The 144,179-nt window shown below is 38.2% G+C and overlaps 5 protein-coding genes and 1 pseudogene across 7 annotated transcripts; 5 read left to right on the forward strand and 1 right to left on the reverse strand.

Moving 5' to 3' along the window:
- The first annotated feature begins 1,790 nt into the window (after window positions 1–1,790).
- Window positions 1,791–8,155, forward strand: LOC131300589 (uncharacterized). The gene is made up of 3 exons (XM_058326509.1): window positions 1,791–2,325; window positions 5,637–6,195; window positions 7,587–8,155. Exons 1-3 carry the CDS (start codon window positions 1,891–1,893, stop codon window positions 7,907–7,909), a joined length of 1,317 nt encoding a protein of 438 aa, XP_058182492.1. The 5' UTR covers window positions 1,791–1,890; the 3' UTR covers window positions 7,910–8,155.
- A 3,400-nt stretch (window positions 8,156–11,555) lies between these two features.
- LOC131300590 (succinate--CoA ligase [ADP-forming] subunit alpha-2, mitochondrial) lies at window positions 11,556–26,734 on the forward strand. The gene is made up of 7 exons (XM_058326510.1): window positions 11,556–11,958; window positions 15,436–15,645; window positions 20,370–20,540; window positions 22,191–22,314; window positions 24,108–24,169; window positions 24,505–24,586; window positions 26,334–26,734. The coding sequence occupies exons 1-7, from the start codon at window positions 11,737–11,739 to the stop codon at window positions 26,468–26,470; spliced, it is 1,008 nt and encodes a 335-aa protein (XP_058182493.1). The 5' UTR covers window positions 11,556–11,736; the 3' UTR covers window positions 26,471–26,734.
- Window positions 26,735–44,140: 17,406 nt separating this feature from the next.
- LOC131300591 (lysine-specific demethylase JMJ25-like) lies at window positions 44,141–76,240 on the forward strand (annotated as a pseudogene).
- An 8,342-nt stretch (window positions 76,241–84,582) lies between these two features.
- LOC131299632 (protein FAR1-RELATED SEQUENCE 6-like) lies at window positions 84,583–88,132 on the forward strand. Its single transcript, XM_058325217.1, has 5 exons — window positions 84,583–84,730; window positions 85,420–87,653; window positions 87,745–87,807; window positions 87,903–87,984; window positions 88,122–88,132. Exons 1-5 carry the CDS (start codon window positions 84,583–84,585, stop codon window positions 88,130–88,132), a joined length of 2,538 nt encoding a protein of 845 aa, XP_058181200.1.
- A 14,162-nt stretch (window positions 88,133–102,294) lies between these two features.
- On the forward strand, window positions 102,295–108,589 carry LOC131300592 (putative pentatricopeptide repeat-containing protein At2g02150). 3 transcript variants are annotated; one of them, XM_058326513.1, is made up of 4 exons: window positions 102,295–105,198; window positions 105,361–105,506; window positions 106,682–107,117; window positions 108,324–108,589. In XM_058326513.1, exon 1 carries the CDS (start codon window positions 102,514–102,516, stop codon window positions 104,887–104,889), a length of 2,376 nt encoding a protein of 791 aa, XP_058182496.1. In that variant the 5' UTR covers window positions 102,295–102,513; the 3' UTR covers window positions 104,890–105,198; window positions 105,361–105,506; window positions 106,682–107,117; window positions 108,324–108,589. The 3 variants fall into 3 exon arrangements, with proteins under 3 accessions (XP_058182496.1, XP_058182495.1, XP_058182494.1); XM_058326512.1 differs by lacking the exon at window positions 108,324–108,589 and having other exon boundaries at window positions 105,358–105,506; window positions 106,682–107,266; XM_058326511.1 differs by lacking the exon at window positions 108,324–108,589 and having other exon boundaries at window positions 106,682–107,266.
- A 22,338-nt stretch (window positions 108,590–130,927) lies between these two features.
- On the reverse strand, window positions 130,928–137,424 carry LOC131300594 (thioredoxin-like protein YLS8). The gene is made up of 2 exons (XM_058326514.1): window positions 137,182–137,424; window positions 130,928–131,435 (listed from the first exon to the last, which is right to left on the reverse strand). Exons 1-2 carry the CDS (start codon window positions 137,299–137,301, stop codon window positions 131,127–131,129), a joined length of 429 nt encoding a protein of 142 aa, XP_058182497.1. The 5' UTR covers window positions 137,302–137,424; the 3' UTR covers window positions 130,928–131,126.
- Between the last annotated feature and the right edge of the window lie 6,755 nt (window positions 137,425–144,179).

A 144,179-nucleotide genomic window follows, 5' to 3' on the forward strand; every position in this document is an offset into this window, starting at 1 on the left:
TCAGTGAGATCTCCCTATGAGCATCTTGTGAAGGTTTTAACGTAGAGCTGCCACTACATCAATGAACACATCTAACGGTTAACAAAAGTTTTTCTTTCTCTTTTGTTCTTGTCTTAACGGAGAGTAAACGGGAGAAAACCCCAACCATTGCACTCAGAACGCTGGTTCTCTCTCTCTCTCTCTCTCTCTCTCTCTCTCTCTCTCTCTCTCTCTCTCTCTCTCTCTCTCTCTCTCTCTCTCTCTCCCTCCCTCCCTCCCTCCCTCCTCCCTATGGGTAAGCCTTCAACTCTGTATGTCCAGTTGCCATAAAACTACCTCTGATTTCTTCCTATATTTCTAGTGAATTTGTGAGTTGTATAGACCCACTTCAATTTCTAGGGGAAATAGTACTTTGTTGCTTGTTGGGAGTTTCTAATTCAAATGAGAAATTGGAAAATACTTGGAACGTTGAATACTTTGCTCAAGACTCATAACAAGCTTGAATTTCTTCACCCACTTCATGGGTTTGTATGAAAAACCAGTAGCTTAGAAACCCTAACATCTAGATCTGTAAATAAGTTGATCTCAGTGTCAGATATCAAGAAAAATTAAAGCAAATCTAATTTTGTCAATTTCAAATTGGATTCCATGGTAAACACATGAATTTGGGAAATAAAAAAATGAATCTCAGTTTCGGTCAGATTGAGAGGGAGCGAATCATTTTCGCCATGGATGTGGGAAGAAGGGCTGTGCAATGGAGAAGATAACAGATTGGGGTTTTCTCCTATTTCTTTTGTTGCATTTTTATCCCCTAAAACTACGTCGTTTGGATAGAAAAAGGTAAGGATTATTATGGACTGTTGGATCTCCAAAATTAAGTGGTGGTAGCTTCACATTAAAATCCTCACAAGATGCTCACAGAGACACCCTCACAGAGGATCCGGATTCTTGATGCCCATTTATTAGACGAATTGATCATTCGCCAAAATTTTCAATGAATTGAAGACATGATAAGCTTGTCTATTTGATGATTTATAGATCAGCTGATAAACAAATTAAATTGCTCAAGTGTCAACTTGTGTTCACTCAATAAAATCTCACTCGACATTGTTTGCTACATAAACAAATCAGTCTTTATTGTTTTCTTAAACTTCAAACTAAGCTCGAACGAGCAACTACTTGACTCGTTTGACTAATGGTACTTCAAAGATTAAAACTACTCAAAATTGATTTATGATCAGTTTGATTAAAGCTTGTTTATAATTGATCACTAACCTTAAAAAAACTTGAACTCAAATATGTTTTTATAAACTTATTACTTTTTTAAATCAACCATAAAATAATTAAAAGTGCATTCAGCTGAATCGGCACGTTTATACATCGATCCTAATCCTTTTATTATTTTCATTATAAATAATATTTTTTTATTCTAAATGCGGAGTAACGTTTATTTCTACGATCACCTATAGATATCAAATTGAACTGATTTTTTGCAAAAGCCTTTGAAACAATGTTTTACATTCAACGAACGCCTCAAATCATTTGTGTGGGACTCTTAATGGCCCCACAATACAATCTTATGTACAGTTAGTGTGTGAGTAGCAGCGGTGTTTGTTTAACCGCACTAGCATCAGATGCATGCAACACTTGAAGGTGAGTTTTGGCCACCTGACCCCCCTCATGACATCAACGGCCTCCGTCTTTGGTATTTGGAACTTTCCTAAGTTGCAAACTAAACCCCCTAACGTGCCTATAAAATACCCATTTCATCCTCCGCACTTCTTTCACATATGCCTATAGAAGTTAGAAAAACACACACACACACCCTCTCTCTCTCTCTCTCCAAAATCACCATTCTCTCTCTAAAATCAATCACCCTTCTTTATTCAACCACCACTAGTGACAATAACCATGGCAACACAACTAGCCCTTCAATACTACGGCCACGCCACCAAGACCAGGCCGTCCGCCCTCCTAAACTCCATATTCATGACGACGGTGAACGCGGCGGCGAAGACCCTCGTGGCGGTGGCATCGAAGACGAAGGCGGAGCACGTGGACCGGTGGCGCCCCGCGGACCACATGAGGTACATGCTCATGCTCATGACGTGGACGGCCGTCTGGCTCCTCAGGGTCTTGATGGACCATTTGCCGACTTCTCTTGTGGGGTCGTCGTATTCGTCATCGTATCTCCTCCAGGGATACTCCTCCGCCACGGCCGGCGGGTCGTTCGACTTCCCGCCGTTGCCGTCGTCGGCTTTGACCCCTTCTTCTTCGCTGGATTTGGTGCTACATGATGGCTCCGATGGGCCTTTGGCTCAAGGTCTTGGCAGGTCGCTCACTCATGTAAGTTTTATTACTACTAGGAGTAATAATTTTCCATCATTTTTTTAGGGTAGTTAGGGGGTGAGATGATTGTGTACGTACACCTGTCGTACATGATCCACTTGTGCACTGTTTGGTTGTGACACGTGTTGCACGTTGGGGTTTGTCGGGAGCGGCTTCGGTTTGGTTGGTATATATCTCACAGATCTCTATATCTGAAGTCTCAGTTGTTATTAAGGCGAGGATTTTCCTTCAAGATGAAGCAAAGCATGCTTAACCGACCTTAGGGTGGGGGGCTTACACTTTGTGTTTCTTTCTTTCTTTTTTTTTTTTCAAACTCAATGTCTGGGCTAGCTTATGCACTACTCGACTGATCTCGGGGATCATAAATCCATCGTCGACGATTAGCAGGGGCTCCATTTAAAATTGGAGTAAATTCTCATGCTCCATACATACGAATTAACCCGAAAAAGTTGATTCCACCTGGGAGGATTTACACTAAAAATCATAGGTCGGTGAAAACCCCCAAGTTCAAGTCTTTTACCACTAGGCTTTAGGCGAAACCGTTGGGGTTCAAATTTTTTTTGGAAGAAAATTTTACTTTACCATGGTCTTGAACATAAATGCGATATTCCAATACTTTAGTTAAGTATATAGTGTAATTAAGTTGATCAGAACAATGGGTTTTTGAAAAAAATATTCAATTTGTTAGAAGATTTTTAAAAGAAAAGCGAAGGCACTTAATTTAGTTAAACATAAAAAATCGATCACATGTTGTCTCTTCGAAGCTCTCTCAATGCTTTCCGTTTCTAGTATTATTCTTAAATTTGTTTTTTATTTTTATGAAAATGAAGTTTTCCTTTACCGATAAAAAAATCTCTCTTACAGAAACAGAAATTTTAGGAAAAAAATTTCAAAGCACAAATTCGGACGTAATTATTGATTCTGTTATCGTTTGATGTATGGGAATCAATGTGCATTGAATGGTTCTGGATACATATATGTCCGAAGTTGTCTTCTAAAGTTATGTATGTACGTAGCATTGCTTTTGTTTTTAAAAAAAAAAAAAAGAGTCATAAAAAGAAGTTAAAGAACTAGTATAACAATTTGTTAGTATCTTCCTTTTGTTTTTAAAAAAAAAAAAAAGAGTCATAAAAAGAAGTTAAAGAACTAGTATAACAATTTGTTAGTATCTTCCGGGGAAATGATTTTGCTACTCTCTTTTTTACCAATGACACTCTCCTTCTTGTCTTGTAGTATGTGAATTTACAGAATAGTCTATGCATTTTGTGAACATTTATTGTATTGAGGGGTAATTTAGAAAATTTATCTAACTAAAAGCCAAAAAAAAGAGTGTCATTGATTGATAAAAAGAAAGGAAAATGATTTTGTCACTCTTTTTTTTTTGTTAACGTCACTCATCTGCAAATTTATTTTTGCACCAAAATTACACTTACATGAGAGTAACATTAACAAAAAAAGAATGGCAAAATCAGCGGCCAAAAGAAAAGTAACAAAATCATTTCTCTATCTTCCTACCTAAAGTAACCTTTTTAATAGAAAGAAAGAAACGTACAGAATAAACCCAAAATTCTGCGGATAAAAAAAAAAAATTCCAAAATTCTCAAAAAATGATGCGGTGTCAATGGTAGCTTCATTACGAAAGCGTTATTCTCGCGTAGTGTTTTGCTCATAAAATGTTCTCAAAATGAGAAATGCTAAGTGCAAAAAAAAAAGACAAAGAAAATACTCTTAAAGTGTATAGAACAGTTCAGATGCAATGCATAGTAAATCTGAGTCGTTCATGTATATTTTAAGGGTATTTTCTTTGTCAATTTTCTTTGTTCCTAGCACTCCTCTACAAAAATTAGATCTTTTTTCCTGAGTAAAGTTGGCCCCTTTTTTTAGGTCACATTATTATTGATACTGCATGCGTTAGCATATTCCCAACGATCTGCGGCAGCTAGCAGCAGCAACAATCTATACGTCAGACTTCATGCAACATGCCACGTGGCACACGTTTCAAACTTTAGGAACATCTATCTGCTTGCCAACATTTTCCCCCTCTCTTGAGAACCGAAAGGGATCTGGGGTTGATGCTTTCCCGATGATCGGAAGCATTCACTTCGTTGATCTCGTTAGATAAAATAAAAAAATCAACTCAATCGCTATTATTACTTTGTTGTAACTTAAAATTCAACTCCTTCCCCTGCAATCCCCCCCTCCCCCATGTTTTTTTCGCCCTCTCTCTCTCTCTCTCTCTCTCTCTCTCTCTCTCCATATATATATATATGTGTGTATATATATATATGTATGTATACACCACGGATCCAGTGAGGGATCCCTTACCAGTCTACCATGCGGACTTCTCTTTTTCCGATCGAATTGCGACAATCCGAGCCGCTCAATGTGTTCAAAACGTGATTTTAAGGGTACCCGCGAGAAATTAGCAAAAAAAATGCTCGGGAAGGGCTTGATCCGAGCAGTTTTTTACTGAACCGTTCAATAAAAAACTGCTCGGATCAAGCCCTTCCCGATCATTTTTTTTGCTGATTTCTAGCTGGTACCCTTAAAATCACGTTATGATCACTTTGAGCGCTCGGATCGTTCCAATTCGATCGGGAAATGGGAGTCCCGCAGGGTAAGCCTGTGCGGGATCCCTTAAGGGATTGGAGTTTGGAGGATTTGAAGGCTCACATACATTTGCGTAGGATATTAATAAATAGATAGATTGATATTGATAGAAGATATATGAAGTGTTATTATAGAGATTTTAAAATTTTGAGTGGGCGCATGTGACTCAAGGTGCTCCCAAGTGTGTTTGCCCCTCGCTAGAAGAGTTGGTAGTGCATAAAAGGTTTAGAGCTTGTTAGAAGTACTCCTCCCGTCACTAAATAAATGTCCGACCTCTAAATTTAGGTCTTTAAAAAGATGCATTTTTTTAGTTAAAAAATTTCAACTTTTTTCACAACTTTAAAGAACTCATTGATATCTATTAATTTGTGATTTTTTTTAAATTTTTTAAGGAATAAAGTACATTTTTAGAGATCTAGATTTACGGTCCGGATATTTATTTAGGGACGGAGAGAGTATAAAAATAAGGAAAAATAGTTCTACTATTGTTTCGGTTTGTTTATTCCTTCTTCTTTTTTTTTTTTTTATAGCTTCAAGCAGAACGAAATCCCCATGTTTCAGTTAAATTCAAGAAAAAATCACTAACAAAAAAAATTAAGTTCTACTCATTTATTTAGCCTTTCGAATGGAAATTTCCAAGTTTAATGAAGAATAAATAGTATTTATTAACATTTGTTGTTTTCCTATTGGTGGAGCAGATATTCGCGCTGCTAAACGAAATGTCAGCGTCATCCCGGAAATACCAGTTCGCGGTGGCGATGGCCGACAAGATTGTGGACGAGAACACCCGAAACGGACACACGGAACTCATGCAAATCAACCGCATTGCACTCTCCTCTGCATTCGCCCGTACTCTACACCTCCTCTACCGCTCTCTCAAGAGCACCGGCCAATCATCGGACGAGTACTACTCTGGCCCACGCGCGTGGGCCTCACGAGTCATACGCGCCCTGCCGATGGGCTCGGTGTTGTACCCGTATGTGAGGGGTCTGGGGATATGTATTGGGACAATTTATTCCACGGTGGTGGCAGGCGGGGCTCAGGTTGAGAAGGAGAGGAGAAGGGCAGCGCGGGGGGAGGATAGTGGGGAAGTGTTGGCGGAGAAGTACGCGCAAGAGTTGATGTGGATAACAAATAAGATGATGATGTGTGGGGCAGTGGATGAAGCGGTAGTGCAGTGGAGTTTGGCATCGGGTTTAGCTTCTCTTTCCCTCACTGCCAGTCCTAGGGTCCAAGGTTCCATTGTTAAAATATCATGTGAGTGCCTCTCTCTCTCTCTCTCTCTCTCATGTTGTATTAATTTTGTGTGTTTAGCTGAAAAGTTCCACCGTTCCAGCAATTCATACTTATAAGTTATAATTAATAAGAAAGTCTCAAACTGAAGTTGATCAGTATGAATCAGTAGCCGTCACATCCTCACAGGATTTAAACACGGCGGTATTCCAAACTGCATGCATTTTTACATCGACAACAAGAAATATGGAGTATTTCATAAGTATATATTGCTATCGATTGGTAGAAGCTTGTGTGTATATATGTATCGTCATTTGATTTTAAGCATGTGATAAAAACTACAAGTTGATAACTTGAAATTTTTTTCATCCAGCAGATTTATAGGGGCTAATCTCACAAAAACATTCTCAAATTAACTTGAAATATTGGCATGATTAATTAAAGAAATTATTTGGAATTGTGCACGCAGGTCCCCTTTGTCTGTACCTGGGTATGATTTTGACTGAGAATAAGGCATTTTTTAGGATAATGATACCCACATTTTCATGGACATGGGGGCTTTGCAGTAAGTTGAGGACAAAATTAATTAACAGGATGTTTAGTTCTTCTAATGAGGCCAATTTTGAGCCTTGTATTTCGTTTGAATTGTTTATTTCGTTCAACTCATCAAATTTGTCAATTGCATTAAAAATATGAATGACAAACTTTTTTCTTGAAATAATTAACGAATTAGATTTTAAGAATAATCTTTAAGTGAAATGTACTATTCCGTCCATGTGGGTGTCCATGTTAGATCAATTTGATTTTTGACATTAACGAGAAATACAAGCAGCCAAATAAAATATTTGACATGTTTCACATCACAATAATGGATTTCAGGACGAGCCCCAGAGCACAACACTCTCTTTTGCACACAACTCAAAGTAGGCCTCAAATATTACCGCACTTGCACGGACATTACCCGGGAGGCCGGTGTCAATTTTAACTTTGTAAGGTGCATGAGATCAATATATGGTTTTCAACGTACGTGATTGATACATACTCAAACATGCATGGTCAACAAAATAATACATTTGCATAGGAAAGTTGTTTGTATAGTTTTTCACCTTTGGATATTATTAACTGTCATACTACCGTTGACAGGACAACTGAATTTATGTACTTGGAATGAAAATTCTAGTATTAGAGGCAAGTTAGAAAGATATACCAGACTATTACCTGATCATTTCATTATATATGTTCCGCGCGCCCTAAAATGCTTTGGTTCAATGGACGACTGATATAGTGAAAACACAAAGAAGTTAATTTTACGAAATCATTCTCCATAATTATATATGTACACTAAATTTTGGTCGACGTTATTAGCTTAGCTTGCATTTGCTTCTTAATGATGAATCTGCACATACCATACGCAGCCATCCTAATTGGAGAGCTTACAAGAGGGGGACTCGAGGTACCAGGCCAAGTAAAGTACAGGTTGTTAGTGCTTTGGCTTCCACTGCTTTGCCACGCAGAAAACGGCCTTTCGTATCCAGTCTTGACCGGATACGAGAAGATCGAAACAGAGCGAACCATAGACCAAGTCATCGCAACCTTACCATCAGCGGAACAAGAAGTAGTGCTCACGAATTGGCTCCAAGACTTCTCCATTACTTCCTCAGATTGGCCGAATCTCCAGACATCGTACGACCGCTGGTGTCACTCCACTCGGATAGTCCTCATTGAGGAGTATGAGTGAGCTAGCCTTGTGGCTGATCGTGAATCGCGATATAGATATTGGTGTATCTTTTATACGTTGTAATAATAGTAGGAGGTTCTTTAACAAAAATGAAAAAAAAGGAGGGAGAGAATAGTAGGAGGGTGGCAGCAGCTCTCTTTTTCTGCACGCGAGCATTTAGTTATCTACTACAGTACTATTGAAGCATATATTGGGTACTATCCATAGTAGTCGTGAATATCCCACGAATAGGCATGCATGTAATTCATCTAGTTTGTAAGTCAATAAATGTACTTGTACTTGGATAATTGTTTTCTTTTTTTTTTTTGCTCGGCCTTGGATAATTGTTGATGAACTCTAAACTCCGGCCGGATTAGTTTATGCTCATCTTGTCTATTTTAGAAGGCCAAATGCCTCTTTCCGATAGTTAGCGCCGGTTTTACATAGTTTTTTCTTGGGATTTTTGATTTTTGTTCTTATTCAAATTTTTTTGTATTTGTTAGTTTTGTGTCAAATTTTTGTAAATTATTGGTTCATCTCGATGTGAGGAATCAGAAAGCAAAAAGTTATAACTTTTATCCTAATATTTCTGTAATTATTCAAGATAAAGCACAAAAATTAATCCCAACTTTTTGAACTTTTATCTTGGATATTTTTCAGAATATTTGGGTAAAAATCATAATTTTTTACTTTTTCGATTTCTCTCAATAGAAGAATCAATAATTCATAAAAATTAGACGCGAAATTAACAATTGCAAAAAAAGTTGAATAAGGACAAAAATTAAAAATTCCCGAAAAAGATAGGTAAAACTGGTGCTTAGTATTCATTGAATTGGGGCACAAAGTTCTATCTGAACTGTCCTCACAAGAAATAATTCTTCAATCTCAGGTCTTACCATACGGTGTTGATCATCTAATAAATGTATAAATATTTATCTCTCCATATATAAATTGTTGTAGTCCATTTCATTTTGGCCCGTCTATGTGTGGATATTACCTAGACAAGTCTTCAAATGAGAAGGATGAGAAGGAAGAGGGAGGAAATCCGTAGATGCATGAATGATAGAGGGATAAAATGATTTTACATGAACTAGTGAATTTCGCGTGCCTATGCGTGGAAACTTTATATTCATCTCAAAATCAATTGGCAATGAGTGGAGAGGTCCCAGATGTTATTAAGTGATCACTCATTCCACTCCCAAGCAATGTGGGATTCTATTTCCTTAACATCCCCCCTCACGTGCAGCCGCATTTGAGGTCTGTCACGTGTGACCACTTTTGAGTCCTATCATCGTGCAGCCTTTTTCCTGGTCTGTCATCGTGGGATATTGATTGTTAATTTTTAAAATGTGGGGTGGAACGGGCCCCGCTCTGATACTATGTGAAAACTTTATATCCATCTCAAAACTAATTGACAATGAGTGGAGAGGTCCCATATGTTATTAAGTGATCACCTATTTTACTCCCAAGTAATGTGAGATTCTATTTCCTTAATACTATGACACTTCCCAAAAAATGGCACCTACAATTCTCTAACATGTGATAAGCTCGTCCTAGAAATCAAACTTTGTAATTAAATGCCACCTAGTAAAGTAGCTAGGTAACAATGCAGAATGATTTCCGGCAATTACACACCGGCTAGAAATCATTTCCATGCCACAAAGGCATCATCAGTTCCTCACAATCAGACACCATGTTTGAGATTGAATTAAAATATTGAGATGTTTAGATATAATTTGTTGGTAACGTCAACCTAGTGTATTTCCCAGCTAAAGGCATCTACCAACATAATTTGTCATCAACCTAAACCAATCGCACGTACTTTTTTTTCACAAGCAAAAAGTTTATTTTAAAAAAACTTGATCAATGATACATCAAGTTGGGAGAGAGGGGAGGGAAGAGACGGAGAGAGATGTGGGCATATGGGGCCCAAGGCCCCCGTGAGGTTTCGGGGTTTTTTTTTAAAATATTAATATTATTTATTTATTTATTATATATTTTTTGTTTGTTGAGAACATTTAGGTATAGTATTTTGTATTGAGTGTTATTTAGACATAAAAATGTGTTCATTTTTTATCCCAAAACCCAAATTTTCTCACTATGTATTGCCTTCCTTAAGTTTTTCCTTCAATTATTGATCTCATTTCTTTTTCTCTATTTACTATCCAAAAAAAAACCCCTCAAAATTTAAACCAAACAAACTATTAAATTTCCGAACCTTCAAATTTTAAAATCTTGTTCTTTGATCGGCTCCCGTGTTTACAAAATCTTGGAATCGTCCCAGGGGAGGGTACCGCAGATCCAACCAAATGTTGAATAAAAAATACTAGCTAAATGGGACAAAGCAATTGGGTCAAGCTCGCAAAGCCTATACAACACCTGTAGGCCATGCCCAAACCCAAAAAACAAGAGCCCAAACACATAAACCCTAGCTGCCCTAACCGTTGATCGGTGAGGTGACCATTGTTGCCCGACTAGATTAGACTGTCACCATGGCAGCGGACGCCGCTGAACCAGCATCCCCACCTTCAGAGCATTATAGAGAGAACTCCCGAAGCACTGACCAAAGACTTGCTCAACCCAGAAACTAATATTATTCATTGGCCACTGAAACGCCATCCCGTCGGAAATGAATAGCAACCGCCACCTCCAGAACCTACAAGAGAGATCCTCCCAAAGTGTTGATCAAGGCCCCAGCCCAAGCTTGACCTCTAATATTCATCGGCGGCATCAACCAACCCGTCGGAAACTCACGCGATAATGCAGCTGAACTTAGCAAAGCCCACCGGATTTATACCCCGATCACCACCAGTCGCTAGAGATGCCATTCGCCGTTAGGCCCTAGATCGGGGTTACTCAACAATAATCACTGTCGGCAACTCGAAGTGAATCGGATCAGATCGGAAGTTTAGTATATCAGACGACAAGGGGGAACAATATAGGGAAAGCAAGGGAAGGAGAAAAAGGATAAAGGATTAGGACAAAAAACTTACTATCACCGTCCCAATTTAATTGTCACTTTTGGAAGTTCGTGCTACTTTTCAATTGATTATATCTTGTAATTTATAATGTTTTAAGTGATTTTGAAAGCATTGTATTATAGAACAAATCGAGATCTATCAAACAAGATCCATATTGAATATAAAATTCATTAATTTAAAGATATAACTAATTTTTTTATCCAATTAGAATAGAAATGGGACAAGTAAATTGAGACGAAGGGAGTACTATTTGACAAGTTTAGATATTTTCATAAGATTTTAAGATTTTAATGATTGAGACACTTTTATAGGATTTAGATATTTTCATAGGATATCCTAAGATTTAGACATTTTTATAGGGTTTTAGGATACACCTTCCTGTTATAGAGTTTTAGTGACTTATACACTTTTATACGGGAAATTTTGAAGAAATATTCTAGAAAACCTTTAACAATGCATTTCAAAATATTATTGCCAAACATGTTTATTGTTTTTGTTTTTATGAAAACATAACCTTGTTTCTATTTCTAATTTTTAAAAAATTAAAAACTGAACAGATTACTAAACTCATCCTTATTAATGCATTTCCGTTATTTTGGACTGCATGTGAAGAGGGGGTCCAAAATAGGAGTTACACCTAAAAACTTTTCCTACTAATACCCCGCTCATGTGTAATTGGATACAATCTTAAAAAAACCCTAAAAAATGTGGGTTCCATTCCGTGGTGGGGCTAGTACGACCCCCTCCCTCTCCCCATCGTGGTTCCATTGAGGCACTGTTTTTTCCTCAGTATCCTCTTCGTTTACGGTCATTGCCGCTGCGCTTTTGCACGCACACAGAGAGAGAGAGAGAGAGAGAGAGAGAGAGATGTCTCGGCAAGCCAGGAGACTCGTCGCCAACTTGTCTACGCTTTCGCCCCCTTGTTCGTCTTCCCATGCTGCCGTAAACCAGTCCCGCCATTTTGCGGCGGCGGCGGCGCCTCCTCCGGCCGTGTTCGTCGACAAGAACACTAGGGTTTTATGCCAAGGTATCACCGGCAAGAACGGCACCTTTCACACCGAGCAAGCCATCGAATACGGCACTAAGATGGTAATCTTTCGATATTAGAAATTTTCAATTGGGTCACAGTTGTTTGACTATCCGTGAAAGGATCACAGTTATTTTTCTAATTTGATTTGATTTTCTACTTGCGGCTTGATGGATCTGCTGATCTGCAATTACGTTTGTACTAATTGGTATCCTTATGTGAAACTAGTGCGGCTTAACTTTGTATTTGGAACTTGATTTCAGATCCCCGAACGGAAGTTGAATTACTTAAATTTTGAAATTTGGGGATTTTAATGGAAAAACGATTAGGTTTTTTGGGTCTGGCATTATAATGCATGGTTTTGATGAAATCTGAAACTTGCCTTTTGAATCTTATCAAGCCCCAGTGTTCTAACACACACAAAGAATTGCTGGTGCACCTCTATCCCAACGTAATGCAGTCATGCATTACAAATAGTCAAATATACTACCACATTTGCACGTAGCCTCCATATCATAGGTGACTATAGTCTATACCCCACTGTTGCGAAGTTGCTGCACCTTACCCGTTGTGACTTTCAATTTTTTTGATTACACCCAATGTTCTAAAAGTCGCTAAGCGTTAGTCAAGCGAAAATGGGGCACATACTACATAGAGCCCAGACGTGGCGACCGACTATTAGAACACTTATTACACCAGCCTCAAGCATGAATGATTAGTCTTGCCACATTAAACATGTGCTTCTTAATCGCTTGACGGGGTCAAGTATCTGCATACGCTGTGCTGTCCACCACTTTGCTGACCTTCCCCCCCATGCACTGGCTGGCACCACCACATGTCTGGCAGCTCATCCACTTACATGACCTTCTCCCATGCGCTGATCAGCGTATAATGACTTAATAATATCACTGCTTCGTTACTCTGTGTAGCGCTATGAGCTATCGTGATGCTGTTGGTTGCCCGTCAATCGTCATCATTACCACACTGTTGGTGCCATTGCTTTCTTGGCAATTTAGGAGTACCATTTGTATGCTATTGGTACTTTCAGACACTTGATTTCTTCTATTCCTATTTCCTATGACCAGCTCTGCCTTATGACTTGTTCCGCAGAAATTATTTTTCACTGGATCATTTTACTACTGTCAGTTAAGCCAAAGGACTATTTTGCCTCCTATGGTTCCACCTCATTTTGCCATTGCTTTTATGATGAAATGATAGGGAACATGTATGCTATCGACTTCCTGCAATAGGTGAAAGTACAGTCCTTACTTCATTCCCTGCAACATAAATGATAATATGGATAAGGACCACATTATTGTTGAAGTTGGATGCATCCCCCATTCCACTTTCCTCCTCCAAATCTTTTCAGGTGGTCGAAAGATTGTGACTATCTTACTAATCAAAGATCACTTCTTCCTCTTGGACTTGTTCCATTTGTCTCCAAGACTATATTACTAATAAAAATCCGAGGGCTTCCCCTCGAATGCACAAGATACCACTGTTTCCTTGTTATTTGAGATAATTCTCCACTCATGCCCTTACCTGAAGAGACGAGTTCCGCTCTGCTTTTGGAGCAGCTGATTGAGAGTGCACTAAGAAGCACTTGTGACTTGCTGCAATGTGGTGGTTGGGCTTCTGTAGTCAATAATTAATTTGAAGGTGTGGAACTTTGAGTATGCTTGTAAAGGCAAAATGGAACAGTGAAACCAAACAAAGCCTGACAACTAGTAATTGCCTAAGCTAATAAAAAAAAAAAAAAAGAGCCTGTCTGACAATTAGTGATGACTGATGATGTAATTGGCTAATGTTTCTTGCCAATTATTGGCAAGAAGCATCGTTGAATTAGCCCAAAAGTAAATGGTTACCGTCCAAGGCATCCATGTTGCAAAATCAGCAACCACCATCAATACCTTGTGTGGTCATCACTTCCACCTTCAGAATTGCCTCCAAGGCTGGTACTCATGATTCAACAACTTATGTTTATTATGAAAGAACAATGATTTTGTGTAGGATACATGCCTAACACCGATGTTCTAAAAGTCGCTAGACGCTAGTCGGGCGGTCGGCCACCTTCGAGCTTCGAGGCCTAGTAATCGGCGATTAATCGACGCATAGCAATTAGTAATCGGCGATTAATCGGCGCATAACAATTAGTCGGATCTAGTTGGATAGGCCCCGCCAGCGATTAATCGCTGATTAATTCCGATTTTTAGAACACTGCCAACACACAGGATGTCTGGCTAAAACCCTTAAAGGGTGTTCAGGTCAGAAATAAGAAAGACCTCCACATATATCACAACTTTCACAAGTCCTAAATGCTTTTCACATTGACACTTTTCTGATAAATGTCATGCACATGTTGGGCACTGTATGCCATACTGATGCATTATTTGGTTAATCAGCCATTCTGGTAAATACTGTGTAAGCGAGTTTAGATTTGGGGTTTTCATAGTCCCTCACTTGCACCAGGGATGGATGTTGGAGTCCATGCAAATAATTATTTTTCCCTCCATTTTTTGAAAATGACAGTCATCTTAGGCTTAGATTTGAGGATTTCATAGTCACTCTCCTGCTTTAGGAATGCGTACTTGTAAATTGATATTTACCCTTCATATTCTGATGACTATAGCCATATTTGGGTTGGGCTGGAATACTATTGGGATTGAGTCACAGAGTTGTACACTCATTTGATTGGGCTCAACTCGACTTGTAGGTTTACTATCATTTGCAAGTACAGCTTTAGTAGTTTATCTGTACCTTTTGAGCAGAGTCAAGGTTTTTTTATAATTACTACTACGCGTTGTAGATAATTAATTTTGGAGTTTCTCTTTCTCACAACCATGTTTATTTTGGGTTGACAGTTTTCATTAACTATTCGGTTGGCTTCAAGTTGATCATATTTTGGGTCTATTCTCGAACAAGGGTTGTAATCATCTAGTTGCTATAGTCTCCACTCTCACCCCCATTGCTAGCACCATTTCCAACCAGCACTAATGTCTTCAAAATCACTTCCTCTCAGTGTTGCTGCATCAATTCCACTGATTATACATCCTCGTCTGTAAGGTTTTAGCACTTATTTTTGCAGTGGGATTTATAAGAGTTCTACAGAAATGTTAGCAATTTGGTTGTTTGTTCTGCAGATTTTGATCATCACAGTTTCTTTGTTTTTTCCAATCCAAGAAATAAAAGACATACCTTCTCTCTGAGTATGAAAAGTTCAGAGTTTCTAGCTGTATTTAAATTGATTGGTCAGTGTGTCACTGGTAAGCTGTATTCGGGTTAAATGTGAATGCCATCTCCTAAGGGGTCCTCATGCCATCTCTCCTGTTGAGGCATCTGACTCTAGTACTGACTGAATCACTTGAATCAGTTGAAGGAGGTTTGTACAGGAAGTCATGAACTATTTTTTTTTTTCTATAACTACGTGTAGACTGTAGAAGGTAGCAGAATTGCATACTCTGAAATAGCAAAATGCATCCTATAACAAAGAAATAAGGACTAATTTTCCATCTTGGTTCCCCTTTTGGTGGGCTTAACAGGTTGGTGGTGTTACCCCAAAGAAGGGTGGAACAGAACATTTGGGACTTCCTGTATTCAACTCTGTGGCTGAGGCAAAGGCTGAAACGAAGGCTAATGCATCTGTGATTTATGTCCCTCCACCTTTTGCTGCTGCAGCTATTATGGAGGCAATGGAGGCCGAATTAGATTTGGTTGTATGCATCACAGAAGGAATTCCTCAGCATGACATGGTAACCTATGTTTTCTTCTAGTTATATTCTACCCTGGGATAGCATGGTTGTAGGGAGCTGGTTCTAGTATGACATTTGATTAGCTCATGTGCTGGATGATGGTGGAAAAGTACTTGTTTTTAGGTCAAAATGAATACAAAAAAATTTAGTAGCACAAAGCGGGAGCGGGGTAGCGGAGGCACCTAGAAGCTCCTTAGGTTGGGAGCGCCTAAGGAGCCTATATAGATTGTCTATAAATACATATGTAAAATATCTTTAATTACTTAACCATTGAAGGAAAAGTGATACTTATGGAGAATTTTTGCTATCTTAAAGGGTAATTATTGGAAGTTAGATATTTTCAATTTGCGAAACTTCTTGGGTGGAAGGATTTTCATCTTCTTATTTCTACAATGGCTCCTCATAACTCTCTTAAAAAAGAAGAGAATAGCTTCGTTAACTTCTTAATAAACTCCCATCTTAGTTAGGAGCGCGAGCTCCCGTCAAGCTCCCATCTTGGGAGCGCCGATTCGAGCTCCCGTCTTGGGAGCACACCCATTTTAGAAGGATCTTGCTACTAAAAAACATCAAGTTCTAGGTCTTATTTGTTTGGACTTTTTTGTGGACCTGTGGTAAAGAGCAGTGCAAACAATGTGATTGATAAATTATCATTCTCTTTTGTGTGTGTGTGTGTTTTTTTTTTAATTTTCATTTTAGAAAGCATAACACGATAGTAGTATTGGCTTGTGGCTGCTATAAGTTATCTGTGATGTAAACGCTGTTGTTTCTGTTGTTATTTTTGTAATGTAGCCATGTAGGTGTAGTGTGTGTGTGTGTGTGTGTGTGTGTGTGTGTGTGTGTGTATGCTGGCAAACTTTTCAGTATATCCAAGAGTCCATATGTATTTAAGTTAGTCTTATAAGAGTCATTGTGGATTCCTTCGTCAGAAGAACTAAAAATGCTTGAGGCGTGGAAGCAGGGTGACCGAACTCATTTGAAGCAAATGGTGATGTTAGTTGAAATACGAAGAGGTTATTAGATGTTAGAAAGTCCTTAAAATTGCCCATAAACCAGTAATATTTTTTGAAAAGAGTCAAAAGTCCATGCCTTACAACTCCAACGTTGCAAGTAACTAGGGGAATGTTTATGTAATTTCCCAACTACTCTCTGAATATAAATCTGAGATATCAGTTTTTTGCTTGTATCATGCGTGCAACAATACAAATATTTATTGGGGGTTTTGATTTGCTAGTCAAGGTCACCTTTCCTTTCCGGAATGGTTGCACTTGGGTTTTCAAGTCTAGTGGGATCGGAAAGCCTTTAGATTACTTCTCTTCATCTCTTCCGAAGTTTGTATATTTCTATAAATCCAATGGTTGCTTTTTACTTTCTCTTGCATGTTAGCTTTTTTTAAGGGTACTTTCCAATTCATAGGAGTAAGAGGTTCCATCCCAGTTTGGTAACTTGGGTTCATGATTCTTTCTCATGTTTCACAAGTTTCTTTTGAGTTGAGTCTTGGTTGGAACTGTGGAATCGTTATCCACAGACGGCATTCTTGCAACTAAGGTTCCAGTACCTTAAAGAAACTTTTGGTCCTTCTCTTTTTGTTAAGCGGTAACTTTTTGTACTTGAATTAATTGAGTTGAAGACTTGAAGGTATCAAATCAAGGGGGAATGTCATGATGGGAGTTATGGGACTAAAGATGAAGGAAGAACGTGGTTAGGGGTTCGGGTGGTCACTTCTGTAGGGAACCATCGGAAGAAACCTTGTATAGGGACAACCATCAAAAGGAACCTGATATTGGGATGAGGTGAGTTGCATAGAGAATACTGATTTAGTAGGCTGGATGTTAAGAAGCACAAAGTTTTGTTGCTTATAGTAAAGAGCATGACAGCTTTCATGATTTATGATAATCAAGGGGCAGCAGATGATGTTAGTATCAATTTGAACACTTGGGGGTACTTAATTGCCATAATATGCATGGCATAATGAGATCCATTGCTCATTTTACTTGAAAACTTAGCAGGATAAGATAACTTAGGGCTTGTTTGATAACCTAAATTCAGCACTTAATACTGAATCAATTAAGTAATAAGTGATTCAGTAGGTTTGATAACCACATTTCATATTACTTAACAAATTAAGTACCACTTAAAATATAGGCTAAAAAGTTGAAAAAAATTAAGTAGCTTTGAGCTACTTAATTCTGGCTGAATTTTTGTGTGCTTATATTCAACCGTCATACCACCACCACAACCACTTCCACCAACACCTCCACCACTCCACCACCACCACCACTACCACCACATCCACCACTCCACCACCACCACCTCCACTACCACCACCACTCCCCCACCACATCACCACCACCACCACTCCCTCCACCACCACCACCACCACCACATCACCACCACCAACTCCACCACCACCACTACCACCACCACGACCACCACCACCACCACCACCACCACCACATCACCACCACCAGCTCTACCTCTCCACCACCACCACAACCACCACCACTACCATCACTACACCACCACCACCACCGCTCCTACCACCACCACCACCGCTCCACCACTCCACCACCATCACCACCACCGCCACTCCCCCACCACTACCATCACTACACCACCACCACCACTCCACCACCACCACTTCCTCCATTACCACCACCACCACCACTCCACCACAAACGTCATTACACCACCACACACCACCGCTCCTACCACACACCACCGCTCCTACCACCACCTCCACCACTCCACCACCATCACCACCACCACCACTACCATCACTACACCACCACCACCATTCCACCACCACCACTACCAGCACTCCTACTACCTCCACCACTCCCCCACCACCACTCCACCACCATTACCAAAAGTATATTGTGACCGTTAGAAAAATTAAGATAGAATTGGAACAAAATTAATTCATCATTTTTTTAATTCAGTACTTAATATATTTATCAAACAGCTTTTCAGCTTAAAAATTTCAGCATTCAGTTTCCAGTACTTAATTTTTCAGCTTTCAGTTTCAGTTTTCAGTTTTATCAAACAGCCCCTTAGTGATGGAAATCTTCTGAAGTGGCGTGTACCAAAGTATCTTGTTATATTTCTGTTATTTGAGATATATTTTCCTAGAGGCATACAGTCAAAAAGAAATTCCTTGATGAGCTGGGCAGCAATAGTCGTAAACAACATATTAGCCCAAATTCACTTAATTTGGGCTAATATATTGTTTATTTTGGTTAATAGGAGGTAATACGAATTTAGGGGTGTTACAAAGGTGAGAGTTATAGAAGATGGGGGAAAGAAACAGAATTTAATGAGGGGAAATATGTTATTTTACATTTTCTTAGTTACAAATGCAGGTGTGGTCAATTTCAAAATTAGGTCAAAATCAAGAAACTAGCTAATATGAGGCTTGTAAGGAGTTGGGTGTGTTACGATGGAGAGGGAAAATGTCATTCTACATTTGCAAATTTATAGAGTTAGCCTTTTGCTCTATCCAAAGCCACATGGCTGTATGGAATGAAATAATCAAACCCTAACTTTTCCATTCACAAACTCAACCTTGCCCAAAATTTGAACTACTTTGAGGTTGGGACCGAGAAATTCCTTATAGGTGTGTAAAGCCCCTTTCCTTTTACGATCTGCTTTTGTGATCTGCCTGTCTGGGCATAGGAATATGAATAAGTAAGATCCGATACAGCGCAGCCCAATAATCGGATTGTGTAGCTTTCATGGCTTTCCAATGGGCACGAGTAAGAACCTGCCCTCACTTCCATTGAGGGGCCTCCCTTTCTTGTATTTGTTTGAACTCCAGTGCTTTCATATTTCTATGCGCTAGTATCCTTTCGAGAATCATAAGTTGCTATTTCATATTGTCGGAGTGAAGCGATCTAGGCCCAAACCACAGGCTGATAAAGTGGAATTTCGCACTAAGAAAAGTGGCAGATGAGTCATATGTTCTGTTTGCTTGTTTTTCGTTCTGGCTATTATTTTGCTTTCAACTATATATTCATCGTGTTACATTTTATTATTTCTTATTTTAATTGTTGTAAATTAGCTTGATTACCAAATTGGGAATTATTGTATTCTATAGCAAAAGAGTGTTGACGTTCACAGTTACCTGGTTAAGTCTATGTTGTGCCATAAATTGAGGTGTTGCCTTAATCTATTGAGCACTGTCACTCTTAACTCATAAGGTGGAATGGGGGTATATTAGCAGCTTTCTCTCTCTTAACAGTAATCACAGCTTAGGCAGAACAGTAATATGGCGGGAGATGAATATGAGATGTTTTGAAGGGGTGGAAAATCCTTTGTTTAGAATCAAAAGTGTTTTGGTTAGTAGCTTGTATAGTTGGGACAAGGGGGAATGTAATCCTTCTCTTGAGCAATTCATAGATAGGAATTTCCGTTTGACCCAAAAAAAAAAAAATCATAGATAGATTGGTTTGATCTTTTCCATTCTCATGGTTGGATATAGGGCCCTTTTGTCGGTGGCCTTTTTTTTTTTTTTTTTTTTGTATATGGGCGGCATTCCCTTAATGGCTTTTTTTCTAATATAGCTATTTACTTATCAACTAGTTATATATTCTGGCAGATTTCGATGATATTTTGTAAGAGCCAATAACTCTTATTGTTGTTTGACCTTCAAGGGTTATGCTACATTGCCAATACCTCTTGCTCGTGTTATTGCATTCTACATTGGTGTTGATAGTTGCAAACTACAGGTTCGGGTGAAGGCTGCTCTTAACAAGCAATCAAAAACTAGGCTTATTGGTCCTAACTGCCCTGGTATTATAAAGCCCGGAGAATGCAAAATTGGAATTATGCCTGGATACATTCACAAACCAGGGCGTATCGGAATTGTCTCTCGATCTGGAACATTGACTTATGAAGCGGTGGGTTCTAATTTGCTGAGATGCTTCTTCTGTCTGCTTGTTGAACTGTGATTGTCTTCTAAGCACATCTTATTTGTGATGCCCTTGTTTTCACCTGAAAAATATATTGGTATCAGTTGGGTGGCCATGTGAATTCTTTTTGGCCATTTTGCCATGTCAAGAACACTATTTGTGTTATGTTTGATAACTTCCTATACGTTTCACCATAATGTCACCATGCCGGTTTAGGTGTTAATCGAGCCAAACAAGCCAAGCACAACATTATTCAAGCTTGGCTTGACTCCTTGTTTCATGTGTCAAACTTTGCTTGAGCTTGAGAAGTTTTTGAGACTAATTGTTCAAGCTTGGTTCGAGCTTGAAATTTTGTTTCTATGATAAAATTGGCTTGGCTTGTGAAATATGCAAGCCAATCTTGAGCGAGCTTAAGCTCATGAAGTTTCGAGCTTTCAAGCTTAAGCTCATTAATTTCTAAAATGAAATGGACTAATTTAAAACCATAAAGAAGAACCAGCATCATTGATCTAGGCCAAAAAAACTTATAACCATAAAATTCAGTTACTAGCTACTGTTCATCAAATTAATTAAATACCCACAAAGTCAAACTTTGTCTTAAAATCATCTTAAGAAAAATAATGAAAACAAACTCTTAATTGCCTCTTAACTACCTCTAAGAATATGACTAAGTTCTATGATTCATAATCAAAAAATAAATAATGAGAAGACTTCTTCAATGATTCCTATTTGGATGCAATAGTATTGTAAAACTGGTGAAATATGAAAGGCAAATTCATATCTCATATTTTGGGATGTTTATTGATCTCTCCCTATATTTGTAGTATTTACGGAATGACCCCTTTGTTCACGAGCCTATCGAGCTGAACACTTATGTGCTCATGCTTGGCTTGAATTCATAAACAAACGAAAAAACATGATTGAGCTTGGCTTATATTTTTAATAAACGTGTTTGAACAAGCCAAACGTCGAGCCGAGCTCGAGCTGATTGGTTCGTTTAGCAGCCCTCCTTCTCCTCGCCCTGGCATTTTTATTAATGCGAGTCCTATCACTCTTCCTCCTGTCCCTGTCAGTCTTCCACTTGCCACATCTCCTTCTAGTCTTAGTCATATGTATCAAAGTCGCTTTTGTCTAATCTCAACTTATCTCCTATTAGTGCTATACCAAGCATGTCTGAATGTTTTATTTTCTAATTCTATACCTCCCAGTCTTACCCAATATCCGTCTTAGTATCCTTATCTCAGCTACACATTTTATTTTATCAGTTGTTTCTACTTGTCCAACATTCTGTCTTTATAACATCGTCGGTCCTTTAGTGGTTCTTACCATTTTATTTCAATTGTGTCGGTATCCATAGGTAACATAGTATGCCAGAAGCCCCCTCCAATTGAGGCAACTCATTTTGTTTCCATAGATCACTTTGTCCCAAATCTCTCTATCCTTGTTAGTACCAAAAAGGAATTGTTATCCCCTTTTGGCTGATCTAACTGAAAGCAATAAATAGAAGGCTTTCTGAAATCAATGGCAGCCAAAGTTTGACTGCTGGTTGTGAGGGAATCTGTGAAGAAAAGTGGTGAATTAGATGGTATCTTGATTATGCTTATATGTCCGACATAACCTTTGACGTACCTCATGCAGGTTTTCCAAACAACTGCTGTTGGCCTGGGCCAGTCGACATGTGTTGGAATTGGTGGGGATCCTTTCAATGGAACAAATTTTGTTGATTGCTTAGAGAAGTTTCTTGTGGATCCTCAGACAGAAGGTACCCTATAAAATGGAAATAATCTTTTGTTGATGTTTGAGATCTTTCTTTGAAATGTGTCCTTAATGAATAAGCGAAAACCTGTGTTCTCTGACTAAAACAGGACGTTTACTACTGAGTATTGAACTTTAAGGATGTTAGACACGGTTATATGCTTATGCATTGCATATATTTTACTTGTGGCATGGGGTCAGGCGATTACAAAGAGTACACCTCCATTTGATTTAGCAGTTTATCTATCTTGGAAGCAATTACATAAGTGAGCAGTTTGTTTTAAAGGACTTTGTTACAAGAACAATCACCGGTATGTGGGAGTCTTCTTTTATGTCGGTAACTTGGTTGTAAAACCCTTGAAGGCAGATAAATAATGAATGTAAAGAAAAGAAGGAATGCAATGTCAGAGAAGAATATGATGAATTTGCTCCTATTAGGTCCATCCAATTTTGTGCGGATTCATGTAGCCGACCCCAAGTGATTGGGACGTAAGGCTCGGTTTGGTTTGGTTTGGCTTGGTTAGGAATTAGTGTTGTATTTTCTTGTTTTCCTTGAAACAAATACTGTCTTAAAAGGTAACCAACATATTTTGTGTGTCCCCAATGTCTTGTCCTACGTCAAATTGCCACGTCACTGTGTCAATGTCATGTCCATCTCGTTGCATTGCTTTGCTGTAGCCGTGCTACCTAGGTGATCACATGGTCTTGCCAATCAAAGTGCTTGCCTCCATATACAGAGGGATGTGAGTCTTCAGACTTTTAAGTCTTAACACTTGCCATAAGTTGTAAGAATCTATTACCTTTTCATCTGTGTGCAATGACTAAAGATTCAAAATTCAACACATTATAAACCTTCCAAAATCTGCATAATTCTTCATAAACCCAAGTAACTCAACACAAGTTCCAAATGTAACAATTAAGTAATCTTGTTTGCTATCAAACCATATGTATACTCTACACCGAACCATGGTAGCGTATTAAGTCCCCAGACTTATTATCTTCAATTTACATAAAATAATATTCTAAACAAAGTCTTCTTTTCTTGGATAAGCAGCAGACTCAACAAGGTATGATAACGAAAAGAAATTCACAAGCTTCAAAGGACAATTAGTTAACAACCCAAGTTATATTAGTTACCAAACTACATCAAAGGGGCCAGATAACTGGAGCCACCACACATTGTACTCTCTCATTAGTATGTCGAAAGATTCCTCTCACAAGTGAAACTACAAGGCTAAGGCTAAATTCTGATATGGAACATTGTAAAGACAAGAGAGAAGATGTGTTTTTCTTTTTTGGGTCTATTGAAAGTGGGGTTTGTGAGCGCATAAGTTCCTCAACAATACAACTAACGAAAGGAGAGGGGAAGAATGTACACAACAATCTCGAAAGCCTTGAACGGCTTTGAGAGAGTGTTTTCCAACAGAGAAGCAAAAAAGAGCCAAAGCTGAAAATGATCTACAGTATCAACAATCAGTCACTAATTCAGGCGAGTAAATAATTCAGCTCTTCTGCTGATTTGCCCAAGCAATTCGTATTGATTGGGGCTTTAATCGTCTCGAATAGAAATATTCAGAATGTAATATTGACCTTTTAAAAGGATAGGGTGAGATGTAAATTCCTTCCATCGTCTTTATAATTGGGCGATAGATGGGTTTGAAATACACGGTGAGGCGATCTGATCAAAGTGGCATTACGCTACCCAGTTTATTTTGAGTGAAGAGTTACTAAGCATGAAAAATCATTTCGAACACTACATTTGTTCTTAATATCTAGTTAATCATGCCAATTGCATTTCAGGTATCATTCTTATTGGTGAGATAGGTGGTACAGCTGAAGAGGATGCCGCTGCACTTATAATGGTGAGTAATGGTTATATTTATTTGATTTGCATAAATGGCAGAATGGATTCTAGATGGAAATCTAGTGCCATATAGTCATCTGTGGTCTGTCGCGGATCAAACTTACAAGCTCGTTCAAGTGTTATGAACGATAAAAACATCCGAGAAGGTGCCATTCATATGATTTTGTTTCTTTCTGCCTGTGTGGAAGAGTCTATGTAGCGTAGGTTCTCTTGATATTGCTCAAGATTGCAAACATCCAATTTACTTGAACTCTGATATGTGACGCTCTCTGAGGCTCTCGGTTTATATAATTTATGATATGACCATACGACTCTCTGTACAACTTGAAACAGGAAAGCGGTACTCAAAAGCCTGTAGTAGCTTTTATTGCTGGACTCACTGCTCCACCTGGCCGGCGAATGGGTCACGCTGGAGGTACACTATTCAATTATTCTTTAAATCTATAGTCTCACACTGGTTATATTTTCATTGACAAGCCCGGGGGGGGGGGGGGGGGGGGGGTTGAAGAGTGAAAAAGGTTTGCATACATGCATGTGGGCAAGTTCTATGTCATGTTTAGTACCATCTATAATGTAGACAGAGAGTCATTCACTGTGATGTAAATGTCAGCAAGGTTGTTGAATTGTGAGTTGAATCGAGAATCGAAATGGTCCTTTTTCGAATTGTGAATCGCTCTGATTCGGTTATGATTTCTATAATGCATGAAACCATATTGCTATTGATTAGGGTAACACAAGTTTATACTAAAATGAATAAAAAGCGTCTTCTAAATGATGATGATTTGATAATAAGGCGGAGTAATAGGTGATCTGCTTCTATTGCAACTTCCCAGATGAATAGTTTCAAATCGTAAGTGAATCGGTGAATCTTTCAATTCTCTTAAAACTTCCCGAATTCTTTTTGACTATTGTTTTGCTTTTTTATTGTTCGACAATGGTTCATACTATTTTTTAAGGTCTCTAGTATTGGTATATATCATCTTTTGTCTATGTTTCTCCTTGTAGTATTACAGGTAATAAGAAAGGAAGTTTTATTATGAGAGTGGATCGAAAATGATAACAATAAATGGAATACAACCACCCTATAGACCTTCCAAGGGTTTGTTGTATTTTTTACTCTTTTTCACAAAAAGGACCATAAGTAGGATTACCGAATTGTATCGAATCTTATGATACGAATCGTGAATCGTACAATTCATACAACTATGAATGGTGGTCGTAGATATCTTGTCTTCCTAACCTTCATTGCTTACATTCTTCTGAATTATTCTTCCTTGTTGGCCCTTCGTTGTTGCATAAGTTGGTTTGCAACGTCAACTACTTCAAGTGACATTTTTTAAGTACTTGCATTCGGGGATTCTTCTGAATTGGTTAGAAAGACATTTTTTAAGTTAATTGAAATGTCATAGGTTAGAAAGACAATTTCTGAATAAGCTCATGACTAATGCAGCTCCAGCCCAATGTGGCCCAAACTTGGGCCTGTGTTACATGCTTCATGGTCCATTAATTATTAGACCTTGTTGAGCTCACACTTGTTTTCAATCATATACCCTTGCTTGGATTGGACCTCTAACTGCCGATGTAAGTGGTGCAATCGGAAGACTTGGTTGGCTCCTTACGTAAGTTTGCATGTTGTTTATCGGTGGTTATAGAGATGGCTATGTATTGCCCGAAACGTATGTTGGTATGCCTTCTAGAGTTGGTGAGGCATTTTAGGTAGGTCATCTCACCTTTATGCTAGGGTATTTTTTTCCCAGGAGGGACAAAGAAGAGATTTGAGAAATTAGACAGTGTTACGAATGGCCTGTTGTAGCCAAGAGGCTTTGGCCCAGTGGCAACAGGGGTGCACTAAGGTATCAAGAGAAAGGAGGTCAGGAGTTCAACTCCTCCAAGGAGCAAATCTAAATATTCTACAATACTAATATCTGCCAATCAAAAAAAAAAATGAATGGCCTGCTGTAATGTGACTGATCTGTTTCGGAAAGGTATTTGTTATGATTATACTCGATCAAGTTTCATATTGTTGATGTTCTCGTATAAGTTAGCATTACATCTTCACAAGGGACACGAAGAAGAGTTTGTAGACGTGTTTTCATAATTAGTTGTGGAATATTGGTTGACTCATTAACAATGCTTCGTTGCTATTGCTGTTTCGTATGCAGCTATAGTATCAGGAGGAAAGGGAACGGCACAAGACAAAATCAAGACTCTGAGGGAAGCTGGGGTGACAGTCGTTGAGTCTCCTGCAAAGATTGGATCTGCCATGCTTGATGTCTTCAAACAGAGGGGTTTAGCGTGAGTCGATTTCACAAACGAATGGTTTTCTTGCATCTTTTTGTTTATGCAGCCTGGGTCTGATGCCCATTTTTAGCATATGATAAGAGAAACATTGAGGCCGACAGCACTGGTTGTGATCTCCACTATATCCTTGGAAAGTTTTAGCATACACCTGTTTTGGATTCTAAATTCATGTCCCTAAAAAAGAATGGATTGGCTCCTTTGATGTGGCGCTTTTACGCTACAGGTGAAGTGATACTTATGTTACAAGGGAGTTTTGCCCTCAGTTTTTCGTTCTTATATTGTAATTTCATTCTTATGGTTATGCGCACCACTACCACTGGAGAATGGTGGAGTTCTGAATACTCAACAGCTGGGGAGGGTGAAAGGATGACTGTTTTCTCCTTGCATTAATTGACGTGGCGTTGGGTTTGTGGATGACAATAAATTTTTGGTTTATGGAAGAACCTTGAATAAGATAAGTTTCTCCCATGCCGAAATGAAATTTTGAACAGTTGCATCAAACACTCATAATTATCCTGCTATGCACACTGGCCGATGGTGCATTGACCATCACATGGGCTCATTACAGGTCCTGTGCGGATGATTTGAGCCATTTAACAATTTTAAAATCGAGTGGGTTCACAAAAAATTATCTTAATTTGATATGTGTATGTGCTCGATGTAATCTTTTAATTCTTTTATCAGATTACGATCCTTAAATAATTTTAAAAAAAATTGAGTGGGCCTATGAAAAATTATCTAAATCTCGTAATCTAAATGAAAAATTGAATTGAGTATCTAAACATATCAAATTGAGACCCAACTCTTTTTTCAAAAAAAATTATGTTCGTGCAGAACTTGTAGTGGGTTGATGCACAATTGGTTTTAAATGGTCGGTGGTGTGCATGGCTTTCCCGATTATTTTATCGAGTTTTTGGCCGAAATATCCATAAATTTTATTCAAATTGGAGGAATATCCATCTTTTGAAACGTTTTGTAAAAATAGGCCATCACGTCTTTTGAAAATGTGTTATAGCGGTTAGGTGCCATGTGGCCATAGTAAGTGGCAGTTGGTTGCCACGTAGATTTATCCTAATAGCGCCTTTTGAAAATGAGTTACGTTAACAATCCTAATTTTTTTTACACAAAGCGTGAGAATTTGTAATATCATATGTCCAAAGATGTTAAATGACTGGACACAAAGATATTAAAAATTCTCACAATTCGTGTTAAAAAAATTAGAATTACTATTAACATGGAAAAGATTAGATAGTAATAGATTTGATATAAAAGAGTAGATTTGATATAAAAGAGTTCACGAGTACATTGATAAACATAAAAGACATCTTGAGTACAAACTTTTCATATAAAAACATCATTTTACATGACATGTAATTTGAATTACGTGATTAAGATGACGATGGTTTTCATTTTCCGCATCTTCTCTTATTGTGACCTTATTGACCACACTTTGAGCACGTCTGTGGCGGTTGGTACTCAATCAAATCATCCATCTCATTTCGGATTCAATTCACTTTCGGGAGGCCTCGGCCTCGGAGACGTTCTTGGTCTGGAAGAATTCTTGGCCCATCGTACGACGGCCAGTAGGCTTGGTCAGGCAGTGGCTTGAATGGGAGAGATTCATACATGGCAATTGTTGTGTCGACCGTCCAATATTTGCCGAAGTAATCAAGAGGGTCAGTATGCATTTTGTTGCAAACCGCAATAACGTGCGAATAGGGTATTTTCCACAATTGAATCTTGTTGCAAGTGCACGTCTTGTTAGTCAAGTCAACTATGTGTTTGTTATTTTTTTTGGATGGGCTTGTTCGATTGATTGGCGTATATACCTCGAACAAGCCCGCGGCCCGGTCGAACACAATGACATTGTGTCCCACTGCGTTTTCCCTCCAATGATAGTACTTTTTCTTTGCATATAAGCTGAAATGATTCCCTTGGGCTTTTGTATGCATTGACTTCACCAGCCTATCGTCAAGTACTCTACACACTTTTAGAAGGTAAACATAACAGTTGCCATGATCGGGAGGTGTCTGGCTTCTTTTACGACCCCATTGAAGCTCTCAGAGCAATTGGTAGTTTCGTTGCCATATCGCCACCTCCATCGTATGCAAACATCCATTGTTTTTTGTTGAGCAAGTTAAGTTCTTGATAGATAAGTTCGTTGGTGAACCTTTTCAATCGGGTTAGTTTGGCCTTGAACTTTTTCTTTTAACATTCCATTGCGCAGACTTTGACTTTTTTTCCCACTAATTTTTCAAATCGACGATGACAGTTTGATCCCAAGTAACGGAGACAGTAACGATGGTAAGCATGTGGGGGCCTCCAATCATATGCTAAATCATCCTCTAGCCTTGACATGAGGCCGGAGTGCCTGTCTGAAATGAGACACAAGCCTTGTCGTTTGGTTACGAAGTGTCTAATGCAAGTGAGGAACCATCCCCAGTTGTCCCTATCCTCCTTCTCGACTATGGCAAATGCAATCAGCATTATTTGGTTCTCAGCGTCTTGAGTGACTACAACAAGCAATGTCCCTTTGTACCTTCCTGTGAGGAAGGTTCCATTAACAGAAATTACTGGCCGAGAATGCTTGAACCCTTTGATTGCCGGTGCGAATGCCCAGAATAGTCTGTCAAATGTGGCACATCCTGGTAACCCTGAATCCTTGTATAACAACAGTGTGCACGTACCCGGATTGGCTCGTTCGAGGACTTGTAGGAATACTGGGAGTGTTGCGTGAGATTGGTCTCAATCCCCATGCAGACGCGATATAACCAATTGCTTAGCTATCCACGTCTTTGAATACGATGGAATGTATCCCTCTGTTAACTTTTTAATGAACAACTGCAGCGTTTTGATCTTCGTATTGAATTTTGATCCGATAATTTCGGTCATCTCATTTGCCATGTAGCGAGCATTAAGCATTGTGTGATCTTGGGTAACATTCACAACCAAGCATAAGTGGGCCCCTGTATATTTCATGGCTTTCCACATGTCTGAATTAGCCTTGATAGATGCTCGAAGTCACCACTCGTAGGACGTCTTGTTATTGTAAGACAATAGATTGGGTGAAGATTTATCTGTCTTGACGACGTAGTTCCTTGTCAAGCAAAATTTTTTCATAGCAGATTGCAACTCATCCTTTGAAGAGAACAACTGCGGGAAAAAAACTTATCAGAATGAATGTGCACAGCTTTTACAATTTGATTATGACTCAAACAGAACGAGTTGTGAAAAAATCACCTGTCCCTCAAAAGATTCTAATCTCCCGTCCCATCCCAGATGACTTCGGGTCGGCATTGGTGGACTGGAGTCGATAATGTTTGACCATGTGTCTTGCGTGTACATGGGGCATGGCGGCTTGTGTGTCGAAACAACGTTTCCTTGTCCATCGATGTAGTTGTCCTCGAAGCCGTAGGCCTCCAAGGCTGCATCGACATCCTCCAACAAACTCTCTGATGCCTCGTCCGTTTCCTCATCCGAACCCTCACGCTCTTCTTGTATCGGTTCGTCATGTAGTTGTGAAGTGCTTCCAAGAAAAGTTGTATCGTGGAATGGAAATTCTGTAGAACTTTGGCCCTGGAAGGATGTTGTGTCGTAATTTTAACGATATTGAGAACATTGGCCCGGAAAATCTCCTGCACAGTAATTTAAACCATTAGCACCCATTTCATACAGTATATATAGATGGGTGTATTAATGAAAAATTTAAACCTTACCAAATGTTGTTTCGTTATCGTAATGTTGTGGTTGAGAACTTTCTCCGAGGAAATGTTCTTGTACGATACTGGGGTATACTAGAACGTTCATAGATTCAATGAACAAAATGAGAATGTAACCGGGAATTTCGTAGTGAACATCAAATATTAAATCTACGCCGGTATGGTATAGGATATCTAATGGAACGTGTTGATATGTGGGGTTTAGAAACCTAATACTCAGAAAGCGATATGTTATTTTCATAAAAGTGTGGCAATCTTGTAGCATTTGATATCATCTCATGCAACTTTGAAAGTGTAATACCGCGCTTCATTGATAAATGAAGGGCCGTACCGCCACTGTACCATGGACCGTTGTTTGTATGTTAGACAATTTGTCCACCAACATATACTATTACAGGGATAGCCATACAGATAATCGTTGCGTGGGTTAATCAACCTGGGTATGTTTATATGGACCACATAGCGCATTTTGTAAAGGTGTTATATGTGGAATACGTCCAATGCCCAATCACTTCGATGGCCTGCAAAATCGATGGCCAACCTTTGCAGGAGAATATTTGTTACTGTGACTATAACGCATTTACAAAAGGCGCTATATGTGTGCTATGAATAGCAACGCCAGGCAGAAGTTTCGCCCAAACCATTGTCTCCAGACTTTGGAAAAATAGTTTCAACATAATATCTTGTCTCATATAGTATTAGTTGTGTAAGATGGTTTGTTCCCAATAGTCTGTAGGGAGGTATTCCCGAACAGATAAAATAATAACCAAGAACGTGATACGAGAGATCACGGGTTAAACATGATAAAACAAACCACCATGAGCGGTGGTCGGCGATACGGACAAATGGCATGAGAGGTCATTGGCGTAAATTGACTATTCGGCAGAAAGAAGACATACCGTTATATTGGTCCAAATAGTTAAACAAGGACCAAGTTACACATGAAGTAGCTGGTCCAGGTAGTCTGTTCGGCTACGAGATAGCCGAACAAGGAAAGAGCTCCAATCAAAGAGTGAGAGCAGAGGGAATACTCTAGAAGAATCCAGAGTAGTCATGTGCCATAAAGGAATGAGATCCCGAAGAAATAGGATCTAGAAAAGATACCCAATGAGAATGGGATGTTCGGCCAGTAATGGAAAAGAATCCTAAAAGGGCTCTTTTCTAATAAATTGATAAGGGAAACGAGAATCCTTGATTGGGTTTCCTATACGAGATGGGAAACCTAGTGCAACACGGATACTTGGGCAACAAGCATCCATGAATCTATAAATATGAGGTAAACCTAGAGAAAAAGGTATGCAATTTTTAGCATTCATATGACTCTCCTACTGATAATTAAGGTTTATTGATTAGTACGCGACACTAACTTTAGCATCGGAGGGCCTTTGCCACGAGAGGCAAAGGTGCACTCACCCCTTGTCTGTTTTGCAGATTAGGGATTCGACGACGAATTAGGGTTCCGGTGAAAAGGCACGAATTAGCCATTGCAATCCAAGGTGATCCGAAGCATCAATTGTTTTCATCCCCCTACACAGTCCACTCACCCGTGAGCAAGTGGAGCAAGTGGGTCTCCGGCCGTCAACGCTCTAGTAAAGTTGTCATCAGGCCAAGGTCAAGTGAGATAAATGATAGATCTAGGACACCACCAAAACTAGCCTGCCTAATCAATTGTAAAACTGGTGGCGCCGGGAGGTCCAACTTCTTCAGTCTAGCCTCACTTCATCGTACTTTAAGAGTTTTAGAATCAACTGGAGGCTCTCCCTGAAAAAATATGTCAAGTTACTTTCACATTTTGTAATCTGTATCATATAAAGAGTGTTGACGAATACTTAAAATTTGTACTTATATTATTTGCCCATATAGAATGAAAGTGACGACTTTGCTGAAAAGTTAACAAACTCCCGTCAATGGGCCCCTCCTGAAGAACCATATTTTACCTTGGGTACCTAAAACAAATAGAGTTAAATTATCAACTCGTCAATCTCAAAAGAGTAGGAACTTATCATCCAAAAGATTACAATTTTGTAAAAAATAAAAAAAAATACAGAATAAATAGTTGGTGAATGGATTCAAACAAAAAACTTGTAAATCATTTACTTACCAATGGTAGAATGCCACATATGCATATGATAGTTCAATGTCTCAGTTAGATGATATCGGAATTCACTTTTTGTTTTGGAAAAATGCTAGGGTATAATGGAAAGCCGTTTTTTCAAAAATAATTCTACAAAAGGCTGACCTGTGGTAGGAAGTGATTTTTTGTACTCAATGATGACTTGGTAAGAAATGGTTAAATGCAGAAACAAGATGAAATAATCAACTTAATGGGATAAATTCACAAGGGCAGCTAGAATCATTTTACTGTTGGGATTATTTCATGGTATTCCCTATGGTATTCCCTCAATGATGTTAATAATCCCTCAAAAAGGCAAGCTCAAATGGTATTCCCTACGTTTGAAATAATCCCTACATTGAAGCTTATCTGGTGTTGGGATTCTCTACGTTTGAAATGGTATTCCATTTGGTGTGAAAATTCTTGCTGCAAAACGCTAGAAATGGTGTTCGGAAAAATTATTCAAGGGTGATGTGCGTAAGAGCTTTGCAAACTATCATACTATAGCTTAATGGTTTATAAGGTTTCATATAGTATTTCACATGTCTATTCAGGATTGCCCACTCAAAACGGTACCAATGATGATTCGATCAACGAAAAGTGTGGTCACGGGTATATACGTGAAGCATATATACCATAACTGTCCACTTGCGGGGATCTCAATTAAAGCCATACCAAATCGGGAAGCATATCTTATCTATGAGACTATGATACAACATAAACCAAAACTGTGTAATGATAGCTTTCACCGTTGTTTTGTCTGGAGGTTCTCTGATCAAATCACTCATGTCCAAAAACCTAATAGTATTTTCCTTTCATGAATAGAGTTAGATTATGTCTTTCAATTAGTCTTTCTGCTATTTTGAAATAAGAAACGTGAGAATTGTATTCTGAAATTAGTGATTACGTTAGTTCGGATAGTTGGGAAACCATGGAGTTGCTAGCTTTGGTTTTCATCTGCCTACATTGTGTCTAGGCAATTTTTTTTTCCCTTTAAGGGTGAGTTTTGTTTGTGGTTTTAAAATGTTGTCAGTCCAAGAGAGCAATCCTTGCAATGGAGTTTTTGGAAAAAGTCAAGCTTTGATTTAGCTTGACTACTCACGACTCCTCCACAATCTCTAAATTATGCCCACGGGCTGGATTGTAAAAGCCAAAAGGTCAGAAACCTGATCTATTATTTGATTAATATAAATTTTATTGGCCTTGTACTGCTTAATTTTGGAATTGCCATGTAAATTATTTGATTAATATAAAAAAGGTAAGTTATCTCCTGTATGACTTCGGGATGCATAGATTTGGGAGATGAAATAGAATGGGATTCAAAGCTGTATTTAAGAAATGGATAGGTTCCTTTGCTTGAATGCCGATATTTGAGCGGAACCCTAGTATAACGCATACATATATTTATACACACACATAAATATACACATACATGAGACAAGGAAGATGGAGAGAGAGACTTATTGTGAGTGACAACAGAGGGTGGAGAGCACGACGGAGATGAGAGAGCACAACAGAGGGTGGTTGGAGGAGATCGCGCAGGTTTGGAGGTCGCGATCGACGTGGAGAAAGAAAGGGAAAGAGCAGATAGGAGGAGAAAAAGGGGAGGGTTCGGTTATGTCTGGATTTGAAACCTATAGCACCTTTTGGAAAGGTGCTATAATAATTGCGTATAGTACCTTTTGCAAAGGCACTATAATAATTTGACTTGGACTTGTTTGCCACGTAAGAGTTGGCCTAATCGTTATAACACGTTTTGAAAAGGCGCGATGACCTATTTTTACAAAACGTTTCAAAAGATGGGTATTCCTCTAATTTGATTAAAATTTATGGGCATTTCGGCCAAAAACTCTTATTTTATCCATCAGTACCCTCTTGCCGGTAATCGTAGTAGTTTTCGGTATTTTTGTCGGAATTACTCTTTACACTGGCCATTCCTTCTGACCTAGTTTCGGTTGCAGTGTCAGTCGACAACAATAGCCAAACCATCCCTTATTAATGGTATATACACAACGAACGGAGTCTGAAGTAGGCAACACAATAATGGGTAGTACAAAAAAGCGCAAAAAAAATTGCACTCGTTTTCCAAGTGCTTGGAAAAACCTAGAATACTATTGTTGTAAAATACACAATCAGAGCATGGATATTTGGTTATATCATATCCAAATTGATCACAGAATTGTCCTAATTCTTGCTTTCCAGTCAGATGTTGTTTTTTCAATTGATTGTGTAATTTTATGTCATTACACAAGGTTAACCTTTCCTGAATAATAATAGAGATTAATTGTCCATAAGTGTATTGATCATAATTAATAGTTAGACCATTATTTTGATCTCTCAATTTTTTCCTAATTTTCTCTACAAAGAAATAAGGTAATCCATCTACAAATTTTTATTTCCAATTCTCACTATTAGCATCAGTCCTTTGCATTACTTTTGCTAAAAATACATCTTTATACCAACGAAAATGAGTTAACATTGAACATTTTAGATTTTGAAGCAATTCTTGACTTCTCTCTTGTTGGTTGTCCCAGTGACCAACAAAATGTAAAATAATTGATTGAACTAGAGTGTAAACAACATCCTGTGTCTGTTCACCCTTTTCATTAATTTTTACTGCATCTAATATTTCTGAACGTTGGTTTGCAGTTAGGACATTATCCCACCAACCTTTAATCATGCCAGTGAAATCAACTGTTATCCAGCCAGCCACCTGTCTATCCTCATTCTGATTATTTACACAAATAGTGCTATACATCATCATTTGATGTACCACTCCAAAAATTTGGTATTCTGTCATCCCATCTATGTTCCATTCATAGATAGTTCGTCCACTATAAGACATTTGTTTTTGAAAACCAAATTCCTCATATAACATATCTTGAGGAGTCGGCCTTGGATAGTAATATCTATCTGCTCCTGAATAAGGAAAATCCTTACTCTTTGGATATTGAATTTTATTAGTAGCACCAGTTTGAGATTGAATAAAAGAATTTTCCAATTCTAAAATTTCTTGATTATTTATCTCTTCTAATTCTATTTCATTAGATATAACATTTAACGAAAGACCTTTTAGTCTTTTTTGCAATTCTTTTACCAATTCAACGTTCTTGTTTGGATTATTCAAATTAAATCCAGTAATTGGAATTGGTGGTCGAATATTAGAAGGGGAAATCTCATCTGTTTTATCTTTATCCCTATCTTGAAGATTCCCGATTTGTGCACTTATTTGGACTATATGTTCTTCTATTCGAACTAATTGATCTCCAACTGTGTTGTGATATAAGTTAGTATAATTATTCTGCTTATGAATTTTTCCATTTATATTAGCATTTGTAGGTTTAGTCTCTAAAGAAGGTTCAGATTTTGGACTTCCTTCCAAAGATAGATGAATTGTTGGAGGATGAACTGCAGATATTATAGTTCCAGTCATAGATCTCCAATTTCTATGATAGTCCTTGATTACATTAATAGATTTATCTAATTCTGTAAAATATTTCTCATAAAACCATTGAGTAAAAGGGATAACATTCTTTGTGTAACGACCTTGAATTTTGGTCAATAAAAATTTCGTTAAATATTTGAATTTTATTTGAATTACTTATTTTCTCTTTGAGTGGCTATATGATTTCTTGTTAATTTTCGTCGTAGTTAAATTTTGGTCTCGACTAGAAACCCTACTTGACCAATTTAGTTAGTTTTTAACCGACTACTTGGAGGAACCGAGCAACCAACTCACCTAGTTACTAGATAAAACTTTTGGACCTTTTGAACCTTTTGCCTTACCCATTGGTCCATATTGTTAGGGTAATTTTTATCCATTGGAAAATAAGCTTTTCATTATAATATTTGACTAAAAGTACATGTAGTCTTTCAAAATCTTATTTTAAGTATAAAAGTACTTGTACTTCTTTTATCCATTGGTCTTTACATGCTAGGGAAATTATTATCCATTGGGTAATAGCCCAAATCTTCCAACAAAGTACAAAGTTTGTTTAAAATAATCAAGTATGGATTTCCCATGTGATTTTATGCATTAAAATATTAGAGTATATCTAAACCCTAGATTTCTAAAGTACTTTATTGATTAAACTAGTACTTGTACTCTATTATAAACTAATGGGGAGAATCCTAGCCTTTTTATTTAATTGGGGTACTTGGTACCACACATATATTTAAATATAGGGCTTTTGTCACATGCTTTAAAGGACTTTGATTATTTTAATATAAAAGTTTTCTTTTAACTTTTGTCCATTGGACAATAAAAGTTAGAGGATTTATTATCCATTGGGTAAAAGGCTTAATCTTTCAAACAAGTACATGGGCTTATTAAACTACATATATTTTATTATTAAAGTACGTATTAGCCTTAATAGCCTTTAAGGCCTAAGATTCTCCTAAGTACTCTTTTATTATTTTATATTGGGGTTTTGTACCCAATTGGATTAATTTATTGGGGAGTTGATCTTCCTAGAGTACATTAGTACACTAGTTTATTTATTTAAATGGAACATGTGCCTAATTGTAATTCTTTATTGGGTATTTGATTTTGTAAATCTTGTACCTTGGTACTTTCTTATTCTTTCTTGCATATATATAAGTGTACTTGTGAGAGAGAGAGAGAGAGAGGGCCGAGAGAGAGAGAGATGGGCCGAGAGAGAGAGAGAGAGAGATTTTGTTGTACTACCTTGATCTTCCTTATTCTTTCAAATCCTTGGGAAATATTCTTCTTAGCTTAAATCTACCTCTCCATTGTCCTTCTATTAGTGATTAAGATCAAATCTTGTACCCTTGTCTCCTTGTTTCCAACAAATCTTCCTAAATCCAATCTTTGGTACAAATCTTAGCCATGCAAGCCTAATACCCTAACCCATCAAGCTTTCAATCAAGTTTGACAAGTGAAAGATTGAGTTATGGAGCAAATCCATGGAGGATTTGGAGAGAGAAAGGGCCGGCCTTAGAGAGAGAGGGAGAGCCCAAGAGTTTTGCCTATAAATAGCAAGCCATTCCAAGCATTCAACTCACACCTTTCCAATCTTCAACTTCTCTCTCTAGAATTACTTTGTTCTTGCTTTTGTTCTTCTTTGTTCTTGAGTTCTTCAAGAAACTCAACCTAAGCCGCCACTAAACCGCCACTCGACCACCCTTCGATCCATAAAGTAGAGTAGTGTTAGTCAAGAAGAAGTTTCGAGAGAAACCATTCTCTTTCGAAGCTTCCGAAGGCTTACCGTAGGAAGTTACTCCGTCCGACCACCGACGTACTTTCCATAGCCGTTACTACCGCCTAGAAGAACGGTAAGGAAATTCTTACTTACTTCCTATTTACTTACTTACTCAAATATAACGTTGTTATTTTGAATTGATAAGAAGAACGGTAGAATACCTTTACTCATTTCCCTAAGTTTAAGTAGATTCGAAAGATAAAAATTTTCGTTTATTTAGAAGTATTTGTATTTGGATCTTTAAAATGGTTAATGCATATATGAATTGCTTGTATTACTTGTGGCGTGGTAAAGTATAAGTGATTTCACTCCAAAGGCGTCCGTACATGTGGCGTTATGCTTTGAATAAAGCATAAGTGATACACTCCAAGGGCGTCCGTACATGTGGCGTTATGCTGTAAGTGGTGATTGAGCGTGATAAGTAATATAGAATTGGATGATCTTGTTAGAATGATTCCTGCTTACTTTTGTCCTACCGCGGAGTCTTTGCATGTAACGAGACACGAGAATCGAGAAAGTAGAAACATGGCACCTAGGGTGTGATTAATGAAAGGAAATGTTTTCCGAGGAAGAAAATATTTTGAAACTACATAATGACCGGTTTTGGGTGGCATTATGTGAGTTGTGTGTGTGTGTGTGTAAAAGTAAGATTTGTGAAAAACCCAATGAGAACCCAGAGCGGCGGAATCATTGTGGGGATACTCGGGAACCCGAAGCGGCGGAACCGCGGGTTTAGTTTTTCGAAAACCCAATGAGAACCCGGAGCGGCGGAACCGAGGGTTTAGTTTTTTGAAAACCCCAAATGGGAACCCGGAGCGGCGGAACCGAGGGTTTTGAATTGTGGCTTGGTTATCCGCGGTACGGAACCAATGCAATTGTGTGCAAATGGGAACCCGGGACGGCGGAACCATTGTGAGGATACTCGGGAACCCGGAACGGCGGAACCGAAGTTGGGTGTGTAGCTTGGTTATCCGCGGTACGGAGCCAATGCAATTGTGTGTGTTAAACAAAGTGCTTTTTGGAAAGGTTGATTTGTTTATGAAAATGGAGACACGGTCTACGATGAGTTGCGTAGGAGAAACACGGAAAATCTTGGACACCAACGATAGTTGATTAACGAATGTGGATGTGTCATTGTTAGCTGCGTATATATGTATCATGTGAAAATCGATGTGTTATTATTTCCTGTTGTTTTTAAGATATGGGTTAGCGGGTATGGGATTGTTCTGCTGAGCTGTTATAGCTCACGTTGTTACCTTTTGGTGACCCTGACATATTATATGGGTGGCGACGCCGGTATAATGTGTCAGATTTTGTAGATGATCAGGGTAAGCAGATCACCGTGGAGGCTTTTGGAGCTGAGGAGCTGGCAAGAATGGAGGAGCAGGTGGAGCTGTAGTTAGGAACCCTAGAACCCCCTCCATTTGTGTAAATATTGAACTTTTGTGGGAGTCTTATTGTAATAACGAGCCAGACTCCAATTGATTTTATCAATAAAATGTCTTCTTTAACGTACCCAAAATTCGGGGCGTTACACTTTGTGTAATCAATTCAATCATAGAATTCTTTTTTAAAATTCTGTAACTGATTCTCATCATATTTTGAGAAATACCATTCCCTAAATTCTTTATATTTAGGTTGGTAAACTTCCTTATTAATATCTTTTCTAATATCGGGACTATTATTGTTGTCATTAATAGTAAAATTCATTTCACTAGCAATAGGTGATTCTATTGTGTTTGTAGGATTATTGTAAACTGCATGAGGAATTTGATTTTGGGATATTCTTATACCTGCTAAATTAATATCTTCAATTGGATGTGGTGATTCTGGAATTTCAGATGTTGAGTGTCTACTAGTTGTAGGCGCACTAACCCTATATGGTAATTGTGCTGCAGAAAAATTTCTAGAACTTCTATTCCTAAGAAATCTTTCTGGTTGAGAATTCCTAAAATTCAAAGAGACAGTTCCATCACTTTCTTGTATTATTTGTTCGATTTGATTAACAATAGGCCTAGGTGGAACCGCATTATTGATCACCCAGTTTTCTAGAAATGTAATTTCCTCCCAATTTATCAACTTGTTGGTTGCAATATTTGATGTCAACATATTAGTTTCTACCAGAACAGTCTGATCTGCAGGTCGTAATTAACGAACCCTGGGATTAACAGTATTCATAATTTTATAGTAAATTCTATAAATTATTGCTATTACTTTAGATCCAGGTAAGAAATCATAACATCTAGTCTGGATCCTACAATTTAAAACTTCACCTATGCTTCTATCTGTCAGTGATAGAGTAAGATTTGGATCCTACAATTTAAAACTTCACTTATGTTTCTATCTATCAGTGATAGAGTAAGATTTGGATAAGCATTAAAATAAATAGGACCATGACATAAACTGGTCTTTATAGCCTCTATTATTGAGGATCTCCAATCATTACACCTGCCATCTTTAAGTGTTACGTGAAGGCAAGTATTCATTCCTTACAAAGTCAATGGTTTAAGAGCTATTTGTACTAAACCAATATGAACATATTTATAATTTCGCATGTGAGCAATTAGATCACTACGATCCATAAGATTTATTATCTTATCATTAAGCTCTAAGCTTTCGGTTCTTTCCATGATTTTTATTGCCATGCTACTTCAAAATTCAAACATACCATGCCCATATATTGTAGAAGGGCGTACTGGAGGTATAGTCCAGTGGTTTAATTGTTCCTGCACATCGGCATATTCTACCAATTCAGTATTTTTAATTTTATCATTATCAGATCTAAATAATCTCCTCATTGAGATAAAATTGTGTTAATGCTCATATAAATTATTCTTTCATGAATTTGCCTCTTTTTTTTTTGATTTAATGAAAGGCAACATTTTAGATAGCACGTTTGTCAACGATTTTACCGGCGCAAGGCCAAATTACCCTTCCCGGGTCCTCATGGCCGGACAAATCCGAACACGACTTGGGTGACGTCCCACTACCTAGAATGTTTTCTTACATTTAAATTTTATTTTAAATATTTTATTGGAAAGACATCTTCATGTTAGAATAACTTATACTTGCACTAACAGATTAATTTATGCCATTTCTGGCTCTGATACCAAATATTGTACAATAAAAAGAGAATGTACAAGGATCGATAATTAAGAGACTGACCTTATTATTTAAGGCCGAAGCCAAAAGTACAAAAGAGGAGAGGAGAAGACCAGAGTGTTAGGATTTTAGAGAGAGACAGAGAGGGCAATTCAAAACCTACCTCTACTAAGATAGACGCGTCCTTAATATAGAAGACTCAACAGTAAATGAAATACAAATAAAAGTGAAATGGAGATTCGTCGGGTGCGCAGATGGCCCCCATCGTCACGAACTGTAAAGACCCGTATTTTTGAAAAATCGTTTAAAGGTTTTATTAATGTTAGAATATCGAATAAATGTGAAATTTGTTAAATTTATTAGATTTGGGGTCAATGTAATACTATTGAAAGTGGAGGGGGTGCAAGTGTGATTGGTGTGTACCCTAGTATATATATGTGTGTGAGGGTGTAGAGGATTAAAAATCCCCAACCCTCTCTCTCTCTTCCCGATCTCTCTCTCGGCTCCTTTCGTTCTCTCTCTTTCTCTCTCACACTCCAACACCCAAAATACCTTGAACCCACCTCGATCCGCCGTAAAGTTTTCACATTTAAGTGTTCTAGAGCTTGGAAATTCGTGGGTTTGAGCTCGGAGAGGAGTATTCGGTTGATTCAAGATTTTTGGAGCTAGGGCTTGCTTGATTGAGCTTGGGTTTCGTTCTTCAACTTTGAGGTAGGGATTTCTCACATCTATTATATGTTTATGTGTTGATTTGGTGTTTGAATCGCACCCTAGATCATTGGTTTTGTTGTTGGAATTGTTCTGGTGAAATCTGAAAGTCGTACACTGAAAACCCAAGTCCTACCGGTAGGAGTTTTGGCCCTACCGGTAGAAACGCTGTCCAGTAGACTCATTTTGTGAAATTCTGGTCTCCTACCGGTAGAAAATTGTGTCCTACCGGTAGGAAATGGAAAATCAACATTTTTGGTAAAACTTCGGAAGGGCATAACTTTTTCATCCGAGCTCCGTTTTGGGTAAATTTTATACCGAAATTCATGTGCCGGAAGTCTACTTTTCAATGGTGGTGGTCTCATCTCCTAATTCTTAACCAATAAGATTTGGTAGCCAAAATAAGATAGATATGTTCGTAGATGTTGGAAAATCCTTTTCCTTAGAATCGTTTGGGTAAGACATGGATGTTCTTAGGTTCTCTTAAGTACTTAATTGAGTGGTTTGACGAGGCTAGTGGTATACTAGGCTTTGTGGTGGTCGTTGGGTTCCGTATGAGTCTTATGACACCGAAACGAGGGTTTAGAGAACATAAGAAATATACGTGGGCGAGGGTTGTACGCGTTGACATGCAATGTGAGAAACAAACACATAGGACACTCCTTTGAGTTAAGCAATGCTAGGCAGGGGTATGTGAGACATGTTCCTTATGTTCGATATGTGATACGTCATTTGCGTAAATTGTATGGTTTTATGAGTTGTAAGGTGAAAATCTATGAGCCGTTGCGAGAGAATATCCTTTGATATGTGAATGCTTATATGAAGAATGAATGGTGTAATGATTATGAGTTAAATGAAGTCGGATTATCCTTATTACTATTACAACTACTACCTCTTGTGAATAAGTCTTCGTTGTGAAATAATTATATGTGATTGAGATGAACGGTTGAATTGTGAGGTGTTTTGGACGAATTGTGGTATGGTGATCTATACAATGTGATGTGATTTAGTTCCTTTAGTGAGGAAGGTATTTATAAGGAGTAGCGGGGCTCCATAAACAGCCCGGAAAGAGCGCTTGCTTATGGCGTGTGATGTGGGATTGCAAGAGTGATGTATGTGAGTAAACGTAAGGGTTTGTTTGATGAATGTACGAGAGAAATGATTGGTTGTCGAAACAACACCATAGAGTCATGTATCAACAGGTTCTTTTCTTTAAACGTGTGACGTTATGACTAAAGTGAAGTCGAAGAGCGGATAGAGTATTCGGAATAGGGTGTTGTGGTTAGCTTAGAGTCTTAGTGTGTAGTCATGGTACTTCATTTATGTCATCAACGTTGGGAAAACTACTAGTCGTGTTTTGTTTTTCCATTGAGATATCGTACCTTGCTTCTGTTATTCACTATTGGTTTTGTTATTCATCCTACCAGTCATCCCATTTGCATATAATGATTGTGTAGATTTCTCTACTGGGCTAGTGTAGCTCAACCTATCATTTTTCAGGTGTGAACCTGGAGCAGTAGAATGGAGCGAAGTGCATGCATTCAAGTGCATATTTTCAAAGGAAGTGGCAAAAGAGACTCATGGACTTTTGATAAAACATGTTTTGGGAATGTAATAGCACCTTAACTCTATTTCTTTTTATGATGTAATGTATTCAAACTCTTGGAGTTGGATCTGTAATTTAATGATTAGAACATGGTGAACTCTTTTGGGGTATTATGTAAGATAATGTGAGGGGTTTTATTTATGAAAAGCTATCTTTATTTATGTTGAAAATCGAGGGCGTGACACGAACTAATGTCGTCCACCACCAAAAGTTGAGTGTGCAATGCTCTATAATTGAGCGAACTGCCAGCGCACTCCATAATTGAGTGCAAATTATACGTGGAGATTCATTTGGAACCTTTATTGATTCTTTTCTTTCCCTTTTTTGGATGATAGCTGAGCAGTCATTATCTCTGTCATACTATCCCAAAAATCACCCAGAGTGGACTAAGCCAGAACACTATTATCGTCCTCATAGGGGTCTTGGGATTCCCCAGCTAGGCATGCAAATGGATTATTGTCCGTTTCATTACTCATTGCTGAAGTCATTGAAACATCAACATTACTTTGATGAACAGATTGCAAAAAATGATCCTTCATTAAATCCATCGTCTTGATGACAATTTCATCGTTTGATAAGGATGGATTTTTTGCTTTTATCTGAGCAGAAATTTCCAAAAAGGGGTTTTTGATAGTGGGCTTCTCCCTTTTTTGCAATTGTTGTTTTAGTTCCTGATTCTTCAACTTAATTGTTGACATTTGTTCATCCATTTGAATTGACTTCCACCACTTATACTGGAAAGTCCTTTGGAGCACTGGTAGTCCTAAATTATTAATTCCAACTTGAATATCTCATTTCCAGATCTATGGGGTTCCACAAATTGTCATAGCTTGAAGGAAATATTTCCCTTCTGTGGTATCATTTGATCCCCTTAATTGAGATTGAAATCGTATAAAAGACTCCATTTCCTACCGGAATTCTTGTGGAAGATAATTTGGCTTTGGTCCAAATTTAGACCACCAACTGATGAACCAATTTGGAAATTCATTTTGTCCAACCAGATTTGGACACAATTTAAAAAACCAAAAGTGCTTTCGCTTTTGATTTTGGTAATAAAAAGCCTTCGTCCATTCTTCAATATAATCCCAATAATTATATTAGACTATTGATATACCATTTTTATTTTTGATTGACAAAGATTTCGATCTTTGTAGATCGCAGTAGTTTTCGGTATTTTAGGCGGAATTCCTCCATTCCTTCCGACCTAGTTTCGGTTGGAGTGTCAGTCGACAACAACAGCCAAACCATCCCTTATTAATGGTATATACACAACGAACGGAGTCTTAAGTAGGCAACACAACAATGGGTTATGGGTTGCAAAAAAAGTGCAAAAAAAATTGCACTCGTTTTCCAAGTGCTTGGAAAAACCCAGAATATTGTTGCAGTAAAATACACAATCAGAGCAGAGGGTGTTGTTCTGCAGGCAAGTATGGTAAGAGATTCGGGTTTAGGGTCAGATACAGCGGAAAAGGGGGAAGAACCCCCTCCTCCTCCTCTCTTGAAGCGAGACGTCCGTTCAAGGGAATCGATTCTCTCATCTGTTAAGCGAGACGTCCGTGTAAGGGAATCGATTCTCTCCACTTTATGCCAATTTTATAATCACTCCGTCTTACTTAGTTCTTTACTCCATTTTGAGGTGTCCCAAAATGTTAGTCAAACTTTGAAAAGTCGAAGAAACAAGTGTGTATATTTTCAAAACTAGCCCTCGTAAATGTTGAAAAATAATAGTAGTATTAAAAGTGACTTTTTGACAACATGCATAACCTTAAAAAGTTGGAAACCCCCAAACGGGACCAACAAAATGGGACGGAAGGAATTTCACTATCTTTGGTGAGAAAAAAATGGACTGAGTTGATTTTTATGTGTCAGTAGATCAGGAGAAGCAGTAGTTAGGAAGAGTGATGTAATGACAGTAGAGAACGACATTAAGGTGATGCGTATACTAAAATTGATTTCAGAGACGGTAGTTCAAAATGATCTAGGTTCGTTGGATAAAATAGAATACATACGATGCTCTCGGGTCTTGGCAGGGTGCAATGGAGAAAACGGATTCAGTTAGTTAGCCCTATTTGATTGGGACTTAAGGTTTGGTTTGGTTTATTTTATTATCTTGTGTGTATTGTTGATTGGTACTTTTGGCTGAATCAGGAGAATAATACCGGGTCGTTGATGTGTCATCAGTGCCAGAGGAACGACAAAGGCCGGGTTGTTCAGTGCCAGAAGTGTAGAAGGAAAAGAATCTGTATTCCCTGCTTAACCAGATGGTATTAAGCTTATCCTTTGGCCCCCTCATTTTGTGTAATTGTTTATCAAAAATTTAGTATGTTTTGCATTATCTTAGATGTGCTGCTTGTATAGTTTCCACTGGTGCTAGACTGCTAGTGATCATTTTGACTAAGAAGTATTGGTGCTTTTTGTGAGGCCAAATGCATATTGTTGATTCAATACTAGACATTTTTCCTCGCTGCAGTACTTTGTTCTGCACATGGCTTTTTTCCCGCTTACAGGACATTAGATGTGGTTCTCACAACCCAATAGACCGGACTGTAGAGTATAGTTCCCCTATTATAGGCTTCGTGCTCATGATGCCAGAACGATGGGACGGGATGTGAAGTCATTTTATACTATAAAACTTTTCCTTCTTGGGACGGGATGTTATGGTGCTGTTGTTATATGTTTAGGCAAGGGCACCATTAACCTCCATATACTCTTTCAAAAGTTGGAAATTATTGTTTGAGTTAGATAGTTTAAATTGGTAATAGTGGAATTGCGTGGGACATATGAACCAAGTTCGATGTGAATCATGGCTTTTAGGGGCGGGGTGGCTCTGGTTGATTGTCAGCATGTGTTAGTTAGAGTTACCATTCTTATGAACTGCACAGTGAATCTTTTAATCTATTGCTTTCCTACTCTTGAGGAAAGGCCTAAAGCACCCCTTATTGTGAATTAAAGTTTCGCGTGGTGCGGTAGAGATATTTATCTCCATGGATGATCTCACAACTAGAACGTTTGCATTTTACTCCATGCATCCCATATTGTTGGTGTATTATGAGTGTTCCAACTTTTGCAATGGATGTATGTATCTTTAGAAAGTTCGATTGGATTTTCAACAATGCCCCTTATCTTGTACTTTGAAAACTATTTTTAATCATTTCTGAGGGTGGTTTGTGGAAATTTGAACACTTTTGTATTTGATGTTTTAATTAGAACTAATATTTTGAAACACCCAAAATGGTATAATGGAACAGGAATATGGGATGGAGGGAGTATTTTCTTCTGCCTTGTTTAGTAAGTTCACTGTATTTGGCCTTTCACTATTAGACAAAAAAGGTTATGGATCAGTGCGTGGTATTTCAATGGAAATTATTTGAAGTGTCAACTTCCTTTGATACATACTACTATTGAGAACAATTATTAGTTGGGCCTTTTTCGAGCTTGAGTGCATTGAACTGCTCTTGTTTGTTCCGTTCAATATAACACAGGCCATTAGTTCCTATGATAGCCAGTATTAATTAGTCATCGATGCTGAACACATTTCATACTCTATCTGCCCATTTTGATGTGAGAGCAAGTGCTTTAAGGATGACACCTGGCTGGGATATTTATTTATGTTTTCGTGTGTGTGTGTGTGGGGGGGGGGGGGGTGTGGTTGGTTGTTGGGGGAGAGAGAGAGAGAGGTGGAAGGATATGTGGGGGCCAGATTCCTTCTAACGGCTGCAAAATCATCGTAGCTGCTTTACTATGTGGATTCATGTGCCTCTAGAAGATAACTTTGAGATCATGAAACCCTTGATGTTGAATAGCCACCTCAGTTTGAATCCTAAACCCTTGGGTTCATGATCAACTATACAATGTTGTGTTTTTATGATGTTTTTGTGAAAGTATCTGCTAAACAGTGAAGTCCAAAACATGTAGCTGTGGCACAGTAAGTGATGGATTTCATTCAAATTTTATGCTGGTGTATTTTTTACTTTCACTTGTAGATGCTGAACTTTAATTTGTGGTAGTTGAAGAAATGTGAAATAGGATTTAACTATCAGCCAATAAATTAGCTTGAAGGGGTTTCTAGGGTTGACTACATTTCTGCCCCAGCTTGCGCATAAGATCTGCAGCATCTGCTACAAGATAGATTTTGGCAGAACTTTGAAGCAAAATAATGTGGTTAGTATTAACCTATGCTATACTAGCCTGTAAACTGAGCTTTATGTTGTTTGCTCAACAGCTTCATAATTAAGGTTTCAGTCTTTCATAGATGTTGTCTGAAGAACCTATTCAAAAGGCACCAACTTTACAGCACATGCAGCAAATAGTTCAATGTATGGCTTAAAAAATAAAATTAAGCTTGTTAAAATTGCGAGGCTTAAAGTCATTGTGTATGTTTGCTAGTTTTCAGAACTTACTAAGGCACACATCATTGAAGTGTAAATCCAGCATTATGCAGTGCTTTAGGTCTTAGATTGTGCTCCTTTCTGATGCATTGTTCCCTGCAATAGATCAAATCTTTACATCTCTCTCTATCTCCTCTATTGCCTCCCCCTTAATCTCATATGACGATTTAGTCTTTACATCCAAAGCATGTGACTCCAAAGAAGAGACAGTGACCCTTGCTTCTAGATCAATACTCGTCTTCAGTCTTCCAAAGTGGCTTCCTTCGTGCCCTCAGCTCATAAATTGAGTAAAGCTCTAGGAAGCAAAGTGGTAAACTTGAGTGGAAGAACTATCTTGAGCAAGGCTCAATCAAAAGTATATTACTTACACACTATGGTTCTATCTTTAGACAATGTGATTGGCCAGAACAACTATCTCAAGCAAGCTTAATAAACTCATATGCTTTGTTGTCTCCCTTCGGCTGTAACCTGGGAAAGAAAAAAAAGAGAGCTACCTTTCCCTAGAGCAACTTAAAAGGAACAGGCCCGCCGTATTCTAACAAGCAAACTTGCTTTTTCCAGAGAGTCAACTTCCCAAAACGTAACGACCTGGATGCCCTGCTAATTTGATTATAGCAAACGGTGAGTTTCATTGGGTTGTATTGATATAGGCACAGGAGCTGTGAAGCCTCGACGCAATGGGGAGACAAGTGCCAGTGCTAGTACTCCTTTTGATTTTCGTTGCTGGATTTTAGAGAAGATAAGAGTATCTTTTCCACTTTGTGGATATGTAACCATATCACTTGCTTGTTGAAGTTTCCTCAAGGTGAAAATCCTTTTGGAAAATAGAGCAACCAAGAACATATTTGAGATATCAAACTGAAACTTGTAAAACTTTATGATCTGACGGTTTTGCTAATTGTAATTGAGAAGATCCTTGACATACTTTTATACAGCTTATGAGTTGTCATATGTGTTTATCCGAGCTTGTATATGACGAAAGGTGCTATGAAATTTGTCATGAAATGGTATATGGTTTAGATGGTTGTGTGCAACTGAAAAATGAATTTCAGGATATTGGTACTTGAGGAGAAGATTTCTGCTTTGCATTTTTTTTTTGTCTCAGTACGTTTGTGCCTAACGTAGTTAGTTGGTAATTACCGTCAATTGTTGCAATTTAATGCTGTTCTTTGTTTTCCTTTCTGAATTGTGTTGGACCATACACGGCTTCAAATTACTTCAAAATGTAACTTGCTTTGTAGTCATTGGACAATGTTGTAAAGCTTGATATACATTGTTGGGCCTATTTTATAATAGTTTAAGCTTTTGGGACTACTGGTAACTTAACATCGTACTGGAGCTAGGTACGAGGGATGTGCAAGGTGCGTGCCTCTGACATGCACACATCAAGTGTTGTTGATGAGCACGCTGCATGTGAGAGAGGGTGCAATGCGAAGTCCCACATCCCATGGGTACCAAAGCAATATAAAGTATATAGGCGTTAGGGCACTCTCACTTCAACAACTAGCTTTTGGGGTTGAGTTCTATATAGGATCGTCCAATATATGTACTTGTAGAGTAAAAACTCGAGTCATAGCCATTTTCTAACGCTCATAATAATATTTGATGCTGTTTTGATTGATTTTGATCTAACTTATTGGAAACTAGTAATACCACAAATAATACACTAGTGATTTACTTTTGGAATGCTTATTTTGAAACGTTGAACGACTCTGTTGCAAAAGTTCTTAAAACTGCAATGGAAGAAACTAAAAAATATAGAGATAGTGGAGTTTTGGAAGGACAAAATGTGAAATGTCCTACTTGATATTATGTCTGTAGAAATGTGTTTTACATAGTAATTCGAAGAATAAATCTTATATTGCATGTTCCTTGGAAGAAGCATATTCTCCATTGTAGAAAGGAAAAAGGCCCATCATAATCCTGAATGTACCATAATTGAGTCCACGTGGCATGCCACATTCCCGTTCCTCGTAAAGGAACACTTCACATTCCAGGTAACAGAGATTTCGGTTCATCATGGTTGTAGGTATCCTGGCATGACAGAGGAGACAATTGCCGAGGCGTGCCCAGTTTGTCGGGGAAATTGCAATTGCAAATCATGCTTGCGTGCAGAGGGATGCGCTATCGTCAGTTTCTAATACTCAATGCATTTCAGACTTTATTGGTCTCTATTCCAGATATCTTTTTCTCACAAAGTATCATATTCTCTCCCTGTCCCGTTGTAGAAACGAAAGTTTTTTGAAAAGGAGCTCAGTGATGATGAAAAGATTCGTCACTCCGTGTATCTGCTACATTTGCTAATTCCATTTATTAGACAATTCAATCAAGAGCAATTGCTGGAGAAGGAAATAGAGGCTAAAAGTCTAGGTATTCCTTCGATTTGATGTTACATGAATCTAGAAATGATTATATTGAAGACGTAAAGATATTAGGGCACTGCACTGGATAACAAAATAAGAGTAGAATAATTGAACCATGGTTTTGGTTTTCAATGGTTACCAATAGATAAAAGCTATGATGCACGGACACGGACACGGACACCGACACGGACACCGAAACCGACACCGGGACACGGAAATTCTAAAAAAATGGAGACACGGACACGGCGGGGGACACGCCACGTGTATATTTATTTACTTATTTATATAAATAAATAAATAAATAATTATAGTTTTAACACCCATAAATTTAAAAATAATTATAATTTGGCCCCAAATTTTTTTTAAAATTACAATTTGACCCCCAATTTTTTTTAAAATTATAGTTTGGCCCCCAAAATTTTAAAAAAAATTGCAGTTTGACCCCTGCCGTGTCCCCAGCGATGTCCCCCTCAAAATTTAATGTTAAAATATGGGACACGCCACGTGGCGTGTCCCGTACGTATCTCCGAGGTGTCCCGCCGTGTACCCGTGTCCTAACACTGCGATTCTTCGACGTCTAGAGGTTTCGGTGCTTCATAGGATAAAAGTTTTGTGTTGATGAAGCAACAAAGAATATTTTTTAGTATGAGGGATCTGCCAAGCTAAGATTGATATTATTATTTATTAGTGCCTTCTTCCCTATCTATTTCTATTTAGTGGTTTAGTGCAGTTGTTGGTAATTGGTATCTTAATCCTTTGCTCCTTCAACTTTTGTCTTCTTGTTAATACCACTGATCCTATATGTAACACTCCATATTAGGTGATTTGCACAGGATGGTTCTATGATGCACAAGGTGCAAAAAAGCAAAAACACACCCTGAATGTTTTATATTTTGCTAACTTGGTGTTGATTTGACCAGGATTATCATTTGCTGCACTAAAGCTACAAAATGCATATTGCTCTAATGACGATCGCACGTATTGGTAGGTTTAAGAATTGCTAATTGCTGTACATATTTCTTAATTTTAGAAAGCTGATGCAAGCCGATATTTTGATTATTCTAGAAATATAGGAATGTTAATATATTATTTTGAGTTTAGCATTTTAGTAGGAATGTTTTATTTTAGTCAAGATAATTTATAAGTATTCAGTTTTCCTAGCTTGATTTGATCTAGTATTCCTATTTTGAATAGGTTTCTTAGTCAAGGAAAATTAGGATTGATTTTATTTCCTTATGTTTATTTTCCTTTTTAGATTTTAAGAAAACTAGGTTTAGGAATTCTATTAGTATAAATAAGGTTGTAAGCCTTAGGGTTAAGGAGTTGTTTTTTGATGAATATTAATGAAAATTGAGATTATTTCTCATTATTGTGTGTTCGTAGACATCTGGTTCATACTTATTCGTGATTGTCCTTGTTGCGCATTCTTCTTTTCCGACACGCCTCCCTGCATCAGTTGGTATCAAAGCTTGCACTCGATTTCGGATCATGGCGCGACAAAGATTCCGTTATGGTCATTATGTTGTTGCTGAAGATGTGTATGAACGAAGTAAAGCTGCACGAGAAGCACGAATGGAGGCGCGGTTCCAACAACTTGAGCAGCGTGTGATCGATGGATGCGATTGGCATCCTAACCGATCAGGTGGTTGCCATGGTTGTTGGGGGGAACTCACCTCACCGTCGTCCAGTTCAACCTCGGTTTCCGAAAGAGGAGGAGGTGTCAGATGATATTTCTATCACCAAACCTTTGGCTGGTAACTATCAGTTGAGGGGGAGGACGAAAGTGGATGAAGCTACCATCGAGTGGCCATTCACATCAAATATTATTTCAGATCCAGTAGTGGATTGGAATAAGCCACCAGTTTTTGACGAAAAACCAGTAGAGAAAATTCCAAAAAAAGAAAATCAGAAAATATTGCAAAAAGAAGAAGTTACAAAGTTGGCGTTGTTGGAAACTGAATTTATTGATCCGTTTTGGGAGTTTCTTGAATACACTACATGCAAGTGTCCTTGTGTTTCGATCCGGGAGGAAGGTAGATTTGTTTTATTGATGGAAATTATTTTCTCACAATTTTCAGATTGTTGTTTACAGTTTGGGTTGGAAAAAATAAATTTGAAGTACAAGATTGATGCAGACAAGTTTCGGCGAATTCAACTATATAAACTCGAGGACGAGTTTCTTCAAGCGGGGGAGGATGATGCAGGCCGATATTTTGATTATTCTAGAAATATAGGAATGTTAATATATTATTTTGAGTTTAGCATTTTAGTAGGAATGTTTTATTTTAGTCAAGATAATTTATAAGTATTCAGTTTTCCTAGTTTGATTTGATCTAGTATTCCTATTTTGAATAGGTTTCTTGGTCAAGGAAAATTAGGATTGATTTTATTTCCTTGTGTTTATTTTCCTTTTTAGATTTTAAGAAAACTAGGTTTAGGAATTCTATTAGTATAAATAAGGTTGTAAGCCTTAGGGTTAAGGAGTTGTTTTTTGATGAATATTAATGAAAATTGAGATTATTTCTCATTATTATGTGTTCGTAGAGGGAGCACCTCTGGTTCATACTTATTCGTGGTTGTCCTTGTTGCGCATCCTTTTTTTTCGACATGTCTCCCTGCATCCAGTGCCGGCTCTGGGCTAAGGCCTAAGAGGCCGGCGCCTTAAGCCCTTCAAGAATGTGTAAAAATTAGGGCCTCCTATTATTTTAGGTACCTATTATATATGTCCAATCTTTTTGGGTATAGCAACATTAGAGGCCCATTTTAATACCCAAACCACCTATTTTACACTTAAGAGACACAGGCCCAATAGTTGGGCCCAACCTAACTTGCTCAATCAAAGGAAACAAAAAAGGAAAAAGAAAATGCGGACCACGAGCAGTTATCTTCATATAGAGCCCTTTAGAAAATGATTCCATGTGGTGGGTTCTTATATAAGTTTTATGCATATTCTACCATTAACAACTCCAATCTCCTAAACACACAATAAAATGGAAGAAGATGAATTAGAGATCAAAGAAGAGAAAACAGGATCAGAAATTAGTATTTGTATGGGTTTTTTCCTAGTCGAATACATGCATTTGGCTTTGAAAAAATTATTTAACTACTTGTTATTTTATTGTCGTAAATTTTATTAAGGGCCTCATTGTCTACGTCCGTCTTAGGCCCCCAAAATCTCAGAGCCGGCCCTGCCTGCATCATAATGATATCACATATTTTATGCAGCAACAACTGTAAAACTTCCATTGTTGACTTCCACAGAAGCTGTACAAGTTGTCCGTATGACCTTTGCCTCACTTGTTGCCGGGAAATTCGTGATGGTTGCTTGCAGGGTGTTCAGAATGAAGCAATCTTTCGTTATATTGACCATGGGTTATATTACATGCATGGTAATGAAGCCAAATCTGTTTCTTATATAGAGAGAGTGATGGAGGACATAGGTAAGAATCTGAGGGAGGAAGGAGAAAAGGGAAAGAAGAGAAGAAACAGAAAACAGAGAGTGAGACCTAGGTACGCAATAAACTACAATGTTCAATCCAATTTTGAAGTTCCCTCTAAATCTAATAGATTCAATCCAGTGCATATGCATTGCTCTTTTGGATAGGTAATAATTATATAGGTTTAATTATCCCAGACTACCAATATAATGACATAAGTCACATAATCAGCATCCGCTACGGGAACACCACATTCACTGTTGCCGCACCATATTACTACTGCCACCCAATCATCTACTATTGGAACAAAATTTACCGATGCCACACAAATATTACTAATGCCACACCACCTTATTTCGTGTGTTAATATGGTATATAATTGCAGAAGAATGTAAATAGTTGTGCTAATGGAGGGGGTGGGTTTCACTTTATATAAATGGGTCGTTTGGGTATGGGAAATGATAATGTAGTTAATCCGGTTGTAGTTTGGTCAATGACCAATTGACCATGAATGACCCACTCATTCACAACCCACCCATTTGACATCCGTACTATATCCTAAGAAATTTTCAATAAATATTCCTGGGAACTAAGCATTTTAGTGTTTCCTTGTCTTGTTCTCCAGAGATGAGGATTCAAGTTCTGAGTGGAAAGCAAAGAAAAATGGTAGCATTCCTTGTCCTCCGAAGAAACTGGGTGGCTGTGGGCACGGCCTACTAGAATTGAGGTGCTTGTTTCCTGAAAATTGGGTTTCAGATTTGGTGAAGAAAGCAGAGGATGTAGCTAAACTGCATAAACCTTATGCCATGCCTAGAACTTCTTTGCAATGTTGCTCGTTTCAGTTCACTGGCCGACATTGACTTGGGCAGTAGTAAGTCACGTAAAGCAGCTTGTCTAGAAAATTCCAATATATGATAACTGTTTGTACTGTCCTACTGCTAGAGACATTCAAGCGGACTTAAACCATTTCCAACAGCACTGGGTTAAAGGTGAGCCGGTGATTGTGAGTGATGTGCTCGAACAAGCATCTGGTTTGAGTTGGGAACCAATGGTTATGTGGCGTGCATTCAGACAGACTCTGAGTAATCTGCACTGTAGGATTTTGGATGTTACTGTCATTGATTGCTTGGGTTGGAGCGAGGTCAGTTGCAGATTCATAAGGTTTTTTTCATCATGAGCTTTCAATTGCGTATTTTCTTTTTCTTTTTTTGTGCATGATAACTAATTCCATAACCTGTATAACTAATTGCATCGAAGTCTTCCACAGTAGTTTCCAACCTATGAATCTTTCTCTGTTTTTTCCCTGAAATATTTAGGTAAGTTTGCAAAGAGAGATCCTTGATTTAGCTATGACTCAGCCAAGGCCATCTAAAAGTTAACAAAAGCAAGTACTTGTACCCCCAAAAGGCACTAATAATAAAAAGTATGAAAACTGCAGTTTATATATATATATATATATTTTTCCTTCAGTCACATGATAGAAGAGTCTACATTACACCAATACCAAACCAACCAATCCAAAGGGTGTCAACCTCCTCTCCATAGGATTTACACCCACAATTTGACTGCACTAATGCAACTGCACAACTGCTAGACTAGCTGTCGTATTGGTTACGTATATTGTTTGATGTGTACCTTCTTTTTTCATAATGTATTTTGGATTTTCGTTCAATCAAACATCCGCAATCGAAATTCTACATTATACGTATTAGTAATAAACTGCATTAGTTTTGGATGGTTTCCCATTATATTGTTCAAAGTTACCTCGAATGCCTATCGAATGGGTACAAGAAATGGGAATGGGACATGGTACACCACATGCCTAAATTGTGATACGCTAGTGGTAGATTTTTATAGAAAACAAAATTATAACTTATTCTTCCAAGTGATAAACATCTAGCAAACTGAGTATTACTTTTGAACTATTCTCACAAAACACATTTCTAGGAGCGTGATGACCTAGTTTTTCGATATTTCTCTCATCAAAATTCCATTTTGTCTAGATTTTGAACTTAATAAGTTGATTTTTTGGAAAAAAAAAATTGGGGATTGCTTTGGATCGTTAAATGTGTGTATCAAAACGTGATTCACTAGGGTACTAGCAATCCCTAGTATAACATATACTTGAATCTGTTAAATTCCCAGCTATGGAGATGATCTTTTAGTTTAAAAGCAGCAATTTAGGTTGATTCTTGAAAGCAGTCAGGTCTTTTCGTTCTCGAAAGAGTGGAAAGCAACTCTCGGTAGCTAATCGTTTCTTCATCCACTTAATGGCCTAATTTATCCCGAAGACTAAGGTGCAATAGCAAATGAGCATCAGTGTCTATCTTTTTGTTCTCTAGGTTAGTAGCTTTTCTTGGTGACTGTCTCTATGAGTCTATTCTTTTTGAACTGCGGGGCTTAAGACCTTGTTAACCTTCTCTCCAGTGATGGAAGTCATATTGGACAATAAAAGGAAATTTAGGGGTGTTGTATTGATTAGAAGGATTAGGGTTACTGGGTTAGGGCTTAACAAAGCAGGAGAAACACGGCCAGAACTACTGGGCTATTCTGGGTTGTGAACAGTGATCCGGGAACAGTTTTTATTGTTTTTAAATGCAGAAAATTAGAAAAGAAGAATAATAAAAGGAATTTTTGGGTTCTTGTATTGAATAGAAGGATTAGGGTTAGGTCTTGTAGAAACTTTATATCTATCTCAAAATCAATTGGCAATGAGTGGAGAGGTGCCAAATATTATTAAGTGATCACCTATTCCGCTCCCAAGCAATGTGAGACTCTATTTTCTTAACACATCCCTCACGTGCAGTCGAGTATGAGGTCAGTTACGTGTGGCCATTTTTTGGATCCTATCATCATGCAGCAACCTCTACAACAACCTTTTTGCTGGTCTATCATCGTGGAGTGTAGATTGTGAATATTTTTAAAATATGAGATGGAATAGGCCCCACTCAGATACCATGTAGAACTTTATACCCATCTCAAAACCAATTGGCATTGAGTAGAGATGTCCTAAATGTTATTAAGTGATCATCCATTCCACTTCCAAGCAAGTAATGTGGGACTCTATTTTATTAACAGGTCTTAACAAAGTACGAGAAACACGGCGAAAATTGGGCTGTGAACAGTGATCCGGGAACTGTGTTATTGTTTTTTTATGCAGAAAATTAAAAAAGAGAGAAGAGAAGAAGAAGATAGATCTTTCCCAAAGGCATTGCACCTAGGGTTCGAATTACATCACACAACTCAAAAGAAAGCTTCAAAGCTCTGCAATTTTATAAATATTCAACTCCATCATTATTGAGACATAACATCCATAATATAAGACCGGAGACTTCCTAATTTAAATAAGGAAACTAACTTTTGACTTCTAAGATCAATCTAAACCCAAATAAGACATAAGGAAAGTACCAAGTAAAATAAATTGACCCATAAGACGACCCATGGGCGACCCCAACAGATTATATCCATCACATCCCGAGATTACTGAAATATCCCTGACTAGATTTACAGACCAGCATTAATATACTTTACCTGAATTAAACATAAATAGGACTCTACTAAGACCAAAAACATAATTGTTCTTGTGAGCTTGGCTTGAAACTAAGCAATTTCCAAACATGAATGCTTTGTTAATCTTATTTTTTCTAGCTCCCTTTATGGACTGCATCATGAAGTGACTACCGAAATCTGCTGATGAAAAAGAGCCATTTTTTTTTAATCTTCTATACGTTGCTTCCATTTTCATTTACTATTTTTATGCGTCCATGTTTCTTATTGTCAATTTCCCACCTATCCTCTCCTCGAGCTGTTTGAAATCCTACGTTGCATTGTGCTGGCTGCAGCTAATTGGTTTGTGTTAGAATCTGATTTAAAAATGTGCTTCAATTGTAGTCATATAACGGGTGTAAAAAACCCTAAATTTCATCAAATAAGTTGTTCTTCCATAATTTAGTCCATTTTTGTTTAACCCCCTTAATATATTATGCTCTGTGTTCTCCTAGACTCGAAGAATACCTTCAAGAGTATCAGGCTGGGAGAGCCTCCTGCACATATTGCTGCTATTTGAGAGCCTCTTCTCGCACCCCCCCTGACACACCCCCTCCCCCCGGCCCCACCACCTTTCCCTCCTTTGCCCCTCCTCCCCTCCTTTTTCGATTTTTTTTTCTTTTTACTGTGATTAGTTTTTTTTGTTTTTTAAAAGTAAATAATTACTGTTTTTTTTTTTACTTTTACTAATTGTTTTATACTTTTAAAATACTTTAATTACCGGCTTAGTTTTTTTTAACTTTTACTAGTTTTTTTCCTTTTCAAAGACTTTAATTACTATTTTTGTTTTTTTACTAACTTTTAACTTTTACTATTTTTTTTGTTTTACTTTTACTAGTTTTTTGTTTTACTGAATGTGTGGTTGTAATTGAAGATAAAGAGAAAATTTAAATGAGTGGTTATAGTTGAAGATAAAAAGAAATCTGAACAAGTGGTTAGAAATAAAATAGATAAAAGATATAAATAAAAACAAAATTAATGAATTCAATAACATAAAAGAATTATAAAATTTTAATAAGAGTAAAAAAATAAGAGTAAAATTTCAATAACATAAAAAAATTTATTCATGTATATAATATTAAATAATTTGAAAATACATATAAAGAGTAAAAAAATAAGTGTTCCGATTTTTAATTCATTTGAACCGGTGCGAAAATCTTATTTTTCTTATCATTTCATCCTAAATGGTCGTAATAAATTTTTGACTCTAAGGCATTTCAATGAGCACCCTAAGAGATACCTGTAACTAAATAAGGAACCTTAGGATACTTGTTGAACGGTCTTAGAGCTAAAAATTCATTATGACTATTGAAGATAAAATGATAAAAAAAATAAGATTTTTGCACCGATTCAACCGGATTGAAAATTGGAACACTTAAATAATATTAAATAAATAAAAATGAAAAAAGATATAAAAGTTATTAAGTAAATAAATAAGAAATAAAATAAGAAAATGCCGTGGGTTGAATTATTGGCGGGTATAATATTAAATAATTTAAAAATACATATAAAGAGTAAAAAAATAAGTGTTTCGATTTTTAATTCGTTTGAACCGGTGCGAAGATCTTATTTTTCTTATCATTTCATCATAAATGGTCGTAATGAATTTTTGGCTCTAAAGCCTTTCAATGAGCACCCTAAGAGAGACTTGAAACTAAATAATAAGTCTTAGGGTACTTGTTGAAAGGCCTTCGAGCAAAAAATTCATTATGATCACTGAAGACAAAATGATAAAAAAAATAAGATCTTTGCATCGATTCAATCGGATTGAAAATTGGAACACTTAAATAATATTAAATAAATAAAAATGAAAAAAGATATAAAAGTTATTAAGTAAATAAAAAAAGAAAAGAAAATGCCGTGGGTTGGGTGAATTGCCCGGGGGTATTTTGGTCTGGGGGGTGGGGTCGGGCAGGGGGTGGTGTCAGGGGGGGCGCGCAAAGAGAATTACTGCTATTTTCATGTGCTGTCTAATATTAATTTTCCTCTTCTTGCCTCCCTGCACACCTCTTTTTCTTCTCCATCGTTGAGTGGTTTTGATAGATCTTACTTTTGTGATGAATTGCAGGAAATAATTAATATTCACCAGTTCTTTAAAGGGTATCTGGAGGGTCACTTTGACAGTTACGGGTGGCCTCAGTTTCTGAAGTTGATGGATTGGCCTCCATCTAATTCGCTGGAGGAACGCTTACCGCGTCATGCTGCTGAGTTTATCAATTTCTTGCCTTTCAAGGAATATACGCATCCCCACAATGGCTTTCTCAATCTTGCTGTCAAATTGCCATCTACAACTTTGAAGCCAGACTTGGGGCCAAAAACATATATTGCTTATGGGTTTCCTCAGGAGCTGGGGCGGGGGGACTCCGTGACAAAGCTTCATTGTAATATGTCTGATGCGGTATAATTTTACTTCTTCCTATTTACCTAGGTGGCTTTTTGGTTCTCTGTCTTTCCTTAGCTATTTAAAAATGTTTTAACGACTTTCTAATCATTTGTTAAATGGTAAGCTAAAGGTAAGATCCAAATGAGCCCAATGGCTGGTAAGGCCATGCAGAGGCTAGGAGCCTCAGCCTGTAGAAGTACTTTTGCATAATTTGTGAGCCCAACGAAGTGAACTGGATTGACCATTGCTACGAAATTTCAATCGAAATGCATCCACTCATTCTGATCCTTAAATATAGGCTTTATTGACTTCCTCATAACATTTCTATACACAGGCATGTTTTGTATACTTGATGATTACCCCCATTGTTATGCTATTTAGCATTACTTCGCCTGTCAATTTGTTACTTGTTTTCCATTAAAAGTTTGTATGATTGCCTTGTAATTTACTTTTCTGTATTGTAGACCAAATTACTAATGCCTGCGTATAGGCAAACATTAACAAGCGATATTGTCAAACTGCCATGTCAGTAAATGGCCAATTCAAGCTGCACGCTTGCATCATTGACCTTATGTTTGAGGCGGGAATACTTGACCCTTGTATTCTCCAACATGCCAACTTTGGTATTTCAAGTATTTCCTTTGCCTGTAATTTTTTCCTTGAATTTAGTGGTTTTCTTTTAAGGTGAATGTGCTGACCCATGCTATAGAAGTTCCTGTTGCACCGAAATGCCTATCCGGAATACAGAAGTTGAAAAAGAAGCACTTTTATCAAGATCAGTGGGAGTTTTCTGAAAATGGTGCTGCAGGGGGCCAAAAGGTTGAGAGGGCGATGCTTTCCCCATTGAATGAGAAGCAAAGAGCTGAGCAAAGTGGTGAAGCTGTTCCAAAGGATGGTTTGAATGGTGTTTTGTCCAAGAAGCTAGACAAAGGATGTTGTTCTGCTTTACAACCAGACGAAAAGAGCAATGGGGATGACGCTGAAGCAAATCGAAAAACAGGAATTCTTCAAAGTAGAAAGAGGATGAGATGGAAAATGCTTGCAAATTTGCAAACAATATCCAAGCAACTAAGAGCTAATATAGGCGAACCTGAGACTGAGGAAACAAATAGAAAGATGGAAAGAAGCCAAAGGTCATTCACCAGGAAAAGTGAAGATGGGTTTTCCGATGCCCAAATATGTACTGGGAAGGGCCCTGAGGCACAATCTATTGATGAAATAAATGATAGGTCTGGTATTGCAATGGAAGAGGTACGAAATTCTGAGATGGTAAAGAAGGCCCAAAAAATTACAGTTGAAGCTTCTGAAAGGAGTGAAACGGGATTATCAGACCAAGAAAAAAGTGGGAAAAGTGCCGGGTGTTCAACTGCAGGAAACAGTTTTCAAGGTTTGGAACATGCAGAGGGAGGTGCTGTCTGGGACATTTTTAGGAGACAAGATGTTCCTAAGCTGCAGGAATATCTTAGAAAGCACTTCAGGGAGTTCAGGCATTTCTACTGTTCTCCATTGCAGCAGGTAAAATCTTATCCAACGAAAAGTTTTTTTTTTTGGTGAGTAAAAATGTTACTGCACCAAAAAACGCAGGAAGCTACAAAACTCATAGGGGCATACCCCTGGCACACCTATACATCAGTTTCAAAAGAAAAACGCACAGACTCTTATCTACACGTATTGGTCCCAAAAATTCGAGAATCTAGGAGCCAGTCATCACATGAACCCCTATTCTGGGCTGTAAACTTCACTGTGGTCCAAGAGCTTAACTTGGCTCGAATGGCATAAAAAATAGCACGAACAACCTCAGGGACACCACTGGATCTACCTTGAAAAATCCTGGAATTCCGTTCACCCCAAAGAAAATAAACTGAAGCAGCCAAAGATAGCTTATAAATGTAATTCCGGAAACCCTTACCCGCACGATTTTGCCCAGCCCATTCAAGCTCTTGAGATAGAGGCACAACAGCCTTATAAATGCCATTGAGGATCAGAATTTGCCCCCAAATAGCAGTAAAGAAGTCACACTCAAAAAATAAAGGGCAAATTTACGTAGTCGTCCCTCTAGTTTTACGATTGTCTCAATTTCGTCCTTCTAGTTTCAATTGTCTTAATTTCGTCCCCGTAGTTTGTTTTACGTTCCAAATTGGTAAAATCGTTGACACCGTTAATGAAACTAACGGAAAAAATATGATTAAAAATTTGAGTGCTCCAATTTTCAATCCAGTTGAACCGGTGTGAATATCTTATTTTTCTGATCATTTTATCTTAAATGGTCATAATGGATTTTTGGCTCTAAGGCCTTTCAATGAGTACCCTAAAAGAGCCCCGAAACTAAATAATGAGTTTTCGGGTGCTCGTTGAAAGGCCTTAGAGGCAAAAATTCATTACGACCATCTAGGATAAAATGATCAAAAAAATAAGATCTTCGCACCGGTTCAACCGGATTGAAAATTAGAGCACTTAATTTTTTAATCATATTTTTTCCGTTAGTTTCATTAACGGTGTTAAATTTTACCAATTTGAAACGTAAAACAAACTATAGGGACGAAATTGATACAATTGAAACTAGAAGGACGAAATTGAGATAACCGCAAAACTAGAGGGACGACTACGAAAATTTGCCCAAAAATAAATGATTATGAGACTCCATGCCATTCAAACACAGCACACACTGGGAACTCGCAGCTACACCCCAACTGACCAATCTGTCTCTAGTGGACAGCCTGCCCAGGATAGCAAGCCACTCAATAAAGCTCCACGGTGGCACACCTTGATTGAACCAGACCAAGGGATGCAAAGGTTGGATAGGAGACCGATGTCTACATGCCTCCCAAGTAGATTTTACAGAGAAGGAACCGTCGGCAGTTAAGGTCCAAACAACCTTATCACACTCAGAGACGGAAGGCAAAAAAGTATTAGGAGTATTCCGTATGATGTTTAACACAGCTCTGTTCCTTTGATTTGGCCAGTTCCATCTACCTTGATCAACAATAGAGGAGACCTTAGCACGTAAGGCAAGACCTCTATTTGTCACCACAGACTCCCCAAACCTCTAATATAAGGCACCTAAGGAGTGCCAAACTGCCAATTATCTGTCCAAAGGAAGGTATCCTCACCATTGCCAATGATGTGTTTAATCCAGCCTTGACAGGTAGATTGCAGCTTCAACAGTTTCCTCATAACCCAAGAAGCCTCACTAGGACATTGAATACTCCATAAACTCTGTCCCTGAGAATATATACATGAACCCATTTAACCCACAGGTTATCTGCTTTTTTGCTTAGGGCCCCCAAGTGCTTCATATTAACACCTTTATTCCATTTCTTCAATGATCTAAAGCCAAGCCCCCCTTCATTTTTTGGAATACAGAGATTTACCCAACTTACCTTAGCTCCAAAGTGTTTCAGATCAGTACCTGACCAAAGGAAGGCACTCAAAACTCCTATTTCTTTGAGAATGCACAGTCATAGAGTAAAAATTGAACTCCAATAAGATTGAATGCTAAAGAGAACTGATTGGATCCAATCCAAAGATAAGTTGGGCTATGAAGTAGTGAAAAAATAGCGTGTGGTGTTCCATTCTGAGCGTTATTGGTTATTTTTCGGATTGAGCATTATTATTGTTCTTTCCCTTTGTATCGACTTGATTAAATAATTTGTTAGCTATTTTAGGACTCTTAAGTCTTGGGGACTAGTATGGCGGACCTGTTTGGAGTATAACTGTCTATTGTGCTTGTTTATACAATGCCTTACAAGTTAACGCATATGTCAAATCACAAATTTCACATATATACTGGCCTTTCAGAAAAACAATATAACTATTCTCAAGTTTGTGCTCATGTCAATTTTCCAACGATTACTTTTGCCTTTCAGAAAAATTGAATATTTGTCATCTCAAGTATATTGTCTATAGGAGAAAAAGGTACAGAGAGTGTCTTTTATGTTGACTTCTAATTCTGATGCATTTCTCGCAAATTAATGGACTTTTTTGAATGCTGTAAAAAAAAAAAAAAATTCAAGTGCCTCATGATGGAGTATTATCATTTTATTCACACTGTTGTATTTTATGATACTTTTCTTTGGTAACTAGGACCTTTATTAAGAAAGAACAAGGTCAAGAGGTAAACTCTCTAATTACAGCAAAACCACCAAAGCAGAAAAAAAGCTTTACGACAAAGAATAGCTTCTGAGGTCAAAAAATACAAGAAGGAATGAACCACAGATAGGAGATATCTGAAATCTTTACACTTCCACACTGAGAAGCCTTTACATGAACTCCAATTTTAATCTAATCAATAACAGAGGAGGGAGATCTTTGAATGCCATTGAATATACGAAGATTCCTCTGTTGCATAATGAAGTTAACCTTAGCTGCAAAAACAAGCTTCATGAGAGTGTTAGGAAACACTTTTACTGAACTTGAACAGAATCTAGTGATCTTTTGAGGCCATGGGTTAGGACCCATAGGAGTGCAGCAGAGCTTACGTTTTGGATTCATCCAATTCTCCATATCCCTAATGATATTTATTTTGATTTTCAAGATAAATAGTAATTACAAGGTGTCAAGCCTTTCATGCATATTGCGATATTTATATGCATGGTTCCACAGTCAAGTCCAGATATTAGATATGCTTAGGTGAATGTCCAACTAAAATACGGGTTCAATATGCCATACTCTTGCCCAAATATGGAATGTCCAAATCAGGTACTTTATACATTTAGAAGAGTTCCAATCAGAACTCAATTCCTTCTGCTGCATAAGTAAACTCTGTGAAAGTTGGTTAGACCAATAGTTGGACATTGTGGATAGTACTCTTGGATAGATGGTATTGCTGCATGTAATGTAAAGGAGTAATACATACTATGTGCCACCTGGATGCTCATGTGCCACAAGAGTAGTGTTACAAGGTGGTAGAATTTTATGTGAATATACTTGTGCTAACTTTTCCTAGACATCTTTCTTTGTATCTATATATACGTAGATATTTAATTTTTTCTTCTGTGACAGGTTTATCACCCTATTCATGACCAGACTTTTTATTTGTCTGCTGACCACAAAAGGAAGCTAAAGGAGGAATATGGTTAGTAGATAATGAATCACTTGCTTGTAAGACATTCGATTTGATTCTGTGTTACTGGTTACAGTGGGGTCATTATTTTGATGTTGTCAAATGGATGCTTTTGTGTAGGAATTGAACCATGGACTTTTGTGCAAAAACTTGGAGATGCAATTTTTATCCCTGCTGGTTGTCCTCATCAAATTAGAAACTTGAAGGTACTGTGAGATATTTTAGTTAGTTTAAGATGGTATAGATTCGAAGTTGCTACTGTATACACGATCATCAGGAGATTCTGAATTCTGATCATGTACCATTGTCCCAGAAGCTGTATTATTGCACGAGTTCTGAAGCCGACAGAACATGGCACCAATACACAAATATGACCACAGAAATAGCCATGCGTAAAAATCATTGGATTTCTGCACTGTCACTCTTAATTTTCTCCATTTTGGCTTCTCATTCATCACGAGACTCATCATTTGTGCAATTTCTTTATGTAAAATTTTTTTAGTACGCCTTTTACAGCATCTACATTGTACTGTTATTTCATTGCAACAGTACAGTTCAAGTTTTACAGCTTATGGGTATCTATGCTTGTACTGTATTCAGATCCTGACATCCTGTATGCAGATCGCTTGTTTAATGAGGCGGTAATGCATTATCAGTGTTTGTTTCGGGTGATGTCTGGCCCCTGATTGATGGTGGGAGATCCATCAAAGAGTCGTCAACGTATCCCTATTTCGCGAGGACCCTTCGAAAGATTATCTTATTAGTTCATTTATGAAGTTGAGATTTGGTGTATGTGTATCAGATAACATTGTGCAGATGTTTTTGGATTTCTTATGTTGACTTTCTTGGTAAAAATGTAGAAATTATTCTCTATTTTAGGTTAGGATATATGCCATCTTTAATGTGCACCTTTTGTTATATTTGCAGTCTTGCACAAATGTCGCAGTTGACTTTGTCTCACCGGAAAATGTTAGTGAGTGCATTCATCTAATAGAGGAGTTACGTTCACTCCCTAAAAATCATAGTGCCAAGGAAGACAAGTTGGAGGTAGGCCATTTCATCATTTCTTTCTGTAGTGTGATCTGGACTTTTTATAATGGTGTATTCTACTCTGTATCGTAATGCTACTTTGTTCTGATTTTTGTGGAAATTGTTTTTGAGTTTACTAATAGATGATTCTGCAGTTTAAATTCGACCAATTTTACCATCTTTCTTACTTAATCCACTAGTTTGGTGGTTGTACATGTTTCTTGATTTGCTTAAATTTTGCAAAGGAAGAGAAAAAAGTGCAGAACACCATTGTTCAATCTGCTTGTTATTCCTACTAAAAACCTTGTATGTATTTGCGATTTTGTGATCAATTTATTGACAGTATAGGAAAGACTATTTTATTCTTCTTTATAGAACTGTAATTACCAATTTTGTTTTTAATTCCTAGTGAAAGCCTGGTATTTAAGTCCTGTTAAAAATCATGTTGTAGATATTCAAAGGGACGTTGTTATATCTCAAAAGGTTTATTGCAAGATACTGAATATGTTTAGCCTGGTTGGTGCTCTTCCTGTTACATGATGTGGTATTTTAAGGATTAGAAGTTGTATATTTGCCACAATGCTGAAGGGAAAGGGTAGATTGGAGATAGGCTAAGTCCAGTTGTCTGTACATTTTTGGTTCTCACTACAGACATCTGCTCATCTTTGTCAAATTGTTGGGTTTTCAACTCTGCATGGGTATGGCAAACATAGCAACATCGGTTTGGTGAATGTTACAATCTGAATCAGTGAGAGATATGACAGGGGATGGGAGTAACTAGTGCAATTAGTAACTGGGGTATTACATACATGATTCATGGGATAATGATGATTTTTTTATTTGAGCCACCTAGAATTTCACTTGGGTAAGAAACAGGGTGGTGGTGTTGTTTGAGCCACCTAGCGTATCAGTTGGCGATCTAATAAATGTTCATCCCGTTGAATGCTTCTATCTGTTCTCCACTATGGTGATGCCACCGCTTTTTTTATTTATTTATTATTATTGGGAAACATGGCATCACTATTTTTCTCAAATAACTGAATACTTTTGTCTTTTGGGTACCATTGAAGTTGGTCAAATAATCCTGTACCGTGACGTATCTAAAATAGTAGCAACTAGTGAAACAAAAAGGAGGGAGCTGCAAATATGGGGATAAAAGCATTTTCTCCGTGCATCTTATGGAACTCCTAGTAATACTTCTTTATTCTATCAAATTTCTTTTCGAGTAGATTTGTTATTGCTATCCTAGACTACTAGCGTTTATCTACCAAATTGATTAATTTTAGTTGTTTCGGTCCCATCCAACTCCTTGCTTATGGGAGTTGCAATGGTTAGATTGAAGTGTATCAGATATTAGGAATTTAACATTCCGACACTGCAATGTTTTCCCTTTATTAAGTGCTGAAGTGTGGTAAATTCTTGTGGTCACTGAGTAATAGGTAAAGAAAATAGTTCTTCATGCTATATCCAAGACTGTCCAAGAATTGGAGTGGACCATTCGGTTCAGAGAGGAAAAAAAGCAATGTCTGATGCACCCAACAAGAAAAAGGAAGATAAAAAAGCAGGCCATACTTTCAGGAGGTTTTGTGGAGCCGAGCACTAGTGGTTGTGTGAAGCCTACTCAAATTGAGCCTGCTACAGTCAAGGAGGGCATCACAGAGCCTAATGTGGTTGATGTGGAGTCTAGAGATGAGCCATTTGAGGAGTTGACTCGATCCTTGCTTGATGTGCCCGAGTCTAGGGATGAGCCATTAGATGAGTTAACTCAATCAGAACAAGATAAGCCATTGGATGATTTGACTCGATCAGAACTTGAGGTGCCTGAGTCTAGAGATGAGCCATTAGATGAGATTACTCAATCAGAACTTGATGTTCCTGGGTCTACATATGAGCCATCGGATGAGTTGACTCAGTTAAATCCTGATCCGCCCGTGGCATTAGACGTTGAAATGGAACAAATGGAGCCTCAGGTTATATCTGAAGCTATACAAGTTGAGGTGGACCCACCAGAAGGCATTTGAGCTGTTGATGAAGTAATCTATGTTCTTAGGGGTGACGATGGGGTGGTCACACTGAAAGATCAGTCAGGCTTAGAGGTGAAGCTGAAACTTGATTCTCCCTTTGCCTGGGTAAGAGAGGAGCATGGAGCCAAACATCTTCTCTGGATTATGATATTCCAATTTCTTAAAACCATGAGAGTAAGTTGTTTCATGACCTAATTAATTTCATATGCCTTCTTGTTATTTTTGCAGTCATGCAGAAAGGCAGTACATGACTTTGTCTCACCTCAAAATGTTATTGAGTGCATTCATCTAACATAGGAGTTCCATTTGCTCCCAGAAAAGCACAGGGCCAAGGAAGACAAGTTGGAGGTAGGCCATGTTATTTTTTACCTGTAATGTGTGTGATATGGATTATCTGTCATGGTCTGTTAGGGCAACAGCTTTTGCATTTGTTTAGCAGTTGTGCTTTACCTTACTAATAACTTGATTTGGCATGCTAAATTGGACCAAGTTATTTGTCATTGTCAAATTCTATCTATTAGTTGTTAGTGCTACTTAGTTTCTTCCTTTGTTTAAGTCTTGCCAAAAAGAAGGAAAGAGTGCCTTGTCTATGTATTCAAAAGGAGTACTCCTCTTGACCAAAAAAAAAAGGAGTACTCCTTTCTATTGATTTCAGGTTTCAGGTACATATTCCTAAATTCCTGGAATATTCTTTCCTCATTGTCAAATTGTCATAGTTATGCCTGAAGTTGTTGCTATTTGCTCTAGCTTGACCAATATTTCGAGTCATTGACCATTACGAGAGGAACTGAACATGATTAGGAATATCACAGAAAATTGTCGATAAGTAACGCATCCACTAATGGGACTGGGGAATGGTATTGTGGAGGAATTGGAAAGATGTTATGTCATAGATGGACCAATGATGTAGGAAAAAAATTTCCAAATTTTTGTCTCTCGTGGATTCGAGTTTCTACATTCGTCTAGATTAATAAGCAACTAATCTCTTGTTAATTCCGTTGCGTCAAGTGAAATAATTCCTAATTAATTAAAATAAAATCTTAATTCTTGTAGGCCAAGAATCCTAATAAAGTTGGAAATCAAAATCAAACTGAATACGGAAAGTTAATAATTCTAACCTAAATGAAAATACTCCTAGTAAAAATCTTATTATTAAATAATAAAATAAAATATAGAAACTCCCCACTTTTGTCCTACATCACAAAGTCTCATAATATTATTGATAAAAAGTTGAATAATTGATTTAGGTTACAGCCCTTATTTATACTAGTAGAAAAATCCTATCTTAGATAGGAATCTAGTAAGATAATTTCTTGCAAGTCAAGAAATTATAAAGAAGAAAATAAAATAAAATAAAAGACTAATAAAATCCTAAAAGGAAAGGAAATAAAATTCTTAGAAGAAATCCTAAATCATGCCAAAACAAGTGGCATTAAAGAAAGAAAAATTCCTAAATAAGAAAAATTCTTAAATAAAAATTTCCAAATATTTGAAATCTCCTAAATTTTTGTCCTAGATTGATGTAGGACAAAAATTTAGGAGATTTCAAATATTTTCTTCCTCTGATACCACTTGATGCAACGGAATTCACGAAGAGAATAGTTTGCGTACTATTCCAAACGAGATAGGTACTCGTAGCTAGTGATTTGAATACGCGAGGCGACAAAGCCCTCATTGAAGCGAGACGAGCGTTTAAAAAAAAAAGAAATATAAACTACATAAATGACCAATATTCACTCCTACCATCAAAACAAGAACAAACATCACCATATTGCATAACTAGTGATGCCCGTGCATGAAGGCACGGGTGAACGTGACGTAATATTGCCTCAATTGACAACACCAACTAATGACATAAATTACTAAATCCTGATCAACGAATCAAATTTAAATCCATCAAATCAAAGATAAACTTTTCCATTCTAAAATCAACTTACCTAGAAAGATAAACTTTTTCAATTAGGGTACCTGATCAAATCAGTTAAGTAGTTACTACCAACTTCAACTAAAAAAAAAGGTGTCTTAACTCATTGGTAGAAAACACACGCTTGCCTCATATTTATGCAGCACCTCCAACTCATTGAGCAAAGTATGCCATGACCCACTGCCCTTCATGCCTACTACTTTTTAAAAGCTAGACATTAGCATGCTAAAAATAGACTACTACTAAGTGTTGGTTTATATAGAAACTAAAATATAAGTAGACTGCTACTTTTTGATAGCTAGACATTTAATCCGTGTCTACATTTTTTTTTAGAAATGTGTCTGTGTGCATGCTACATAGCAATGGATGCTACAATCAAAACTGAGCTACTCTCACAGCCAGTTGTGTCGGAATTTCAGAGGTCCTAAGAGGAAAATGAAATCTACTACTGGATCATAGTAATGGGAGGAAAATGAAGTCTAATACTGGATCATAGTAATGGTGCATCAAGTATACAATTTATTTCTCACTTTTTCTCTACTTGAAACATTCAGTTCATTGTACATAACTACGATCAAATGAAGAGGAAAACATTAAGTTGATCTCTGGTTTTTTGGCATGGCATATGGCATGTTCACATCTAATGAGCAATGACATAGTACCTCTTGAGCTACCAAACATCTAACCTCTTTGTCCTTCAATCGTCCAACAAATTCATTCTGTTAAACAAAGTAGCTACTTCCTGTACGGTGGAATGCAACCAAGGAAGAAAACATATGACAAAACCCAAAGCCACACAACGGAAAGAGAGAGGGCAATTCCATCAAAGAAAAAAAAGGAAACAAAGCAATACAGACGAATATATCTCATATAGAGCTCTAAAATTTGTTAACCTTGTTGAATAGAACAATCAAAAAGTATGATAGCCAGAAAAAAGACGATACTGAGTGAGTCACGTCAACAAATACGTGTGGTTGGAGTTGAGGTATGTATTAAACCTAGACTTCCACAACCATCCCATACTGATAAAATGGGTGTAGAGGTCAATCCAATGTAATACACAAATGCAAAAAGGGATTAAGAGAATTAAAAAGATGCAAAAGCATAGAAGTCAATCATCTAAATAAACAACCTCTGCATTTAAGAAACAAAACTCATGCTCACACTAAAAGAAACACACCCATATAGCTAAGGACGAAAACTCCAACTCCAAGTAACAAACAAAACCCAGGATATAATCAATACTCTTAAAAAGAAACCCAAAATTTAAGTACCTTTGAGTACATTAGGAACCCAAACTTAACAAAACTATGGCAAAAAAGATTTTTTTTATCAGTTACAATAACTTTTACACCCGTGATCCTTGCTTCGGCTTTCCAAAATGAAACCATGCTTCGATTGAACTTTAAGGACTACAAAAAAGAAATTTCAGTAACACTTTTAATATAAGTTAGAAAAAATTCAGTAACACTTTTAATCCAGTGAACTACCTTTTGCTTTGTTCTGTTTGGAGGATCGGCGCGAGCGTGCACTGCCATTACGGCTCTGGTGGCTGCTGATGGTGGTGGTTGGTGTTTGCTTGGGCTTTTGGATGTATTTGCTGGTTTTTGGTGGTCGGAGTCTTGGCGATTTTGTTGGTCTGTGGGTGCCGTGGAGGTGATGTGGTTGATGGTATAAGGAGATGGTGTATTTCGTTTAAGCCTAGGGTTTTTTTTTTTTTTTTTTTTTCAGGTGGTTGATGGTGGTTGGCGGTGGTGGTGGTCAAATCAGAAGGGATAGGGTGTTTCGACTCCTCCTGTCCGTCGCCACTCCTTGTTTCGTCCAGTGTGCTTTGGTTGTTTCGGAGGAGGACGTCTAGCGTTGACGGTTAAGATCTGCATCGACGGCCTCCGGTTGAGCTCCATCGCGGCCAATCGGGGCTTGATAACCAATGCTGGGGCGATAAAATCTTTGATTTACTGATTAAAAACCCGTACGGAGACGTCGAAGCAGAATGCGGTGTGTGCGTTGTTGAGTTTGTCGTTGATGGAGGAGAACAAGGCGACAATAGGAGCAGTGTCACCACTGGTGGGGCTGTTCATCCACGGGTCGTGTAGGCGGAAGAAGACGACGTTGTATAAGCTGTGTAGCATGAGGGTGAACAAGGAGAGGGCAGTCACTGCCTCCTTTTGCCGGCATCGAATTCCAGCCATCTTCTAAGCTAGCTGGGTTTCACCTCGGTGAAGCGGTGATGGCGATGGGATGGAAGACAAGATTGTTTTAAAGCTCAAGTTATGTGGTGGTTGTGTTTAAGGGAGGAAAAGAAGATTGATGGCCTTGGACAATGGTATCCTGCATATTGAGGCCAATATGGGTATTTAACATTTTTTCGTTAACGACATTTAGAGCATTTGAGATTTACATAGTTAGAGGGGGTTAAGTATTGAGTTTTATAGTTTAGGGAGGTAAAGTGCTAACGGGTGTTAGTTAAGGGGGTTAAATGTAATTTATCCCTTTTTTTATTATCAACTTCAATTATAGCTTTCTCTTTTTCGCTAATACCAAGGTCATCTTTTTCTTTACCGCCAGCTTCAATGTGCCCATAATGACTACATTCTACATCGACCTCCACTGTTTCTTCGATGTTGGGCTCAACAAATATTACCTCCTCTATTCAACTCAATCTCCTTCCTCTTATGCAATCTCGAACTTGAAGTTGAAAGAGTATGGCTAGTTTGTTGACTTTGTGAGCTCGACTGATTCAAACTAGATAGACCCTTTGGCATGTCACTTGAATAATTTATACTCACAGTCTGATTATAATCTTCATAGATCAAAGTGTACTGCAAATAAAAATTATCTCGCGACCTTTGTTTTGACTCAAGATTTTCCTGGTATTCTTCATACACCAATTGTTCATGACTTGATTGAAGGAATCTGGTAGCTATCAATTCTCTCATCTTGTGCCATGTTCTGACTGGCTGTTTAATACTGGCGCCTCTGATTAGATTGCAATCGCTCCCACCATCTAGAAGCATAGCCTTGTAATTTACGAGCCACATATTTGACCCGTGTAGAACTCAAAGAATTTATCAACTTTGCGAAACCAATAAATAAAATTCTCAGGATGGCAATACCCATGAAAACTAGGAATTATTGGTTCTACCTGAAAAGTTGAAAAGTCATCATCTGTACGATAAAACCCTTCAAACCTTGAATGCCGCTTCTTCGACTTATATCCATAATAATCCTCAAATAACTCGTCTTCAGATTCATCCTTACTATCAAGCTGATAATAATATCCTCCAGAGACGTTTTGGTTAATAGGTTGGTTGCGGGCAAATCCCTCAATGCGTCAACTTTGTGTTTAATAGATTGACCATGAGCAAATCCTTTGGTGCGATTCTTGGTAAATCCTTCCCTACGATCATCATCAATAGGGTTTGGGCATCTTCCACAGACAAATGCCATCGAACCTAGAAAAACCTTGCTCTGATATCACTTGACGCAGCAGAATTAACAAGAGATTAGTTGTGTACTAATCTAGACGAAGGTAGAAACTCGAATCCACAAGAGAGACACAAAGTCTGTTAATATTATTGATCAAAAGTTGAATAATTGATTTAGGTTACAACCCTTATTTATACTAGTAGAAAAATCCTATCTTAAGTAGGAATCTAGTAAGATAATTTCTTGCTAGTCAATAAATTATAAAGAAGAAAATAAAATAAAAGACTAATAAAATCCTAAAAGGAAAGGAAATAAAATTCGTAGAAGAAAACCTAAATCATGCTAGAACAAGCGGCATTAAAGAAAGAAAAATTCCTAAATAAAAAATTTCTAAAATATAGAAACTCCCCACTTCTGTCCTACATCAACCAACAAGAGACTCATGTGATTGGGCCATTTAATCCATGAGCTTGTGTTTGAGCCATGACCACATAGGATTTTAGGGGATAGTGAACGAGTTGTGTTGTAGTTTTTGCTTTTGGTTTGACAATTTCATTCACACCACAGAACTTAAGGATGTTTTGCATTAATTGTCTTGTTTTTGGTTATCATTTTATTCCTTGGAGTTATTGTTCATGTCTCAACTATCCATTATCCCTTCTAGTTGGGGACCACTAACTTCTTTCACTTAAGCTGTGGACACCTATGAAGCACCGACACCTCTTGAGGTAAACGTATTACAGTGTCCACGGGGACACGGAGGGGACACGTATAGGACACTCCACGTGACGTGTCCTATAACTTTAATTAATTTTTTGAGGGAGACACAGCGGGGGTCAAAGTGTAATTTAAAAAAATATTGAGGGTCAAACTGTAATTTTTCAATAGGGTTGTATTGAACTTATGGATGTCTTGTTTTGTTTGAATGGTATTGGAACTATGAATTTTTTTGTTTGTCCAAATTTTGCCATTTAAACTTGGAAAAAAATTGAAAAAAAATATAAATAAATAAATAAATATACACGTGGCATGTCCGCCGCCGTGTCCGTGTTCCCATTTTTTTAGAATTTCCATGTCCCGTGTCCGTGCATCATAGGCGGACACTAATGAAGTTAATAAGTGGTGTACATAGTGCTTATTGACGTAGCCGCAACAAAAGAAGAGGACCCACTACAGCAACAAGAGAATGAAAATACCCTCACTAACTATGTGCATGCTTTGCTACACCTATTGCTTGCAGGACACATACCCTACCCTTGTTTGGAGTCTGTCATCTTTGATATCATGTTAGTTACATGGTCTTGAGTAGAACTAAATTCCAACCTAGCTAGTTAATGACTTGAGAGGTGTCCTCACACTTATATGTTGCACATTACTTTGTACCACGGGAATGAGAGACTATGCTTCACAACCTTGCTAGCCAATAGGGAGTTGCTGACAATGAGGTTGGAGGGTAAGGTTTTACTGTTGTTGTTGCTGTTGATGTCTCCTTGGGTGATTTGGAGGTGGGATATTGATATCCTCTTCGAGCTCATTGTTGTACTTGTCTAGGTCTTTGTTGCCACCGACGTTGTGGTCTTATTCAGAAGCCATAGGGTTGTGAGGGCATAAAAATTAAGCAGGGCAAGAGGGTCGCATAATTGTTGTGGGGTAGTGGTTTAGTGCTGGTGTGTTGTGATCGTACAGTGCTATTGGTGGTTGTGCTGATATCAGAGATGGCTAGTGGAGTTTCGGGTTGCATGAAATCTATCAATGGGAGAGTTGGTCCTAGGAACTACTAAGTACCGGCATATATGTTTGTCGTTTAATTTCTGGACTCACCTTATGTTCACCCCCTTGAATGCTCTCTATTATCCCCACGTGTGGTGATGGCACCACTAATTCTCTTGTGCACTTTTTGAAACATCTTCCAATATGTTTTTATTGCTTTTCCACTTATTATTGGACTTGTAACAAAAATTTGTTTCTAAGGGATAAGAGCGGTTACAATCTATCCAAGTCCTTGCTCACTAGAGTCAGGATTGCTCTGTTGAAGTATATCAGAGTTTAGGATATTAACATTTTTATGCTTCTTCCCTTGTTGCTACTGATTAGTGTTACTTGGACAGGGAAATAAAATAGGTAGCCAAGTTATAAACAAGGCTGTAAGTGAAATGGAGCCGTTAGAAGTTGGGTCTTCTGGTGCCCAGGCTGTTGACAAACAAATGGATGCCATAGAAGTTGAGTTGGTGTCAACCGAAGCGATACCAGCCGTTGAAGGGCTGACTGAGCTTTAGGCAAGAGGGTCATCGACTAAGGCTTCTCCAGTTGAGGGGGAGCGATCTGATGCTTCATGTACATCTTTGGCCACAGGTGGGATCACTGATGACTGGAAATTTGTCAATGTATACGTAAAAAGTTTTAAAATCCAAAAGCTGTGTAAGAAGAAATAAATTCTTCTTATCAATTTGTGATTGTCCATCACCTATTTCCAATAGATCAATAAAATTGATTTAAGCTTCTCCACTAAAAATAAATTTTAAATTAGTGAGGTTGTATTGTAAGTGGGCCGTATTAAGTTATTCATTGGGATAATGGGGGTTAGAATCCGATTGGCTTTCTATACAAAACTGGAAAACCTATGCCATCAAGGTATCCATTGTATCTTTACAAGGTGGCCTTGTGACTATTAAACCAGATATCATATGAATAATTTTTTGGTTGTTTTTCATGTTAGAGTGTTCGACTGATCAACCTTGCTCCTTGTAGAGCTGCCTCAGGTTCGGATCAAGGAAGGAACCACTCTGTGCATCAGGGGTGAAGACGGGGTCGTCAAACTCAATGATCGGTCATCTGGCTTAGAAGTGATTCTAAGTCTGGAGTCTCTCTTTGCAGGGGTAAAAGAGGAATATCAATCCAAACTTATCTATATTTTCAAGCGGAGGCCTGATACCTTCATGCGCCTTGGCGAATTGAGCTTGTTGTTTGCAAAAACAATTCTAGAAGCTTTTGGAGGATTGCTAGAGAGGTTGGAGCGAACCGAGCTGACTAAAGCGAGCCAAGCTGATTTTGATGAGCTGCTGCAAATATTGGGAAACTTGAGCCGTGGTTTGCTCAGAGTGCAGTGGATCGAGGATAGAGTGAGAAAGATGGCTGCTCGAGCTAGGTCTCATTGCCTCTTCTCAGAGCTCAAAGTAGTTGACCAGAAGATCATCGAGCTTGATGGAAAGAAGAAGAAGCTCTTTGAGGAGGCTCTTGAGTTCGACCAAAACTCACAGGGAGATTTCGACATTAATGGAAATGTTGCTCAAGGTTTGTTCCAATGAGTATATACTTGTTAGCAGTGGAATCAAAGATTTTGGGTGTCAGAAAAACCTCTACATCCCAAGTTGTTGTACATATATTTTGTACCTTTTTTAAAGCGAAGTAGCATTACATTTTGTTACGGAAGGATGTGGAATTTTTTGGACAAGAGCTTTGTGTCTTTGATTTTGGCTTGGGTTTGTAAGTTAAATCTGACGCCGTATCTACTTATTTGGGGTTGAGGATGTTGCTGCGGCCTTAGTTCTCATTCCGGGTCGCACCTTGAGGATTTAAACCGTTTGTTTATTTTGTATTTTGTAGGACGCGATGCGTGAATCAGTTATGAAAACAAAAAGTAGTTTGGTAAGCCCGATCACATGACGAATGATCTATTTTCAGAACCATATTTGCCTGTAAGTGTTCTTGGGAAGAGTCTCTCTTATCGAAAGTAAGCTGGGTTTACTTCCGTGATACTGTATTTGGAAGGAGTCTCTTACGCCCTGTTTGGATGGGGGATTTGTCCCCGGATTTGCCAAGCCCCCAGACTTGTTCTCCCCCTCTTCCTCTTCTCTGGTGTTTGGCTATGCAAAATGAAAGAGGGATTTGAGCTCTGCCGGATTCCATCTCCGGCTCTTCCCGTATTAGTTAACGACAGGGAGTAACCCTTGTCGCTAGTGAATTTGGGTGACCTTTTGACTGTTTTGCCCTTGAGTTTTCACTTTTGTGAGTTGTCCTCGTTCATTTTAGAACCAGACCGAGAAAGAGAAGAAAGAGAGAGAGAGAGAGAGAGAGAGAGAGAGAGGTCGCGGATCTCTCTGGTGACTCCACCGCCGTACACCGACGGGTTCTACTCTCCACCTCGTCTTCCTCTACATGTCCTAACCTTGTTTTCCTTGTTTGAAAGGGCTGAGATATGGTTCTGGACTCCATTTTTGTACTATCTGGATGGTTTTGCGATATGGTTTTCGATGGAGTCCATTTTCGTACCGTAACGACAGGGGTTAGCAATTTGAGTTGCCCTATTTTTTTTTTTGCGATCTGGATTTTATTGCGGTCTGGATTTTTGCTATCTGGATATTTTTCCGATCTAAAATTTTTTATACTAAACCGAATATCACTCATCAATGAGATAGCAATTTGAGATCTAAGTTGCCCTATTCATGAATTTATTTTTTTCATTTTGCCCTAATTTATGATTTTGACCTAATTTATGATTCTGCCCTAATTCCTTGGTATTACTAGAGTTTTGGTGAAGTTTTTTGGGAAGTTTTGGTGAAGTATGACTAGAGTTTTGTCTGTTTTAGGAGCAATGTTCAACTTCCAGTTGAACCCACCCAACTGTTTGAATTGAATTTTGTGACTTCCAGCAATGTTCTGCAATGTTCAACTTCCAATTTTGTTTGTTTTGTGACTGTTTTTTCTACAGAACAGTGATGAATCCTTATGTGGTTCCTAATTGTTTGAATTGAATTTTGTCCTAGGCCATAACGTAATAATACGTACTTTTGCACTATAAGAAGTCCATGTAAGCACTTATTTCGCCGTTTGTGACTGTTTTGTTTGTTTTCTAAATAGAAATATGAATTTGCTAATACTGCTTGTACATATTTGCTAAAAATGACTATAGTATAAGTTGCCTTAAATTTGGTTTTATCCTACTATCGTATTTACACTTATTTAACTTGTGCCCTAAAACAGATGGCAAGACTAACGAACCGTGAACGAAGAAAGAAGAGAAACCGTAAGGCATTGTTAGCAGTGTTATGTATGATGGCAATAGTCAATAGCGTTCTTCAACTATACTTGTTAATTATGGACTTGATTGCCGAAAGGGATCGACAAAGTCTTTGCCAGAAGCCTCATCTTCGTGACAATCCTAATTATTACCAACACCAAATAGACGCACTTAATAGGTTGGCACGCTAGAGTGACACGACTTGCCAGCCCAATTGAGGGTAAATAGGCATACATTCATGACGTTGTGCCATTTACTTACTGAAAATGGGCTAGTGTCGTCTAGGAATGTTAGTGTTGTAGAGAATGTTGCAATATTTTTGTGGATCCTCTCGCACCATACGAAGAATAGGCAATCCATTTTACAATTTTGGAGATTGGGGGAAACAATTAGTAGGCATTTCAACTTAGTTTTGATTGCGGTATTGCGCCTTCATAAGTTCTTGTGGTATCATCCTCAGCCTATTCCTGCCAATGAGCCGGATGCTAGGTGGAAGTGGTTTGAGGTACATAAATGTTATATGTAACTTATGGTAATGCACTTATTTGATTATAAATGAACAATGATAATAAAAATTCTCTTGTCTCTCGTAGAATTGTTTAGGGCTTTAGATGGTACTTTCATACCAGTTCTCCCCCCAACCGAACACAAGGCACGGTATAGGTCAAGGAAGGGTGACTACGCGACAAATGTGTTAGGAGTTTGTAATCGTAACTTGCAATTTGTATACGCGTTGTCTGGTTGGGAAGGCTCTGCCACAGACTCAAGAGTGCTTGAAAACGCCTTGGTAAGGCCTCACGGGTTGAAAATTCCACACGGTATGTGACTTGAAAACCTTTCCATTAGTGAACATTCTTCTCCATTTGTGTAAACATACTCATTTAAGGCAACTAATCTCATGTGTAGGTCGTTACTACCTCGCCAATGCCGGTTACACTAATGGGCCGAGAATATTAGCACCTTACAGGGGTCAACAATACCATATTAATAGTTGGAGGTAAGGACACATGCCCCAGAGTCGGGAGGAATTCTTCAACATGAACACTCCAAAGCACGAAATGCCGTAGAGAGATGCTTTGGAGTGCTTAAGATGAGATGGCGGATTTTGAGATCTTACTTTTTTCTATCCCATTAGGACTCAATGTCGCATCGTCACTTCCTGTTGCCTTCTCCAAAATCTCATTAAGCGTACAATGGCGGTGGATCCCGTTGAGGTTGAATACAACGGCGTGGGAGTAGGCCAACCTACATAATGTACCACATGATGAGTACATTAGAACTCTCGAATGTATAAACCAATGGACCCAAATGAGAGATAACTTGGCAAACGAAATGTACAACGATTGGTTAGCTCATCCTGGGGGTAGCCAATAAGATATGTGTAACTTTGTTATTTAATAATTGTACTCATATTTGCTTGTAGACTTGTTAAACCAGTGGAACAAGAATTGTGTTTACTATTTCAATGTAATATTTAGTTATTTGGTGAGTACATTATGTATGTCATGTTATTTCCATTATTAAAATCAAGTTACAAAACATAATGGAAAGTAAAGGAACTGCGCAATCTCAGACATCAAGTGCTAAGGAAAAACAAGCTCGTAGGCTATGGAGCCATAAGGAAGAGGAATGCCTACTTACTGCCATGATGGAGTGTATCTCTGTTAAGTATAGGGCCCATAATGGTTTCAAACCGGGCTTTTCCAATGAGGTTGAGAAGGAGTTGAAAAAGAAATTGCCCGGAACGACGCTTAAAGCGGTACCCAACATCGAGTCAAATGTGAAAAATTGGAAGAAGATGTATAGTTTAATTCTCGACATCACACGTATTAGTTGGTTCAGTTGGAACTATGCCACTAATTCAATTCAAGTGGATTCGGAAGAAGTGTGGATAGAATATGAGAAGGTAACTTATCTACTCTTCCATTTTCACTTACACAAATTGTTCTCACCTCCCACTTTATGTATGTCATTCAATATGTGTAGTCTCATCCGAAGGCGAAAGGGATGAATGGGAAGGTTTTTCTCATGTACGAGAGTTGGCAAATACTATTTGGGAGGGATAGGGCCACTTGTGAAGTTGTCGAGGATGTGGCAGAACTTAACAATGTTCCGACTGACCCAGATGAAACCATTAACCCCGTTGACTTGTTCAATGATTGCTATATTCCGTCCTTTGCAAATGGTGACTCGACTTTTGTTGACATATCAACTTCTTCCAGGACTCCAACAAGCTATGCCATTCCCGCCACTCCAAGAACCAATGCAAACACTCCGACGACCAATGTTGTGACGGAAAGGCCAAAGAAGAAGGCAAAGGTGGATGCAAAAGAGGCGTCCATTCATGACACAATAGGGAATTACATGGCTCAAAGCAGTACAGCATTTCTTAAGATCGCCGATTCCGTTGGTTTTAAGGACTGACTTGCTGCCAAAAAAGAGAAGGTGTTTGGCGAGCTTGAGTTGCTTGATATGTTTGCAGCACACGCCATTATTGTATCGGCGGAAGAAAATGTGAACACGTTTTACGACATACTCGAGAACTACAGACAAGCTTGGATGGAGGCCGTATTGGCGGGCAAAATCAAATTGAAAACCACTTAAGCATTTCTCCAAACTTATGTGTAGAATGTTAAACATGGTCGATGATGTGATTCCTTATTTTTGTAATTAACTATATTGTACTTATGGCCCTTTATTGGAGGATGTGATTCCTTGTTTTTGTAATTAACCATATACTACTTTTGGCCCTTTGTTGGAGGATGTGATGCCTTATTTTTGTAATGATGCACCTTCTAACATGTTAAACTTTTGATAATGTATATTTGGTAGTCATTATGGCAACGATGATGATCATATTGGTAGGTCAAATGTTAGGGCAACGATGATGATCAAATGTATGAGATGGGTAATGATGATGCACTTTAAATTTATTACAATGTGTATTAGTTGGTACTGATTTTGGCAACTATGAAGGCCTTAATGGCAACTTAGTTACTGGTTAATACTACTGTGATTATGGTAAATACATCTGAGCCAAAATGTTCATATTGTGGTGGCCGTTAGCATGCAGGGCTGTGTGTGTGTGCAGGGCTCTGTGTGTGTGTGTGTGTGCAGGCCTGTTTTGGTGCTGCATTCTGGCCAGTGTTTGGCTATTTGTAGGACTATTTTTGGTGCTACATTGTGGATGTTTGCTGAACAGGTTTGGTATAGCTTGTTGGGCTATTTTGTTGCTGGTTTTTGGCCAATTTTGTTGCTGTTTGTTGGAGGGTTTTGGCTGCATTAGGTTCTGTTTGTTCGCAAGGTTTTGATGGGAATTTGTTAGGTTGTTTAGTTGATGGTTTTTGCCTAATTCTGTTGCTGTTTATTGGCTGGTTCTTAGCTGCATTAGCTTCTTGGGCTGTTTTGTGTGTGTATTCAAGTCAAATGTTACTAGTGTAATGTATTAGCCCAAGTCTTGCTTCTGTTTCTGGGATGTTTTGTGGCTGTTTTTGAGTTGTTTTGTGGCTGTTTGCTACTGTTTGATCCCAACTCTTGCAAATGGTAGTGCTACTGTCATGGCAGTAGTTAGCTGCTACTGCTGCTTTTTCCTCCAGTTGTTGTTCTGGTTTTCTGTTTATCTGCTGCATGTTTTGCTAACTGCTACCACAGCAGTCCGATTCTGTTTGACATGTTTTCTACCTACACTTATATCAGTTTTATGGCTGTCATGTTTTTTTTTTTTTTGGCTGAAATTTACTATGTTTCATAGGTTATGATGATATGACAAAAATTTGAAGGCAAGGCACTTGTCTTGGTGGGACAACTTATGAGGGTCAATGGTTTAATCATCATTTGGCAACATAAGTTGTAGCCAAGTGGTGTACTATGTGCTGGTGGGACAAATATTTGAGCCAACTACATATAAACATAATATTAATATTCATTATGTTATAAATGTGATAATCAATTTTTTCTCGTAGATTTTACAATGTCAAGTGAAGTTAAACAAAACTATTGGGTGGTTTTCGTTGGCCGTAATCCAGGAATCTATACAAGTTAGGAGATCGCGAGACTGCAGGTTAATGGATACCTGGGGAACTTGTTCAAAAGACACACCACGTTCGACGAAGCGGAAGGAGCATTGTTACAGTTCCATGAGAAAAGATACCGGCTCCTTCAAATACAGTCGGTTCGAACCGAACAACAATCAAGTCACAATGGTTCCACATCCGCAATTGCTTTGGAATTTCAACATCGAACTAGTCTAACCACATACTTTGTTGTAGTTTTTTTCTTAGGTTTCTTATGTTGTATAATCTTGGCACATCTATTTGATTCTGATTGAATTTGTATGTGTTTTTCAAACATTATGGAAATTAAGACTGTAATATGAACACAAAGTAATCATCTCAAATAAATTTAAACATTTGGTTAAGGTACATTACGAAGGGTACAAATTTATTGTCTAACATCTGTCTTAAGCTTCTGACTTCTCCACATTAGTACTGACGTCCAAAGCAATGGCACCATCGATTATAATTGGGAAATTGCATTTCCCTCATGTGTCTAGCTCGTCGATTGACCTACACAAATAGTAGGACAAATGTTTAAAAATTACCGTAAATATGAATTTATATAAATTGCAAGAATATTGATTACTTACTTGGACATACTGATTTCAAACTTCATCTTCTACCAACAGTCTATTTTCAGTTGCATTCCAACCAAAACCGGGTATTTGAAGCATGTATTGTAATGTAAAACAAGTTTGTTTCCAATTCTTAATCTTTGCCTCAATATGAATTTTGTCAATACCTCCTTGGGGGAAAGAAGATCTCATTTGATTTTTCAAGACTCCCAAGTATGCGGGATGAAACCCGTGCTTAGCTTGCCAAACCCCTTGATCTACAAGAGTCGTAAGTTTTTCTAGTAACGACTCCTCCTCCTCATCGCTCCAAGCTCGGCGTGCGGCGCGTGCCATTGTGAGGCAAAATACAAAAATAGTTGGAAATTACTTTTAATGGACAATAGATATGGAATGGGATGAAGGAAAGTGTACAAATGTATGCCTTTTATAGAAAAAATTACTAAAAAAAGTTGGTGAATATGTGTTTTCAATTACCACACACCCAACAAATTTGTTGACCATGTGCTTTCAACTACCCCACTAATTTTAACAATGAACCATTTTTTTGGGATATTTCGGTTTTTACATTTTTTTCGAAATATCATTATTCTATTACAAAAACGTTTTAAACATTTAACAGATTTCTAATTTTCATTATTTTATAATAATAAAAATGAAATATGTTTTTCTATATAATTTCATAATAATTGAATTATTTTACAAATATTATATCATTTAACTCGTTTTTCTTTTAAAAAAACAAATAAATATTAAGGTTTAATCATTTTAAAGATAACTTGATTTAATTTTATCCAGTATTTTTAAATAAATATGTATTTATTTTAATTTTAATTAAATTAACCTATATTACCCATTAAATTAATAAAATGGGGGTACTAAAGTCATTTCACATCTTATCCCATCATATCCCCCTTCCAAATCCCCCTTCTCAAAAAACCATCCAAACATCTCATTACAAATCCACCCTTATTAAGAGGTGGGGTCACCGTTCTTAATATATCACCCCTCATTACATATCTACCTTCAAATTCCCCCTCATTACAAATCCACCTAAAACAAATCCTCCATTCAAACGGGCCGTTAATGTTTGGATGGTGGCTTTGTAGAGGGAAACAAATGGGGAGGGACATGATAGAAAAAAGGTTAAATATTACTGACCACCTTTGAGGTTTTCGACAAATGCAAGAATCTCCCATGAGGTTCTGAAAATTACACTATCGAACACTAACGGTATTACAATTTGCTACTAAATGACCAAAACATCCTAGGTTATATAGTAGGATTAAAAACCAAGTCAATAATGATAATATTTTTATTTAGTGTCACCAAAAAATAGAATGTCACAAATCGAACTGAGTGAGACACGTCTCTCAGTAACCATTCATATTGTGGCTTTTACAATAGTGTAACATTTTGTAATGGTGATAATATTGTTGCGAGATATCATTATTAGAGTGTCCCCAATGACATTATCAAATTAAAAGATTTTTAAAGTTAGCAATGTTAGAGCATCCACATTGTAATAATCAAAACTTGCCACATCAAAATTTGATTATCTATTTAGACGTTGCTAAATTAAGTTAGCAATATTAAGTTTCACATTGTTTATTTTTTGCCCATAATCAAAATCATTGGGTCCACTGACAGCTGTTCCTTCCCTCTAAACTTTTACCTTCATTTCACGCCTATTTCATCCCTCCAAAAATAGTTTTTTTTAAAATAGTTTTTGAAAAAAAAAACTGTTTTTAAAAAAGAACAGTTTTTGTAAAACAAATGAATAAAAACTATTTTTTAAAATATTTTTCTTAGAAATATTGTTGAGAGAGAGAAAGAGAAGGTTTTTAAGTAATGATAAGTATAATTGATTGAGAAATGTGGGAACCACTAAATTTGGTTATTGGCAAAAAGTTGTTAGTTTTGATTATTCAAATGCCCAAATTTGATTATTGGTTAAAAGGTTGCAAAATTTGATTATAATAGGGAATTGATTTTGCCACTCCTCTTTTTTCTACCGCCACTCTCATTCTCTCACAAAACAAATCGATCATCTAATAAAGACACAAATGGGAGTGGCAAAATCCCTCCTTTTATAATAATGTGAGTACTTTTTTGAGCAAACATAGCTAACTTTAGCAACCATTTGGTTTTGATTTTTACATTGTGGATGCAGCTAGTCCAAAATATGACTCACAATAATATGATCAAATTTAGCGACTACTTAACCAATCAATTTTGCTATCAGTAGGGATCAAAATCCCGACCGACAATCCTGATCCGACGTGGCAAGTAAATGGGCCCCAGTTCTCCCTTCCTTTCAAATGCGCCAGAAGGAAAACCAATTTCATTTCAAAAAAATTGGGAAAGTGAATATTAGTACTCTCTCTCCTGCTCTCTCCCTCCAAAAAACAATGCAGCACGCCGGGCCACCACCACTGGAGCCCCCACGGATCGACCAGCCCACCACCACCACCGACGCTGCACCACAACTCGCACCACGATTCTCCCACCACTACGATCTCCTCTCTTCTCTCTCCTCCCGCCTTTCCTTCTTCTGTCGTTTGGCTGAATTTATTTTGACTTAGAGCAAGACAAAAGGGTGTGGGAAATCCACAATCACGGGTAAATTGAAGCGCCTCATTTATTTTCCTTCCTATTCCCGTGTGGGCACGTCTTATAGTGGGTCTCACATGACTGCTTTTCCTGGTTGGCATGGGAAAAGTATTCAATGTTGCTTGTACACGCACATTAACAGAGACTCGTACCCTCCAACATAGCACACCAACCCCAAGTCACATAATACGTGTGCGCAAACGTAAAAGATTTAGGGTTTTCGATTAGGATTTTTGATTTCTGATGGCATTGATTGTAGATGTTATTATTTTTTTTAGTTGTCATTCTTTTAATTGAATAACGAGTTAACACTCTCTGTTTCTTGCTCTCTCACTTGGAAAGGCATTTACAACGCTTGTTAAAGACAAAATAGTCCATACTTTCCTCTCTTTCATTTTCGATTTTCCTGCTTCTATGCATAATTGTTGTTTCTTTTGATGAGTTGAAATTGAATATAGACCTTGAAGGGGCTTCGGTCTTAGACTGATTGTGTAAGGCAGTTAAGGTCACTTGTAGTTGTATGGTGCAAATATTATATCTAGACAAAGGGAAAATATTAGTACATATATTTACGTCGTCGTTTTCTCAATGACCAATTTATTATTCTGTAATTGTATGATTGTTTAATGTTTTAGTGCATTGTACATGTGGACTAGTTCAATTCTTTTTTAAACATAGTTATGTGTGTATGTTCTTAAGTCTTGTATTTCTTATTTTTAGCATCATGGAAATACAAGATCAAAATTTGGAGGAAATTCAAAATTTGGAGGTGGTATTGGAACCAAAGGTTGGAACAAGATTTGAATCTGAATACGAAGCCCAGGAATGCTATGCTACTTATGCGAAAGCGAAAGGTTTCGGTGTAATCACAAAAACCTCTAAGAAGCGTGACAAGGTAAAGTCGAATATAACTTATGGTTGTCATCGGGCTGGAAATGCCAGGCCAACGGGTTTGAATCCCATTAAATTCCATCCAACACCAAAAACAGGTTGTAAAGCCCATATGAATATCTCTTTGAAAGTTGACGGGAAGTGGATGTTGAATTTGATTGAATTGAACCATAACCATGAAATGGATCCAGAAAAAGTGAAATATCTTCGGTACTACCGGAATATCCCACCCCATTCGAAGAGGATAATTGAATTACATGCGGCAGCCGGAATCACAATGAACAAAACCATTGCCTCATGTGTAATAGAGGCAGGGGGGCTTGATAATCTACCATGGATAGATAAGGATGCAAGGAATTTGAAGGATAAAGAAAGGCATGCACTGCTCAAAGAAGGGGATGCCGATGCAATGCATAAGTACTTTGTCAAAATGCATAAAGATAATAGTGACTTCTTCTATGCCATCGATCTTGATGAAGATAACCGATTACGGAATGTCTTTTGGGCTGATGCGTGTAGTAGAGAGTTGTGTAAAGAATTTGGCGATGTGGTCACCTTTGACACGACTTACCTTGTTAACAAATACAATATGCCTTTTGCACCATTCGTAGGGGTCAACCATCATGGACAATCGATTTTGTTTGGATGTGGTTTGGTAACACGGGAGGACACTCCTTCATTTGTATGGTTGTTTGAGACTTGGCTTTCTTGCATGAATGGTTCATACCCTAACGCCATCATCACAGATCAATGTAGGGCAATGCAAAACGCGATAAGTCAAGTCTTTCCAAATACACGACATCGTTGGTGTTTGTGGCATATCATGAAAAAAATTCGTGACAAGTTGAAGAGTTGCAACGAGTATAAGGTGATAAAAACATCTCTCAAGAGTGCTGTTTATGATTCCTTGTATCCAGTGGACTTTGAACAAAATTGGGCAGAGCTCATCAAACAATTTAATCTACAAGGCAATGATTGGCTAGCTGGATTGTACGAGGAGAGGCATCGATGGATACCAGCATTTGTTAAGGATACTTTTTGGGCGGGGATGTCAACAACCCAACGAAGCGAAAGCATCAATGCCTTCTTTGATGGCTACGTCCATTCCAATACCACCTCGAAGGAGTTTGTGGGGCAATATGAGAATGCCTTGGGTAAGAAGGTGATGAAAGAAGAAGAGGCAAACGCCCATTCCTTAAACTTTCAAATTCAGAAAGTGTCCCCTTATGGTTTTGAAGACCAATTTCAGCAAGCATACACAATTGGGAAATGCAAACAATTCCGAGAGCAAGTAGGCCAAACAATTGGGTGCAATTTGACTATTGGACCGGTAGTAAATGGTATTTCACAGTTCCACATTGAACAAGACATCCTAGTTGGAAAGAAAAAATATATATTTAAGACTTGCACTTTCCTTGTTCATTTTAATGAGGAGACAACAGAAACTAATTGCAATTGCCGGTTGTTCGAGAGTAAGGGAATGGTGTGCTCGCATATGATCTCGGTTTGGTCAAAAAAGAAGCTTGAAGTAGTGCCCGATAAATATATTCTACGACGATGGATGAAAAACTTGGTGAGGAGTCATACAAAAATTAAGGTGAGTTATGTTAATTGGGAGCGCAAGCCTGAATTTGTTCGCTATGACAGATTGTTGAAGTTATTCAATGAGGCCGCCGATAATGCCATGTACTCCATTGCCAAGACTGATAGGATGGCGACTAGGTTGCAAGAAATTAAAGCGGAAAATGACTTATATGATGAGGAGTGTCAGACCAATACGCCTACGGTTGGAGATGTACAAAATGATTTGGAAAGTTTCAAAGATAAATCAAATACCGTGGGCGATCCAAGTGTAGGGCCTCGGAGAGGGCGACCGCGGACGAAAAGGAAACAATCAATGACTGAGCAAATTGTTAGGAAGAATACGAAATCAAACAAAAGGGTCCAATGTAGTCGCGCCAATGCAAAGAGTACACCGGTATACCGATCATTATGCATTCCTTTCGTTGTTTCACATAATTATGCTCATTAATTTGTATGATGTAGAATTTGACTTTATTCCACTTTAGGATGTGGAAGTCCACACTCATGCTACGAGATTTCACGAGATTGTCATGCAAGAGAGTGGAAACGTTACTATAAGTATAACTTCATTTGTACTACATCGAGTCTTTTCAATTTGTAATTTTTTTCATGTCGCTATAATTTCAATTGGTTATGATTTTAGCCATCTCAGGCAAGTGTAGGATATCTTGGTATGTGGACCTATGACCTTAATGAATCTCCATATGATTTGGGACATGATTATAGTAAGTTTTGCTCTAAGACTTCCTACTTTTATTTATTTATAAGTTTAACTAGGACACACTCTTTCTCTCCAAGTTTTGATTTGACTTAATTTGTTTTTTTGTTGTCTTTCTTTTTCTGTGCGTGTTGAGAACTTCAGGGATGGAATGATGCTTTTGAGATACAAGACAAGATATGAAACAAATGAAGGATGGGAAACAAATGACTAGCTACCACTTTTGTGAAATATCATGTTGCCACTTTTGCATCTTTTTGGTTTTGTAGTTTTTTTTTTTTTTTTTGTAATTGCTGTATTTTGTTGGTGGAATGCAATTTTTTGGTGTTGTATATGCCCCAAGCTTTGCTTCATTGAGGCATGAGCTAATGCTGTAGATGAATCTGCTTTTGATGTTGCTACTTTTTTGGCAAAAGCATGAGGAGATGGCAGAAGTATGGGTGAAAAATTATGTAAATTCATTCGCAATCAATATATTTTGATTTCTCCAAATTTGTTCATTGTGTAAATTTGATTCAGGCCTTTTTGCATAGTCAAACTTGATTATATTGAGTTTGCTTGAATTTTCCATATTCATGGATCCTGAATTCAAGCCCATACTTATAACTGAGCAAATTAAAGTTGTTGCAGAGAGAGAAAGAGAGAGCGCGCAATCAAAGACTGAGCAAATTCAGTTGGAATCTCTCGTATGAAATCGAACTCTTATGCGTGTCGGGTCGGTGTATCCGTGTTGAGTCTGCGTATTTGTATCGTGTCGTGTCCTATACTTGTATCATGTCGTGTCGCGGTGTATCTGTGTTGAGTCAGCGTATCTGTATCGTGTCGTGTCCTATACTTGTATCATGTCGTGTCGCGGTGTATCCGTGTTATGTCGGCATATCTGTATCGTGTCGTGTCCTATACCTATATCCACCAACGTGTCACGGTGTATCCGTGTTGTGTCGGCGTATCCGTATCATGTCGTGTCCTATACTTGTATCGTGTCGTGTCGTAGTGTATCCGTGTTATGTCGGCATATCCGTATCGTGTCGTGTCCTATACCTATATCAACCAACGTGTTACGGTGTATCCGTGTTGTGTCAGCGTATCCGTATCGTGCCGTGTCCTATACCTATATCCACCAACATGTCGCGGTGTATCCGTATCGTGTCAGCATATCCGTATTGTGTCGTGGCCTATACCTATATTGTGTTGTGTCGGCATATACGTATTGTATATCCGTATCATGTCGTGCCCATACTCATGACTAAACAATTAAAGTTGCTGCAGAGAGAGAGAGCGAGAGAGAGAGAGAGCAATGACTGAGCAAATTAAAGTTGGAATCTCTAGTATGACATGGAGCTCTTATGCGTGCGGTGTCGGTGTATCCGTGTCGTGTCGTGAGAGAGAGAGAGAGAGAGAGAGAGAGAGAGAGAGAGAGAGAGAGAGAGAGAGAGAGAGAGAGCACAATGACTGAGCAAATTAAAGTTGGAATCTCTAGTATGACATGGAACTCTTATGCGTGTGGTGTCAGTGTATCCTTGTCGTGTCGTGTCGTGTCTTATATTTGTATCGTGTTGTGTCGTCGGTGTATCGTATATCCGTATCATGTAATGTCCTATAACCGTATCGTGTCTTGTTCTATAAGTTGGAATCTCTATACCTGAACTGTATTTTAATACATTACCAATGCATTCTTCTACCATTTAGGCTTCCTTTTGCTCAATGCCATCTGAATTTGTAGTTTTAGATTAAATCTGAAATCACTATTGAGATTGAAATGTATTTGAATGCTTCATAAATGTGCATTCTATAGTCACCAGAATGGGTTATGCTATTGCAATTCACAAAAACCATTTTGATACAAGAACAAGTGAAAGAAGTTTCTCCTTGAGGGAAAAAAGTAGCAAAAGAAAATCTCCCGATATCTTTCATCTGCTTGTTCTTGTTCTCAAGATTTTGGAATTGGGATCTTGAATTTGGAACAAATGGGTCTGGCCAGAGAGTCTCGGTTTCATGTCTTGTCTGTTAATGATAGCATCATAGACAGAAAACTCATTGAGAGCCTCCTCAAGACCTCATCATATCAAGGTAATTAAACTTTCAAGGATACCAAACACACTTATACCCAACATCATACACTAAAAGAAAAAACCAGTATTGCACTCACATGAAAAGAATTAACTGCAGCGGAATTCTGAAATTGGACTCTATTTATTGCCAATAATATATTAATACTTGTATTCAATCATAACTCTTTCACAAAACACAGAAGAATTTCAACCAAATCAATTACAAAAGAATTTAAATACATCCCACACTAACTGATATTCCTAACTACCTACAGAAGCAATTTTACAAATACATGTGACTATCCAAAGACTAATTTCCCAACTCTATCCAAACATTCAAACAAAGACAACCAATTTTGTTGCATTGCCTAACTCATCCATCATCAACGTCTCACCAAACAAAAAAAAATACCTATCACAATTATATTCACAGCTAAGAGATGAGAATAATTAACATTTCTTCCATATCAACCAATCGTTGCACGTATGTCTTCTGCCTCAGGTACATTGGTACATTGATAATCACTGCATCAGAGACATACGATTTATTTAGTTAGAAAGTTAACAAACTAAAGTCAGATTGCCGAATCAAACTAGATAACTCTAATATCAGACTGATATAATTAGGCACATAAAGATATGCAAATTCTCTATCAAAAGAAGTATAAATGAGACCACAAGCTACAGAAATGTGTAGTCAGGTTGTTTTCCCAAAAGAATTCAACAAGAGAAGAGCACAATAGGAAATGGTTGTAGTTTGGCCACAAGCTACAACTTCTAAGCCTAACCTCTTAGGAGAAAATCACCCTAAAGAAATGCCTTCCAAGAAATTGAAGTGGAGACTAACCAAAAATACGAAGCCATCTAACAGGATCATTTGAACAAGACTTGTGTTCTCGCGATGCCATCTGACAGGATCATTTGAACAAGACATGTATTCTCGCGATTGGGAATTGACTCCACAAGGTTTATATCTTTCAAATATTTTTTTTCCCTTTCCAAAAGTAACTGATATAGCATTTGAAATGCGAGGTTTTGAACTTGAGCCTTTTGGAAGGAACAAACCCGCAAGTCTCAGCATGAACACTAGGCCAACCATCAGGGCTTCTACTACAACTAACTATAAGCCCTCTCCAATACAAAACATCATCTTCCCATCCCTTTTTCCCCTTCAAAACCTCCAATATCTTTGGCTCACACACATATACCCATACATATATTTTTAACATATAGGTAAATAGGTACTTTTGATGGCAATATGGTTCAGAAAATCAATAAACTTTAGTACATGCTTGTGGGGGCTTTTAAACCAGAGACATCTGAGCCCTTGTTTTCCCTCCAATTCCTCTTCACCAACAAGCTTAAATGGTAAGAATTTCAGAAACCTAGCTTCATTTTTGGGTAATTCAACAACTCTTTCGGCTCCCGACGTTTTGAATCTGTTAAAGCCGGAAGGGAAAGAGAATTGCAGTACGATAATGGTGACCACCAGGATCAGGTACTCTGGTTTCTGCTTTTGTTTTTTTATATTGAAATTTGAAGGGTGTCTCGGCCAATTTACGTGTACCTCTAGGATGACAGAATGACAGCCAAAAGAAACGCTAACATTTACAACCAATACCATCAGAATCGAAAACCCCTAATTTTATGAAATCTGAACAAAACAAAACAAAAAACCCTACTTTTTTCGTGTGTACATTAGTGAAAGAATTAAATGTAGATTAGTGGAGAGGGAAGTGAGAGAGATACCTGTGAGAGAGAAGAGATGGTGGGCGAGATGGAGGAGAGAGAAAAGAGGAGATTGTGGTGGTGTGGTGCGTCGGTGGTGGTTGGAGAAAATAGGTGCGAGTCGTGGTGCGGCGTCAGTGGTGGTGGGTAGGTCAATCAGTGGAGGCTCCTGTGGTGGTGGCCCGGCGCATCTGGGAGCTCCGGTGGTGGTCAATCGGTGGTGGGCCGGGCGTATTTGAGAAGCTCTGGTGGAGTTGGGTGTTGGACAGATTCTGGAGGGAGAGAGCAGGAGAGAGAGTACTAATATTTACTTTCCCAATTTTTTTGAAATGAAATTGGTTTTCCTTCTGGCGCATTTGAACGGAAGGGAGAACTGGGGCCCATTTACATGCCACGTCGGATCGGGATTGTCGGTCGGGATTTTGATCCCTACTGATAGCAAAATTGCTTAACCAATAACCAATAACCAAATTTTGGCATTTGGATAAACAAAACTAGTAACTTTTTCTTTTTGGATAATCAAATTTAATGGGACCACACACTCTCTATTTCCTTCCGTTTTTCTCTCTCCTCTAATCACTTATCATTAAACCCACCCATTTACATTTGTTTCCAACTGGGCTTTTTATCACTAGGTACAAAAAATAAAAAGTAATTCCCACCAGATCACCTCCAATTAATGAAACACTAAAACCCTATGAAAGTGCCTAAAACCCTAAACCATAAAAGGCTAAAAGTGCCTAAACCCTAGGGTATCCTATGAAAATGTCTAAATCTTAGGGTACCTTTTGAAAGTGCCTAAATCACTAAAATCCTATGATAGAAAAGTGCACCCTAAAACCCTAATGAAAGTGCCTAAACCTAAACCCTAGGGCTCTATGAAAGTGTTTAAACTTAAACCCTAGGGTATCCAAAACCCTAGGGTATCGTAAACCCTAAAATCCTAGGGTACCCTAAAGTTCTAGGGAATCCGAAAATCCTAAGGTATCCTAAGGTTTTAGGGTACACTAAAACCCTAAGGTGCCATAGGACGGCACTTCCATTAATGATAAATGCATTTTGTAAAAGTGGACCTACTAGTAATTAAGTATTCCATCTTACCTTAATGGGAATTAAGATGTGGTTTTCTTTACTTAGTGGTAAAAATTCCTACATGGATAACCAAAAGATGAGGTAGAGTCCATTCTTAGAGCATTCTTATGGTCTAGTCCTGATCTTAAGAGATCTGGTTCCAAGGTCTCCCAGAAGCATGTATGTTCTCCCTATCATGAAGGTGGCCTTGGCTTGAAGTCTATGCAAGTGTGGAAAAAGGCTGCAATGGCAAAACATATCTGGTGGGGAACAATTTAGGGGGGGATTTTTTGGGAGGTCCACTATAGCATGTTTCTAACCCCACTAGTCCACTTCTAAAGTTCTTAACCCCTCTAGTCCACTAGCTTAATAAAATAATTTCTATGACTAAAATACTCATCCTATATAACCACCCATAAAGAGAGAAACCCTAAAAAAATTTCCCTGATCTGGAGCACAGTTCCCTCCCTCTCTCTCTCCCTGATTACTTGTCCCTGCCACTGGTGCGCTACTCTTCCCCCCTCACTGCCGGTGTACTTATCCTCTTCATCGGTACTGTCCCTCGTCACGTCGTTCCACGGGAGCAGTTCGGGGCCGGCGATGGAGAAGCGGGTTATTATCAGGCCAAGGACGGTTGTGTTTGCAAATTGCTATTCGATCAGAATCAAAACCACCCCAAAAATCTTGATCTTGAATCGAACGGAGCTCCGGCGATGATAGGCACAGGTTTCTCTCTCGCGCGCTATGCGTGTGTATTTTATTTTTGCTCTGTATTTTAGATGCGCACCTTCAGGAACATGGGTTTGTCATGAATTCATTCAAGGCAGATGTATAGGACAAGTATCCAATTCAATCAAAGCTTTTTTGTTGGAATTGTTTTCTTGCAAAATACTCCTCCTGCTTGATCTTTTTGGGCACAAAAAATAATATTTACGGTTTATATTAGTTAGGGCTATGCTTGGGTGCAAATATATGGTTATATGAGGACTGTCAACACTTCACGGTTATATGGTTTTATGTTCTTGATTTATTCAATTGCTTATATGAGGATATATGGGTGTATGTCAATTGGTAGTGTTTATTGTTTGGTTAGCTTAGAGTTTTGTTTGTGTAAAATATGAGGATATAGTGGTTATTTGTAGAGTGTCAACACATTGTTCTGGACTGTAACACACAAGGTTAGGGTTTTGTTTGTGTAACTCACATGGTTGTATCAGTATGGTTATATACGAATGTTTGATTTTGGTTATATGTTGCCAATGTATGATTATATGTGATTCTCTGTACTTTGTAATGTACATATGGTTTATGGTTATATGTTTAACACACATATAATGTTTAGTGTTTCGTTTGGTAGGTGTTACTATTAGCATATGGTTATATGTGATTTTCTGTACACAATGCTGAAGCTGACATATAATGTTATATGTTCTCCTTTTTTGTGGGGTTACACATTATAGCAGTCCACATGTAATATTATATATTCGTTTTTTTGGGAGTTACACTGTACTGAAGCTGACACATAATGTTATATGTTCTATTTTTTTTGAGTTACGCAATATAAAAGTTCGCATATAATGTTATATGTTCTCCTTTATTTGCAGGTTTATTCTCTCTAGCGTATGCAATTTTTATCAGCGCAATAAAATGTCAAAGGTTCCACAAGGCTTCAAAGCACAACCGAAGGACATGCAAAAATCCATGTAAAGGACAGTTGGAGTGTTTTTCTTTTTTGTTATTGATTCTTGAATAGTACATCATTTTTGTTGGAACAATGATAAATAGAGTTCCTTTCCGTGGACATGAGTTTGTGTACAACGAGCAGATTTTGTTATATGTCCAATATATATATTTTGACAGATGTAATTATATTCTTGTATCGGTGTATGTTGGCTTTGAAATTACTTTAACATCAACAAATATGGTTATCTGTCCAATTCTGTTATCTGAATATTTCAAATAAAAATTAGACAGATATGGTTATCTTTGAAATTATGGTTTCTTTGTTGTGTCAATAACATCAATAGATTATGATATCAGTGAAATTCTGTTCTCTATATGAAATTCGGATTCTTTGCTCTGCCACTAATATCAACAGATAATGAATATAACAACATATAATGGACTTTAGACCAATTTTTTTAAAAAGCAACATATAAGTAGTATGTGAACAAACATACATATAATGTTGTCTATGCGGTGGAGCTGGTGAGATCTGTAATGTAGAGAGAGAGAGAGTTGTCAAAATTCTAAAAGACAGGAAAAAAAATCCAGCAAGGGTATTTTTGTCTTGTATTAATTCTTTTTTGGCTTGACAAGGGCCCAGTTTGGCTAACACAAAAAATGAAGAAGAATAAAAATACATTTTTTTATCTTAGCCAAACATGGCCCTTGTCTGAGTGGACCTAGTGGGTTACAAACCATATGCATGGATAAGAGAACTTAAGTGGGGGGGAAAATTTGAGCATGGTGGCAAAATAAATATAGGTGTCTTCATTCATATTCCAAGTCCAATGGGTTTCGAATAACTTGGAGGTAATTTGTCCATTGCGTCATTTAACCAAGGGCAACTTTGTCTTTTGACATCAACCCACTTCGGGATTGGATTACCAATACCAAGTCCCAAGGGTATTGTAGAGACCCATTTTTTTTTTTTTATCATTTGAATTGTTTATTAATTGACTAATTAGGAGAATATAGTTTATTTTGTGGCTATTTGAATTAGGGATTGAAATGAGGAAATTGAATCTTGAGGGAGTGGGTGTGTGATTAAAAGATATAGGGGTATATATAGTGGGTGTATGTATTGTAGGAGATTAATTTTCATCTCCTCTCTCTCTCTCTCTTTCTCTACCGTCCCTCTCTCTCCCTCTCATCCGAAATTTCTCCCTTTCCTCTCCTCTCACTCAAAACTCCTCCAAGACCTTAAGAACCTTAAAGATCAATCACCCCTCAGCCCTCCAATCGCGTTCTCGAGCTCAAAATTTCGTGGGTCAAGCTTGGAGGGAAGTTCTTGGTCGATTTTGAAGCTTTGGAGGTCTAGGGCTCGCTTGGATTTCGATTAATCGTTTGGGTCTCGTTCAAATCACTTCAGGTAGGGATTTCCTACTCTCTCTATGTGTTCATGGGCTGATTATGTGCCTTGATCGTGCTTGGTTCGTTGTTTATTGTTGGAGTTTCGTTGTTGAAAAGCTGAAAAATCTGCAGAAAAACTCTGTGGTATTGATACCCTCGAAAGGGGTATCGATACCCCACTCTCCTCTGGACCAGACTCTGGCCAGGTATTGATACCTCGATCAGGGGTATCAATACCCCTCTTCTGTTCCGGACAGATTTGGTTCTTTTGTTTCTTCTCGTGCCCATTTGAACCCCGAACACTTCAAACACCTTTTGAATAGTTTCAAATCACTTCCAACTTAATTGTTCATACCTCGACAAATTCATTGACCAATCAACCACTTTGGGCCCTCGTCGTAGCTTAGAAAAGTGTAGAATTAAACGGTTAGGATACTCGTACTTTATTTTACACTTTTGGTTTATTGAAGTAGATGTTGTAGTATGTCTTAATGATCGATATAGACTTGTTAAGCGTTATTAAATGACGTGATGATTGGTGAATTGAGAAATGTACTATGGAGGCGTTATTGAGTACCGTAGGCCATAAAGTATATCGTAGGGTACATCGTTGGTCGATGGGGGTTTTCCTAACGGTCTAGATGAGAATAGAGTAACCCGTATCCTCGTGCTTCATTTTATTGACCTGCCTAGGTTCTTTTGGCACCTAATCTATAAGATTCTCGTTTAGAACCTAGCGGATGATGTGTTGTAGAGTCATTTTTGGGTTCGGTACGTGACATAAGGCATCGTGATAGACTTTGAGGGATAACGTGAACCTAAGGTATTTAATGATGTACAAAAGGACATGTTTATGAGTTTATAATATATTGAATGACGATGAATGAAAGCATGTGACCTTGGAAAGTGTTGTCTCCTTGTATTCGGATTGTTAATGCTTATGTGTTTATGTGAGTTGTGAATTTTGAATTGAGGGTCCTGCAATGCAAGGTGTGGTAATGCGGAGACTCTAGAGGGCCCGTTACGCAAGGTGTGGTAAGGTGGAAACCCGGGTAGAAAGAGAGTTCACTGTCATGCATGGGGTGGTAACACAGTTGAATTTATCATAAAATGAAGAATGTTGAAGTTGATGTCAGAAGTATACGTTGTTACTTGAACTGTTTGCTGCTTGAGATGATGACCGTTAAAGAAAGAGATAAACAACTGACTCTACTAAGGATTTGAAAAGAAAGGAACTTGTCTTTTTTTGAAAAAGGATTTTTATTAAAATCCTCCGGCTATTCTTGAGCGAATCAACGGTTTTCGGTATTCGTGCGCAGAATCAACGGAGTTTGACCCGTAGAGGTCGAGAGTATTTCTCAAAATTATTTTGAAAATCAAAAGGAATGTTTTCTTTTATGAAAAGAGGCTTAATGGTAAAGGATGGGAAAGTCAAGTGTGGCATTCATTTGAGGAGACTTGAATTGGTTTGAGAAATTGTCGTTGTCATTTTGATTGATGTGTGTTTAATGCTACCTCTAGATTGATGTATAAATGGCTAGGCATATCTATAAGACGTATTGAATTCCGTAGTCGTTGTTCGTCGGTTTATTGTGCCTTTTGTACTTTCGATCGTTCATTGAAAATCATTCACTCTTATTGCATGTTTCATCGCATTTACATATAGCTTGAATACAGAAATTTCTACTGGGCTAGTGTAGCTCAACCTATCATTTTCAGGTATATCTCAAAGACCTTGACACGAAGTGCATGGTGTGCATGCTTGATCTCGTCTCTTTTGAAAGCCGCCGAGAAGTGATTTCATCGTCTTTTGTATGATCTCTTGGAAAGATGAAATTGTAAATTTATTTGAAGTCTTTTAATTTCAGATATTATGTAACCTCTAAATTTTACTCTTTTAACTAGCTATGGAATTCGGGCCGTGGTGCCAATGTTGTAAATGTTTAAACTTGGGGAACTTGGTTTGTAAATAATCCTTTGAAAATTCTCTTTTGGGTATAATATATATATTGTGCGAGGATCATTTATTGAAATGGATTATTTATTTATGTTGAAAATTGAGGGCATGACAGGTATTACGAAACCCACTAAGAGCCACACCACTTATCCCTACGAATTATTAATCCGGACCTATTTTGAGTTATAAAACAAGGGTTTAGGAACCCCTTGACCCCGTTCGTTTTGGAATTTTGGATTTGTAGGTAATGAGTATAGAGAGAAATAGAGTAATGATTGGAAATAGGAGTTATGATTGGAGGGAGATAGTGAGAAAAATAAGAGTAATGATAGAAGAGAAATAAGATAATGATTAGAATCTAAAATCCAAACCTTAAACGAACGGATCCCTTGTGATTAGTAGTCCAATCCTAAGGCTCAAGAGGATTATCAAACGGGGCTTGAGAAACTTAGGCCCTAATTGCATGCAGCATTAAGAGGATGAAAGAGGATATCCGAGTGGATGAGAGGTGGATGGGGCATGTTCGCTCTAGTTTGAATGGCCAAATCTAAGTTGGATGAACTCATCCCCCTTTTTGTTTAATCTAGCCTTAGCCGGATTTCAGGGCATATTTTTTGGACACCTTTTTCCCAAGGCAAAAATCATCTGCCCTAATCTCCCTTGATTTTTACGTTTTCACCCCTCCTCATTCGTACGGCGAGAGAGAGGGCTGCTGTGCTATTGTGGTTTCAACTAAGGTTTTGATTGAACAAGTGTGGAAAGAATTTTGGGCGATTTCTAGTTTCAATTTTTCCAAATTCACATCAAACAAGAAGAAAAAGAACAACAACAACAGATCGGAGAGAGGGAGGGAGCCGTGACGTTCACCAGGGATCGAAGAGAGGGAGTGTGTTTTGTAGCTTTTCTTCTTCTTCTTCTACCATTCTCTCTCTCTCTCTCTCTCTCTCTCTCTCTCTCTGTGAAAAGAAGAGAAGAAGAACAAGAAAAATGGTTATGTGCATGTGTGACCATATGCTATCATACACCCTCACCCATAATTAATTAAAATGCACACATAATTTAATCGTAAATATAAATTAAAAAAGGGTATTACAAGTTTCCCACTTACAAAATAATAAAAAAACACATTTTTTTGAAATTTATACTTATTAAAATAAAAAATTATTAGTAAACTAAATTATTACTATTGCTTGATTATGAAAAAGTAATTAATTTTATTAGATTTTGCAATTATATATTTAATCTAATGAACAATCTAATTTAATACTGTACAAAAGCAAAAGTGTCATTTAACACCTTTTTACATCATCCACCATTTCTTATCCCCCATTTTATCCTCCATCCAAATTGTTAAATATGAGAGAATAAATATTTTATTGAATTCGATAAATAACATATACATAGGGTTTTGTATTTATACAAGAGTAGAATGCTAAACTTATAGAAACAAAATCAAATCCTTTACTATGGAAAGGTAATCAAATTCTTGATCCTAATAAACTATAATCAATCACAATATTTTCATTATTCTAACATCCCCCTCAAACTCAAGTAGGTCTACCAACTTGAGTTCAGGAGAGAGAAATGATCAGGAGAGCTAAAAGTCGAGCCAGGAGAACAGCCAGGAAGAAAACCAGGAGAAACCATCAAAAGCCAAAAAACGAAGAAGCCACGAGTGCCGCTGGTAAAGAGGCATGGTGGGTGCAGGCAACTGGAAAGCGTGAAAGAGATTGACCTGGCTTCTCTTGGCTTGGATTGGTTGTTCTTGATTTCTCTGGGCTTTTTAATGGCTTTTCCTAATTTTCTTGGCTTGGCATGACTTCTCCTGGTTTCTCTTCGCTTTTTCAAACTCAAATTGGTAGATCTACTTGAATTTGAGGGGTGATGTTAACATAATATTAGAAAATATTATGTTATCATATTTTTTAGGTTTTAATATTATATTTCCTATTTAGGCTAGGTTAATATTTATGTTTCCTTGTTGGTTAGTTTCTTAGTCACCAAATCCCGTATCCTATATAATGGCATATTATGGTTATGGATTATACACAAGCAATAATACATCATTTCGCTATACTTAACATAGTGTCAGAGCTATAAAATCTAGGCCTTGTGAATATTCGCTCCTGGTGGGCGACCTAAGCCTCGCTGCTTTCCGCCAGGCACTTAGTTAGCCAATTGGTTTTAGGTTGGAACCTTCCAAGAAATCTAACACAAACCAAGTACTATTTCATCCCCTATCTAATACCTCATTCAATCCAACTATTCTTTAATCCCCTCCATAAAAGTCACATCAATATGGATTCACCCTCCATAAATAGTACCCTTAGGGCTCGATTGGATGTAGCATTAGGAGGGCAGATGAGTTCATTTGGCCGAATGAGAGGTTGACGAGACAGGTTTGCACTAGTTTGGAAGGCCAAAATGTGGGCAGATTAAATCATCCCCCTCTTCTTTAATACAGCTAAAGCCGGAAAAATGGGGACCTAAATTTTTCCCACCTGAAGACCATGGAAAAAACAATCCCCCCTAATCTGCTTGGTATTTTGACCTTTCACCCCTCCTCATCCCCCTCCCCCTACCCCCAACGGTCATAATTATCACAGACCACAACCAATCAGCCCTCACCTTACAACCACCAAAACCACCACAAACCGCCACTACCACTGTCATGAGAGAATGAGGGAGATAAAGAGTTGGACCAAGGGAGAGAGAGACAGAGAGAGGATTTGAGTTTACCTGGGACTGGCGAAGGAGAGGAGGCGAGATTGGAGGTGAAAGGCACCGATCGATAAAAAAAAATGAAATTGATAAAAAAAACACCTAAAAATGAATTTTTATTTTTATACTTATTAAATTAATTATTTTATTAGTAAACTAAATTATTATTGCTTAATTATCAAAAAGTAACTAATTTTATTGGATTTTGCAATTTTATATTTAATCTAACAAATAATCTAATGTAATACTACAAAGGGCAAAAGAGTTATTTGACAGTTTTTTAGATCATCCATCATTTCTTATCTCCCATCCAAATCAAGTACTATTTTATTCCCCATTTCTAATACTCCATCCAAACCAACTACTTTTTAATCCACCATTCACAAAAGTCACATCGATGTGAGTCCACCCTCCATAAATAATACTCCCTCCGTTCCATATTGAGAGTCTCACTTTCTCTCTCTTACCATTTTTCAAATAAAAAAATCAACTATTTCCGTGCATAATTTTTCAAATTTTTTCGCACCATATTAAAGATCTCGATTAGTATTTTAATTTGGTGCGAAAAAATTCAAAAAATTATACACAGAAGTAGTTGATTTTTTTATTTGAAAAATGGCACGACTTTTCATGGTAGACTCTCAATATGGAACGGAGGGAATACCTCATATTATCTTATCCCCTCTGCAAATTAAAAACTCATCATGCATCCAATTAGAGTCCTATTGGATGGGGTACAAGGGGGGATGAGTTATGTGGGGGAATGCGGTGATGGAGCTCACTCTTATCCTTCGTTTGGGAAGCATTTGGACAAGGGGGATGCGTGTAGTGGGGGATGAGTTTATGCAAACGAATGCACACGAAGGGGGGTGCAGGGAGATTATTTTCAGATGGGTTTTGGAGTGTTATTAACTAATACCCCCGGATGAAGCCAAAATAATAACTCCTTGTTCTCTATTTCTATTAGAAAACAACAGTATTTCCCATTTTTATCTCTTAGCCAACGAAGAACTATTTTATCCCTCCATTTTTAATATCTCATCCAAATCAATTACTTTTTTATCCACTGTCCACAAAAGTTACATCAATGTGGGTCTACCCTCCATAAATAATATTACCCCCAACTATCACAAAAGTTACATCAATGTGGGTCTACCCTCCATAAATAATATTACCCCCAATTATCTTATCATCCTCCATAAATAATACCTCCAAATCTTATCCCGCATCCAATTGGGCCCTTACTATCTTATTCCCTCCATAAATAATACCCAAAGCTCATCCCGCATCCAATTGGCGCATTGGGATGTTTACGCTAGTGATTAACTTTTGCGGAATAATTTTTTGGTTGTCTTTATTCAAATTAATTTTTTTTGCATTTGTTAGTTTTGCGCTAAACTTTTATGTGATATGGGTGAGTAAGGATGAGAGGAATAAAAAAAGTAAAAAAAAAAAAACTTTTACACAAGTATTTTGGAAAATATCCAAAGTAAAGCTAAAAAAGTCAGTTTTTGGATTTTTTTTTCTTAAATGTTTCCCAAAATACTTGTTTAAAAGTCATAATTTTTTACTTTTCTAATTTCTTTCGTCTCTACTTACCCATATTACATAAAAATTTGACATAAAACTGACAAACGAATTTTGTTAAATAAAGACAAAATCAAAAAATTATGGTGCATAAATTAATCACCGTAAAGCGGTAGTAATTGCAAATGCCAAGAGAAATAGTCTCACTCACTCACCATAATCCCCTTTGCCGAATCGAAACCTGATACTCCTATTAATCAGCAGAATCAAACATTGCCGCTCTCGTGGGACTTGGGAGCCACACTGCCCTACAAGAAAAACCCTAAAACCCACTTCCAAAATTTCCACTTATTGCTCAACAAATATCTTCTTTGTATGCATAATCAATGCACAGTGATGAACGTCCATGTTCTCTCTCAACAGGAACGTAATCGGTGCATCGAAAATGGGATCAACCATTGAAGCAGCTATATGGTTCTTTGCTCAAAGAATGTTACTTCTCCTCCGCAGCTTATTCGGTAGAAGATCTCATCGCGTAAGCGTTTTCTCGTTGACTCCTCCTAAGGGTTCCAATAATAATAATCACATATATCTTAGCTCTTTGAATGGTTCTTCCCAACTAGTCTCTCCATTTTTCTTGACCTGTATCAGTAATTTTCTTTGTTTTTTTCGATGCCCATTCGGCAGCGAAGCGAGTTTTGACAAGTTTGGTGAAGTGTTTGATAGGCGATGGGTATCCGAAATTGTTAGAGAAGGCAGGTGGGATGATGCTAGGATTGTTAATTTGTTCGGTTCGGGTTTAGCTCCGGTTTGGGTTCCGAGAATATTGGTGGCATTGAAGGAAGACCCACCATTAGCTTTGAAGTTGTTTAAATGGGCTAAAACCCGTGTTGGGTTTTGCCACACGACAGAGTCATATTGTTTACTAGCTCACATACTGTTCTGTTGTAGGATGTATGCTGATGCTCATGATATTCTGAAAGATTTAGTTACTTCAACTCAGGTGTCGTCGGTTTGTGATTTGTTTGATGTCTTGTGGTCAACGAGGAATGTTTGTGTTTCGGGTTATGGGGTATTTGATGCATTCTTTAGTGTGTTGGTTGAATTGGGGATGCTGGAGGAAGCAAGTGACTGCTTTTTGAGAATGAAGAGATTTAGAGTTCTTCCGAAAGTGCGTTCTTGTAACTATCTCTTACAGAGGCTTTCAAAGACCGGCAAAAGTGAACTGTCAATGAAATTTTTTAGAGATGTGGTTTCAGCTGGAGTACCAGCGTCTGTGTTTACGTATAACATACTGATTGACTACATGTGTAAAGAAGGAGATTTGAAAACTGCTGGGATCCTGTTTGAACAGATGAAGAAGATGTGCATCATGCCAGACATTGTGACTTATAATACACTTATTGATGGGCATGGAAAGCTTGGACATTTAGATACATCTGTTAGTATAGTTCATGAAATGAAGGCTGCAGGTTGTGATCCTGATGTTGTAACTTACAATGCTTTGATTAATTGTTTTTGTAAATACGAGAGGATATCAGAGGCATTTAAGATTCTCCACGAGATGAAGGAAAGTGGTTTGAAACCAAATGTCATAACTTACAGCACATTCATAGATGCTTTTTGCAAGGAAGGGATGATGCAAGAGGCCATCAAGTTTTTTGTGGACATGAGACGAATTGGTCTTATGCCAAATGAGTTCACTTATACGTCTCTGATAGATGCAAATTTTAAAGGCGGTCATCTTGATGATGCTCTAAAACTTGTCAAAGAGATGTTACAGGCTGGGGTCGAGTTGAACATTGTTACTTATACAACAATAGTTGATGGTTTATGTGACGAAGGGAGGATGAAGGAGGCTGGAGAAGTTTTTATAGCAATGCTGAAAGCTGGGGTAGCTCCTAATCGACAAATTTTTACTGCGCTTGTTCATGGATATATTAAGGCAAAAAACATGGAGAACGCCATGGATATTTTGAACGAAATGAAAGGAAAAAGCATCGAACCAGACTTGGTGGCGTATGGAATTATCATATGGGGTCTCTGCAACCAGGAAAAGGTTGACGAAGCCAAGACTTTATTTAATGAGATGAAGGCATTTGGTATAGAAGCAAATCATTTTGTCTACACAAACCTTATTGATGCATATTTTAAGGCAGGAAAAGCCACACTGGCACTAAATCTTCTACAAGAAATGCAAGAGAAAGGTATTAACCCTACAGTTGTTACATATTGTGCATTAATTGATGGTTTGTGCAAATTGGGATTGGTCAATGAGGCCATCAGACATTTCCATATGTTGAGGGACATGGGTTTACAGCCAAATGTTGTGGTTTATACAGCCCTAATTGATGGCCTTTGTAAAAATAAATGCGTGGAAAAAGCCAGAGAGCTGTTTGATGAAATGCTGAATAAGGGCATGCTTCCAGATAAAACTGCTTACACATCATTGATTGATGGGAACTTAAAGGTTGGAAATACCCAAGAAGCCTTGGATTTGCAAAAGAGAATTGTTGAAAACGGTATGGAGCTTGATCCTGTTGCCTATACCTCGTTGATTGTGGGCCTTTCTAAATGCGGCCAAATGCGACAAGCAAGAAACTTTCTTGGTGAGATGATTGCAAAAGGTATGCTTCCTGATGTGGCTGTTTATAGTTCTCTGGTGAGGATGTATTATGAGCTAGGCAATGTGGATGAGGCTCTTGAGCTGCAAAATGAAATGGTGGAAAAGGGTCTTATTGGTGGCATAAGCGATGATGCTGTTCTCCATGTTCAAACTTGAGAGGGTTCTAAAATGCAGACATGTCCTTGGTGCTATTACATTTATGACTTGAACCAACAATGATGGCTTGTTGGGTTGTTGGTGGAGAAGAATACAAGCGAATAAATGTAACATGCACTTATTATACAGATTTAGAGACTCTTGCACTGATGCTGCCCTGTACATGGTCACAACCTTCAGTTGAGGCTGGTTTGTCGATGAGCGATCGTTGGATAGCTTTCGGAGTGTAGATGGTTGCTGTGAAGTCGGTATGTGGCACTGAATCACTATCAGGGTTTATCTGGTTCAAGCATCTCGATATATTATGAGGTGAATTTTGGCATTTGTTTCTTTAAACTTTTGTGTGAGAAGGAAAAACGAGGTTTAAAGTTATGCTTAGTTTCGGAAACCCAGGTCAACATAAAATGAACACCTGTTACATCTCCTTGTATTGCTTTTTGACTCAGAATTATCAAATTGTTGTGGCAGCAGGTGGATTTACAGTTGAGTGATAGTATTGATCAGCTCATATGGCATGGGGTTAATGGAGTGAAACTGTTCTGCATGTTTTAGGAAGACGTCCTTTCAGAAATCTGGTGGTCAGAATTACATAAAGGGTTATTTTCGATGTGGCACTGGTAAGTCCAGTTTACACTAAGTCTAAACAAGTTTAGTTAGATTTCACCTTTGCAATTGCTTGGATGAATTTGATATGGATTCTGCATTCAGTATATAAGTCTACGAGTATTCTTGGTTGTGTTTTGATTTACACTGTATTGAGGTCCTCCGCCTCTAAGAAGCCATGGGAGGATCCTCCATCCATCAGCCACTAAGTCGGCCACCGTGACGTGACTGCAACTCCATGGCTCGCATACCACCTATAGAGACGAGCTCACTAAGGACTCACATCACTTGCCTCCCAAAGCTCTTAAGTTCACAAACTCATGGTGACTCTTCATGATATCCTAGGCTGGGAGCAGGGCCTAGGTACCTTACTCGGGACCGTAGGAGGAATGTGGTTTGGAGGCTAGAGTAAAGGGATTGTCAAGGCTCACCTCCACGAGGTGAGCTCTAGCTTGACCGGTCTTAGAGAGAGAGAGAGAGAGAGAGAGAGAGGGGTTTGCCAACGTCACCCAACGTGTGAAGATCTCTGCAGTATCTCGGCTGACAAGCTGATACATAGGGGCCTGTATCATACCTACCATCAACGTCACCCAACGTGTGAAGATCTCTGCAGTATCTCGGCTGACAAGATGATACATAGGGGCCTGTATCATACCTACCATCTGGCCATGACACAGGCCTCCATATATCACCCAATTGTCTCTTGGAGTCCTTTGATACAGAACTCCAGTTCTGATCATAACACCCAAAGGGGGAACCCGTACTCTGCTGCGCATTAATGAGGAGAGGCACGCTTCCTTCTCCTCCAAGGATCTTGGGCTCGTATGTAAAGAGGAGTCAACTCTCATTGAAGACAAGCATTTAACACACCTACTCTCCACTGCCATCTCTCTCTCTTTCATTCATGTCTGTATTTCTACTTGTATCCTTCGTCTTTTTTGGTGCTGTTTGAAGAAGTTTTCTTGTTATGTTTACATGATCTGTTCCCTTCTACAGTTTCTTAAATCGTCTGTCTCGATAGACTTTTTCTTTTTATAGTAAAATTCCTTGCTTATAAAGCTTTGATCGTCTGTCGATGTTATTAAGAACTAGAAGTCCTCGGATAGGCCACTCCGTGGGCTTGCTCAATCATCATTTCTTTCCTCATCATGGGTTGCCTTATGTTATACTGTTTTCTTTTCCTTCTCAGATGAAAGCGTCGATTTGAGACAAGGAATGGTATCTCAGGAGTTGTTGGTAAGCTAGACATTGAAAAGGCATTTGACCATGTGAATTGGGACTTTTATGTGTTGGAGTTGATGGGCTTTGAGGAGCAACGAAGGAGGTGGATTAAATGGGGTACTTCCCAGGTGTGTGTGCTTTATTTAGTCTATCTTGGAAATAAACAAGAGGTGCCTATTCCAATGGAAAAGGTACAAAAGGATAATTCTGAGATGGTAAACGAGGCCCCACAAGATTGAAGCTTCTGAAAGTGCTGGGTGTTCAACTGCAAGAAAGGTTTTTCAAGCATTGGAACATGAGAGAGGCGCTGTCTGGGTCTTTATTAGGAGACAATATGGTCCTATGTTGGAGGAATATCTTAAAAAGCACTTGAGGGGTTCAGGCATATCTACTGTTATCCATTTGTAAGTTGGGCTATGTTAATAGTGACAAAAAGCATTGGGCTGTGGTCCTGAGGAGGTTTTTATGATGTGATATAACAACTAATGCATGTGGTGTTCCGTTTGAGCGCTATTAGTTATCTTTCCATAGTGAGCATTCTTATTTGTTTGATTGTTTCTCTGTTTCTATTAACTTCATTAAATAACTTATTGAGTGTCTTAGGACTCTGGAAGCCTAAACTCTGAAGGACTAAGGATCTGTTTGAAGTATATGTATTTTGCTTGTTTCTGCCCTTGTTTCTACAATGCCTTTTTTTACGAATTACATATCTATACTGACCTCTTTTTTCTTGATAGGCAATATATCTATACTGACCTTTCAGAAAAAACAATATAAGCACCCTCCAAGTTTGTGCTCATGTCACTGTACAGATGTGTACTTAAATAGATATTTATGCCCTCTCAAATGTATTGTTTATAGACGAAAAGATACATTTGGGGGATTTTATGGTCACTGGTTTTGATGCTCTTTTTCCTAACAAATGGAATTGTTTGAATGCTGTAAAAGCATTATTTACCTAGAATGTCTAGTTCCTATGATACATGGACTCAAGCAGGAGTGTCAGGTGTGCGTACAAGGCCAAGTGTAGGATTCATCAAATTCTCTGTACTCCTTATATCTGTATACTGATTTCTAGGATAAATAGTGATTACAAGGTGTCAGAGCGTTTCATGCATATTACAATTATTTTATGCATAGTATTTACCTACCAGGGTAAACTCCAGATATTAAATATGTTTCCCAGGTGAATATACGCTCTTGCTCAAGTATGGAGTGGCCGACCCAGTTCATAAAGCAGTTGCTGCTATTCAAACCCTCTAAAAGTAGGTCAGACCAATATGTGAGCATTTTGGATATACTCTTGTGAAGTTTGTAGTGACGTGTGGATTTTAAAGGTGGATTACCTAGTATGTGCCACCTGCACTCTCATGCGCCAAAACAATAGTGATATATATACACGTGTATGTGTTGTGTGTCAACACATCTTAAATTTTTTCTTTACGACAGGTTTGTAACCCCATTCATGACCAGAATTTTTATTTGTCTGATGACCACAAAAGATAACTATAGTAATGGTTAGTTTGTTGTGGATTGCTTGCTTGTAAGGTATTTGAGTTGATTCTGTTTTCCGGTGCAGTCATTGTTCTCAAATCGATGCTTTTGTGTAGGAATTAAACCATGGACTTTTGTGCAAAAACTTGGAGACGCAATTTTTATCCCTGCTGGCCATCAAGTTTGAAACTTGAAGGTAGTGGGAGTTACTTTAATTAGGTTAAGATTCTATAGTTTGAAGTTGCTACTATTAGAATCATTAGATCGTCAGGAGAATGTGATCATGTACCATTCTCCTAGAAGCTGTATTATTTCTTATACCACCAGACATGGTACTGATACAAAAATATGAAGGCAGAAACAGACATGCACAAAATCAATGATTGATTTTCATTGATTTTGTGCATGTGTCACCAGAAGTTTTCTGTTTTAACTTCTCATTCATCACGAGTCTCGCCATTTGGACTATTCTGTATGTAGAGTTTCTTAGGCTAGTGCGTCTTTTACAGTATCTATGTCATAAATTTATTAAAATTACTTAGTTATAGTATTGGTTTAGTTCTGTTCTTATACTGTATTCGGGCCCTGTATACAGATCACATATACAATGAGGCGGTAATGGATTTGTCATGTAACTATTATGCTTAGAATTTCTCTTGGAAAAGAACGCTCACGTATTCCCATTTTTTGTGGTCTAAAATTATTTTAGCGTTAGAAGTGTTTGTTCTGGTGATGCCTGGTCAACGTAGGAGTAGTCAATAAATCCCTATGCCTCGAGGCCTCTTCAAGGATGAAATTTAAAAAAAAAATAAAAAAATTATTCTTTTTGCCAAAACTGATACTTCTGTCATTCAAATGACAGAAAGATGCATCAAAAAGGGGAGCCCCTGTCCTTAGAACAGAAGTCCCATTACCAAAACAGTGGAATTGAAATCCACGACGCTTCACTGCCTACTCCAACAACTCTCTTACTTAACTCATGCGGCACTCCATTCCCATTGCGAGCAATGAACTTGAAAGAACACCGGTCCAAAGCCCGACAATGATTATGAATATTACAGCTTAACACTGTATGATAGGTAAAATTAAGATTAATAAACGATTAGGTTGATCTGGTGAAAGAATCAAGGCTTAAAAGTAGTAGAGGAGAGGACAGGAGAAGACCCTTGGCAGGAAATCTTCACCCAACTAGAGCAAGGATCAAGTGCGACTTTTCTGGTGTGTTTCTCTCTCTAGAATTGCTCCTGAACTCTGTCTAATTGTCCCTCCAAAGTGTGGGGCGAATGCCCTATTTAAAGGCACACAACCTCTCTTTTTGTGCCAAGTGAACTTGTAAATTTCAGACACGTGTTGCAAAAATCGAGCGCCAATATTCCTTTCGTACTGTGAGGCTGTGGTCCTTGTGACACCCATTGTAGTCTCGCGGGTGGTACTCCGCAAGCACCTCTTTGCAACGGTCCAATGTTCTCTAGCCACCAAGCTGCAAGATCTCCAGTAATCCCGAATGAGCGGCGTTTTCAAGGTCTACCTCGGTTCTACCATTGCCATTGTCGGGCATGGTCAAGTCCCGGCTTTGCCTTACCATCGCCATTAAGCGACATGGTCGTGACTCGTTTCTTGGTTGTGCCACTACTGCGATCAAGCCTCTAATGTCTCCTCCTCGGGTCCCGTCAAGTTGACCGGAGCGAAACATTGTCCGGGCCAAGTTATTTGAGGGCTTGTCATCTCTCTGCATTATGTCCGTCTTCGGGGGACTGTGATTGGTTCTCCATCGACATCTCTTAACCTTATTGATTCGTTGCCCTCATACGACTTAGGCCTCGTCTCGCGGCCAAGGCCAAGGCTCGTGGCTTCGACTCATGGCCAAGGCCGTGACTCGTGGCTTAGGCTCACGGCCAAGGCTGTGGCTTAAGTTAGTCTGGTTGTCCGTCCTAATGTCCGGGGTAGGCCACCAAGTTAGGCAACCTGGGCTAGACCACCTGACTTGGTCATGCGAGCTAGGCCACTTGGTGTGGTGTGTCCTTGGTCACCTAAGCTAGGCTACATAGCTTTATTCATGTAGGATTAATACAAGTAGCTATTAAACCCCTTACAAGAAAATGACTAAATTCTTCAGTCTTATTATCATTAAGAGATAATAGATTCATAGTCTATAGTGATAGTCTATTAGGCTTAATGGAGTCAAGCTTACATAATGGTCACTGTTACCCTGATTTACCTCTTAGTCTAAAAGACAAGAATATATTGAAAGCTTTAACTCTAAATATTCAAACTGCCGGAGCAATTACTCAAATGCTCGAAGGAAGTCAATCAATTGCTTTAATTTACCGTATTTATTTTAAGTGTATGAAAACTAATCTGATATTCATGCCTTAGTCAAAAGTCCAAAAGATAACTGTACTCATACAAAATAGCACTAATGCTAATATACAAGTACCCAAAACTATCTCATGGAGTGATATCCAGTTACTAGCCAACTGGCTTAGTGAAAATGAGAGTTACCCACAAAAAAATGCAAAATGATACGATTGATCTAGAATATATTCAACAATACCTTGATGGTACGATTAGTATAAGTTTTGAACAAAGAGTAAATCCTCCTCTTAGAATTATTGAACTTAGCAGGTCAAATAGTTCAACCACTATACCTAGGCAAGATAGAAATTTACTTGATCCTAGAGTTAAGCTAAAGGGTGTTGAGTTAAGCTCACAAATCAGGAAACTTTGTTATTCTACACAGTCAAAATTTGAAGAAAACACCTCCCAAGAGTCACCAAATCAAACTGATTTTGAAGAAGTAACCACAACCCTTGATGATCTGTCTTTATTTGTCTTGCCGAAAAATTTTGATATTGATATTGACAAATTATTTCTAGAATTTAAGTCAAAAGAAAATAAGCAAAAAAGAAAAGAATATGCTATATACACTTTGTCAACAAAATAAAATAATAGCTCATTGGGAAAGATTTATGGAAGACACAAGATCTCAAGTCTATTTTTTCGATTATCTAGAAAAATATTATAAAAAAGTCAGCACTATTACAAAAGTAAAATGGGAAAAGACTTCTAGTCTCATTTCTCTAGACAGTATCCCCTCCTCCACTAATGTAAACCAAGGCCACACTATTAAGGACAATTGCAAACTAGAAATATAAAATTTTAAAAAAATAAATGTGATTACTAAAGACTCACCAGAAGAAGAATTGTTAATTGATTTAATTAGTAAAATAGATGATTTTGAATTAAAACAACAATATATTAAAAAAAACTTAAGCAACTCTTATTGCGAAAACCACAATATATTAAGCCAGTAGTAAATCTTAATGATACTATAGATTGAATAGATAAAACTAATAAAGAAGTTACTTTACAATACCTAAAACAGGAAGTAAAACTAATTAAAAAAGATATTTCCAAATTAAAAGAATCTGATAAAAAAATAGAATTAGATAAAAGTTTAGTCAAAATCCATAAAGATAATCAGTTGTCTAACAAAGATACTGACGATCAAGATTACCCAAGTAAAGATCTACCAAGTCATAGATTAAATATGATAAATAGAATAAATGTCCAAAAACGGCATGCTAAAGTCAAATTAATAATAAATGGTTATGAGAAGTCAGTGCTCTTATTGACACTGGTGCAGACTTAATTTGTATCCAAGAAGGTTCGATACCTACTAAATATAAGTTACCTAAAGTACATATTTGTCTAGATAAAGTTTGTTTTAAAACTTCTTTTGTCTTAGTTCAAGACCTGACTGATAGAGTAATTTTAGGAACACCTTTTATTTGCTTATTTTATCCTTTTACAACCAATGAAGAAGGAATTATAACTAAGCCTTTTGGCCAACAAGTAATATTTAAGTTCTTAACAAAACAAAAACAAAGAGAATTATAACAATTAAAAAATCACTCCATATTTCCATCTATTAACATGCTAAGTCAAAAAACAAACCAATTAAAATTCCTACAAGAAGAAATTAGATATAAAAGAATTGAAGAGCAACTTACCAATAAATTTCTTAATCAACAAATTGAATTTTTTTAAAACAAACTAGAAAAAGAGGTCTGTTCTAACCTTCAAAGTGCCTTTTGGCTTTGGAAAAAGCATATAGTAACTTTACCATATATAAAAGAATTTAATGAACAACAGATACCTACAAAATCTAGACCTATTCAAATGAACCTCGAAGTAATGGAAACTTGTAAAAAAGAAATTAATAATTTACTTGATAATAACATTATTCGGAAAAGTAAATCACCTTGGTCATGTCCAGCTTTTATGTCAACAAAAATGCAAAAGATAGAGAGGTGTACCTCGATTATTCATAAATTACAAACCATTAAATACAGTATTGGAATGGATCAGATATCCATTTCCTAATAAAAATGATTTGATCAATAGATTAAGTAAAGCAATAATCTTTTCAAAATTGGATTTAAAAAGTGGATTCTGGCAAATTCAACTACACCCCAATGATAGGTATAAAACAACTTTCATTACACCCTTTGGACATTACGAATGGAATGTAATGCCTTTCGGATTGAAAAATGCCCCAAGTGAAATCCAAAATATAACGAATGAGATATTCAACCCATTTAGTTATTTCATTATAGTCTACATAGATGATGTTCTCATCTTTTCATACTCAATTGATGAACACTGAAAACATTTAAATTCATTTCTTGATATTATTAAGCATAATGAATTAGTCATCTCTGCTCCCAAGATTAAATTGTTCTAGACAAAAATAAGATATTTGGGATATGATATTCACCAATCAACCAGAATACCAATCAGTAGAGCGATTCAATTTGCTGATAAATTTCCTGATGAAATTACTAATAAAAATTAGTTACAAAGATTTTTAGGATCCTTAAATTATATAGCAGAGTTCTATAAAGATCTCAAAAAAACATGCCAATTCTTATTTGAGAGATTAAGAGACAATCCTCCTCCCTGGTCATCCATACATGCTTCTATAGTCCAGAAAGTCAAAAAATATATCAAGACATTACCATGTCTAGGTATTCCTTTAAGATTATTCAAACTGATGCCTCTGATATTGGATATGGCGGCAATCTTCTCCAAAAAATCCATCCTACTTTTGAATAGATTGTTCGTTTCCATTCTGGTCTTTGGAATAAAGGACAAAGCAATTATTGTACTTTAAAAAAGAGATTTTGGCAATGGTATTATGTATTTCAAAATTTTAAGATTATATATTAAATCAGAAGTTTTTAGTCAGAGTTGATTGCAAAAGTGCAAAATATGTTTAAAATATAGCTAGTAAACAAATCTTTGCTAGATGGCAATCAATTTTGAGCATTTTTTATTTTGATATTGAATATATTAAAGGAGGACAAAATTCTATTCTTGATTTTCTTACTAGAGAGAAAACAATACTCCCTTCGTCCCTTTTTAAGTGTCCTGCTTCGTAACTCCAACTTATTAAAAAGACATCATCATTATACCTTTCGCATCAAATTTTTCATTCACTTTCCCTACTTACCCATCATCATTACACTTCTACTTACTAACTTTTCAAAATAGAATCTACTTTAAGGGACAAAATAGACAATACACCAACTTTTACCCACTAATTTTACAAAATGGACACTTATTAAGGGACAACCCAAAATGGAATACTAGACTTTAAATAAGGGACGGAGGGAGTAATTATTATTGTACCTGCAGTTCAACCATGGCAGAAAAAAGTAAGAAACCAGTTCAAACTACCAAACACCAGCTTGCTCTCCCTCCTGCTAATTTAGCAAATAGGTATCAAGTTCTTGGGCAAATCCCAAAAACTAGGTACAATTCTGCATTAGCATATACTCCATCATCCAATCAAAGTGTTGCACCATCCAGCCATAATATTTTAGTTGATCCCTTTTGTTCAGTCCAGTCTATTCAAACCAGTCAACCAAAGTTCCCTCGTCCTGCAAGAACCACAAAATATGTTCTTAAACTAGTCAGCACCAACTTATTTTCCATTGAACCGATTCGCAAAAATATTCACAACCCAATTGAACTAGTAAAAGCTTTTTTTCCTCCTGGATGGCATTTCATCCCTTCTCATCCAGACAAAACACTTTCTTTTTACAAGAATATTCTTCTACATCACAAATCCATAGTGCTAAAATCCATTACCGATAGAGTCAATCCAAGTAAAGTCATTTACCATTCTCTCTATATTCATAATATTGTTAGCTTGGATGAATGGGGACACCCACCTCTACTCAGAGACCTTCCTAATTATTCGATTCAGTATAACTATTATGATTATATTGATTCATGGTTTAAAGTCATCCTTCATGAAAATGAATCTTTTACCCATTCTTGGTTCTTTTCATTTGACCATAAGTTCAAGTCTATAATTTTATCTTGGTTCTATCAATGGTGGAATCACAATGGTGCCATTCCTGACGTCCTACCACTTGAGCTTATGGATCAAGTTAATTACATTTCCTTCATGTATCAAGTAAACAGTCACACTAGTCAGTTTCCTGCCCTCTTACTATTCATGGCAAAATACAAAGTTCCGTGGATTTTCAAATGGAGGTATAATATCATCAACAAAACAGTTACTTGCCAATATCAGGTAAAATGGTGGGATTCGTTCAAATATCAACGAATCATTGATCAAGTCAAAACAGAGTTTTCAGTTAAGGTTCCAACTCCAGTCAAACAAATTCAACCAAGTAAGCAATCACATATTCTTCCACAGCCAAGCTCACCTACATTTTCCACCATCAGGCTTGGAAGCCCAACACCTAGTTTTTCTAGACCTTAAGTACTCACAATTATTAATGTTAGCCCAGCAGCTAATAGCTCAAGCCAGTTAAGAAGAGGATGATGAGTCCTCAGAAAAATCAGCCACAGTAACATCCCACAAAAATTCATATGGATCACCTTTCCAGGATGCTCAGGACCCATTTGGCGATAGTCTGCAGAATCATTTCTAATCATCATGACACAAGCAATTACTTTGGTCATAATATTCGAAGCAACATCATGAAACCAGTAGTCAAAAGTTGTATCCTACTTTTGGTCATTTCTACTTTTGGTCATATCAGCACTGAAAGTGCCGACAGCCAACATCTTCAAACAATAGCAAGCACCTACTTTAGTCATGTCTCCACCGAAACAGAAGAGTTTCAAACTTTAGCCACATGGATGAGTCACGCAGCATTTGTAAATCTTAGGTCCTTACTCTGTAAAAGGAACCAAGGATGATGTAGTAACCAAGTCAAAAGTCAGACTTAGAGTCAATTTTAGAATTCAAGTTTCAGAAGCTCTGCTCCTCTTGTATTTAGTCTAGTCAAGAGCTGAGTTTGATTATACGCCAGCTTTCCTACCCACTAGTCAACTCTCCGGTTTAAACCCTTAAGAAGGAGTTTTCTAAAACCCACATGGGCCCATCTCACATACTGTGGGTTCCACTTTAGTTTTTGGGTCAAAACCCAGCGAATGCTCTTTGGTTAAATTCCATTTTCCAACAGGTAAGAATTCACAACTGCACCAAATTGAATAAACCACAAATCAAGAAATAACCCGAAAAAAAAATACCAAAGAGAAGCTCCCTATAAGTTCTTCATCGTCGATATATCAAAATATATGATCACCCCAAGCGTAGGGCTAAAACGTCACTTGAAGCATAATAATCCAGAAGTCCGGGATCATACCAAAAAGAATATAATCATGGCTCGATTGGATTTGTAGGAGCAAGTTTTGTGGCCTTGAGACGGCTAACTTTAGGAGTAGTTTGAAACGAAGAAAATGTGCGATAAAAATGTGATTTGAAAACGATTTAAATTAAGCGGCTAGGTCTAGGGGATTTCAACACCCACAACTCGAATCAATCATCTTTTCTCGCGAATTACTCAGTTTAAGATACGCATCAACGATCTCCCAACCCAGAAGATTTATTATTAAGACCATTTACTAAAAAATGAGTCGAAACACCAAGAGAGTTCTAGTATTCATCTAGCAAACACAAGGGATGACATAGCTCCAAGCATCGATGCATGGCAAGTAGGCTTGCTCTTGCCTACGCATGATCAAAGAGGTTAACAGCGCTGAGATTTGGTAGACAAACACGAACTACCTTGATTTCCCAACTAACTTGAAGATTTATTGAGAAAGGAATGATCAACCCAAGTCATGGAGTGCTAATCACCCCATGACCAAGCCTAATTAACTACTCACTCATGCTAGGAATTGAATCAACAAAGCTAATTATTGAAAACATAATGGAATTCAAATTAAACTAGAGATTAAGATAGATCAAGAGTGTAGCTACAACTTTAATGAAGAGTAAAACAACTAACTACAATATCTAAGGTAGAAAATGCAGGATTTAAGCAAGAACAATAGCAAGAGTAAGCAACAAGTAAAATCTATCCTAGATCTAGAAAACGTATGTGTGTTGGATATTTGTGACATAAAGAGGTATTTATACAACCCCATTTTTCTCACAAAATATCTTAGAAACGACCTAAAAACTTGTCACGTAGAGGTGTATCGATACCGAGACGGCTTTAACTGGGTCATCGTAGCCACTCGGTATCGATACAAGGAATATTGTATCGATACCCAAAGTCTACGAACTGGCTGGGGTCTGCTTGCAAACGGATATTGATACAACACTCTATGTATCAATACCGGCCTCGAAATTCTTGGATTTTCAACTTCCGGCTTGGCTTCCAATGGTCTTGACCACCCAACGGGTCTTCGACTCTTCGTTCTTAGGCCCCGGTGGCTCCATTCTTGACCATCTTTAGTCTTGGATGCCTCCAGCTTGGATTTAAGCTTTAAAACCCTCTTGCTACGCGATTTTCCTACAAAATGAAATAAATTACCCTACGCGCAATATCAAATAAAGTACTAATTTAACTAAACATAAAGCGATAAAACTTAGGACTTAAGCACTAAGAATATGCATTATTGGGTGCTTATCAATATGAAAAAATAATTATCAATTCTCTCTCTCTCTCTCTTGTCTTTAAAGAACCGAATAGCTATCTAAGGTTTTAGCTTGGGGGGAAGCGCCTCCTTCTCCTCCCCTAGGCATCTCTCTCTCTCTCTCTCTCTCTCTCTCTCTCTCTCTCTCTCTCTTCATTGGCTGCTCTACAGCCAAGCAAGGGTTGTCAATTGAACACCCGAAAATATGTATACATGTAATTAATTCATTTTATGTTTTGTTTGAACACTAAATCATATATTATGAACATCTATAAATTCACGTAATTCATAATTGAACACCTAATACATTAATCCGTACACTCTTAACAAAAAATTAGAAAAATGCAGATACAAAAAATGATCTATTGGTATCGGTAGAGTGTTCTGGTTTGGTCTTCCTTTTGACCAAAAAAAAAAGTGTTCTGATTTCTCTCTGACGTAATTAACCTATATTTCCGAAAATAGGAGCATGTGCCAAAAAAATCCATTCGAACCTATTCACCACACAATTTCCTACAAAAGAATATGAGTAGGATATTTATGCACCAGTTTAATCTTGCTTGGCTCAAAAAAAAAAAATTCACCGAGAGTAATAGTAACATATTATGTATTTTTTTCATGTGAAATTTTGTGTATATATGATAGACTAATAAACCTAGTAGAGTTAGAATTTTTTTTAACACCCTATGCAAAAAATTCTGGAGCCACCACTGTCCCTCTTTCCCTTCCCTTTTCTCTATCGCTTTAACCCTTCCTCGTCCCTCTTCTTTTCTTGATTTCCTCACCTCTTTCTTGTCACCACTTCCATTCGGGCGTCTTTCCACCGGCTACACTAATGGGTGTTGCCGGATCTTGACTAACGGCTTTGTGGCTCTCATTGGATGGTGGCGTTTCAAGCTTGGGGTGCTTCCGGCAAGTTTTTGCCGGCCTACACTGTTGGGTGTAGCCGATTCTTGCCTTACGGTGGTATGGATCTTGTCAGCTGGTGACGTGTTTGGGGTTATCGCCGGACTATGATCTACATTATACTCCAACGGATCAAAGATGTGATCAGTTAAAGCTGTTGTTCGGTGCTGGTTGGTTTTGGTGATGTGGTCTGGTGGCTGCAGTTGGAGGAGATCACGACACAGTGGTAGAGTGGTGGCTACTGTTGATGACTATAAGCTGCTGGTGGAGGCCGGTCTTGGAGGGGGACAACGGCTCAGTTGCTGTTGGTAGGGCCAAGGTTTTTTTAATGTTCTGGGCTTGGCTCTATTGGTGTGGGCTTGTCCCAATGGGTGTTTTCTTGGTTGGTAACTTACCAATCTCGGATTTGGGTCTCAGATTCTTAGGCATAAGATTGTTCTTGATGAAAGATATGATGTTGTCAAATTCTTGTTCCTTTAGTCTTTGTAATAACTTCAAAGATTAATAAGAAAAATTTGCCTTTCAAATTTTTTTTTTTTGTGGATTTTGCAAGATGCAACTCATGACTTTCAGTGTAGAGAATACTGAATATGTAAGGGTGGTCTAGTTCGGTTGGTGAGATGAGCACTTTCTACAACATTATATACCAGAAATTGTTGCACAAGCAAATGCATGTGCAATTTGAAAGTGGGATATGGTAGTTGAAAGGGTAGGCAGTTGTATTAATGTGATTGTTAAAAAGGCAATTTCGGTAGCATAAATTATGAGCCAGCCTCAATTGCTATGCCATTATAAATGTTGATGTAATTGGCATTTTTCGGGTTAGGTCAAACCATTTTGTTTATGTGTAATTGGATTTTGGGGTGGTAGTTTTAGTTTTGATTTAGTCTAGAATCTCCACCGATGTCTCAAGATGAGTTGATGAAGCATATGAAACGCTCAAGCGCTTTGAGTGTGATTCGAAAAGGTATATTTGCATTGCACTTCATTTCACATTTAGTCTAAACTTTGATCATGCATCATGTGAAATTTATGTCTAGTTTTTAATTGAATCATGTTGTTTAAGAAAGTTAAGGCATTTGTTTTCGCCCTTTAGGCTCAGCGCTTCTCCAGCCCTTTAAAAAGGAGAAGCGCCTTTGTAGTGCCTCAACGCTCGTCATCTTTGATGAATGGCGCCCCGGCACTTCTCCAGCGCTTTAAAAAGGAGAAGCACCTCCATAGAACCTTAGTTCTTCTCCAGCACGTTTAAATGTTTGCATGACACCTCCGTGGCGACACGACGCTTTGCTATTTTAGCCTATGTGTCTCTCTCTCAGTGGTCCCTTGTAGGGCTTCGGTTCATACACTATATAATCACATTTTCACCCATTTAGGATAAGTTTTTTCATCAGCCCACTTCTAAAGAGAGAAAACCATTTCACTCTCATTTACTTTGTGTTTTGATGCACTAAGATGATCTAAACCTTGTGTTTGACCATTTCACTTGCCAATCTAGTGTTATTCTATAATACTCCATGAATAAACTCTAGATTGATTATTTTTACCAAAAATCTTCACCATTATCATTTACTTTGTGTTTTTATGCTTAGGGTGTGTTGATGACCCTAAGTAGTTTCCACTTATATCACATGTTCTTGTTCTTTAGCTTTATTGCAATTTACTTTGATTGTTGATTTGAATTGCATAGTATGGAACTTGGTTAGTGACTTTGAATTTGTGGTTGAGTTAATTTTTAATTATTTGTCCCAACCCCCTCCCCTCTAGGACTTTGTAGCGCATTAGATTATTTCAATAAATAGAATAACTGTAGATGAACTAACTATAGTGGGCTGAGTTCGATAAACCAATGGGTTTAGCTCCGTGGGTAGCCCATCTCATTGGGGCTCATCCAGGGCAGACGTCATTGGGCTTAACGCTTAGCGGGATTGCCTCATAAAAGCCTAGACTGTGAGCCTAGTATGGGGACCCAGAGACTGGGATGGATGTTTCTGATCAGCCTAAATGGATGATGTTATGATCAAGTCGTATCCTGTGTGATGTCTGGGGTCACGTGCCGAACACATGCATTCGGCCGCATGCACAGTGAGTGTCATTCATGATGTCACATACCAGAAACGGTTACGGGTGATGTTGTGCGTGACTTCAATTTAATAAAGGGGCCCATTGGGTCAATTGGCCTCATGAGTTACTCTATAAATATGTGTGTTCAGCAGTCTCTAGGGTTTTAACAGAAAAGAGGAGAGAAAAAACTAAAGAGACAGAGAGATACACTTGTAAGGAGATCGAAGCTTGTAATCCTTATTGAGTATAATGGATTGATTTGTTCCTTCCCCTATGGAATAGATACACAGCTTGTGTATCGAACCACGTAAATATCTTGTGTTCTTGTGTGCTTGGTTTCTTGTTTTTCTTTCGTTCTTCATCTTATTGTTCTTGTTGAGATTGATTTTGCTTCATAGATACATTGTGTCTTCCGCTTATCGCACAACAAAGTGGTATCAGAGCACCCTTGTTAGGATTTTGGTTCAGAGAGCACCATTAGGGTTTCTAGGGTTTTTATCAGAGCACCCAATTAGGGTTCTAATCTAGGGTTTCAATAAAGATAAGGAATACCAAGTGTGAGGTGGAGAAGTTCACCGGTTAGAATAACTTCTCTCTTTGAGAACGACAGATGAGAGATTTGTTAATCCAACAAGGTGTCTCAAAGGCTTTGCTCGGGAAGATGAAGAAGCCTGAGGGTATGAAAGACGAGGATTGGGATGACCTTGACGCTAAGCTTGCCAGTTCGATTCGCCTAAAACTAGGCAATGAGGTTAGTCACAACGTGTTAGACTCAGAGTCGGCAGATGCGATCTGGACGAAGCTTGAAGGATTGTACATGAGGAAAAATCTTACCAGCAAGCTGTATGTCAAGAAACAGCTGTATGGGTTGAAGATGAAGGAAAGTTACGAATTTCTTGGAACACATTAATTCCTATAATATGCTGAACTCGCAACTGGTGGGTTTTGAGATAAAGCTTGAGGAGGAGGACAAGGCTATTTTGTTGCTAGCATCATTGCCTTCATCCTATAATTATTTGGTGACAATGATGTTGTATGGGAAGGAAACCTTATCTATTGAAGAGGTTTCTAGTGCTCTATTGTCGCATGAAAAGATGAAGAGGGATGATAATGCTGATGCAAACCAATGTCTTGTTGTTACCAAACCATAGTCGAGCTAAGGTTGAGGCAAGTCAAAAGGAAAAGGTTGTTCGAATCGGGAAAGGTCACAGTCGAGGGGGAGGTCAAACATGAAAAAGGACGTGGAGTGTCACTATTGTCAGAAAATGGGGCACTACAAGAATCAATGTGATGAGTTGAAACAACACCTAAAGGGGAAGAAGAATGGAAAGAAGCCGATGGAGTGCGCAAGCATTGCGGAGGACAAATCAGATAATGACGTCGACACAAATTTACTCTCAGTCTCTTCAGGTATGGATTTGGATTCTGGTTACTCTTATCAAATGTGCCCTAATAAGAACTAGTTTGACATGTATAAGCCTTGCAATGGTGGTTTGATTCTAATGGGTAACGATGTAGTTTGCAAAGCCATTAGAATCGGTACTGTGAAAATTAAGATGTTTGATGGAGTTGTGAGGATTTTGGGGAAAGTCAGACATGTGCCTGATCTTAGGAAGAATTTAATCTTTTTGGGAGCATTAGATTCAGTTGGGTGTATGTACACCGCACAAGGTGGAGCAATGAAAATCTGCAGGAGGCTATGGTGCTTAAGAAGGGACAGAAAGTGGCTAATTTGTATAAACTAATTGGGGACACGGTTATAGGTGGAGTTGTTATCTCCATACATGCAGAATCTAGCACAGATAACGTGAAACTTTGGCATATGCAGCTTGGCCGTATGGGTGAGCGTGGTATGTTGGAGGTTCATAAGCGTGACTTGTTGAAGAGAGTCAATACGTGCAAGATAAATTTTTGCAAGTATTGCGTGTATGGGAAGCAACACAGAGTCAGTTTCAAGACGGGTGTTCATACAAGCAAGAAAGTCCTCAATTATGTTCGTTCAGATGTCTAGGGTCTAGTCACAATATCTTCCCACAATGGTGCCCATTACTTTGTCAGCTTCATCAATGACTATTCCAAAAAGGTATGGGTTTATTTTTTGAAGCATAAGTCTAATGTGTTTGATACTTTTAAAAAGTGGAAAGCGTAGGTTGACACACAGACATGGAAGAAGATAAAGTATTTTAGAACTGATAACAGGACAGAGTATAGAGAGAGTAAGTTCTTGGCCTTTTGGGAATCAGATGGGATTACTCGCCAGTTCATAGTTAGAAAGACTCCACAGCAGAATGGAGTAGTAGAAAGAATAAACAGAACCTTGACGGAGAGGGCTAGTTGCATGCGGTTAAATGCAGGGTTGAACACAGTATGCTTCCTCATTAACAGGTCTCCATCATCATCCATCGATTTCAAGATCCCACAGGAGGTTTGGTCAGGTAAAACAATTAAGTTGTCAGATTTGAGAATCTTTGATTGTCCTACTTATTTGCATGTGCAATGCGGAGAGAGGTCAAAGCTTGATTCCAAATCAAGAAATTGTGTCTTTCTTGGTTTTGAAAAAGGTGTTCAAGGGTATAGGCTATGGGATCCTGAGGTAAGAAAGAAGGTGATCAGCAGGGACGTTATGTTTGATGAGGCGTTTATGTTGAATCAGAATGAGGATACAAAAATGGGTGGTCTGAGTGAGGAATTTGTAGTCGAGGTGGAGCTTGAAAGCCTGGTTCATTCAGTGATACATGTGATGTTGATCATGACCCACGATAACAGCAAAAGCAACCCTACACAGTTGCGAAACGAAGGGGAAAACGGGTCATCAAACCTCTAGTTCGGAATGGTTTTGAGGACATGGTTAGTTTTGCTTTGGTGGCTGGTAATGAGATCCATTGTCCTATAAGGACGCTACAAGCAATACCAACAACGACAAATAGCTATTAGCAATGTCAGAAGAGATGGAGTCGTTCCACAAAAATAAAACTTGGGAATTGGTGAAATTGTCCAAGGGGGAGAAGGTCGTTGGGTGCAAGTGGGTGTATCAAAAAAAGGAAGCGTTGTCAGAAAAAGTGGGTGAAAAGTACAAGGCTCAGTTAGTTGCTAAGGGTTACTCACAAAAGGAAGGAGTGGACTACAATGAAATCTTCTCACCAGTTGTAAAGCACACTTCTATCCAAGTACTATTGGCAATGGTCGCTTTGTATGATATGGAGTTAGAGCAGATTGATGTGAAATGCCACGCCCTCGATTTTCAACATAAATAACTATACAATTTGATATACAAAATCCTCATGGAAGTACATACGATGCCCCAAGATACAATACAGTTCCTGAATCCACAAAATCTGTCCACAAATACAGTGTTCCAAGTTAAGCTTTACAATACAATATGATACAGTTTATTATACAAGGATAGACAAGTAGTCTTTTGAACAATGACATCTGCATGCACTCCACACTCTTCATGACTGTGTTCCAGTAGTGTACCTAAAAATGATAGGGTTGAGCAAATATGCGCCCAGTAGAGAAATCTATACACAAGTTATATGAAAATGTATCGAGTTATGCATCTAGAGTGAGTGAATATCGACTGATATGCCTAAATACACATGATTATATCATCAAGCAGGACACTAAGATCAAAAGATTCTAGACATCCTATATGAAGGATCTGTCAACTATTATGTCAAGCTTAATCCATTATCGTTCTCGCATCAATCATAACAAACCAATAATAGGTTTCTCAACCATTAACTACATCTCATATGATTCCACAATCTGTCTCATTTTCTTGTCATTCGTCATCAACATCCCATTCCTCATTACCAACTGTCACCAAAATCATTTTCCATAAATCATTCTTTTCTATTTTCAAGTACATGTAATGTAGAAAAATACACGACCTGTAATGGTCATGCTCTGTTGATTCGAGCTTGAATAGCCAAAATCCATTGATTCTGTGCACGAATACTGAAAATCGTTGATTCACTCAAGAGTAGCCAGAGGATTTTTATTAAAATCCTTTCCCTTTTTGAAACAAGTATATTTGATAAAAATCAACCTTTCTGTCATTTTTTCCATTAATCACATATCAAATCAATCAAGGTTTTCGCATGTCTCGCTCGTTTCCTATAATCTCATCAAATATCCATGGTGATACCTATTCATTTGCGTGGTCCGGTCATCTCACCTTATATCCATGGTGATACTCGTAGTGTCAAGTCCGGTCATCTCACCACTGAGTGGTGATACTCGTAGTGTCAAGTTTTTGTTGTGTCCATAATCTTAAACAGTCATTCATATCCCATTTTATTACAATCAATCTACCATGTCATAAATCAACAAATACATAGGTTCACACCTTTTTCCCCGTGTATAACACCATGCCCGATGTAACGTACCAATCCATAGCGACTCTACGACATACTACCTGCTAGTATCGATACTTAAATCTCATAGAACGAGTGCCAAAGGAATTGAGAAAGATCAACGATACGAATCATGAGGACACGAATTACTATGCTACCTTTCGGATCACTAGCCACTCACATCTACCCATTATACTCACAACAACGCCTCGTATAACCTACGGTACTCCTAAATAACCTTACGGTACGTCTTCCTTTTACAACGATGCTAAGATTACGTTTAACAAGTGTCTCGGGATCTGGAACAATTAATATCATTAGAGGTCGAGCAATCAAATTTAGAGATGGTTTAAAGAAGTTTAAGAGGTATTAGAAGTGATCGGGGGTCAAAACAATCAAAGTGGGATCGGCAAGAGCAAAATTGTCCCATAAGGTCCTAGTATGGATACCTCATAAAAGTGAGGTATGGATAACCCCCACGCCTGTTTTTCCTTGCAAGCACGTTGGTGTCGATACCTCATAAAAGTGAGGTATGGATACCCAGCAGTTTCGAGCAGCGATTTCTGCAAATTTTCAAGAATGAAACCCCAACAACAACCGACAATCTAAAGCACGATTAAGGTGCAAAATCAACTCATAAACACATAACAAGTGCAAGAAATCCATACCTCAAGTTTGGAGAGCAAACCCCAAGATCAATCAAGCCCTAGACTCCCAAATCTTTAAATCACCAAATACTCCTCCTCCAAGCAATACCGCGAAACTCAAGGCTTGAATCGAGTAGAGAAGACAAATTAAAGGTCGGTTTGTGTAGGATTCACGTTGTTTTGGTGAAATTTTTGATCGAAAGATGGAGAGAGTGAGAGAGAGAGTGAGAGGAGTAGAGAGAGAGAGAGAGCCGTAAGAGAGAATGGGAGAATTGGGGAAAGTCTCCCCTGGTAAATAATGGAGTGAGATGGGAGAATAATCCCATGCTCCCACACCTCACACACACACGTGCACCTCTCACGCAAATACCCTTTATACCCTTCCACGGATATGTTACTCTGTAAATCCACTATCCATCTCGACAAGTCGTACAATTACAACAACAACAAAAATGCGGGCCTCAAAATACGGCTTTTTACATGAAAACTACTTTCCTCCATGGAGACTTAGACGAGCAGATTTACATGCAACAACCTGAAGGCTTCAATGAACCCGACAAGGAGGAGTATGTATGTTTGTTGAAGAAATCATTATATGGCTTGAAGCAGTCTCCCAAGCAGTGGTATAAGTGCTTTGATTCGTTCATGGTGTCGCATGGGTACACGCACTCAGGGCCAGCCCAATGGGAAGGCCCAAGAGGCCGCCGCCTTGGGCCTCCACATTATGGGCCAAAAATGGGGCATCCCTTTCAAGATAAGTATATATATTTTCTGTGTGTAATTATAATACGAACTCCTTTGGTGGTTCAATGGTAAAGTGTTTGCTTTTTCACATAAGAAGCCTAGGTTCAAAACCTAGTAGGGACTTTTTTGTAGTGTCTTTTTGCCAAAAAAAAATTTCTCCTATCACACAAATTGCAGCTACTGTGATTCAAACATGAGTCAACTGAATATTATTGCAACCATACAAGCCATTAAAGCTGAAATATTTACCATGTTGAATAGTATGAATGAAAATTGCATATAGAAAAGTATTTATGTTTATTATTTTTAAATTAAAAAATTTATGTAGGCACTATTCCACCATTTGGCCTAGGGCATCTAAATACCTTGGGCCGACCCTGGACGCACTGTGAGTACGACTGTTGCATATCTTACCGAGTACTTGTAAATGGTTCTAATGTTCAACTTGCTTCATCTATTGATGACATGTTGGTAGCAACAAAAAACAAGGAAAAAGAGCTGCCAAGAAGATTCTTCGGATTGAAATTCACCGTGATAGAAGGGCATGTAAGTTAAAATTGTCCCAGAAGGGCTACTTGCAGAAAGTGTTCCAAAGGTTCAACATGCAAGATGCCAATTCCGTAAATACTCCGCTTGCGGTACACTTCAAACTCTTTGCTAAGATGCGTCCCAATTCAAAGGATGAGGTAAAGCACATGGTAGAGGTGCCCTTTGCTAATGCAATGGGGCGCCTCATGTATCTGATGGTTTGTACTAGACCAGACATATCACTTGCAGTCAGTGTGGTCAGCAGGTATATGGCAGATCCAGAAAAGGAGCATTGGAATACAGTTAAATGGGTCTTCACATATCTTGCAAGCACTAGTGATTTAAGGATAGTGTTTGATCAGAAAAGGGCTTCAGAAGATGTGGTGGGCTATGTGGATTCAGATTATGCAGGGGATCTCGACTCTCATAGGTCGATGACAGGGTATGCATTTATGTTTCCCGGACATCCAGTCTGTTGGAAGTCTACCCTTCAAGATACAGTGGCTTTATCTACGACAGAGGCAAAGTATATGGCAGTGATTGAGGTAGCAACTTTGTTAGAGGAACCTGTTTTGTGATTTAGAACAAAACATAACTTTTCCATGTAAGATACCCAGCCAGCATGTCGAGAATTCAGCTTCTTTCGTGCCTTGAGAAACCGTAAAGCTTCATGGTCTAAATAGAGAACAAACTCCACACCAACGAGGTACTCCTTCCAATGTCGCAACGCTTGCACAATCACATACAACTCCTTACCATAAGTCAAATACTTCTTCTTGGCATCAGTTAGTTTCTCACTGAAATAAGCAATCGGCCTTCCTTCTTGCATTAGGACAGCACCTATACCAACATTGGATGCATCACACTTAACTTGGAAAGTTTTTGAAAAGTTGAGTAGTGCTAGCACCAGAGCTTCCACGAGCTTTGCCTTCAAAAGTTGAAAAATATTTTTTGCCGCCTTAGTCCAGAAAACTCCCTATTTTTCAAGACATCCATCATAGGAGCAACAAGAGTGCTTAAGTTTTTGATGAACCGTCGATAAAAAGAAGCCAAGCCATGAAAGCTTTGCACTTCAGTAAAACTTCTTGGGGTTGGCCAATCAAGAATCGCCTTCACATTTTCTTCATCCATTTGCATACCATCTGCACTCACAACATAACCTAGAAATACAACCCGATTAGGGATAAAAGAACACTTCTTAAGGTTAATGTAGAGCTGGTTGTCATGCAAGACTTTGAACACATTTTTCAGATGCTTGACGTGCTAAATTCTATTTTGGCTATCCACCAAGATGTTGTCAAAGTAAACAACATACTTCCTCATAAAGTCCTTCAAAACTTGAGTCATCAACCTCATAAACGTGCTTGGGGCATTAAAAAGTCCAAATGGCATGACTAGCCATTCATACAAGCCACTCTTTGTTTTAAAGTCTGTTTTCCATTCATCTCCCGGTTTAATTCGAATTTGATGGTATCCACTCCGGAAGTCAATTTTAGAAAAGACCTTTGCACCACAAAATGTATCAAACATGTCATCAGGAAAGGGAATTGGGAACCAGTACTTCACAGTTATCTTGTTTATAGCCCTACTATCAATACACATCCTCCAAGTTCCATCTTTTTTTGGTGTTAAAAGGGCTGGAACAACACATGGACTTAACGACTCCCTAATCAGTCCCTTTTTTAGCAATTCTTCAACTGGTCTTTCCAATTCAACATGTTCATTTGGTGACATTCTATAATGAGGTAATTAGGAAGGATTGCACCTGGTATGAAATTAGTTCAATATTGAATATCACGAAGAGGTGGTAAGCAAGCAAGTAATTCTTCTTGAACTAAGCCTTCGAATCTACGGAATAGACTTGAAATTTCTTCAAGAATATCTCTTGCATCTTCCTTATCTTCCCCTACAACCACCAAAGCATATGTCACCTTCTCTTTGCTGAAAACTTGTTCAAAAGCTCTATAGGACAGCAAGTTAACTGGGCCTTGAATGCCATACTTGTGGGGATATCCTTCAAATGGTTCAACACAAATGTTACCTCACATTTCTTAAGTGTGTAGGTGTACTTCCTCCCATCATGCTGAGCAAATTGATCATATTGCCATGGTCTTCCAAGAAGTAAGTGAAAAGCATCCATCGGAAGGACGTCAAAGTAAAGCTTATCTTCATACTTTCCAATAGAGAATTTCACCTGGCACCTTTGTGTCACCAAAACCTCTCCTCCTTTCTTGAACCATGACACTTTGTAAGGCTTAGGATGCTGCTGACATAGAAGTTTCAGCTTATCGACCGTTGTCTTGGACACCATATTTTCTACACTTCCGGAATCAACCATCAAGATACACTTGTTTTCATTGGTCAAACAATAAGTTCAAAAGATGTTATGCTTGAGCCATTGATCATCTTCTTGAACAGTCATTACCCGTCGAATCACAAGACTTTTGGCATCGTAATCAGGTTCACAATATTCCTTTTTAGTTCCACCTTCAAGCTCGTCATCATAAATAGGCTCTTCCTCTTTTTCTTCTTGCTCTTTTTTAACAACATTCACCTCAGCTTTCTTGGTAGGACAGTCGTATGTGGGATGACCAGCTTCAGCTCGTTGCTCTTTTTCTTGTTTTGGGTCACCATCTTCTCTTTCAAAGCTTTACCACTGTCACCTTTTCCGAAAGGAGCCCATTTAGCCTTTTCTTCTGCTTTAAGCGCCATTTAATATGCCTCTTCAAGTGAATGGATGGGATGCATCATTAACTCCCCTTTAAGGTTGAGTTTCAAACCACTTGTGTATCTAGCAACAAGCTAATCATCTGTCTCCATAAGATTAATGTGACTCAACAACTTGTAAAATTGCTCTGCGTAATCAACCACAGATTGTTCATTGCGATGGCAAAGATGGTGGAACTTATGGTACAAGGACTAAGAGTAATCTAGCGAAAGAAATTTCTCATCCAACTTTAACTTCATCTCTGCCCATGTGCCAACTCTTGGGACTCCTCTTCTATCTAGACTTTGTTGATATTGCTGCCGCCAAACCAAGGCATGGCCCTTCAATTTTGTAGCCACAAACTGCACCTTTCTTTCTTCTGTCAAGTTTTTCCATTCAAAGAATGCTTCCAAAGAGGCAATCAGTCACAAATATTGATCAAGGTCTAACTTTCCTTCGAAGTCCAACAAGTGAACTTGGATACTTCTATCTGTTCCTTCAAGAGCTCTCGCTAATCGTTCCATGGCCCAACGATCACCAAAAGCAGCTTCTGAATTTTCTTTCGAACTAAGCAAATCAGATCCCTCATCCATATCACTCTAACTTCTTGAACTTCTGGCCACTTCCACGCTAAGGTCCCATTATTTGCAAATAGAGAGAGAGAGAGAGAGAGAGAGAGAGAGAGAGACTTAACATTGAAGAAGAGGAAGAGATATAAGGTTAGAGGGAGACAGGGTTGGAGAGATATAGGGAAAGTGGGAGAGTGAGAAGATGGTTGGGGTTAGTAGGAAAAAAAAACATGGGATTTTTTAACGGAAAAAATCAAATTCAAAAGGGTGTGTTTTCTTTCTTTCTTTCTTTTTTCCTTGGTAATTATCTACTAACAAACACATAAAAGAAAACAATTAATTACATAATTAATTTAATTTAACTAACTAAGGAAAAATCGAGTTTGCAAAACGCTGAAATGAGATCCTTCCATTTGAGCACTGGTTGCATTTGTAATGGGAAGCATTAATAAGGGCCTTGATAGTCAAAATATCGTTCACTTTTGAAATAGATTGTAGCAATGCAGGAAAGGTCACCACCCATCGACACTTGAGAAGGCCAGAGATCTTTCACACAATTCTTTCCAATCTTGGTAGTCAGATTACATGGAGATATTCCTATCAGATAGGTCAGAGCAACTAGTGTTTTAGACTCGTCGAGTAGGTCACCATGCAAAAGTTCAACATGGTCGGTCGAGTAGGTCACCATGCAAAAGTTCAACACGGTCGGACATCAGTAACATGCAGGCAGTTGCGGAACTATTTTGAGGTCCGGGTTGGCCCCAGACCTCCTCCAATCTCCTGAGTTTTAAAATTTTATTTTGTATATACTTAATTTTAAATATTATTGATAATTATTCATGTATAGATATGTATAATTTTAATAATTTTAGTTTGATTTGATAAAAAATCGGTTATTTATTACATTTTCATTTCTCAATATGTTGAAGTTGCCTAAAGGAAAAAACAAAATGATTAGCATATTTTAACTGCATTAGGCTAGAATCATTTCAATATACAAATGTGTTCAAAAATAAAAAAAAAATTATGATAATAAATATTTGTTTTGATAAAAATTATGTCTATTAATCTAGCCCCCGGATCAAAAATCCTGGCTCCGCCACTGCATGCAAGGCAAGCTTCTCAAAAACCCAGTTCACCTGTCTATTCCCCAGGCAAACAAAAATATGACTACACGTCCTCGTCAGCCATCAAGAGAATGTCAACTACAACATACTACATAAATACCAATTGACACAAACATGCTTCAGATTGCTAGAGTTCGGTCCACGCCCAGAATCACATGAAAAAGTAAACAGTCCAACATAATACTTGTTGCATAAACCTCACATTCTGAACCATGATTAGATTTTCAAAGCATAATACGCAAACACGATTTTGCTTGATTATACAGTTTCAAATGAAACAGCAAATAACCCAAGAGCTTCGCTCAATAACGGTACTTAGTAGAATAGTCTTTGGGTGCAATAACCAGCCCGCGACCCTTTCTGGCCCCACGGTACACTGTCTCAACGATGTCAATGAACTCCTGCTTGTCCTTCATTGCCCAGTTGATCTTGTTGTTGTTTCCAGTGCCAAGATCAATCATTATGTGTTTGTTCCTGAAAAAGAACATTATGGTTGATGGGTCATACAGCTCATACATCGTATTGAAGTCGGGCACCTCTGTGATGTCCACCAGGTATATGACCGCAAAATTTTTTATTGTCTCAGCAACTGAAGCCAGGACCTCGTCCATCTAAAATCCACAAACGGAAAAAGAAATGCATAGGGTATAAGAATTTGCTACCTAAAGAAATAAAGAAGGCAAAAATAAAACCGACAAGAACAATAAGAATCAGCTTATTACTTGAAACAAAAATGAAGGAAAAGTAAATCCAAAACACAAGGTAAAACATCGACCGCTTTTTTACCATAGTAGCAGAAGTCTAACTCATGAACTTGTTTTCATCGACCATTGATCCTAAATAAAAATTAAAAAAGACAAATATTCCAAGAGCAAAATTGCAAGGATCAAAGAGAATGATCTGTCCCCAGATCTTAATGAGTGATTCTTTTTGAACCAAAAAATGTCCTCTCTAGCCCCATTTTCTTTTCACACCCATTTCCAAAACATGGTTTAATACCAAAATGCCACCATCTTCAACAACCCTAAACCTAATTTTTTCCAACTCATCCAATGGCCCACCATCAAACTCGCCCCACCCTTTCCCACCCCTCCACCTCTAAGAATCACAAATACGGACACGGGAGACGAATACGACACGACAAGGGCACGCAGCTACGTTATTTCTCCAAAATGTAGTACACCTACACGATGGGGATACATCTATACATATATGCAAGTAATTGTCATGTATAGATTTCACCAGAAGTATACACAAGTTATCAAGAATCTAGACTGACATGGAACTCGAGAATTTCAAACAAAACTAGGACATGGGCATGGTTAGGCATTCTCAAAGATATCTTATATGATGAGTCGTAAGAAGTTCTACTCTACCAACTTTGTATATCATAGTGATGTGTCAAATTTCAATGTATTTGCTAATCCCATGTTAGCTAGTGTCCAAAAGTGTCAATCTATTTACTACTTAGTCAATGACATAAAAAAAGCGTCAGGCATGTTGCAAAAAGAGTATACACGTGTCCAAATAATTATGGACATGAAAAAAAGAGTACCAGATACCTGTCCAGTGTCAGAGACATTGGCGGCGCCAGAACTTGCAATAGGTATGCAAGTGAAAACCCTGGACAAAAAACTTTGTAGAGAAAAAATTTAAATATTTTGGTTTGCCCACTACATTAAACACCCTACCCAGTTAATTTTGATTAGAACCGTCCATTTTATTCAAATTGATTTGTTAGGAGACCACGAAAAAATTAAGCTCATTTGGAAATGGATAAGTGCTTGATTTGTAAATCTATTTTGTTGGGTCAAAATTCTGGACCCAGGAATTGAATTTTTAGATTAAGCACTTCATGATATTTAAGTGAGTTGAATTTTTGCATGGTCTCCTAACAAATCAATTAAATGATTAGTTGTGATTATCAAATTGGGACCTGAAAAATGTCTCATTTAAAGTGGGTAAACTTACCCTCACCTGAAATGATAATGGGGGTAAACAAATGTTGCAATGAATAAAGACTTGGTTACATTCTGTGAAAAAGATATATTTTGTACCCGTTGATTATGAGGTTATTTTATATGCAACGGTCCCAAAGTATGAAAACTTGTCCGGGCAATTGTAATCTCTTACGGCCATTCAAGAAAGAAATTGTAATCTCAAATGTATTTTGACTATTTTCATGTTTTTTCGTCGGACCGTTGATGTTAATATATCTTTTTTTTCCCTTTATCTTGTTATTCTTATAGAGTTTATACAAATTTTTCATTTTTTTGAACACCCTACTAAAGATTCCTGGAGCCGCCACAGGAGTTCGAGCAGTGTAGACGGACACGCCACCTTCTTTTAGGTGTCTGCGCTTCTTACCTCCACCTCCACGCCCACTACCAGAAATTCATTAAAACTAATTCCAAGTTTCCCAATTAGTTTTCTATGAAGTCCAAATTCATCATATCATTGGCCCATATAATTACTTAATCTGCTGAAACTCTAGGGAGATACTAACAGAGATCGCTCATAAGTCCTAATGTTGAGTTCAAAGAGAATAAGAAAGCAAAATGGTTTTTGGTTCACTTCATCAAACAAAACAAATCAGTAGATCAACAAGCATAGGAATAGAGGGATGGGGGAGACAAAATCGGGGAAAAGAATTGAGTGCTAAATAAGTATTTTAATTCGCTAAATCGTCACTACAGTGAATGAACTACAAATAGAAGAATCCACCAGGATAAAGGCCAAGAAAAATGGAGAAGCAGGGTGGGTGGGACAGTGACTGATGGCAGTGGTTTGTAGATAGGTAGAGAAAAAAATTAAGTTTACAATTTGTTGAAGATGAGGGCATTTTGGGATTAAATCAAACTTCTTAAATAGGTGTAAAAGAAAATTGGGGCTAAACCGCTAGAGAGATTATTTGGGTTCATATAGAATCACTCGGTCATAATTATTTGGTTTAGTTAAACACATCATTATGCACAAACAATAAAACACAACTGGTGAAAACCTACAGTCAGAGCACAGCAAAAATGCATGATTAGCTATTGAGAAAGAAACAGATAGTCGAACCAGAAAACACAGAGCTCAAAGAGGTTCAAGAACAAACATGGATTAAGAACTTTACACAACTGTATTTTCAAATTTTGAAAGAAGGCCCACGTAAATGAGTTAAAAGGAGCACAGAGAGAAACGGTATGGTCAAATTAATTTTGAGAAAGAAAAAGGAAAAGACTAGCACTCGTAACCCTTTCCAAATCTACATCTACACTCATTTTTATATGGGAAACCTTTCGATTATTTATTCATTTATTATTTGACAAGCACCTTAGATCTTGCCCATATTTCGCATTTAACTGTGACAGCTTATGAGGGTCCAAGATTTTAAATGGTTCATCAACCCTTCGTCATCAGCAGTTAAGTGACAACCTCATTAGACTACTGACTACCCACTTTGTGCAAGACATCACCGCAGGGTAAAAAAATGAAGAAAGAACAGAGGGCTTTGCAAGGGCAACTTCATATTTCTTGAATTATCTCCTTTTCCTTCCAAAAATTAAATGAGATTCCTACGCAGAAGAATAAACAAAAAATATATTTGCACATACTTGTGAATTCGTGAAATCTGATTGGAAAGAGAAATGAAATGGGTGGAGTTGATGGACGCATCAGAGACAACTGACAAGCAATTTGGGAAGCCAAGAAACTAAACATTATGATATTAGGTAGATCTCTCTCAACAACTTTGCTATCCCCAGATGGGGATTACTGTCTTAATTTAACTGCATTTCAAATAATCTACCTATTCATGACAGATCACGAAGCTGATGGGTTACATAGATGCATGAATTGAGAAGCATCACATCAACCTATTTGCGACCGAATAAGGAATAAACATGCCTGATGCGCCATACGTAATGGTCATCAAAGATTCTAGAGGCAAACCCTAATTTAGTAGAGGAGACAAAATTATGCATCCGAATGAAAGGAAATGAATTGGTAGCTTCTCAATTTGTCACTACCCTATTCTAGCTTTGGTAGTTTCACTCACAGTTACAATGCTTATTTTCCATCCCGACATCACTTGGACAGGCACCAACCCCAAAGATACAATCAACCCTAATTACTTGCAACTTTGCGAGCACCACACCCAAACACACACCCACACTCACATGAGTGGTGGGTCCCACACACATTCACCAATGTGTGGGGCCCACCACTCATGTGAGTGTGGGTGTGTGTTTGGGTGTGTAAATGGGTGTTGTACTAGAATTATTGAATTACTCATACCATGACCAAACAAAGGGTGAAAATCCTAAGCTTCTCCGGCTATGCTCATGTAGCCTTAGAACTTAGATAATGTCCACGTACATATGGCAATATATAACAAAATAACAAAAATAATCAACAATTAGTCAACTCTCAAGGCACTTTCAAAGGTCGCAGGCCCCTACAAGATTACTTGGTGCCGCCGGGTCGTGCTAATTCCATACGAATCAGTTATGAGCGTTTATTAACCATAAATGAAACAAGTTCGAGTAAAGTTTGGAGAGTTTGGAATTTGGTAAAATGTGAACATGAGTCATATCAGCTGCTCAGCATACATGTTGGAAGACAAGATTGAAAAGCAAACTGTAGCAGTGTGTCAACCCATATCAACATGGCCATTGGGGCAGATACTTAGGTACAACTATAAGCCCAGTTGCCCAAAACTAATGATCATACCACCATAAACTATGAGCTTGATTCCAAAAAGAAGCGTCTGTTTCCCTACCCTTGTAGAGTGAAAACCGTATTCTTTCAGTTAGGGGGAGTGCTGACAAATCAAAGAGGCATGCCATATTTCACAATATGAAACTTCAACTTTAGCTGGAGCTTCTTCCTTTTTTAAAAAAAATTATCTTTAGCTGGAGCTTGGCGTATTTTTATTTTTATTTTTTTTGAGCTGCAAATGAAAATGCGAAGAGAAAAGGGAATGGTTTCAATTGCCAAAAGCAACACATGAAGAGAACCAAATACACATCCATAGCTTTCCATTAGCCAATATAGTTTATCCACCTCAAGATTATAACCCGTCAAGTCACTGAGGGATACGCATAAAGGAAAGCTAATTCAGAGCAGTACATATATTAGTGGATGTGCAGAAGTTTCTCTCATGTACACAGAGCAACGAGTCAGCAGTATTCATACAGCATACACGAAACGGTATCAGAAACTTAGTCACATAATTTGTGCTCTCACATGCGCGAAAGTGGGCAAATGAGAGTGAAAGTGACTTCCGAAAAAAATCCAACACTACTAAAAATTTGCGAGAGCAAATATCGGTAGTAAAACACAGAATTGTTACACAATCCAGTTTCGAAAGTCTATGCATTAAGAGAGGCCTTGTCAGGAAACTGCATTAGAGGCTTAGGCACATAATTTGCACGTGATCGCAAGCGAAAGCAGGCGCACGAGGGTGAAAGCGACTTCTCAACAAATCCCAAATAACTAAAAATGCGAGACCGATGATTGATAGCGAGAGCACAGAGCAAGTATATAGAGCTGGAGTGAAGGTCCTACTAAAGGATTATGTAACTTAGGCAGAAGAACAAGACCTAGCATATTTTACGTGTACGATAAATAATACAAGTACCAGTATACACAGCGGAAATAAGATTAGAATGACCTCTAGTCATTGTTGTCAAGTTGAACACCGATCTCTCACACTTTATATATTTAGGTGTCTTCTAACCTATGCATGACTTGAGATACCTTGATTGATGGATATCAGAGGCTATATACAGATGTTAGGTTAGGAACCCTTGTCATTCTCAAGAAACCTTGTAGTTTCCCTCCATCATGGAAACTAAGTTAACATAATTGAGAAAGTGGGTTAGTGAAGAGTTTCTTAACCACCACTTATATCTCATAATGGAAGTGGACAAAACATAATCACCCATGTGACTAAGTGGGCCCCCTAAAAATATTTCTTACATTACACGGTTATAGACTTGTCTTACAACTATTTATTACTTCCTTTAAGTTGAAATTGAACTTTAATTAAGTGATTATGTGAAGGAATTGTTGAATCGACATGTAACTACTTAATACTTGCTGAAATTCATACATGCGATATAACCCAGCGATTGAGTGATTAGACAGGGTTTAATCAATGATTCCTTCACTGACTGATTAGACATTATGTAATTATGTAATCTTAATTAAGGCACCGATGAAATTGATAGAGACTCCGATAAAATCCAACTGATAGTAGACCTAGATAAAACCCTGCCGAAAGATGAATACATCAGAACCGCCGATTCAGTACACAAAGGATAGATACAAACAGAGAGAGAGAGAGAGAGAGAGAGAGGTAAAGGGTACCTGCATGCAAGTTTCGTCCCAATCGTGGCCGAATCGGATGATGACGAGGCGTTCTTCTTCGGCTAGGATCGCCTGATCCACCGCCCATCCCGAGTGCAGGTGCGGCAGCAAGTACGACATCCCTCTCTCTCTCTCTCTCTCTCCAACGACCCCTCGAAACTACTGGCTGCAAACTTGCAACTTCCAGAATCCTCTACTGCCTGCCGGGTCGCGTGCGTATAGCGAAACTGTGAATTTATGAGCGGATTAATTACATTGCTTACCCTCATTCGTTTTCAAATTCGACTTTCGTCCGTCACGTTTCAAATATAACAATTTTGGTAGTGTTTGGTTGGGAGTTTAGTTTAGTTTAGTTTTGGTAGTGGGTAGAGAGGAAATAGAGTAATGATTGAAGATAGAGGTAATGATTGGAGAGAGATAGAGAGAGATGCGAAAGTAATAATTGGAGAAATAGGGTAATGATTGGAGAAAGAAGTAGAATAATGATTGAAAACAAAACTAAAACTAAAACTAAGTTAAGAACCGAACAAAGCCTTTATAATTGGACTTTCTAGCATATTCCGATGTGACCCTTTGTGCGATTCTGTTAGATAAACGGACGGCAAGTCAAACTCTCCTTTTTACGAGGGCAACTGATTTTCACGTACAACAAATTACGAACTGCTCTTCCCTTTAAGGACTCTTCTTTCAAGAGTGCGGTTAGTTCGAGTAATTTAGAGAGCGTGGAAATCAATTTCCTTCTTCAATTACTAGACAGTAAAACCAAAAAAGAAAGAATATGGAAAAATATTGTCCTCTATCAGAAAAGTCAAATAGAGCATAGGAAATCGCGGAAAGAGTTGGCCTTGTGGTGAAAACCTCGGGCTCGAGGATTTGCTTTCTCCTAAGGTCTAGATTCAAAACCTCCCGGACGATTCTGTTGGGCTAATACATACTGAACTTTACTTCGACTATAATTGGAATCCCCACAAGTATACGGTCAGGCCCGGCCTTAGGGCAATGTCTAAGAGGCAACTGCTAGGGATGGCCATCTAAGCCGACCAGTCCGTATCCGATCCGCTATTTGTCCCGAACGGATCGGATTTTTCAGATATCGGGGCGGATTCGGATTTATTTTTTTTAAAAAATATTCGGAGATCGGATCAGATTCGGAGGTAAGTCTACCTCCGATCCAATCCACCCCGAATTCGATATTTGATCTGCTTTCGAATACCCGACTATATAAATACCTCTTATTTTGAGGGTTAGTCAATAGTTAGTCTCCTACCCAGCCAACTTCACTTCACATGAGTCTCCCTCCCCTCGCCCATGACTTCTCTCCCCCCCCCCCCCCAGTCGAGAGATGCGGTATCTCCCCTCAGGAACGGCAGCGGTGAGACTCTCTCCCCTCGCCCCCGAATCCAACAAAACTTTCCTCTCCACCACTTCCACTCCACCGTATCCGTACAGAAGCTACGCCATTTCAACACCCTTATCCTCGTCTTCCGATTCGCTGCATTCTGCTCCTCCGTCGCCGCTTCTGTTTTCATGCTTGTTAACCCTAGGGGCCCCGATTCCCCTCGTTGGTACGACTTTGATGCCATCAGGTATGCATACACGCACATGTTAGTTTTATCTGTGTTTTTTTCCGATCTGTTAGTTTTTTTTATATCAAGTTCCAATCTTTCTTTTTTCCTTCTTCAATTACTAGACAATAAAACCAAAAAAGAATATGGAAAAATATTGTCCTCTATCAGAAAAGTCAAATAGAGCATAGGAAATCGCGAAAAGAGTTGGCCTGGTGGTTAAAACCTCGGGCTCGAGGATTTGCTTTCTCCTAAGGTCTAGGTTCATAACCTTCCGGACGATTCTGTTGGGCTAATACATATAGAACTTTACTTCAACTATTTTTTGACTCCCCACAAGTACATGGTCTGGCCCGGCCTTAGGGCAATGTCTAAGAGGCAACTGCTAGGGATGGCCATCTAGGTCGACCAGTCCGTATCCGATCCGCTATTTGTCCCGAACGGATCGGATTTTTCAGATATCGGGGCGGATTCGGATTTATTTTTTAAAAAAAATATTCGGAGATCGGATCAGATTCGGAGGTAAGTCTACCTCCGATTCAATCCGCCCCGAATTCGATATTTGATCTGCTTCTGAATACCCGACTATATAAATACCTCTTATTTTGAGGGTTAGTCAATAGTTAGTCTCCTACCCAGCCAACTTCACTTCACATGAGTCTCCCTCCCCTCGCCCATGACTTCTCCTTCCCCTTCCCCCCCCCCCCCCCCCCCCCCCCCACAGTCGAGAGATACGGTAATCTCCCATCAGGGACGGCAACGGCGAGACTCTCTCCCCTCGCCCCCGAATCCAACAGAACTCTCCTCTCCACCACTTCCACTCCACCGTCTCCGTACAGAAGCTACGCCATTTCAACACCCTTATCCTCGTCTTCCGATTCGCTGCATTCTGCTCCTCCGCCGCCGCTTCCGTTTTCATGCTCGTTAACCCTAGGGGCCCCGATTCCCCTCGTTGGTACGACTTTGATGCCATCAGGTATGCATACACGCACATGTTAGTTTTATCTGTGTTTTTTTCCGATCTGTTAGTTTTTTTTATATCAAGTTCCAATCTTTCTTTTTTCCTTCTTCAATTACTAGACAGTAAAACCAAAAAAGAATATGGAAAAATATTGTCCTCTATCAGAAAAGTCAAATAGAGCATAGGAAATCGCGAAAAGAGTTGGCCTGGTGGTGAAAACCTCGGGCTCGAGGATTTGCTTTCTCCTAAGGTCTAGGTTCAAAACCTCCCGAACGATTCTGTTGGGCTAATACATATACAACTTTATTTCAACTATAATTTGACTCCCCTCAAGTACATGGTCAGGCCCGGCCTTAGGGCAATGTCTAAGAGGCAACTACTAGGGATGGCCATCTAGGCCGACCAGTCCGTATCCGATCCGCTATTTGTCCCGAACGGATCGGATTTTTCAGATATCGGGGCAGATTCGGATTTATTTTTAAAAAAAAATATTCGGAGATTGATCAGATTCGGAGGTAAATCTTTCTTTTTTCCTTCTTCAATTACTAGACAGTAAAACCAAAAAAGAATATGGAAAAATATTATCCTTTATCAGAAAAGTCAAATAGAGCATAGGAAATCGCGAAAAGAGTTGGCCTGGTGGTGAAAACCTCGGGCTCAAGGATTTGCTTTCTCCTAAAGTCTAGGTTCAAAACCTCCCGGACGATTCTGTTGGGCTAATACATATAGAACTTTACTTCAACTATAATTTGACTCCCACAAGTACATGGTCAGGCCCGGCCTTATGGCAATGTCTAAGAGGCCGCTGCTAGGGATGGTCATCTAGGCCGACCAGTTCGTATCCGATACGCTATCTGTCCCGAACAGATCAGATTTTTCAAATATCGGGGCGGATTCGGATTTATTTTTAAAAAAAATATTCGGAGATTGATCATTTTCGGAGGTAAGTCTGCCTCCGATCCAATCCTCCCCGAATTCGATATCTGATCTGCCTCCGAATACCCGACTATATAAATACATCTTATTTTGAGAGTTAGTCAATAGTTAGTCTCTTACCCAGCCAACTTCACTTCACATGAGTCTCCCTTCCCTCGCCCATGACTTCCCCCCCCCCCCCCCCCGAGTCGAGAGATGCGGTAATCTCCCCTCAGGAACGGCGACGGCGAGACTCCATCCCCTCGCCCCCGAATCCAACAGAACTCTCTTCTCCGCCACTTCCACTCCATCGTCTCCGTACAGAAGCTACACCATTTCAACACCCTTATCCTCATCTTTCGATTCGCTGCATTCTGCTCCTCCGCCGTTGCTTCCGTTTTCATGCTCGTTAACCCTAGGGGCCCCGATTCCCCTCGTTGGTACGACTTTGATGCCATCAGGTATCTCTACACGCATATGTTAGTTATATCTGTGTTTTTCCCAATTTGTTGGGTTTTTTTTTATCAAGTTCCAATCTTTTTTTTTTTTCAAATTCGGATTCGGATCTCCATTCCCCGTTCAGAGCGGGGATGGAGGACCAAAATATATATCCATTCGGAGTTCGGGGCGGATTCGGGGGCGGGTGGAAGATTCGGATATTGTAATATCCGCCTCCGATCTGTCCCGTTGCCATTCCTATCCGCTGCCTAGAGCCTCTATTATTTGGGCTCAAAGTCGGTCAGGGGTTCTTCCCAGCCGGTCCTTTGGGACTGGACTTTCTTCCCTTCAAGTCCTAGCACACAAATAAAAAAGAATGCATAGTTGACTAGGTTCTGACCATATATTTTACCAAGAATACCCTTTGACCTCTCTCTATCCTCTCTTTTTTCCTCCCTTTTTTGTTTTTTGTTTTTTAATTTAAATTTATATATTCAAAATTTACATATTTAGCTCCTTAAAAACACTGCTAATTTTGTAATTTATTTCAGCAAATCACATATCAAAAGTTCAACTGAACATAATAACTAATTAAAGATACCAAAAAGCATAGAATAATACTCCCTCCGTCCCAATTTGTTTGTCCATTTTGTCTACTTTTCACCATTTCAGCCACGCATTTTGCAAAAACTAGAAACTTTGATAATACAAAATCTTCACATCTTGAACTATAAAATATGATTTAATGAGCAAAATATGCGCGTATCGCATCATTAATGGTGCTATTGCACAAACACTTAACATAAAATGCATTTAGAGTTACATAGCAATTTTACTTGATGTACCAGGCCTATATTGCTTGTACTTACAGACTTTTTGGGTGATAAGATCCAAAATCGAGAGGGAAACAGCCCGGATCGGACGCTAGGGTTCCTAAGCAATCACTTAGGCTCCGTTCCAGAACATCTTCTTAAAAAATAAGTACTTATTTCATATTTTCAAACTAAAAAATAATGTAAATGAAAAATAATTTTTTGATTTTTTTTGCACCGTATAAAAGATCTCGATAGGATCTATTAAACAAGATTTATATTGATAGGAAAATTATTTGCGTAAATACATTATTTTTGAGTTTGAAATTGCCTTCTCAAAAAATAAGTACTTATATTGAGTTCCGAAACAGAGCCTAAGTAAAAAAAGAAATGGTCGAGCGATTACAACCCGGAGGTTGGCTTGGAAGCAGCCATCCTTCGAAGAATCCCATTCGTACAGCAGTGGATCAAGGTTTGCAATGAGGTCATGATAAAAGGGCGTGGTCGAGGAAGATGTAAAGAGAATAGAAGATAAGGGAGGTTAAGTGCAGTTAGTTTTCTTTCAGTTTCATATTGTGTGGCATTTTGTCATTTGTATTTTCTGTTAAGGCATTAGTTCGGGTGTAGTCCAGCTCAGCAATCCAGGAGGTCATTTTGAGATCCAATAGGAGTTTGAGTTCTGGGGTTATAAAAGGGTGTGTTTCTTCTGAGTCTTGTATCGAGAACAATGATCAATGAATGAAATCCTCTTTCTTCTTGAATTTTGTCATGGTATCAGAGCTGATGACGTAAGTCTCGATCTACAAATTCGAACTTGAAGATTTTCTGTTTGGTTTTCGATTCTTGTTCGAATTCATCATGGCAACATCATCTCAGACGTCTTCATCTTCTTCCACAACGCTTCCACCTGCGCTTGCATTTCTTGTGGCCAATTTTCACTCTCTGGTGAATATCAAGCTTGAAGGAGGAAATTACTTACTCTGGCGAACTCAGGTTATGAATGCTTTAAGGGCAAATGGTTATATAGGTTATCTAGATGGTTCAATTCCACCACCAGCATCTACAATTCTTGATTCTGCAAATGTTAGGGTTACGAATCCTGAGTTCACACTATGGACTTTGATTGATAATCAACTTTTATCATGTCTCACTGCCAGTTTATCTCCTGCAACTTTACCACACGTTTTAGGACTTGAGCATGTTTCTCAAGTTTGGCACACTCTAGAACATAGATTCAATTCAATCTCTAAATCTCAGATTCATGAACTCCGAAGTCGTTTATACAGTGTTACTAAGACTGGTACAATGGACTCTTACATAGATGAAATTCGAAATTATGTTCAAAGGCTTGAAGCTGTAGGCTATCATGTTGAGGAAAGTGATATGGTGTTTTGTGCCATTAAAGGTTTACCTCCAGTTTTTAGAGGCATAAAGAGTGCTATAAATACAATTAGAGGAGACATATTGTTTGATGAATTAGCCACTATTTTACGAAATGAGGAGGCACAGATTCACAAAGATGAAGGTGAAATAGGGACTAGTACATCCAAGGTTCTCTTGACAACACAGAAATCCTCCTCTCTTGTGCCATCATCACAGTCACATGATCATGAAGCTAGTGGTTCTGGATCTCAAATGTTGCAGGCAGGATTTCCAGGCCCTCTTTTAGGTTCTCTTATGTATCAAACACCTAATTCTACTGGACCATATTATCCACAACAGAACTTTCAACAGTCCAATAGAGGCATGTCTTTTAATGGTGGTTTTAATCGAGGCCGTGGTGGAAGAGGATCAGGATTTGGTGCCAATACAAGAACAGAATGTCAAATCTGTGGTAAAACAAACCATACAGCTTTCTATTGTCATCATAGGAAAAACTTGCAATATCAGCCTCTCTCATTTGTTGTTTCTGGTCCTAGAAGGTCTGTGCATCAGTCTTGGCAAGGAAATGGAGCATATCAGTCCTGGAATGGTGGAAACAATCCTGTTTCAAGACCATTTTCTGGTCCACCAGCTGGTTATCATGGTTCATATGCACCACATGCAAATGTGTTGACCTTCAATAGTGGTGTTCCCTCTGCATTTTATACTGGTTATCCTTCATCACAGGAGTTTGTTAGTTCTTCTACACCATCTGGTTATTCTGCTCAGATTGGTCACAATGGACAGTTTGGTCACAGAGGTTATGGTCCTGCTTTTTCACCACCACCTCAGTCTTCGTCCAACTGGTATTTTGACAGTGGAGCCTCTACTCATGTCACACATGACCTAGCCAATCTCTCTCAGTCACAGCCATGTCATACTGGG

The sequence above is a fragment of the Rhododendron vialii genome, chromosome 9a (genome assembly GCF_030253575.1).
Source record: "Rhododendron vialii isolate Sample 1 chromosome 9a, ASM3025357v1".
Lineage (NCBI taxonomy): Eukaryota > Viridiplantae > Streptophyta > Magnoliopsida > Ericales > Ericaceae > Rhododendron > Rhododendron vialii.

Bases quoted from the DNA above. Each gene is read 5' to 3' on its own strand.
- LOC131300589 (XM_058326509.1), top strand. From the start codon at position 1,891: ATGGCAACACAACTAGCCCTTCAATACTACGGCCACGCCACCAAGACC. The intron at 2,326-5,636 runs GTAAGTTTTATT...TTGGTGGAGCAG, and splicing joins TTGGCAGGTCGCTCACTCAT to ATATTCGCGCTGCTAAACGA. The intron at 6,196-7,586 runs GTGAGTGCCTCT...TACCATACGCAG, and splicing joins TTCCATTGTTAAAATATCAT to CCATCCTAATTGGAGAGCTT.
- LOC131300590 (XM_058326510.1), top strand. From the start codon at position 11,737: ATGTCTCGGCAAGCCAGGAGACTCGTCGCCAACTTGTCTACGCTTTCG. The intron at 15,646-20,369 runs GTAACCTATGTT...TGCAAACTACAG, and splicing joins GAATTCCTCAGCATGACATG to GTTCGGGTGAAGGCTGCTCT. The intron at 22,315-24,107 runs GTACCCTATAAA...ATTGCATTTCAG, and splicing joins TGTGGATCCTCAGACAGAAG to GTATCATTCTTATTGGTGAG.
- LOC131299632 (XM_058325217.1), top strand. From the start codon at position 84,583: ATGCAGCACGCCGGGCCACCACCACTGGAGCCCCCACGGATCGACCAG. The intron at 87,654-87,744 runs GTATACCGATCA...ATTCCACTTTAG, and splicing joins CCAATGCAAAGAGTACACCG to GATGTGGAAGTCCACACTCA. The intron at 87,808-87,902 runs GTTACTATAAGT...TTATGATTTTAG, and splicing joins TCATGCAAGAGAGTGGAAAC to CCATCTCAGGCAAGTGTAGG.
- LOC131300592 (XM_058326513.1), top strand. From the start codon at position 102,514: ATGTTCTCTCTCAACAGGAACGTAATCGGTGCATCGAAAATGGGATCA.
- LOC131300594 (XM_058326514.1), bottom strand. From the start codon at position 137,301: ATGTCGTACTTGCTGCCGCACCTGCACTCGGGATGGGCGGTGGATCAG. The intron at 131,436-137,181 runs GTACCCTTTACC...TGTGGATTTTAG, and splicing joins GGGACGAAACTTGCATGCAG to ATGGACGAGGTCCTGGCTTC.